Source organism: Hyperolius riggenbachi, chromosome 12, assembly GCF_040937935.1.
Source record: "Hyperolius riggenbachi isolate aHypRig1 chromosome 12, aHypRig1.pri, whole genome shotgun sequence".
Classification (NCBI taxonomy): domain Eukaryota; kingdom Metazoa; phylum Chordata; class Amphibia; order Anura; family Hyperoliidae; genus Hyperolius; species Hyperolius riggenbachi.
In genome coordinates this window covers 192579759-192723937 of record NC_090657.1, presented here as the reverse complement: position 1 = coordinate 192723937, position 144179 = coordinate 192579759, and the positions used below count along the sequence as shown (strand labels likewise).

General features: G+C 45.0%; 1 protein-coding gene and 1 long non-coding RNA gene across 2 annotated transcripts in view; both read left to right on the top strand.

The window, feature by feature from the left end:
- Positions 1–10765, top strand: part of LOC137542319 (uncharacterized) — a 71106-nt gene extending 60341 nt beyond the window's left edge. Inside the window, exons 3-4 of the long non-coding RNA XR_011025397.1 lie at positions 5782–5843; positions 10579–10765. This is a non-coding gene — a long non-coding RNA (uncharacterized lncRNA). The remainder of the gene's footprint in view (positions 1–5781; positions 5844–10578) is intronic.
- Positions 10766–51321: 40556 nt separating this feature from the next.
- PARD6B (par-6 family cell polarity regulator beta) lies at positions 51322–122759 on the top strand. Its single transcript, XM_068264145.1, has 3 exons — positions 51322–51495; positions 72713–72935; positions 112139–122759. The coding sequence occupies exons 1-3, from the start codon at positions 51427–51429 to the stop codon at positions 112978–112980; spliced, it is 1134 nt and encodes a 377-aa protein (XP_068120246.1). The 5' UTR covers positions 51322–51426; the 3' UTR covers positions 112981–122759.
- The last annotated feature ends 21420 nt before the right edge of the window (positions 122760–144179 follow it).

Below are 144179 nucleotides of genomic sequence, written 5' to 3'. Positions count from 1 at the left end.
GAATGGTATTTCTCCACAGACTGTTGCTAGGAGGAGGTCTTGGACTGTCACATGATCTCCCAGCATGGTATGTAAGACACACCTGAACATTCACCTGTTGCTAGCTCATTGTTATTGTTCTAGTCATCCTGTTCTGAGTTCCCTTTTCCTGGAGAAGTTCCTAGTTATCCTGTATCCCTATGCTCTGTAGTCCTCCCGTGTATGACCTTGTGCTTGTATTATTGACGATTCTTTGCCTAAGTGATTACTGGTATTGTTTTATCTCCTGGTTATAACTTATGCTTGTTGACCTTCTGCTTGCTTGCACTTTGTGTCCTGCATCTCGTGTTGCATATACCTCTTGTGTATATATTTATCAGATTACAGGGTCAGTGTGCACACATTATATACACTGGGTTTACTTATCATAAATCACCTTATGCAGGGAGGCCCTTGTATATGCCCTGAATTATGTGTATGCTATTGAATACATTTGCCTGCAAGCCATTGTCTGTTCATACCTGATCATTGTGGTTGTGCATGTATGCCTATTGAATACATTTGCCTGCTAGATATTTTTCATTGTTGCTTTGCATGAGTTTAATGCACAGCATATTACTTTGTTTCATTACTAATATAATCTCCATTATTCTTTCTTCCTGTTTTTTTTTTTTTTTCAGTTCTTTCCTATCAGTGACTTTTCTGCCTTGTTGCGGGTTTGTGCGTTGCTTCATGTGCAGTGCACAATCTCCATGCAATTCATTACACAAATACATACTTAAAGAGAGTCTGAAGCGAGAATAAATCTCGCTTCAGACCTCATAGATAGCAGGGGCATGTGTGCCCCTGCTAAAACGCCGCTATCCCGCGGCTTAACGGGGGTCCCTTCACCCCCAAATCCCCTCCGTAAAGCGGGGGAGCGCTTCCGCATTAGGGCAGGGCTAACCGCCTCAGCCCTGCCCCACGCGCGTCTGTCAGACGCGTATCTCCGCCTCTCCCCTGCCCCCCTGTCTTCCTTCACTGAGAGGGGCGGGGGAGAGGCGGCGATGCGCGTCTGATAGACGCGACTGGAGGCAGGGCTGCAGCAGTTAGCCCTGCCTCCAGGAAGGGAAGATTTACGACCAACTATACGACCAAGGTTTGCGGGTGAAGGGACCCCCGTTTAGCCGCGCGATACCGGCGTTTTAGCAGGGGCACACATGCCCCTGCTAAGTATGAGCTCTGAAGCAAGATTTATTCTCGCTTCAGAGTCTCTTTAAAGCAAACCTGAACTTAAAAATAAACATACACGTCATACTTACCTCCCATGTAGTCTACACATCAATCTCTCACATGTCCTCTTTGTCCACTGTAATTAGTGAAATATGCACGCACCCACCCCCTCCTCCAGAAACTCATCACCAATGAGAGATCACCATGGCCAATCAGAGGGGAAGCTTTGGCACGCGACTGATCGGGCAAGGGGTGCTGGCACCAGACCGACCAATCACAGCCATCTGCTGCTCCTTTTGTTAACTGGTGCCGATGGTTTTGCAGGCGGGACCACGGCACCATCATTGGGCCAGTCACTGCACTCGATCAGTAGCAGTGACCTACCAGATGCAGTGCAGTGAACGAGTACAGTGATTGGCCCAATAATGGTGCCATGGTCCTGCCCGCAAGATCATCGGCACAAGTTAGCAAAAGGAGCAGCAGGCGGCTGTGATTGGCAGGTCAGGTGTCAGCACCACTGCCTTACTGGTCGCGTGCCAAAGCTTCCTCATTAGGTGGCCATAGTAATCTCTGGCCGGTGATAGGAATTTTCCGTAGCGTGCCTTGATAAGAAACATATAACGACACCTCACCTGCTTATGATGTCATGGGAAAGGATGGCAGATGCCACCAGTTAAATGAGGAAGGGGATGCATATGAGAAGGGTAGTGTGTGTGCTGGGAAGGCGGGCAGGAGAACAGAGAGGAGGCAGGTGCCAGGTTGCCCAAACTGCTTGTCTAAACTAACCCCCTAGATTTTGCAGCCTGAATCAGGTGGTTTCATGGTAGTTCTGCGCAAGAATAGGTTCAAGGACCAAAGCAATAAAAATAGAAGTTAGTTGTAGGCAGTGTAGCTATCCCCCACTAGAGGGCAGTGTTGTAAGGCAGGAGAGCTAGCAGAAGACTTGTGCTTCCAGATTGCACACGTTACATCACAACACAACCAACTGCTATTAATTGTCACCTTCTCCCATCCTCTGTGTTATCCCCACCCCCCACTCTCCCAGTACCAAACAGTCTGTTGAGCAAATAATTCCTAAAACAGTCGCCAGGAACGATCACCAACAATCATTCCCGGCAACAATTGATTACTGTCTATACACAGGTTCACTGTGGAGAAAGTGTGTTTCACATCCAATTTCGATTGGCTAATTACTGGACAATTTTGCCAACTCCGATGTAGTAAGAGGACCAACAGATTTTGAATGCTATTTACAGATTGTACAGGTAAGCTTTTATACTAAATGGAAGTGATAACACTGTCCTGCAACTTCCACCTTCGTAACATCTGTAAGATTCGCCCTTTCCTGACCTCTGCCACCACCAAACTCCTCATCCATGCCCTCATAATTTCCCGCCTTGACTACTGCAATGCACTGTTGTCTGGTCTCCCTATGACCCGAACAGCCCCACTGCAGTCCACCATGAATGTGGCAGCCAGAATTATCCACTGCTCCCATCGCTCCACCATGGCGGATACCCTCTTTGAATCCCTCCACTGGCTTCCTATCCAGTCCAGAATCAGATTCAAGATACTGTGTCTGACCTACAAATCTGTGGACAAAACCTGTCCAACCTACATTTCCGATCTTACGCAGAGGTACACACCTAGCCGCTCACTCCGCTCTTCCAATGAACTTCGCCTAACCGCCCCCCACATCACCCAGTCTCATGCACGCCTCCAGGACTTCTCAAGAGCTGCTCCAACACTATGGAACTCCTTACCTCCACCCATTAGGGCAGCCCCCTCCTTCAACATCTTCAAGAAAGCCCTCAAAACTCACCTTTTCGCTCTGGCCTACTGCCCCTCACAAGTGCTCTAAACCCACAGCTGAACTCTGGTCTCCTACCTCTCGTGTCCCTACCTCTCCCTTTAGAGTGTAAGCCTTTGGGCAGGGTCCTCCTCCTTTTGTGTCCAACCTGATCATGCACCTCCATTACTGTGAACCCATGCTAGGCATCTGAGTGAACCTAACTTGCCTAATCTCCATGCTCCCCTCCAGTGACTGACTAAGCATTACCTTGTACTCATACTGTGCTGCATGATCTGATCTTTCTTGTATTGAGGTATTGTCATTTTGCTGTATGTCACCCCTAAATATTGTATGTATCCCTATTTATTGTCCAGCGCTGCGTAATATGTTGGCGCTTTATAAATACAATAAATAAATAATTGTCCAATCAGAATTGTATGTGTGTACCAGCTCAAAGGAATACCAATGTTCTTCCAGCCCCTGCAGTCTTATCAAGTTCCTTGCTGTAGTCCTGACCCCCTCCAAGCTACTACCAGCCTCTCCGAAAGAGGAGTGTTGCCAAGTGTCATATTGCCTATGCAAGGCCCCGTCCATGTACCTCCTCGATCGTGCTCCCATGGGAGGGAGCTTTTTGCGCTTGTGCAGTTCTTAAATTGCACATACGTAGAACACTCCCAGTTAAGGGCAAGTGATGAAGGATCTGTCCTGTGCATGCCAATTAGCTAGATCTTTTGGAGAGTACAGCAGCACCCTGAAGGGAATCAGAACTACAGAGAGGGACCTGATAGACTGCTGAAGGGCTGGAATAAGCCCCAGGCAAGTAAATCTGAACTTCCCCCGCCTCAGTAATACTTAGAGACTCTGAAGCTAGAAAAGTTTGATATTTTTACCTGCTAGTATGCATAAGCTTTATGATGAGAGCTGAAGCGCCACATTCCAGCGGCAAAATGAGGGATTTCTACCCCCCAAATCCCGGGGAAAACATCCATGACTGTCAAAGCCAGGGAGGCAGAGCTTAACGCTGCAGCTCTGCCTCTAATGAAGTCAATCTCCGTACGGATCGCCGCCTCTCCCCGCCCCTCTCAGTGAAGGAAGCTACTGTAGCGTGGATCGGGGGGTCGGCCCTAGAGCTGCGCAGCCGCGGCCAGCTCCGGCGGCCATATTGGCAGAGGCTGGAGAGCCCGGGGGCGGGGGGGGGCTATTGAGCGACGGGGACACGGAGGGCGCGGATGGCGTCCTCCATGACTTTTAAAAAGATGCAGGTACGTAACTTTTTTTTTTTTTTTAATATTTTGACCTCGTAAGTCCTTTTAAAGACTAAAAACCTGTCAGGAGTCAAATCCTTTGTGGCAGTTGTCCTCCTCATTCATTCAGTCGACTCCAACTCTGCATGACCATATGTAATTCTGCACACCAGATGTCTGTCAATCACGGCTTCTTTCAGCTGTTGAATAGGCATGTTCATAGCTTGTTTATGTTTATACTGTCTTTCCATCTTAGCCTTTGTCATCCTTCTTCTTTTCAATTTTTCCAAGCATCTAGGATTTCTTCAAAGAATCTGGTCTTCTCATTATATGACCAAAGTATTTGAGTTTTCAAGTGGAGCTGAACTCAGAACTTCCTCTCTGCTCTAAAAGATAAGCAACAGCAAAATAACCTTAAAAAAAATCTTTGTTACAGCTGAAACAAATCCCGAAAGAAATCTGCAGTGTTTCTACTTCTTGCTTTCATGGAAGCAGACATTAACATCCTGTGTTTTCCAATTACCTCTCAGACTGTGTCAGCTGACACAACTTAGGGATCAAATTATAACTTGTGATTTGTCACAGGTGAGGGGGAATTAGACAAGCTAAACGCTCTAAATACAAACGGTGCATTTCTCTACATACTCCTTCTGTTATGTGCAAGAGTTCAGGTTCACTTTAATAGTAGTATAAGCCCTCCTGCAGCTGCCTTGTGTCCACCCCGTCACTGCGCAGTGCGTGGACCGGACCATGGGGTCTCCTCATTCGCACTTCTGTCGCTGGGTGCGTTCTGTACATGCACAGTACAGATTTTCCCATACTGTGCATGCACGGAGCGCTTCTGTCCACTGGGGTGCGATCAGGAGGCGCATGGACTGGGGCTGGGCATCCAAATGAAAGAGGGGCGCCGCTTCAGGGGGCTGGTAGAACCTGTACGTTTTTTTTTGTTTGTTTGTTTTGGGTTTTTTTGCTTTAGGTTACCTTTAAGTATTGACTGGTTGGATCTTGTAGCAGTCGGAGGAACTCTCGCTAGCGTTCTCCATATCCATGGTTTAACAGCATCAATTTTCTACACATAACCTTATTTATAGTCCTACCTTCACAGCCATGTTACCAGAGCTGGGACAAGGTCCTCCAGCACCCAAGGCTGAAACACCAAAGTGCGCCCCTCCATCCCTGCCTCCCCAGCTGTCACACACTGATTGCTATTAGACTAAGAGGGCCACAGGGCCCACAACCTCCCCAACACCTTAATATCTAGTTATCTGGCTTGCTGTCACTGCTATGTATCCCCTTTTCTTATTTATTTCTGCTTCAAACACAATTAGGAATGACAGCTGAATGAATTGTGCGCCCCCTCCTACACTGCGCCCTGAGGCTGGAGCATGCCTCGGCCCGGCCCTGCATGTTACTACTGTACTGGGAAGATCATGGCTCTGGCAGTACGAACAAGTAAAAGCAAAACAATTATGTTTTTGTCCACTAGATGGCAGGCTTGTATCTGTAGAAGAATAACTGACTCTTCCAACTAAATAACACAATGGAATCTTGCAGGACAAGTCTGGAGAATGCGACCTTTGTCAGCTGTGGAATTTACCCCAATCACAAAGATGCAGGTAAAGTATGCAGCACATAAATAAGGCTCTTAATGAGTTGTGTAAGTTGGCTAATGTGTATGCACCATCTGAGTGATTGAAGGGTGTTGTTTTAAATGAGCAGGTATGTGTTTGCATTGTCATGCAGGCTCTGAACTTTGTTCAGAACATCCAAACTGTCCTGGGTTCATTGGAAAAAAAGAAAAATCTTTTGTAGAGGATCCTGCATGCAAGCGTAATCACACAACCACTAATACTCAACTTCATTTAGGGGGAGGCATGGCTGCTACAGGCCCACAGAGCCCCTCTCCTGCATTCTATGTCCTTTAGGATCTAATGGACAGTGTTCCTCTGCTTTTTCACCAGGCACCCTTACTTAGGAGCTCACACAGAACTGTCAGCATTAAATCAGTCCAGCAGTAGGAAGAGCCACAGTTCAACTGTCAACTTTGTCTCTGCCAGTCCATTCCACATCCTGGAAACTTTGTCCCTGGCAGTCCAGTCTGCTTCCTATCAACTTTGTCCCAACCAGTCCAGGCCACAGCCTGCCAACCTTGTCCCTTCCAGTCCAAGCCACAGCCTGCCAATCTTGTCCCTGCCAGTCCAAGCCACAGCCTGCCAATCTTGTCCCTGCCAGTCCAGGCTACAGCCTGCCAACCTTGTCCCTGCCAGTCCAAGCCACAGCCTGCCAATCTTGTCCCTGCCAGTCTAAGCTACAGCCTGCCAACCTTGTCCCTGCCAGTCCAAGCCACAGCCTGCCAATCTTGTCCCTGCCAGTCCAAGCCACAGCCTGCCAATCTTGTCCCTGCCAGTCCAGGCCACAGCCTGCCAACCTTGTCCCTGCCAGTCCAGGTCACAGCCTGCCAACCTTGTCCCTGCCAGTCCAGGCTACAGCCTGCCAACCTTGTCCCTGCCAGTCCAAGCCACAGCCTGCCAATATTGTCCAGGCCACAGCCTGTCAACCTTGTCCCTGCCAGTCCAGGCCGCAGCCTGCCAGCCTTGTCCCTGTCAGTCCAGGCCACAGCCTGCCAATCTTGTCCCTGCCAGTCCAGGCCACAGCCTGCCAATCTTGTCCCTGCCAGGCCACAGTCTGCCAACCTGCCAGTCCAGGCCACAGCCTGCCAACCTTGTCCCTGCCAGTCCAGGCCACAGCCTGCCAATCTTGTCCCTGCCAGTCCAGGTTGCAGCCTGTCAACCTTGTCCTGTCCAGTCCACAGTTTGTCATCATGGTCCCCAGTGTCAGTTGTAGTAATAATGGGGCCCCCAGGCAAGATTAATATGCCCCCCCTCCCCCCACCTGACAGATACCCCCACTGACCAAAAGACATCATTAGAAGCCCCTTGTTGCAGCCAAATTTCCCCCAGGGCCCCTGATCTGACTAACCCTCCCCTTAGATCACACCTCACTTGTGCTCTCGTGGGGGCACCTGCAATGTATTTGGCAGTGTAGCATCTTACCTTTTCCAGCAGGGGTGCTCCTCTGTCAGTCCTTCATTGCTGTATTGCAGGGTCCCCTGGGGAACACAGGTAAGTTTGGAAGGCAGACATCTTGGGGGCCCTTACAGGCTCTGGGACCTTGGGGCAATTGCCCCCTTTGCCTCTATGGAAGTTCCGGCCCTGATGGTCTAGTCTGCAATCCGTCTTCCTGGTCCTTGCCTGTCTTGTTCATAGTCTATCCTGCTGGTTTTTGCCTGTCCCGTCCACAGACTGTCATCTTGTTGCCTGCCTGTCCAGTTCACTGTCTTTCAATTCTGGTCCCTGATTTCAGCTGGTAGTTATTCTTACTGATCCCACCTGCTCTCTCCAGACTGCGTGGTTCACCGTCAATGGTTGAGGCAATCTTGCGGATATCAAGCTGGTCTCCATCTACCCTGTCCAAGACCAGCGGTCACTTATACTCCACTCCCTAAGACAGCTCCTTGTGATTAAGAGGTTAGTTAAAAAAAAAATCATCTCCCTGGAATTCATAGTAGGCATTTTTTTCTTAATCAAGTTTTGCTAGGTCTCTTATGTCTCCACTGAAGACCTCTGGAAAAGCTTCTTTTTATTTTTTCTGTTACTACCCATGTGGTGAACATGGCTGCTTCCATGAAAATTACTAATCACACAGCCCTCAGTGCTGGATCAGAGGAGGGCGAGAGGCTTCCTTCTACTTGGTTACATCGTTATTTGGGTTGAAAAAATACATAAGTCCATCAAGTTCAACTGAGGTAAGTATCTAAATGAGCTGTGCAAATCTATCTACTTTCTGGCGGAAGGTCAATGAGTCTAATTGGTGACAGACTTTCCAGACCTGCTGTCTCCTAGAATTGTGTTCTTTTGTCTGATTGACCTGGAGCATCTCAGAAGGCACCAAAAAGAACCTTCCTCAGGCCCCCTCCAGTAAAAACTGAATACAGGTGGTTAACAGAGCCCCCCTCCCCCTCTATAATATTGCCCTGCTAAATTCAATAAAATTTGGTATGAATAGATAAAGATCCATGCCCCCTGAACCCTCGAATTAGATAGTTGTCGGCTCACCCATCTAGACAGTGAGAACCAAGCGGGTTGTTACCCCCCCCCCCCCCCCCCTCCTTTTTTCCTTCTCTTCAATTCTCACCTGTTTCTTATACTCTTTGGGGCTGATTCATGAAGCTACGCTGCTGTAGCAGCACAAGCTCCATGACGGCACCTCAAGCTAAGTTCAAGGCTGCAAACCTGGTCTTGCAGTGTAGCGTGCCTTCCTTAGTTACGCACGCTGCTTACATAGCAACGCAAGTTCCTTTAAGTGACGGCCGTTGTTATGAAGTATCGTGATCAAGATACATCACTAGAGCGGTCGATGCTACTTTAACCTCTTGAGGACCAGAGGTTTACACCCCCTAGTGACCAGGCCAATTTTTACAATTTGGCACTTTAACAGTTTATTGCTCTGGCATACACCTTAGCACCAGAAGGAATTTTACCTCCTTTTCTTTTCACAAATAGAGCTTTCTTTTGGTGGTATGTCATTGCTACTGCTATTTTATTTATTTATTTATTTTTTTAAAAAAGCCTGAAATGTTTTTAAAAAACATACAGATTTATTTATTTATTGAATTTATAAAGCGCCAACATATTACGCAGCGCAATTAACAGATAAGTTAATTGATTTCCCCCTTAATTGGCCCTAGACTAAGATACATACACTACACTATACATACATATGACTATGGTATGGATTCCATTGTGAGCCCCTCAGAGGGACAGTTAGTGATAAGACCATATACTCTGTACAGCGTGCGTAAGATGTCAGCGCTATATAAATACTTTTTGATAAATAAAATAAACACCCTGCCAGCACCAATTGCTGGCTGGCAGGCTGATCACTGGGATCCACTGCGCAGGCTGACGGGAGCAAGTGCTGGTGCGAGTGCGAGCTCCGGTCAAATCTTGTTCCTTGCGAGATGTCGCATATATGCGTCGCGGAGGAACAAGAGAGCCGCCATCCCGCCGTTATTCTGCGTTAGGCGGTTGGGAAGAGGTTAATTAACATATTTCACAGCAGCCGGCATCGAACCATTTCAGCCTTTAGTCATTTTTCACTTTATGCATACGAGCAATTTTCACCTCCCATTCTTTTGCCAATAACTTTATCACTAATTATCTTATTTTTTCCACCACTAATTAGGCTTTCTTTGAGTGGTACATTTTGCTAAGAATAATTTTTTTTAAATGCATTTTAACAGGAAAATTAAGGAGAAAAAATGGGTTATTACACCATTTTATGTCCCTATCATAATGTATAGCGCCATTATTTTATTTAGAAATAAAGGTGTATTTTTTTCAGCTTTGCGTCCATCACTATTTACAAGCTTATAATTTAAAAAATATTAATAATATAATCTCTTGACATGCAAATCAAAAAAGTTTAGACCCTTAGGTAACTATTTGGTTTTTTTGGTTGGTTGTTTGTTTTGTTTTGTTTTTTAAAATTGTAATTTTTAAAAAAAAAAAATTTTTTTTACGTTTAAAAATTGTATTTGGGTATTTTTTGGGTGTGAGGGTCAACAGTAAATTTTAAATGTATTTTATTGTGTTTTTATGTGAAAAAAAAAATGTACATGTAGTATTATTATTTGGCCACAGTCATTTTTTTTTATTCCATCCTGTAAGCGAGCACTCTCGCTTACAGGAAGTACAAGGAGGATATGATTTTTATTTTATTTTTTTGTTTAATGCTCAGAAAGACTGCGGCTTCTGATAAGAAGCTGTTGGTCTTTGTACCGAGGACTTAGATCAATGAATGGGAACTATGTTCCCATACATTGATCTCTGGGCTAACGGGGGGGGGGGGGCACTACGGGAGCGCGCAGCAACGCAACAAAATGGTTAAAGGAACACGCATTGGTATGTAAGCAGCGCGTGTAACTAAGTAAAGCACGCTATGCTGCAAGACCGAGCATAGCGTCGAGCCTTTAATTTAGCTTGCGATGCTGTCATGGAGCTCGTGCTACTATTGCAGAGCAGCTTCATGAATCAGCCCCTTTCATCTCTTCCTCCCTAGCTCTTTTCACCTCTACTTTTATCCTCTTCTAGTTAAGTGTGTTCTCATTTAACATACATTGGTTGGAGCAATGGGACGACGATAGTGGCTACTTCTAGGCCATAACTTTTACTCTCATGTTCTGTTCTCAGCATATCTTAGAGGGTAACTGACATCATTGTTATGCATAGCAAATGTTGTCTATATTTCCACCTTTTACACCCTATATGGTGCTTGTTATTGTATCTACAGTCTTTTGGGTATGCATCAGTATAAACTGTGAATCAATAACATTGATGTGATTGATGCTTATCCTACCCTGCAAAGAGACTTCTGACCGTAGAATTAGAGACAAAGCCCTCCTTGCCTGGAGCCAATCAGCTGTTCAGGTTATTCCAGAATTTCACCAAAAAATAACAAGATGGCAGAGTCTGTGCTATTTAAGGTATGTAGAACATGACAGTGATTAGATCAAGCAGATAAAAGGCTTGCTTGAGGTTTGTGTTAAACATTTTAAAGGGAAAAATGTAGGCGGCACACCACAGGCGATACTTAAAGCAGTGTATTAAGGTGCGAGTCACACGACATGTTTTAGGCTACGCCCCCTCTCCCCCTCCCATGAGAGATGTCGTCTAGTAAATTCCTTTGAGATTATCACAGATGTTTTAGAACTCATCAAAATGTATATATTTAAAAGAGAAGTGCATTGGCAACTATGTGGTCAGAGCAGATAAATGAGAAAAACATGGATGGCACTCTGCCCTTGCAGTGCTGGGTCCCCAATTCAAATATATCTGGTCGAAAAAACCTGCGCAGGCAAAGGATGGTCCCGTCGGCAGGAGTGCAAAAGAGGACGCATGCGGCTGGGCCGCACATGTGCAGAAGAGAAGAGCTGGCTGAATTAGCAGAGGTGATGCGAGAAGGGAGCAGCCAGGAATGATAGACTACATGGGGCTGGAAGACGCCCCAGGTAAGTATAAATCATGCAGTACCTGACATCTCACTTTAAATGGATTAAACTGAAAGAGGATCTTTACTGAATCAAACTTAATGAATAAACTTGCCGTGTAGACATATACAGTATGTATCCTATGGCCTGGCTTCACGCTCGTGGGTCGTAACCATGCGCAGGGGGGGGGGGGGGGGGTTGCAGCATGCGCCTATTGGCCAAACACCCGTTATTTAACGGACAGGCCTTTATATTTATTATTTATATAATGTATTTATACAGCACCGACATATTACACAGCGCTGTACATTAGTTAAGGTTACAGACAATCTTTAGGGGTGACAAACAGCAATATAACAATACAGGAATACATGCAAACCAGATCACGCAGCACAGTATGAGTACCAGGTAATGCTTAGTCAGTCACTGGATGGGAGCATGGAGATTAGACAAGTCGAGTTCACTCGGATCCATAGGATGGGTGTGTGGTAATGGAGGTGCACAAACAGGTAGGAGACATAAGGAGTTTTCAGGGCCTTCTTGAAGATGTTGAAGGAGGGGGAAACCCTAATGGTGGAAGGTAGGGAGCTCCATAGTGCTGAAGTAGCTCTTGAGAAGTCCTGGAGGCGTGCATGGGATTAGGTGATGCGGGGGGCGGTCATTGGAAGAGCGGAGTGAGCGGCTAGGTGTGTACCTCTGGGTAAGATCAGAAATGTAGGTTGGACAGGTTTTGTTGACAGATTTGTAGGTCAGACACAATGGCCTCAATTCACTAAGCTTAACTCCTGTCTTTAAAAACTCTTCTGAGCTGTTTTACAGTTATCACCATGGTGATATAATTGTGATAACTGTAAAACAGCTCAGAAGAGTTATTAAAGACAGGAGGTAAGCTTAGTGAATTGAGGCCAATATCTTGAATCTGATTCTGGACAAAAAATAGGAAGCCAGTGGAGGGATTCACAGATTCCGAATTCCGTGGTGGAGCATTAGGGGGAGTGGATAATTCTGGCTGCCGCATTCATGATGGACTGCAGCAGGGCAATGCCGGTCATAGGGAGACCAGACAGAAGGGCGTTATACCAATATACCTATACCTATATACCTATACCTAAGGGCGTTATACCTATATCCTATATCAATATACTGCATTATATAGGTATAGGAAGTGTTTCTGGTGCTGAAACCAGGATAATTAATATAATTTGGGTATTCTGAATAATATATTATAATCTATTATATGTCACTATGGTCCCCTTTGAAGATTCCTCAAAAACCTTATACATTCAGAAGTTTTCAAAACAAAAGCTTCATTCAAACCTTATCAAAACCTGCTAAACAACTAATCTTTGTGTCCTTTGTCCAAAACATTCTGGTTCATTAAAAGATGAATATATTTGTTTTTATTTATAATATTTTTTATATCTAGATGGTTTCTGCATAAATTATTCTGCTGTTAGACTTTAAGCCACTTATCTATGCGCATTCATTCATGATTAACATCTCTATTTGTCATCATACTTGCTGTGGCTTCAGTGTTGTTATATAACTTGCTGATGAAATGTCACGGCATTATCTAACGTGGTGGTAAAATTACTTCTTTTGTCTTTTCCAAAAAATCAGAATGTTTTGAAGTAGAATTGTAAAATGCTTTTCCTAAACACTCCAGTAGTTTCAACCATCCTACAGGAAAGTCCCGCATATCCAGAACTCAGGTGTCCCGGCAGTCTCAACCAACCAGTATGCCTGGGGGGGGGGGGGGGGGGCGGGGGGCAGATGGGGGGCGTTCCTTTCTAATGTTGCAGAGCGGTGCGGAAAGGAAACAACTTAAAAGACCTCCAGGCATTGGTCCTCTTCACTTCCTGCAGGTGCACTGCTGCATCCTCATACGGCTGCCGATGTGTCACCTGACCCGCATCGGGCTACAAGCATGCTTCCGGAGCCATACTCCGAGAATGCAGCAGAGCAGCTGGGAGCTGCAGGAAGTATAGAAGGCGGTGCCCAAAGTTTTTGTAACTAGTTTCCACTGTGCACCGCTCTGCATTTCATCTACAGACAGGCCTGGATTTACCTCACAGGAGCCTATAGGCACAGATGTCCTGGCACCTTAGACTTTGCCCTCCATGGACCTATAAACGCCCACCAATCTGCACTGCAAGTGTGCTGCCTCCCCATCTGTCACTTCTCCCTTACTTCCTCGGCCCGTCATAGGTAGCTACAGGTGCCCTTTAGTATTAGATAGCCAGAGGTACCCTCAGTTTTAAGTAGCTAGAGGTCCCCCTGACTGAAGGGAGATCTCATCAGTGGAATGCTGAGAGCAGGGTGAGTAACCTCTCATTTACACTCTCATCAGGACTCTGCATAGGGAAGGAGAGAGGAAGGCACTCGGGAAGGAGAGTTAGCCGTCTTTCCATCTTCAGGCTCCTGTACAGTGCCTTATGGTAAATCCGTCCCTGTCTACAGGGAGAGGTTAGTGTTAGTTTTAAGCCTGGTTGCTTCAAATCTCAAGCAACCGGCACACATACATATCCAGAATCAGGCAATGCCGCCTGTGTTGGATAATAGGGGCTTTACTGTATTGCAAGAATAAAAACAATTAGTCAGCCTCATTTGAAGTAACTTCTACATTTGCTGCCAGTAAACCTTGTGGGACAGGAAATAGAACAGAAATCGAGCCGCCCGAGTGACAGAGACCTCACATGCTGGTGACAAGCTTGCAGCAAGTGGGGTGAGACAACCTACACAATATTAGAGGCAGAAAGAGGAGTACAACAGCCAGTGAAGTAGTATTTTTTAAAATGAAGTCAGCAATGGTACCTACATATATTGTTTCACTCCAGGGGCTTGATTCACTAAACTGTGAGAACTCAAAAATCACACCTTATCAAAGATATCACACCTTAGCAAAGATATCACGCCTTATCAAAAATATCACACCTTATCAAAGTTAACACGTCTTATCAGAGTATCACAGCAAGTGCTACGAACCCACAGGGGCTCAGGACAGAACGAGTGCCATTGCCATTTAGCAGGCATAAGTTTGTAGCACTCGCTATGCTACTCTGATAAGGCGTGTTAACTTTGATAAGGTGTAATATCTTTGGGAAGGTGTGATATTTGAGTTACCACGGTTTAGTGAATCAAGCCCCAGATGTGAAAGCCATTGCTCTAATGCAAAGGAGAGGGGGACAGGACATGGGTCAGCAGCTTGGAGCACTGGGTCCCGGATGGAATCCCAGCCAGGGCACTATCTGCATAGAGATTGGCCTCAATTCACTAAGCTTATCTCCTGTCTTTAAGAATCTAGAATGGTCACCATGGTGATGAGGCATGTCCTATTCAGGAAAACTTTTTTACCTTAGGCAAACCTAAAGTTAACTCTTCTGTCTTTAAGTTATCTCTTCAATCCTTAAAATAACTCCACAGTTAAAGACAGGCTGTTTATTAACTGCATGTGAAAATAACTACAGAGGAGGTAAATTAACTACAGAGGAGGTAACTTAAAGGAGTACTATCGATTGAAACGACTTTTTTTTTTAATACTCTATATTAGTGTACACATTACCACTAGTGCTAGGGGCACTTTATTTATTCACCCAGGTCTCTCTCTCAGTATCCCTGCTTAAAAATTCATTTCTCACACAGCTCATAGTAGTTTGGGTCACCCTGAGCTGCTTGGTTACTCTGTCACACAGCTCACAAATATATTTCACTGTGTCACTCACAGCATGCAGGAGACATGAGGAGAAATAGGCTGATCTGAGGTGGTAACGGGTAACTAAATGAGCTGTAATATTGCTGGAATATAACTAGCTATACCACGAGTCTGTGTTTACACTCAGACTGGCTGCCTGAGGAGATTCACTCCAGGCTGCATCCACTTTACAAGCTGCTGAGAGGGGCAGACCACTGTCTACAATTAGCATTATTAGTATCTTTATCAGTAAAGAGAAGCAAAGATAATAAACACACATTGCTAGAATCTTTAACCCCTTACCACCATATCAACAAGATTCTTTCAGCAAGGTGATAATTAAACTATAAACTGAGGAGTTGATAGCATCTCCCCTTTGCAGAGACATGGTCTAGCCCTCTGGTAGCTCAGTATTAGATACATTTGTATCCAACACTGATGCCAAAACTGACAGAGGATTTTACAGCTGAGAGGAACAGCTGTGTGAGGAATCAAATTGCTCCTAGTACTTGCCCTAATGTGTGCTACAACATACAGCATTTAAAAATAAATGCATACATCGATAGTATTCCTTTAAGGAATGAAGAGATAAGATAACTCTCTTAAGGTGCCCATACACTCGTCAGATTGGCAGCAGATAGATAAGAAATGCATCTGATGATCTATCTGATGCGTTTTTAGAACATTTTTTACCAGGATAGAATTCCAATAGATTTCAGTTTGAAATCTATTGAAATTCGATCTGATGGCATTTTTTTGCCATCAGATTTCCATTAAGGCCAATGCAAACTGATAAGCAATCTCATCAGATCGACCTAAATTTTCCACCCTGCAAGTTCGATGGAAATCCATCGAAATCGATCGAAATCGGCCGTCGATCGGTCGATTGGCCAACCGATTTGCGATCGATCGATCGGGATCGATCGGTCGGCCAGAAAATCGGCTGAGTGTATGGGCTGCTTTACTGTGTGGAGGTCAGTTTTCTCTTGCCTTATTATCTCCAACATGATCTTAGTGAATTGAGGCCTTTGTAGGTTCTCCCCGGGTCTGCGTGGGTTTTCGTCCCACAACCCAAAAACATACAGAAAAGTTAACTGGCTTCTCCCCTAGGTTGGCCCCAGACTATGATGGGCATACTGTACGGCCATGGTAGGGATTAGATTGTGAGGGAGGTGTAATTCGGATTGCGGCAAGTGCCAGATCCCTGAATTACCCATGTGCGCCGGCTGTGCAGTACGACATTACTGCTATGGGGTGCCTAGCTTCACAATCGCTGTGTAACACTAACCAGCTGCTCCTTAAAGAGACACTGAAGCGAAAAAAAATATATGATATAATGAATTGGTTGTGTACTATGAATAATTACTAGAAGATTAGCAGCAAAGAAAATATTCTCATATTTTTATTTTCAGGTATATAGTGTTTTTTCTAACATTGCATCATTCTATAATATGTGCAGATTACACAACACTCAGCATTCAAAATGAGTCTTTCAGAGCAGTCTGTGAAGTAATGAACTCTCCTCTAGCAGAGGAAAAGTAAACAGTTCAATTACAGTTGAGATAATAAAAGTCAGATAACAGCCCTCTCCAGGACTAAGTTAGTCGGAGAGCTTAATAGCTTTTTTGCATAGAGATAACAACTGGAGTTTCTCAACTCTTCCTGTACTGGAAACAATTACACTGATGTATCTGATCTTAATGTTTTTTTTCTTAGCTGTACTACACATACAAATCATAATATCATCGGGATTTTTTTTCGCTTCAGTGTCTCTTTAAACCCACCTGTGAGATGAAAGGAAAAAAGGGCGTGCTCCGTAGCGTAATATCACAATATAGCATGTAGGGTCAGCGAGGGGGGGGGGGGTGACGAAGTGGAGGAGAGCAGTGGCCGGTGGAGGGAGGGGGGAACCTATGCCTAGCTATCTATATGGGGTGCACCCATGCCTAGCTTTCTATATGGGGTGCACCTATGCCTAGCTTTCTATATGGGGTGCACCGATGCCTAGCTTTCTATATGGGGTGCACCTATGCCTAGCTTTCTATATGGGGTGCACCTATGCCTAGCTTTCTATATGGGGTGCACCTATGCCTAGCTTTCTATATGGGGTGCACCTATGCCTAGCTTTCTGTATGGGGTGCACCTATGCCTAGCTTTCTATATGGGGTGCACCTATGCCTAGCTATCTATATGGGGTGCACCTATGCCTAGCTATCTATATGGGGTGCACCTATGCCTAGCTATCTATATGGGGCATCTATGCCTAGCTATCTGTGTGTGCTGCACTAATGCCTAGCTTTTTATATGGGGCGCACATATGTAGCTACATTGGGGGCACCTATGTCTAGCTATCTATTTGGGGACATCTATGCCTAGCTATCTATATGGGGTGCACCTATGCCTAGCTATCTATATGGGGCATCTATGCCTAGCTATCTGTGTGGTGCACTAATGCCTAGCTTTCTATTGGGGGGGGGGGGCACATATGTAGCTACATGGGGGGCACCTATGTCTAGCTATCTATTTGGGGACATCTATGCCTAGCTATCTATATTGGGGGCACCTACGCCTAGATATTTTAAATGATGGTAGATCTCTCGAGCTTGGGGATTGTCAGTAGTAGCTCGCAAGTCAAAGTGTGAGCACCCCTGCATTATAGTATGCACTTATTAAGGATCAGTAGTAGATCGCATATCAAGGCAAAGTGCCCACCAATAGGCCCGAGGGAGGCAACCTTCCTAACTGGGGGGCCAGCAGCGTTAGTGGCCTGGGTTATAGGTGAGACCTAAGCTCCTCCAACAGACGTTCATGTGCCAATGACGTCACTTCAGAGTTTCTTTTATAACCAGCACATTAGGGGAAAGAGGCGCCCTGGTGTGTATAAAACTTTTAACAATAGTTAAAATAGAAAAAAAATGAGGTGGCTTACCTCAACAACGAGAACTTTGTAAACACAAAGGATATTTCTTAAGCACAGGCAATGCGATTTGTGGTTCTGAGACCGCTTCCTCAGGCCAGTAAGAGTGCCTAAGACAACAATTGGCTGACCTCAATATATACATTCAATTTCGAGAAGCAACGTGCATAGTGAAACATTTTACATTCATGCTAAAGTTTAGACAAAATGATCATAAAAATGAGTGATTAAGCAAATGCAATAGCTTGATAATACACACAAAATAGCTAAAAACTTACCGGTGCTATATTATCTAAATGACCATGTCTAGCCGAGACAGAGTGTGGACATGTGCCTAAAATGAACCCAAAATTTCTGAAGAGGGGATTAGAGTCACAAAACACAATAATACTACTGCATGCTGCATGTATATAGAGAGACACCTCTACATCAGACCTCTAGTTGTCTTGATCCCGTCGTCTGTCACTGTTTTCAAGGAGAGCGACCGCATCCAGGTCCAGCTGGGCCACCCTGAGTGGAGTCGAGTTCATGGTCTCCACCTGCTTCTTGTGGTTGGTTGCTCCCACTGCAACCCGCCTTTGTGAGTAGAAAATCTATTTACATTTCATTTTAAACCCTGCATCTTTACAAATTGCACTACTGGGCTCCTGTTTTTGTTTCCTATATTTTTCTTTAGGGTGTTGAGACACCCCTACTATTCTATTTATTATAACAAAATTATACTGTATAAACGCAGTGCTGGGGGACTTGTGCCGAGGCCCATGGTTTTGTATTTGTAGCTATGCACTGACGCAGAGCTATAGGTTCTGCCGCTGCAGCCTGCCTGCGTATCGGGCAGTGTAGTCAGCATACTTACTGAATGTCTGCTGCAGCATCTGAACATTGACAGATTGGAGTTATAATGAAGTGGTCATAATTAACGCCATCAGCTAGATCAGAAAGTACTATAAGACGATAGAAAACACGTTATGTAACTGATCTGTATGGTAATGCAGCACATACCGTCCTTGCTGGTATTCCAGTGACTCAGCGAGGAGCATCCTGCATGTATACATCATGATATTAATATCACCTCCTGGAGAATGTAAACAAATTATGACACCACACATAATTTTGGCTGATAACACCGGCAGGATGTACAGTCACTGCTGTTATCAGGATATTAATAGATTTACGCCTGCCCAGGCCTGACACTGCTGCATGTGCTTTGTCAGGAGATGTCTAACTGTATTTACAGTCAGTGTTTACATTCTCCCGAAATACGGAAAACAGGTAGCTGAACATTGCCACAAATCTGATCTGGATGAACAGCCCCATAGCTTGCTTGATGAATAACCCCAGGGCCAGTTGTTGTCCCACTTGAATCTGGAAGAAGGAGAAGTCTAGGGAGGTTCCACCAGGCCACTTTTCATGTGGTTCCCCTTCCATGTGTAGTACTGCTCCTCCCACTCCATGTACAGCCCCCTTTTTCATGTTTAAAGGACAACTGGATATGGAGAGGGATATGGAGGCTGCCATAGTGATTTCCTTTTAAACAATGCCAGTTGCCTGGCAGCCCTGCTGACCTGTTAGGCTGCAGTAGTGTCTGAATCACACCAGAAACAAGCACGCAGGTAATCTTGTCAGATCTGACAATAATGTCAAACACCTGATCTGCTCCATGCTTGTTCAAGATCTATGGCTAAAAGTATTAGAGGCAGATGATCAGCAGGACTGCCAGGCATCTGGTATTGCTTAAAAGGAAATGAATATAGCAGCCTCTATATGTACAGTTGTCCTTTAGCATTTATGTACAGCAGTTCCTCTTTTTCATATACACCTCCTCAACCACAGGACAGCTGCTCCCCACTTAAATGGTTACTTCAGTCTAAAAATAAAAGTAATTTAACTTACCTGGGGCTTCTTGCACCCCCTTGCAGTCATCCTGTGCCTGCGCCATCCTTCCGCTAACCATCCACTACTACTGGACATGCGCAGCCCCAAGCCGCGCACACCCATTGCTTGGAGCATTCTGCGTATGTGCAGTAGCAATTTTCCTTACTGCGCATGGGCAGATTGTTGGTGTGCATGAGGTCAGCCAGCTTTAAGGGCGTCCCCACTGCTGCCTGTAGGGTCACAAAATGATTGCGTGGGCACAGGGTGACTGCAGGGGGCTGCAAAAAGCCCCAGGTAAGTTAAACTGCTTTTTTTCCCCTTTTAAAGCAGGATTAAACTCTGACATAACATTCAACATAAAAGTATTTTCTTACTTTTTTATTACCCATACAGTTATCATATTTGCTTTTGTCTACAAGCATTATTTTCCATTTACAAATTACAAGTTCCCAAAGTACAGTTTATCTACTCTGAAAGCTACCATTGCAATTTATTGCATAGCTGCTGTATTTATTATAATGTAACCGGTGAGAATGTGTCTTTTCCTGTGTACACTTTCCACTTGTATTCAGCTGAAACACTGCAAGCAATGTTTAGCAATGTTTACTAATAGTGTTTGATAAGGAAACAAACAAGATTATGTAATTACTTCCTCAACTTCACCATCGATTTAGGGCTCATTTCCACTATAGCGAATCCGCATGCGTTGTCCGCATGCGGATTCGCACAGCCAATACAAGTGGATGGGCCTGTTTCCACTTGTGCGTTGTGCGGAGCGTTTTTGTGTGTGGGGAAAATCTGCACTGCAGAGCCGTCAGAATTCGCTCCCCGCACACCGCTAAGCGAATCGCATACAATGTATCTAATAGGGAAAGCGCATGCGGTTTTGGCATGCGTTTTTTCCCCGCGATTTCGCATGCGATTTCGCATAGAAGGTAATGTTACTTTACAAAGGCAGTGACATGGTTAAAATCGCCCACCTACTACCCTATGCGAAATCGCATGCAAAATCGCACCCGCATGCGATTTTGTCTGCGGTGATTTCCCGGCGATTCCGCACCGCACAAGTGGAAATGCAGCTTAAATCTTCCCACTCAAAAAGTGCTGTGTTTAAAAGGAACCTGAGATGGCCCCAATGAGTTTATTTATACTTACCTGGAGCTCCCTCCAGCTCCATGAGGTTCGTGGCTGTCCTCTCCAGGCCCTCCTAAATATCCTCGTTGGTAATCCATCCGGTTGCACTCTTCTGTGCACACACCCCTCATCATGCTCCCGTGACTGTGAGCATTCTGTGCCTGTGCAGGAGTACTGGTTAGGAGCAGAATAAGCCGGGGCGTGTACGCGGCCGAACTGTTCATGCGCAGAGGCCCACGACTGATGGTGACTTAACGGAATACCAGCAAGGATAGCTAGTGAACGGAGAGGATGGCGAGGGAGGCCACGGGCCTCATGGGGCCATCTCGGGTACACTTTAACAATTTGAATGCTGTCAGTTTTTCTCTGGTAGTAAGTTCTGTGCTGTAAAGAATATGCTGAGTTTTATACAACTTCAGATGTGTTGCTCCTCATTTACCTATTGCTCCCTCTCTATTCCATTTACATTCTCCTCTTCCATGTGCAGCAACCCTTATCCCATGTCCAGCCACCTCCTTGGCCTGAAGTCGCCCAAGACCCGGGCCTTAGCGGCCTTTCCAGAAATCCATTCTTGGCCACTGGCAATGTTTTCATCTGATTGAGTCTCGGGTCCAGGCTGGGAAGAAACATACATTGTTTTGAAATAAGAGGTCCTTAGCTGTAATCATTACCAGGTCCAGGCCTGGGAGCCATAAGCATTGTCCTGAACACAAAGCCAGGAGGAACATGGTACGCTGCTGTCAGTGCTGCCTTCAGAAATCTTTGGGCCTAATTTTTGGCAAACTTACTGGGCTCCCCTAAGCTGCCCCCCCCCCTCAAAAAAATAAAAATAAAAGCGGTTTCCCCATAAAGCAAAACTTGTCAGTGCTGTATAAATACGTACAGTATATTCTGGCGTATAAGACTACTTTTTAACCCTTCAAAATCATCTGAAGAGTCGGGGGTCGTCTTATACGCCGGGTGCCATTGATGCCGGGTGGTACGCCCTATCCTGTTACCGACTCTCAGATCTCACTGCTGAGGACTGTAGTGAAGCGGCGCAGGCGCACATGTGTGAGATCTGAGAGGCAGAGAAGGAGGTAAATAGGATACAAGGGCGGGCCAGAAGGGTGAAAGAGGCGTGTTTTATGGGCACAGCGCAATCTATTCTTCCATACCGCTCTGATAAACAGGTAGACAAAGAGAGCTGACCAATCCACTTATGGAGAGTAAGGCCACATACAGACATCAGACCATAGTCTTTGGAAAATGAAAGATCACAGACCAATCTTACCACCCTTCCTATAGTATAAGAGCCATACTCTACACAGTCTTTTCTATGGAGCTGAACTCCCCATCAGACAGAAATCTTTGCAAGATGCTGCACACACAGATGCTGTACAGACACAAAAGATCAGGATCTGCAAAAGATCTGTTCCTGCCAAAAATCCATTCCTGCAAATTGCAATGATAGTCTATGAGATCTGCAGATCATCATACACACATGATTTAACTGACATTCATCTGCAGATCTGAAAATCCATCCTGGTGGATCTGATCTGCAGATGAATGTCAGTTAAATCATGTGTGTATGATGATCTGCAGATCTCATAGACTATCATTGCAATTTGCAGGAATGGATTTTTGGCAGGAACAGATCTTTTGCAGATACTGATCTTTTGTGTCTGTACAGCATCTGTGTGTGCAGCATCTTGCAAAGATTTCTGTCTGATGGGGAGTTCAGCTCCATAGAGAAGACTGTGTAGAGTATGGCTCTTATACTATAGGAAGGGTGGTAAGATTGGTCTGTGATCTTTCATTTTCCAAAGACTATGGTCTGATGTCTGTATGTGGCCTAAGAGTTGACCAATCCAACCAGTCAATCGCATATATACTGTTATATATACATGCATACATACATACATATATACTGTTATATACTGGGTACTACATACAGTACAGCACCAGTATCTGTTCATAGCATAGCACCAGTATATGATGTTTTTTAATTTTAATTTGGTGTGCGTTGGAAGAGGGGTATTCTTATATGGCGAGTATATCCCAAACTCTATATTTTAACTGTAAACGTTGGCTAGTCGTCTTATACGCCCACTCGTCTTATACGCCGGAATATGCGGTAAAAATATGGTAGGACGTTAGACTATTAATATCCTATATAATAAAACCCCTGTCCCTGCATCTGTTGTACGTGGAGTGCAAGCACAGCACTTGGACGGACTTCGGACAGCGATGGGGTCCAGATGAGCGTGTTTTTTTGCAAGCACGTGGGCGTACACGTTAGTTACGACCTTGTGCAAGGGGGGGGGGGGGGGGTGTTCAGCCATGGCCTAGCACCTGTTTTTTTTTTTTTTTTAACGGCCAGACATTTTTATTAGTGCTGTATAAATACTTATAATAATTAGGGTGACACACCAATGGAATTTTTTTTAGAGGGAGATATCAAGAGGAAAGATAATGCGAGAGAAGAGTACATAGTTTAGAGACTGAGACCCACATGCAATTAACTTTTTCTCCTGAGTTATCTTCTACGAGATAATTTTCATCTTCTCTTTTCAGAGAACCTGAGGCAGCATCGGAAAAAAAATTACTACCTGCTCCACACCACCTCCTGGCTGAATCTGCGCCGATCCACGCCACTCTCTGTGGCCCCGTTCATCCTTCGCAGCCTGTTCATCCTCCGATCATCGGGAGAAGAATCCAAGATGGCCGCGACCTGGTAATACTTCCTGGGTCACGGCTTAGCTGCTGATTGGAGGAAGCTGGCTGGGGAGTGAGGTGACAGTAATGGGGGAGCGAGCTGACTGAGGCGGGGGGAGCAGGAGGGAATAGGAGGCTAGCGACAATCAGATTGTCGCTAGCTTTGAGGAAGGACAGCAGAGCCCGGGGTGGGGGACTGACAGTGATACCAGAAGGACACCGAGGCATGTCATTGGGCAGAGAACATGCCTCTGTGTCCTATAATCTATACACAGTCCACCTCGGATTCTCTTTAAAATAAATTTTGAACATTTTACAATTGAAAAAGTACCCAGAAGTTGTGAACAAGTACCACTAAAATTATTTGAAGTATTTTTTTTGCTAGTGGTTTAAAAGCCTTTTTATGACAAGGTGTGAAGATATCAACTAGGAGAAAAAATGAATTGTATATGGGCCTGGGAGGGGAGGAGGAGAGGAGGGGGGAAGTAGAAGGTAAAGTGGAAACCCAGCAAAAGTGGGGAATGGAGAGTGACGGGATAGAAGAGAACATTTTAGCCTTGCAGCAATTGAATCCTATGTTCTCATCTTGGCCAAAACACAATTGAGATACTGGGGGTATATGGCAATGCATGAGAAACATGGGGAAGGGGGTCATGGTTGGCTTTACTAGGGATAGGGAGATATATACTGTACTGGGAGAATGTGGGGACATGGCAATGCTGGGGTGACACATTATGGAAATGGCTATACTAAGGATTCTGCAATACTTAGGGATAGCACCACTTATTATGAGGGATCATTACTGATATGGTGGTTGGGGATAATTTGTAACTACAGATCGTTAAAGGTAACCTGAAGCAAGAAGTATATGGAGGCTGCCGTATGTATTTCCTTTGAAACATTACCAGTTGCCTGGCAGTCCTGTTGATCTCTTTGGCTGTGTGTACTATCTCACAGCCGTCTCACGTCCGCCTGCTGCGCGCCTCCTCTTCCGGTTCTCTGGTGTCTGATGGATTTAAGGGTCCCATTCTCACTCTACTTCCAGCCTCTTCTGAAGCGGGCCAAGCCCATGCAATGCTTTAAGGCTGCTAGGCGGTCTCCTTTCTGGCCATCCTTGTCCTCCGCATTGACACATGTAAGCTGCTATCATGGTTGTGCTGCTATTCTCTTTACCAAACAGTATTTCCTGCACTATTTGTCAGACTTTTTCTCCTGTACCGGTCATTGTGCTCTAATTTAACTATTTTTACTCTGCCTACCCCAATTTATAATATGGCTGTGTTCACACTGCCACTCTTTTGCTACTAATTTTTGCACTTTGTTGAACTTGCTGCACTCCAGGGTTGTTTTGTACATAGATATTTATTGATATTTTGCATCCATGGTTAGTGGTTTGCAAAGGTATTCGGCCCCGTTGAAGTTTTCCACATTTTGTCATATTACTGCCACAAACCTGAATCAATTGTATTGGAATTCCACATGAAAGACCAACACAAAGTGGTGTACATCTGAGAAGTGGATCGAAAATCATACATGATTCCAAACATTTTTTACAAATAAATAACTGCAAAGTGGTGTGTGCATAATTATTCAGCCCCCTTTGGTCTGAGTGCAGTCAGTTGCCCATAGACATCTAATGTTAGTACAAATACAGCTGCTCTGTGACGGCCTCAGAGGTTGTTTAAGAGAATATTGAGAGCAACAACACCATGAAGTCCAAAGAACACACCAGACAAGTCAGGGATAAAGTTATTGAGAATTGTAACACAGGCTTAGGCTACAAAAAGATTTCCAGAGACTTGAACATCCCACGGAGCACTGTTCAAGTGATCATTCAGAAATGGAAGGAGTATGGCACAACTGTAAACCTACCAAGACAAGGCCGTCCACCTAAAATCACAGGCCGAACAAGGAGAGCGCTGATCAGAAATGCAGTCAAGAGGCCCATGGTGACTCTGGACGAGCTGCAGAGATCTACAGCTCAGGTGGGGGAATCTGGCCATAGGACAACTATTACTCGTGCACTGCACAAAGTTGGCCTTTATGGAAGAGTGGCAAGAAGAAAGCCATTGTTAACAGAAAAGCATAAGAAGTCCCGTTTGCAGTTTGCCACAAGCCATGTGGGGGACACAGCAAACACGTGGAAGAAGGTTTGAAAGACAAAATATGCAAACCGAGAGCCCAAACTAACGTAGTATTTTTGGTAAAGATGAAAATGATAGTATGAATGAAATATACTCACAAATGTGGGTCACCTCAAAGGCAACCACTGATTAGGCAGGTGGGGAGAATTATAACCTGACCCCACTCAGGTCTAAAAAGTCGCTCTGTGTAGAAAGATGGGGATACACCCCTCCACCAAGGGTGGACTAAATATGTACAGAACAAGAGGATAACAGAGGTGCCAATCAAGGATAAAAACTACTAAAAACCGTCTAAAAGGAAGGAAGTGGGTGGACTCGCCTCCCTCAAGTATATAAATGACCAGGCCAAATGAGCTGTTCTAAATATAACAATAACATTTATTAAAGCAAATCTCCAAAGGGCACCTATATGGCAGTAATATGACAAAATGTGGAAAACTTCGAGGGGGCCGAATACTTTTGCAAACCACTGTACATGTAGTGGTTCACCAATTTTTAAAGTTATTTAAGTTAATATATATTGCTGGAGGTTGCTTGGTTTTTCTTGACCCATTATATTATCTACATTGATCTATATTCAATTATCTTAATATCTGGAAACCGTCTTTCACCTCTTGATGATGTTTTAATTGTATGTTGAAAGCTTTGTTCAAAAAAGATTGAGTATTCTTGAAATTATTTTGGCCAGATTGGTGCGGTTATAGAGGTACTTTCTTTTTGCTTTATGTGATCCCTTTGGCTGCACTAGAGTCTGAATCACACACTTGAAACAAACATGCAGCTAATCTTGTCAGATTTGACAAAACTGTTAGAAACACCTGATCTGCTGCATACTTGTTCAGGGTCCGTGGCTAAAATTTTAAGAGACAGAGGATCAGCAGGATAGCCAGGCAACTGGTAAGGACATAAATATGGCTGCCTCCATATACCTCTCGCGACAGGTTCACTTTAAATCAGGAGCCCTAACTATTAAAGAAGAGTGGGAGAAGAAAGGGAGAGGGGGGCAAACTAGAAGGATTCTGGATTCTCTAGTATTTGCTGCTGTCAGAGAGCATCTTGGCACACGTGTAGAAGCTCTGTACTGCTCTGTAAACTAATTTGTTGCTCAGCTATTTGAAAAACAATTGGTTTATAACCAACACAAAATCCTCCTTTTGTTTACCTATGCTAAACATGGTATTTCCTGGTATGGATAGCCAGTGAATTAATGAGCTGATAACAGAGGAATTCAGCTCTGTGACTGAAAAAAGTGCAAACCATTTGAGTACCTCAGCATGGAATTCCTTAACTCTGTAGCTGTTTTTCCTGTTTAGTGCACACTGCTGGAGTCAGGAAACAGTTAAATGTATGTTACTCAGTAGGGAGGGGGGCTCTTACAGTGGTACTGGATGTCCAGCCCCGATGGCCAGCTCTGGCTGATGTGTCAACTTGTGATCCATCCTAAGCGGCACTCTGCAATAGATGATTACCAGTCAGTCGTGTATAGTCCTAGTAAGGACTATACTGGGCAAAATAAGCTAAGTCAGAATTTCCCTTGGGAACAGATTGAGCCCTTGTTGACTGGTGCCGTACTATACCACATAATAGAAAATACACATGTGGCAGTCTGGTGAGGCAGACTGTATAGTATGAGGACACTCCTAAGGAATCTATGTAATAGCATTCCATTGATTCAGCCTTCTTACATGATGCCAAACCCCAATAATTTACAATGGTAATGAGGGACCTTATTGAACAAAGATAAGTACAGGCCCAGTAGTAACTTTCCTGGGGAAAGTCTGTATTTGTACAGATATCTGAGTGTTCTGATAATAAACTGACATCCCAAGGAACCCAGAAAGTAAACAGACATCCCAGGGTGCTCTGACAGTAAACAGACATCCCAGGGTGCTCTGACAGTAAACAGACATCCCAGGGTGCTCTGACAGTAAACTGACATCCCAGGGTGCTCTGACAGTAAACTGACATCCCAGGGTGCTCTGACAGTAAACGGACATCCCAGGGTGCTCTGACAGTAAACGGACATCCCAGGGTGCTCTGACAGTAAACTGACACCCCAGGGTGCTCTGGCAGTAAACGGACATCCCAGGGTGCTCTGACAGTAAACTGACATCCCAGGGTGCTCTGGCAGTAAACGGACATCCCAGGGTGCTCTGGCAGTAAACGGACATCCCAGGGTGCTCTGGCAGTAAACGGACATCCCAGGGTGCTCTGGCAGTAAACGGACATCCCAGGGTGCTCTGCCAGTAAACTGACATCCCAGGGTGCTCTGCCAGTAAACTGACATCCCAGGGTGCTCTGCCAGTAAACTGACATCCCAGGGTGCTCTGCCAGTAAACTGGCATCCCAGGGTGCTCTGACAGTAAACTGACACCCCAGGGTGCTCTGGCAGTAAACGGACACCCCAGGGTGCTCTGACAGTAAACGGACACCCCAGGGTGCTCTGACAGTAAACGGACACCCCAGGGTGCTCTGACAGTAAATGGACATCCCAGGGTGCTCTGACAGTAAACGGACATCCCAGGGTGCTCTGACAGTAAATGGACATCCCAGGGTGCTCTGACAGTAAATGGACATCCCAGAGTGCTCTGACAGTAAATGGACATCCCAGGGTGCTCTGACAGTAAATGGACATCCCAGGGTGCTCTGACAGTAAATGGACATCCCAGGGTGCTCTGACAGTAAATGGACATCCCAGGATGCTCTGACAGTAAATGGACATCCCAGGGTGCTCTGACAGTAAATGGACATCCCAGGGTGCTCTGACAGTAAATGGACATCCCAGGGTGCTCTGACAGTAAATGGACATCCCAGGGTGCTCTGACAGTAAGGGCCCGTTTCCACTAGGAGCGGTGCGATGTGGCTACATAGCCGCATCGCACCGCGGGTGTGCTGAAACACATGCACGCCAGTGGAAGAGTTTCCACTGCGTGCATGTTGTGCAGTGCGGCGTGGTCAGAAAATCTGCAGCATGCTGCAGATTTTCGCACGCCCGCATCCGCGCCCCATCTCCTCAATTCACTTCCACATCGGGAGATGCAGAAGTGATGCGGCGCGGCGGCGGAAGTGATGCGATGCGGCTACGTAGCCTCATTCGCATCACTTTGTAATGGAAACCTGCCCTAAACTGACATCCCAGGATACTCTGACAGTACACTGACATCAGAAAAGGCAAGGAAAGGCCACTACTGCACGTGCACTCACCAAACAAATGGGAGCTGGGAAGCCAAGCACCAGAGTCCAATAGCAACCAGAAATGGATCCCGCTGCACCAGATGATTTGGTAAAGTAGAAAATGTCTTTATTGTTTAATCTAGCATCACAGATAAAAGCTCACGCGTATCGGAGCAGACGGCTCCTTAATCATAGCTATGACATCCCAGGGTGCTCTGGCAGTAAACGGACATCCCATGGTGCTCTGGCAGTAAACAGACATCCCAGGGTGCTCTGGCAGTAAACTAACATCCCAGGGTGCTATGGCAGTAAACGGACATCCCAGGGTGCTCTTGCAGTAAACTGACATCCCATGGTTCTCTGGCAGTAAACGGACATCCCAGGGTGCTCTGGCAGACGGACATCCCAGGGTGCTCTGGCAGTAAGCTGGCATCCCAGGGTGCTCTGACAGTAAACGGACATCCCAGGGTGCTCTGACAGTAAACGGACATCCCAGGGTGCTCTGGCAGTAAACGGACATCCCAGGGTGCACTGACAGTAAACGGACATCCCAGGGTGCTCTGGCAGTAAGCTGGCATCCCAGGGTGCTCTGGCAGTAAACGGACATCCCGGGGTGCACTGACAGTAAACGGACATCCCGGGGTGCACTGACAGTAAACGGACATCCCGGGGTGCACTGACAGTAAACGGACATCCCAGGGTGCTCTGGCAGTAAACGGACATCCCAGGGTGCTCTGGCAGTAAACGGACATCCCAGGGTGCTCTGGCAGTAAACGGACATCCCAGGGTGCTCTGGCAGTAAACGGACATCCCAGGGTGCTCTGGCAGTAAACGGACATCCCAGGGTGCTCTGGCAGTAAACGGACATCCCAGGGTGCTCTGGCAGTAAACGGACATCCCAGGGTGCTCTGGCAGTAAACGGACATCCCAGGGTGCTCTGGCAGTAAACGGACATCCCAGGGTGCTCTGGCAGTAAACGGACATCCCAGGGTGCTCTGGCAGTAAACGGACATCCCAGGGTGCTCTGGCAGTAAACGGACATCCCAGGGTGCTCTGGCAGTAAGCTGGCATCCCAGGGTGCTCTGGCAGTAAACGGACATCCCAGGGTAAACTGACAGTAGTAGTAGTATTAGTAGTAATAGTAGTATTGATTTATAAAGTGCCAACATATTCTGTGGCGCTGTACAAAGTAAGAAACCAACACTGGGTACAAAATAATACAGACAATGCTGTACATCCAATATACAAAATACAGAATTTGTACAAAATATAGAAAGGGTACAAAATACACAACTAGTAATTACAGTAACAAAATTAATATGAATGTGTAACACATTTGAAGACACAAAAGGGTGAGAGCCCTGCCCATGTGAGCTTACATTCTAAAATTAATCGGGTGGGGGGGGGGGGGTCCAAGAGGTGGGCTGACATCCCATAGTGCGCTGTCTGTAAGCTGCCATCCCAGGGTGCTCTGAGTAAACTCTCCTTTAAAGTGGACCTAAACTCTTGCACAGGACAGAAGGAAAACAGAAATGCACCCTGTATGTATTTAGAGAGTTTAGCCTGTCTTATTCCCCCTCCTCTGACTAATTACAAATGTAATTTGATCTCAGTTGTCAGCTGGTTACCTCGGCAGAGCAGCTAATTTGTGAACACTGAATAATAACACTATGGGCTTGATTCAGTAAACGGTGCTAACCCAGTTAGCACGCCTAAAGACTTTGGGCGTGATAACTGGGGTGCTAACTGGGTCAGCACCGTTTACTAAATTTACATCGCGCGCAAAGTCCCACACTGAAAACTTTGCGTGCCCACAGCGCGGTGTGCGCGAAATGTCGCATCGCGGTGCGATGAAAATGGTGCGTTGATGCGCCTATAAGGTCGCATTGCGTGCGACTTTAACGTCACATGGTGCGACATTAAGGTCGCACCTAATGCGACCTTATAGGCGCATCGGGTGCACTGTTATTGCGGTGTGCACGCAAAGTTTTGCGTGCGGGACTGTGCGCGCGATGTGAATTTAGTAAAGGGTGCTAACCCAGTTAGCACCCTAGTTATCACGCCTAAAGTCTTTAGATGTGAATTTATCATGCCTAAAATAACTTTAGGCATGATATAGGGCTTTTCACAGGCGTGCTAACACTTAGCACGGTTTACTGAATCGAGCCCTATGTCTGCTTGCATTAAAGAGAGACTGAAGTCTCTCAAAATTCAGGTTTTTATTTTAAAAATCTCTTTAATATCAATACCCTAACTAAAACGCCCCATCCTCACGGCTGCACACTAACTAAATCCCCCCAAACTCCCCCGGGGCACATTGCGGGGAGCGCTTCCGTGAAGAGGCAGAGCTTTCAGCTGCAGCTCTGCCTCTATACGCGTCTATCAGTGCGTATCTCCGCCTCCGCCCGCCCCTCTCAGTCTTCTTTCACTGAGAGGTAGAGATCAGTGGTATGATGCGCATGAAGGCAGAGCTACAGCTCAAAGCTCTGCCTCCCTGGGCAGCCAAATCCACGACCAAGAAAGTCGTATATTTTTGCTGGGGAGTTTGGGGTGATTTAGTTAGTGTTCAGCCGCGGGGATGCAGCGTTTTAGTTAGGGCATTGATGTTAAAGAGATTTTTAAAATAAAAACCTGAATTTTATGGGACTTCAGAGTCTCTTTAAAGCTAATGTAACCCTAGTTTATAGCCATCCCTCTCCTCTCCCAGTGCCCCCGGTGCTGCGCTGGCTCCTCCGTTCTCATCCCCCACCGAGGGGACTTCGGGAGCAGAGTCCTCCCGAAGACAGGCGGCGCACTGGCGAATGCGTCATAGAGGGCACACGCGCGTGCGCAGTGTAGAGCGGCCTGTCTTCGGGAGCACTCGGCTCCCGAAGCATTTCCGAAGTCCCCTCGGCGTGGGATGAGAACAGAGGAGCCAGCGCAGCATCGGGGGTACTGGGAGAGGAGAGGGATAGCTCATTAGGACCGAGCCTTCCCTCTCCTTAGGTGAGTATCTGATTTTATTTTTTTTAATTTAAACCAGGAAGACAGCAGTATTCGACCGAAACGATCGAATACTGCTACGGGGGAGCCAGGACAGCAGCGGGCACCGGGAGAGGAGAGGGAATGCTCTATGGGACTCAGAGCCTCCATCTCCTTACCTATCTGCCTTTTTTTTTTAAACCGGTACTCATTAGCTTTAAAGCACGAAGTAGACACACTGCAGATTTATTGCAGGATTTTGTATAGGCTGTAACAAATAAATGTTTTTCTTTAAAGGTTATTATGCTGTTGCATATCTTTAATGCTGGGAATACATCATGGGATTTTTTAGCAGATAGATCGTTCGATAGATAATTTCCAACATGTCCAATCTGATTTTCGATCGTTTTTTTCTGATTGATTTTCTTATAGAAGTGAATGGAAATTGATCAGAAAAACGATCAGAAAATCGATTGGACAGTAAATCTGCTGAAAATTCTCATCATGTATTCCCAGCATAAAAGCATTGTGGAGGTTCTGAGTTGAAGCCCGCTTTAAGTAGCTGCATAACATGCACACATATACTGTATTTTGTACACTTAGTGCCTACAGGGTTACTCTGCAAAGATGTGCCTATCCTCACATTCTCTCCTGTGTATCTCTGCAGGCAGCTTGTCCTTGCTGGAAATAACTGAAGAAGCCTGTGTACTCTATCTGCTTGTGTGTCAGATGAGGCATAACAAAGCACATTCCACATTTACATACATATAGCATTCCCAATGCAGAAAAACAGGTACAGTGGCCCCTCTGCAGTATGTAAAGGTGAATTCCTGACTGTAAGGACAAAGGTTGCTGGCTCAGTTTCTGTCTTGTTAGGCCTGTGATAGCTGAGCCATACCTGCTGCCAGCTTTGTCATTCACTGCAGGAGGGGTGTATGCATTACAGTCATTTCCAGGGACTAACCAGGACATTCACAGCCAGAGCGCCAATATTTATACATGAATACAGATGCAAACTGCACCTAGCACCTTTTATTTACAATTCTGGAAAAACACACTTGAATTCAATGGAGTTCTAAGGTGTTTAAAGATGAAAGTATAGCTTTATAGAAACTGCCCATTTCAGTCTTGTCTTACTGTGAGTAGATGTGGTTCAGCTTTGCAAAGTACTCTTGAGGGAATGTAGCAATAAATAAATAGGAATTTGGTTGATTACAGTTATCAAAGAACCCACAGAGAATGCTAATTCTATTCTCCTTTAAAGAGGAACTGTAGTGAAAATATAATGATTAAAATTGCTTATTTTTTACAATATTTATACATTGTCAGTGTTTGCTTATTGTAAAATTTTTCCTTTCCAATTTACATTCTGCAATGTATCACTGGTGGTGACCTCTTGTTATGGTAGTGCTCCACTGACCGTTCCACTGAGGTGAGAGTAACCCTAAAGGTGGCCACTAACGATCCAATTTCTAGCCAAGAATCATTCGAGCGATCAGAAATTCTGATCGGAAGTGAAATCGATCACTACACCATCAATGAACAAATCTTTGCTTCCTATCTATCACAACCAACAAGAAAATCCAAACTTTGGTTTGATGAAAATCCAATCGGACTATCATTCGAAAATCTAATAATTTGTAATCAATTGTGCCCATCAACGGAGATTGTTTACAACCAATCCGATCACAATTTCTGATTGCTCCAACGATTTTTTGCTAGAAATTGGACCGTTAGTGGCCACCTTTAGAGTGCAGAGTCTAAGTGACCACGGGACTTCAGCAGAGCGCCCTGCAAGGGATGATTGGAGTACGACCTGGTGGGTACTAGGCAAACCCGAGTCCTCAAACAGTGGGCAGGAGAACAGGTGACACCCCAGTGTAAAGGCAGATAACGTAGTCAAAACAATCCGAGATCAGGGCAGGTGGCGGAGGTTCAGACACGATAAGACAAGGTGGGGTCAGTACAGGCAGCAGAGGTCCAAATATGATGAGACAAGCCGGGGTTGGTGCAGGTGGAGATTAGACAATACCAGAGACAGGCCGAATTGGGGCAGGCAGCGAGTAAGATGGTCCAGAACCAAACCAAGGGTCAAACTAGGAAGCGGAAATCCAGATGGGGGGGGTCAAGAACAGGCCGAGTCTGTAACAGGAATCGGTGATAAGTCGCAAGGTTCAGCCGTGCTCACACACTAGCTGATGGGGAAATCAGTGCAGTGTGCTGTGAGCAGTTGTCTTAAATACTGGAGAGCAGAGGCGTCACTAGGGTTGGTGTCACCCCCCTCCTACCCCATGAACCTCCAAACGTCACCAGGTAGTAACGTTGCTTGTTATAGGAGGGTGTTAAAATTATCACCATGTGGCCCTGGTGGCCTCTGAACTCTGTTATAAGCTCAACAGGGTGCAGCCAGAAGGGAGTAGAGCAGGAGAGAGAAGTCTATCAGACAGCAGCCTGGTAAGTATTTACATAGCCTTCTCCACTCTCCCTTAGCCTGGAGCTTGGTGTCACCCCCTCTGCAGGTGACACCTGGTGCGGTCCGCACCTACCTCACCCCCCTAGTGACGCTACTGCTGGAGAGGGGCTGGCTCATGGCGTTCACTATACGCCACGCACGCATACACAGTGGCCAGTGCCACGTCCATCTATTTCTGCACACGACCCCGATGGCAGATGCCATTCCACCACCAGAGACGCGTATTCGCATGCGAACCCCAACTTACCTTTGACCAACGATCCCGATGGAGCAGCAGACAATTCAGGTTCCCAGGATGTGGTAAGACCGCCAGATGGCCCTGACACCTCATTAGTTTCTGCCAGGTGATCTGTACAGATCTGATACAACAAGGTTCACAGACAGGAAACTGTCAGGACCCTTATCATGACATCACACTGTGGGAGGGGTTACACCACAATATCAGCCACGCAAACCCCCTGATGATCCATCCGAGAAGAGGTTAAGATTTTTCATGGGAAAGGGTGTATGGGCTACTGATTGGAATTCAGTTCAATCCCTGATTAAAGTTCCTCTTTGAAGAGTCAGTATACCAAATCTGGACCGATAGGCCACTCTGCTCCCCAGTACTTCTCTTTTTTTCTTCAGAGTGATCTTCTGCAATGACACAGCTGTTTCAGGACCGAAGATCTTGCATATATTCTCTCCATGATTACACATCTTCTGCAGCACTTTACAGAGTACATAGCCATGTCACTGAATGTCCTCAGAGGAGCTCACAATCTAATCCCTACCATAGTCATAGTCTAATGTCCTACCATATTATTATTGTGTATTTATATAGCACTGACATTTTTTGCAGCACTTTACAGAGTACATAGTCATGTCACTGTCCTCAGAGGAGCTCACACTCTATTCCTACCAGTCGTAGTCTAATGTGCTACCATATTATTATTATGTATTTATATAGCACTGACATCTTCTGCAGCACTGTATATAGTACATAGCCATGTCACTGACTGTCCTCACAGGAGCTCACAGTCTAATCTCTACAATATTATTATTATATAATATACCACTGACAGTACTTTACAGAGTACATAGTCATGTCACTGGTAGTCCAATACATGAAGGCCTCTTTTTGCAACGTAAGCAAAGCCACATAAATGATCTGATAAAAATATCTTGGTGCCAAAAGTGTTCAGAAACAATAGACCACAATGTATATCAGAAAATGGCTTCACACATTTGTACAATAGCACATTATATTTTATGCTAGGTACACACCATACAATTTTCTGGCAGATTTACCTGCCAGATGGATTATTTCCAACATGTCCGATCTGAATTTTGATCGATTTTCCCATCCTTTTTCAAAATTCAGATCGGACATGTTGAAAATAATCGATCTGGCAAGTAAATTGTATGGTGTGTACTCAGCATTAGGCCTCATATGACCTTTCCAGGAGACAAGTCGCCTAATAATTTGCCCACTAAAAATCAGCTTGTTTATTTAAAGAAAACCTGAACTGAAAATTAAAAGTCAAAATAAGCATACACAAGTCATACTTACCTTCCATGTAGTCTACTCCTCAGTGTCTTTCTCCTGTCCCGCGTCCTGTTTGTTCACTGTGATCAAGGGAATTCTCAGTCCTCCATTTTGAAAATGGCTATTACCCATAACAGCTTTCTGGTCAGCACACAGTTAAACTGTAAATCGCCCACTTGAGCCATAGGGAAACATGGACATTACCTGGTACATCAGTTTTCCTCTCAGCTATAACTGACAGCAACTGATATTTTGCTGACAGCAACTGATATATTTCAGATCTTACAAAATATTGTCAGAACTGGAAGGGATTATTGTCAGAAGAAAATGGTGAGCTTCTGAGAGGAACTGATGGCAAGGTAACTATCTAATGTTCATTTAAAGTTACCTCATGTGCTTATTTTAAATATTTTTTTCTCAGTACAGGTTCTCTTTAAGGTGGGGGGGGGGGGGGAGATTTGGCCAACCACCTCAGTGTAAAACTTTATGGAGAGCTTTGGGTGACAATTTTAGAATAGCTTGAAGGGCAGTTCTACATTCCCTGAAAATGGATGGATGGCTTGCAAACGTAATTAACTAGAAATATCCCGACAGTCCGCATTATCATGCTAATTGTGTGCACAAACTCAGTGACTTGTGTGAGTAATCTGATAGAACAATAAAAAGTTTCCTTGCACTATTAGGAGCACACGAAGGGATTTATGGCAGATTGTGTGACACAGCGTGTGATCATTGTGACACAATAGCTAACAAGTGTCCTGACGCAGGGCAGGGCTTTCACCCGACACTCTCTCAATGATCCTCCATTGTTTTGTTTAGGGATAAACTTTTATTTTTAGGCAATAATGGAAGTGTGCTTCACTAGGACTGGTTATCTACTCTCTGGAAGTACAATAGGTAATGAAAGTGTGTTTGTTCAGGCTTTTGATGACAAACTTGGAAAGGCTAGTTTTTATTGACGCACACACACACTGTACACATATATACGTAAGAGGAATGTCACCCGATCAGGAAACCTTAACTGAGCGGGATATGGATGTTTCCTTTTTATGCTGGCAATACACGGTTCGTTTTGTAGGTGATTAGCTGGTTCGATAGATAATTTCCAACATGTCCGATCTCCCTTTCGATTGTGTTGCCGCTCGATTTCTGATAGAAATGAATGGAAAAAGATAAGAAAAACGAGAGGAAGATAAGAATCGAGAGCTGAATCGAGCGGCAAAAATGATCGAGAGCAAAAAATGCACGGCAGAAACGAACCATGTATTCCCAGCATAAGCAATACCAGTTGCCTGACTATTCTGCTAATCTCTGCAGTTGCAGTAGTGGCTGAAACAAGCATGCAGCTACTTCAGTCAGAGCACATGATCTGCATGCTTGTTGAGGGGCTGTAGCTAAAAGTATTAGAGACACAGAATCAGCAGGAGAGTCAGGCAGCTGGTATTATTTTAAAAGGAAAAATCCATATCTTTCTCAGTTTAGGTTCCCTTTAAGGCAAGGGGAGCAATTGCCCCGAGCACTGCCAGACGCCCGCCCACCCCCTTAACTGTTACATGCTTTCTGGGGCCCCTGCACAATATCCGCATTAGTATCTCGCCTGTCCCAGCGCTGTTCCATTCCTTCGTGCTCCTGGTCCTCTTCCTGCTGCCTGCCTCTTATGACTGGCGCATGTTATTACACTTACGCATAACGTGCCCAATCACAAGAGGCGAGGAGCAGCGCCAGCCGCCAGTACAGTTAAGTTATGATGCTAGTATTATGCAGGGGCCCCAGGGAGCACATAGGAGCACACGTTAAGTTTTGGCAGCCAGTTTGGGTGGGCCTGGGAGCTACGTTTGCACAGGGGGCAAACTTAGCTCACAGGGCCCCCCCCTCCCCCCTCGGGGCCCCGTCGGGCCTTGAACCGGTCCTGCACCTGATCCCTCTGGTGACATTGCAGGGTGACACAGACACATCGCTAGCCTGCAATGCGGGGGGAGGGGGAGGCAGAGAGCCGACAGAGCCAATTGCAAATGACGTCACGTGAGAGGCGCTCATGAGTGGCGAGAGCAATGTTATCGGCAGCCGCTCAGTCGAAGTGATCTGCTAGGCAGGTTTTCGGCAGATAGGGTCGTTACTGCCCGCCTAGGGCGAGTTTCATCTAGCATGTGTATGATGTAGGGATGGTTGTAGTCGTCCAACTTCACTACGCTGGAACTACTCGTTCTAAGCAATTAAGCTTCGCAAACTACGGTTTCGAAATCAGAAACTTCGCTACGTTTGCATTTTGTAGACTACGCGTTAAAATACGGAAGCTTTGTGTAGTGCGAAGCGTAGTGTATGCGGTCGCTTATGCCCTTATGCGGAAAAAATTCCGCAATAATCCTCTAAATATGCACATGGGCAAACTAATATATGCGTACATTCCACCTTCCAATGCGGAATTGTATACGTATAGAAGGGCAATAATATTTCTGCGCAAGCATAATGATCCCTATAGACGCAGTTACCGCACGCGTAGTTGACTTCGCAATACATACGTCAACTACGCGTAGCGGGCGAAGCTTCGATTGACGGTACTACGACTACGTGGAAATACGTACGCAATGGTTTTTTTAAACTTCGTCTATGAACTATGATGCGTAGTTGCGGGCTACGACGCGTAGATTCGCACTGGCGTAGTTTACGAGCAACCCTGGTATGATGCTTTAGATATACAGATTCAATAATTAACAATATAGAAGTACACAGTGCACAGTTGAATGACTGTAAAGCCCGAGACGCACAATAGATTGAGTGGTTTCATTTTCCATCCTTACCCTGCCTGTTGGAACCAATTTTATTGTGTATTGCACCCTGACCTGTCTTCTGATGGATTGTCTGGTTCACTGATGCAGTAGGTCTACTGCTGGACCATTTTATGAATAGGACAGTAGCTGACCAACAAACTTGTAGAATGGATCCATGATTTCTTACGGCCGCATTACAAAGTTTACTTTTCCTGGAGACAGGTTTGCCTGCTACAATTACTCAATGGAGATTTTGGCAACTATGCGGTAGGGGAGTGAAACTGTTAATAACTAATGGGGGATTTATTATTTATTACATATATATTTTAAAGTGTGAGTGTATTTTTAGTTTTTTTCCACTAGATGTCCCCACACTTTATTCCTGTGTACTGTGAACAGTACACAGGAAGTGTTGTGTATGTGCTTTTAACTTTCACTTTGTGAATGAACCCTGGAATCTCGACGATGTCAGTGTTCATTCATTAGAGGCACTTTGATCGGCGCAACACCGACAACAAGAAAAGAGAGGCATATCTACACCATTGAGTCGGAGAGGAGGTTCACAGGGGACGTAGAAAAGTGTGGCAGAGGTAGGGAAGCCGTTTTAAAGTATACCTGACCTAAGGTTAAGCTACCTAAAGTAAGCACAGAGGGATGCTCATGCTGGATCCAAATTGTCCTGTGCGTAGTTTCTACCTCTTCTTCAGGGGAGACCACCCACCCCCCGGTCTCCGTAATCATTCCTTAACCTCCGTAATCATTCCTTAAAGCGGACCCATACCAAACATTTTTTTTAATTCAAAATATTTAGTTGCACCACTCTGACACATACAAAGATAAATAAACACTTTTTTAAGCCGATGAGCATTTCAGTGCATGCTTTTCACCCTTCTCTTTTCATAACTAGGGTTATACAGGTGGCGCCCCTCACAGGGGCGTCGTCTATGTGAAATCTCACACAAGCTGAGATCACCTCCCCTCTGACCTCATCAGTAGCAGCCTGTGTTTTGTTTTTGTTTTTTATCTCCTCCACCAGTTTGCCGGAAAAATCCCGGCAATATGAAAGGAAGGGAGGGGTTCCTCCAATAAATGTAAAATATTTTATAGTTGTCATCATGCAGCTGAAAAAAGGCTGCCATTTATCATTATAATTTAGAAAATAGATTTTATTTCTGAAATCTTGTATTTTTAATTTGGGTCCACTTTAAGCGATGCAAAGCTGCTTAATGCCCTGGTGGACTCGATAAAAGAAACCCAAAGTAAGAATGCTATGGGGGTTTGTTCCCTTCTGTTAGGAAGAAGCCAGAACACCTGATCTGCCTACAAATTTCGAGTCAGTGATTTAGGGAAAAATGTAAATTATACTCACACTCGTTAGATTACTGGTGTGAGGCAACCATTAGTAGAGCTTATTGATACTGGCTTTCAACTTTGTACTTTTTTTTGTTTTCTCACAGAATCAAATTTTACATTTTGAGAATGTTCGTATCGGCGAGTTGTTTGTAAGTCAGGGGTTCATAAATCAGGTATTACCTGTGCAGAGATTTCTCCAGATTCTCTGGCCCATATGCAATTCACTTTTTCTCCTGGGTTTTTTTGCTAGGTGATGATGTCACACCTTGTCATAAAATGCATTTTAAACGACCAGCAAGCAAGCACATTTTGATAGCACCGTTTTGCCAACTTTTGGGTACTTTTTCAATTGTAAAATGTTTAAAAGTTATTTTAAAAATATTATGAAAATTATCTCCTAGGATATAACTCCGGAGAAAAAGAATTGCATATTGCCCATAAAATCTTAGAATAATATGTCTTTTCTACTTTTCAAATTCCCACATTATGTTTTTCTTTGTTTTAAACAGTGTCCCAGCTGTTTTGGAATTGAGGTTGCACATGGAGTTTCCAGTTTGCTTGTCGTATTTCTGGCTCTGAACGGTTTCACTGCCTGCTATCCCGCCTCTTGTCGACAGCGCCTGACCCTGATTAATCTTGAATGCCAAGCATATGCACTGATCATTAGTGTGTAAAGGTATGTATTTACACTGTTCTGCCTCTGCAGCCAAACATATGAGAAGCATGAAGGTTGTCTGCCAGCGATTGGTGTTTCCTGTGTGATGGAACATGGGAAACATGACTACGCCCTGTTGTGGAACGGCAGAAATGTGGAATATTTCACTGAAGAACTCTGCAGCTTATCTTGTATCAATATAGTCCGATAATGCTCCAATCTCTAACAGAAACTATTTTTACAGCACTGTGTGTGAGCGATCAGTGATGACAACGTGCTGCACTTATCAGGCCCATAAATTCCATCTTTACATTACATTCTTAGAGAAGAGAGTGTGGTCGCTGTTAGTGAGGCACAGCTGCTGTCATCTGAAGAAGGTGGCTGAGAAAGGGGCATTTCTGAGCTCATGAAAATGGCAAGCTGACAGATTAGGTACAGCTGGGCAGAGATGATCTTCCGAGTAGCTACGGGTCCGTAGCTACTCGGAATCAAAATGGTAATTACAGCAGCTGTGACCGCGGGAGACGGGGCTTAATTTACCCATAACTCCATGGCATCCTATGCATCTTATTCGCCTCGCACATGAAGTGTATGCCGTGTCCAATGACCCGTTCCGGCCGGTAGGATCAATCACAGTAGTGAGTTGTAGAACACGGCCAACACTTTGCGAGTAAGGGTAAATGAGAAGCATAGGATCCCATGGAGTTATGGGTAAGTTAACCCCCCGTCTCCCACGGCCACAGCTGCTGTAATTATCATTTTGATTCGAAGTAGCTATGAACTCATAGCTACTCGGAAGATCATCCCTGTAGCTGGATATATGGCACACTGGGTGTCTGTTGCTAATAGCAGTTATGGTCAGTAAAGACTGATGTAGGGCGGACCAAGGAAACTGAGAACTGGAAAAACACTAAAGGCCCGTTCAGACTGCACGCGTTTCCAGCCGCGTTTTGGAAACGCGTGCAGGAGGCAGACACGCACAACATCAGACAGTGCATAGAGTGCACTGTCTGATGTTCACACTGCATGCGTTCCGGACCTGTGCGGTCCGGGAACGTATGCTGCACGCAGATTTTGCAAAAACGCGCGGCTGTCCCATTCACTTTTCAGTGATGGGATCAGCCACGCAACGCATACAAACGCGGATGGTGTGCGTTCCTACGCATTGCGTTCCGCATGCGTGGCCATCCGCGTTTTGTGAACAGGCCTAAAGGAAAAAAAACAGGAGCCAATAGTGCAATATGTCTATACACCAAGATAATACATATGTGTAAAATAATACATTTCGGATTGTGGGAAATGAAACCACCAATACGTAGGAAAACCCGCTCCTGCTCAGTTCGCCGAAGTTCCACAGAGGTTGCACTCCTGGTAGATTGGGTAGTTCAAAGGGAATAAGGGCTGCTCAATACATACAACCTCCAAATAGAGGTACTTTATGATAAATATAGACTGAAAATGGTGGAGACGCCCAACAGGTATAAAATTTTAAAAGTATGGTAAGCTTACCTCACCTGTGGTGACGGAGCACATGAAGCAGTCAAAAACTCAGTTGAGATTTTCAAGAGTTTATTGCACAAAAGGTTCAGACAACGCGTTTCTCGTGCATCTCCCGCTTCATCCTGTCAATAAAAAACATCAAGTTACTATTGACCAGCTGAAGCCGGAGATGACCAAGAAAAGCATTGTCTGAACCTTTTGTGCCAAAAACATTTGAAAATCTCAATTGAGTTTTTGATTGCTCCATGTGCTACTTCACCACTGGAGAGGTAAGGTTGCCATACCTCTCTTTTGTATATTGCTTTAGCTGTTTTATAATTTTTGGGCGCCTCCACCGTTTTACGTCTATGGTAAACGAGAGCCTAATAATCAGGGCTGTGGAGTCGGTCCAAAAATCCACCGACTCCGACTCCTCAGTTTAGGATTCCTCCGACGACTCCGACTCCTCTAATTTGCATATTACAATTTTGTTGATTAAAAGTATGTAACATGAAATTCATCTCTTAACTGCCAACGCTTAGGAATTTTACAAGACAACTGAAGTGAGAAGGATATGTAGACTACTATATTCCCTTTAGACTAAAACTAGTCCTTGGTAAGAGTACTTGTAAAAGGTACAGGCCGGAACAAAGAACATCTATCAGGCCCTAGGCAATGTAAGTGTGGGTACATGTAAGAATGATGTGCAGGTACTCTGCAGGGGAATGAGGAGATTGTAAACAGACAACACCTGTGTTCCATGTGCACAGCATTCTCAGTGGATTCTCTGCAGCTCTGTGGGGAGTGCATATGTAGAGTATAGTACTACTGTGTAACAAAGTAAACCTGAGACAGATGAAATTAAAGTTTTATACATACCTGGGGCTTCCTCCAGCCACCTTCAGGATAATCAGTCCCTCGTTGTCCTCCTCCACCACCTGCATCTTCTGCTATGAGTCCAGGTACTTGAGCCAGTCGGGCGTAGTGCACATGCACACACTCCGCCGCCAGGAGCATACTACACCTGTGCAGCACTATTGCGCAGGTGCAGAATGTTCCTGGCTGTGGGAGCGGCATGCGGCCGGACAGCTCTGACTGGCTGAATTACCAGGACTCATAGCAGAAGATCCGGGTGGTGGAGGACAGCGAGGGACTGATTAGCCTGAAGGGGGCTGGAGGAAGCCCCAGGTATGTATAAAACTTTACTTTTCATCCGTCTCAGGTACCCTTTAATTTGTAGTCACCAAACCAAATTTTAACAACATATCAAATTATTTGATTTCATCAGCAAAGGGAGTGCATACATTTGCATAAATCAGCATCAATGCAGAATTATTTGCATCTCATTGACCATCTCTATTAGAGACATAGCTACACATCAGGCTTTATTCTTACAGCATAGATGTTATTTAGTATATATAACAGATTCCTGTGTACACATCATATATACAGTCACAATCTGACCTTAAAAATACGGGGACTGCTTTATTGAAGCAGCACAAGTAACTAATTTTGATTGGTTTATTTCATTTTTGTGGACTAAGCACAGCTATTACTGTATATATACTGTATATATACATTATTTTTAATGACTATTATCTGAGAAATAGAACATTTTATCATATTTTCTATTTTAATTACAGTTACAAATTCATTAGGAGTCGGAGTCGGTGCATTTTTTCCCGACTCCGACTCCGACTCCGACTCCAGGCACCCAAAATTGCCCGACTCCACGACTCCGACTCCACGACTCCGACTCCACAGCCCTGCTAATAATTCTGACATGTATGCAAATTCTATGCAGCTTGGAAATGGGCCAATCAAAATGGACAGGAAGTGCATTTGAATGGCGGATTTCCAAACTGCTCAAATTGCATTATATTTGCATGCAAGTCAGAATTGTAGGCATCTCAATGACCATCGCTAATAGTCATCAACAGATATGATCAATTCGTTTAACAGCATAATTCATGTCAAAGCAAGTGATTGATTTTATCAGGTGATGATTGCTTCATACGTCTCTGTTGACAAATGCCTTCTGTTTTAAGAAGGCAAACGTTTGTTTTGCATAACATTTTAGCCCCTTATCCCAATGAGCAGGGGAACCTCTAGGCATAGGCAGTACAGGCCATTGCCTGGAGTGCCATTGATCCAGGGGGGTGCCATGTTGCTAGATTAAGTCACGCCCCCTGGCTAAGCCCCACTCCCACGGGTGTTCTATTACTTACTTCTAATGCATCTGCTTAGCGCAAGTTGCAGTCAGCTGCCACTGTGTCCCTCTTGGCCTTGTACATCCCCCCCCTTGTGCCTCCTTCTGTCCCTTTTGTGCCTCCTTCAGCCCCCTGTGCCACCTCTGCCTCCTTCTGTCCCCCTTTGCCTCCTTATGTCCCCTTATGCCTTTCTTTGTCCCCTTGTGCTACCTCTTCCCCCTATTTCTCCTTCAGTCCCACTCTGCCTCCTTCTGTCCTCATGTGCCTCTTCAGTCCCCATGTGCCCCCTCTGTCCCCTGCGCCTTCCTCTGTACCTCCTTCTGTGCCCCTTTGTGTCTTCTTCTGTCTCCCTGTGGCTCTGTCTGTCCACCTCTGCCTCCCTCTGTCTCCCTGTGCCTCCTTACATCCCCCTTTGCCTTCTTCTGTCACCCGCATTGTGTATTTTCTGGTGAAACGCTGCTGTATTATGTATTTTCTGTTGAAATGCTGTCCGCATTGTGTATTTTCTGGTGAAACGCTGCCAGCATTGTGTATTTTCTGGTGAAACGCTGCCACAATAAGTGTAATTTCTGGTGAACCGCTGCCGCAATACAGTTATTTTCTGGTGAAACGCTGCCGCATTACGGTTATTTTCTTAAGAAACGCTTCCGCAATACGTGTATTTTCTGGTGAAACGCTGCCGCATCATGATTATTTTTGGTGAAACACTGCCACATTACGACTATTTTTCATGAGGGGGGGGGGGGGGGGCACAGGTTTTCTCGCCTGGAGTGACAAAATGGCTAGAGGCACCCTGCCAATGAGTTTTGGTTCACCATTAGCTTGCTGGGTAGTCTGTAACTCCATAGAGCCACATGAATCCATTCCATGCACTGATGAGGATCAACAAACCTGTATGCATATTGGATTATTGCAGCTTTGTACGATTAACAAGCTGACACATCATTGCATTCCAGCGGTTCTGTAGGTGTGGTTAGCTTACAGGGGCAACAAAAGTTTTGATTTGCATATTCAGCAGTGATGCATCATGGGAGACATCATGTGCTCACTCCAACCTTAATTATCGCAAATACCATCTGTATTAAGAAGGTAAACTTTTGTTTGGCTGGTAACAAACGTGATTGTGGAGTTGATTCACAAATCTCATGTCTTCTTTATCTTAAAAGTAACCTTTCAGCACTTTCCAAGCGTACAGTAGATAAGTAAATGAAATCACAACATAAGTTGTTTTTGATTAATCTGATGATAATTTTTTCGCATTTGCTTTAGTACTTTTTGCTTGTTTGGTGCTTAAAGCGGATCTGAGATGAAAAATTAACTATAACAAGTAACTTGTCTATATATCTTATCTAAAGTTTAGATAGTTTACACAGCAAATCTAGCTGCAAACAGCTTCAACATTTTATGATTATTTATTCCTATGATACAGTGAGGGCAGCCATGTTCGGTTTGTCACATTTTCACAGGCTGAGGGCTGGAGATGCCCTATAAAATATATGACAGGAACACAATTATGCAATGAGTAAAAGTTTATCTCGGATCCACTTTAACTGGTTTTTTGTTTTTTTTCATAGATATGTTGAAAAACACATAAGACCAGATTATTCATGGAAAGGTTTTGTGTAGCAACCCCTATGTGTCATACGTGTTCTGCCAGCCATGGGTGCTGTCTGTGTGCGTGCAGTGGGTCATGTCCTTTTGGCTTTGGCCCAGGGTACGTAGTTAGCATGTACCATAGGAAGTGCAGTGTCAGTGTATAAAAAAACACAGTACAATGTTAATGCATGCAACAGGAAGTTTAGCATCAGTGCATGCAACAGGCAGTGCAGTGTTGGTGTATACAGTTGGCAGCAAGTTGGTAATATGGCTGGGAAAAAAATAAAAATGGTATCCCAAAGAGGCTGTGCCTCTGAGAAGTAAAGGTGGAGTAGATTTCACCATGCTGCAAAGCACTGTGCAGGCAAGCAGTGCAGCAATTTAAGAAAAGCATTCCTTAGCATAAAATTGAGGAGTTAGGGACTCCATTAAAAAAGGGAATCCAGATAAATCTGTGTACACAAGGAACAAGGGCATAGGACAATATTGAATGGTTGTGATGTGTAGGCCCTCAGCCAACACTGCAATAAGCAGACCTAATTCTGTATTGGATATCACTGTATGGGCACTTGCCAAAATGATTAGTAACACAGTTCATCACCAAATCCATATTTGTAAGTGCCCAACACCTTTACTAGCTAGCCTAGTGCTAGCTAAATGGTTTACAGTCATTTGGGACAATTATTTTATTAATCGGGCAAAAAGTAACAAAACCTCCTGAGCGGCGTAATGCTCAGGAGGTTAAAGAGCCTTGTCATGAATGTCAAACAAGAAAGTACCAAAGCTGGTCTACTGCCTAACATCAAGAAAACTAAATTCATGTCATCCACTCCAATGAACCATCTTCAAATAGATGGTGAAAAAGTGGATGTTGTAACCTCTTCCTGGGATCGAAGATGTTGACTGCAGCCATGAGATTAGGAGACACTTGTTGCTTGGAAGAAAAGCTATGGCAAGTTTGGACAAGATACTAAAGGATAGAGATGCCACTCTACTAACAAAGGTCAGGATAGTTAGAGCCATGGCTTTCCCAGTAGTAAAGTATGGCTGTGAAAGTTGGACTATACAGTAAATAAGGTCATGCGTAGAAAAATTGATGTTTTTGAATTGTGAGTTTGGAGAAAGCTACTGGGAGATCTTTGGACTGCCAGAAGATCTAACCAGTAAATCAGACCAGATGGTTCACTAGAAGGGTTGATACTACAGTAAAACCTTGAATTGCAGGTATCTTAGTTTAGGAGCGCTATGCAAGACGGGCAAAAATTAGTATGAAATTGTGACTCGATAAGCAAGCAAGGTCTTGATATACAAGCACAGAACATATATGCATGTCACATTATCACAATTGAGCTGATGGTTCTTCTCCCTTTGACGCTGAAGGATTATTCTTAATTGCACTTAAATCTATGTGTAGGGACTGTACAATGTCACATTTCCATGAAATCCTCAACAAGTAGGCAAAAGCAACTGTCATTGGATACGCTCCTTGTTCAAGCCCCCGCGATTTGCAACATTTATTTGTTGCCATCTCAGAGGTAAACACAGGAAGAGGGATTCCCTGTTCAAAATTGCTGCCAGGGGTCCCCCCCCCCCCCCCCCCCCCCCCAGTCACACCTACTATAAAGTTTTTTGATTTTATTTTTTTTTCAATTAATAATATCCCCTAATATTTTTTAATAAATATTTCCCCATATACGATGGGGAGGAGGGTGTCTGTGGGTGGGTGGGGAGGAGGGTGAGGATGGGCGCGAGAGTGGGGAGGAGGGTGCCAATGCAAGAAAAAAATGATCGAAGCGCCAGCCGCGCCGAAGTGGGATGCGGGATGCCTGTTCTTACATTTTATCTCCCTCCCTTGGAATCTGCCCCCCTCTGTCTCCCCCCTGGTTGCAGAGTGTGCAGCTAAGCGGAGCGGGCTGTCAGCTTACCGGTATCCATGGACGCGTACCAGCATCTGGCTTCCTGCTTCCTGTGACGTCACAGCCGGACATCGGTACGCGTCCATGGATACCGGTAAGCTGACAGCCCGCTCCGCTTAGCTGCGCACTCTGCAACCAGGGGGGAGACAGAGGGGGGCAGATTCCAAGGGAGGGAGGGAGATAAAATGTAAGGACAGGCATCCCGCATCCCACTTCGGCGCGGCTGGCGCCTCGATCATTTTTTTCTCTTCTGCTGCCCGGGACTTGAGGTGGTCATATCGGGTTAGCGGGAGAGCCCCCCCCAAATCGGGACAATCCCGCAGGATTCGGGACGGTTGGGGGCTATGTCTTAGTATTAGGTAGCCAGAAGTACTCTCAATATTAAGTAGCTAGCAGGGGCGTAACTAGACATCACTGGGCCCCCCTGCGAAACTTTGGATGCTCCCCTCGCTTTCTGCACAGGTAAACTGAGAACCAATGTTATTCAATAGGCTAGTGCACACTTGAATGTGTTTTCCCCATGCAGATAAAAACAGACAGCAGTGAAGCACTGCATGCATTTTCTCTATCTATTACATTAGCTTCTGTGATAAAACGTGCATGTTTTCACACATACAGGCACACATAGGGCTTGATTCACTAAACTGTGCTAATTCACAGCACGGCTGAGGTAGTGTTTTTGCTCGTAATTGCGAATTGTCGCGCGCAATCGTGGGTACAAATTCACGAATGCGCGCAAAAATTAGCGATTGCACGTGAGAACGCGAGCAAACCGCTACCATGGCTGTGGTACGGTTTAGTGAATCAAGCCCATAGTGTGCAGAAAGCACATACAGAAAACTGTCAGACGAGTGTGCTCCAAGCCTCAGCTTATACTCACTCTGTCCATCTCTGATGGAGCAGAACTGGCTCCGCAGACTTCTTCTGCATCACTACAGTACACAGCACTTGGGGAGGGGTAGAGAGGTTGGAGGCTGTACACAAAAGCCTGCTCAACACTGAATAGGGACTGTCTAGAAATCTTTGTCTTCAAAACTTTGTATGATTCCTTATCAGTGGCTAAGCAGATGCAGTCATTAGAACATGTAGAGAGCAGAAAGCTTTTTCTCTCAGTGCCCTAAGTTGTCAGTCTCTCAGGACAGGGAAATTAAACTTCTCCCCCCACGGGGCCACCTGTGGCTTCTGGGCCCCCATGCGGCTGCATCCCTTGCAGGGTCTATTGTTACGACCCTGGTAGCTAGAGGTGCCCTGAGTATTAAGTAGCTAGAGAAACTTCAGTACTAAGTATCTAAATATGCCTGCTCCTGAATGAAAGATCTCATCAGTGGAATGCTGAGAGAAGGGTGAGAAACCTCTCATTTACACTCTCATCAGGACTCTGCATAGGCAAAGGCATTCATAGGGGGAAGGGGGCTCGTTTAGCTGCCTTTCAATCATCAAGCGCCTGTAGCCAAGTGCCTACAGTGCCTTATGGTAAATCCGCGCAAGATAGTGAGTCATGACAAATTGCATTAAAGGGTCCTTTGAGCAGCTGGATTTTGCATCCAGTATTTATGAATTGTTCAGTCTGACTACTTTGATCTTCTGTTTCCCGACTATACTTATTTACTGCATGCCTTAACTTTGTGCTTGGAATACTACCAATGGTGCATGTTAGCCAATTACCCTGACCTTGAATATTGATTTTTGTCTGCCACTAACCCTGACCTGCTGTCTGACTACCGACCACATTTAAAGCCCTGTAAACATGCTAGATTAAACTCTGCCAAGGCTTAGAATCTAGCAGGTTTACAGCAACCCCTGACCCCTTCGGCTACTGGACATCCGAGAGCATTGGTCTCCGCACTAATGGTGCCCATACATGGTACAATTTTTTCCTTTTTATTAGATGAGAGAATTTTGTTTGATTATTCCATTAGATTGAATATAAATATTTTTCTAACATGTCCGATCGGATTTTTATCGGAAAAGCGGGATAATCGTTTGTTTTTCTTGATCGAAAAAAATATTATTTTTAACTTTCATTTGATTCAATCGTTTTGGTTGAATAAATGGGAAAAACACGTTTTTATTGTATCGTGTATGGGCATTATTAACCTGATGTGTGATGTCACTACTGCGTTTCTCTTTTGGCTCCAGTTTAGAATCAGCGTGTGTACAGCAACCCCCTGACCACTTCTAGGCGGAATAATTTGTAAGGCTGCATTTCCACTTGTGCGGTGCGGCATCGCCGGGAAATCACCGCGGAGGAACTCGCATGCGGGTGCGATTTTGCATGCGTTTTTTCCCGCGATTTTGCATAGGGTAGTAGGTATGTGATTTTAACTGTCACTGCCTGTGTAAATTGACATTACTTCCTATGCGAAATCGCGGGAAAATCGCATGCCAAAACCGCATGCAATTTCCCTATTAAATACATTGAATGCGATTCGCATAGCGGTGTGCGGGGAGCGAATTCTGACGGCTCTGCCGTGCAGATTTTCCCCGCACACAAAAACTCTCCGCACAACGCACAAGTGGAAACAGGCCCAATCCTCGCTGCTCCGTTGGCCTTACCCCCACACCCCCACCACCACATTGCCACAGGATGTGTTATCAGCCTGCAGGCTGACTACGCGTCTGTACAGCCTCGGTCCTACAATGTCCCCCAATGGATCAGAGTCCTGATCTGCGTTGGGTGACATCAATCGAGCCTGTGTACGGGCCTTTAGGCCTTTTTGTATCTGTCTTTATATTACAATATATGCTCATATCCATGGGGGCTTAAAATGAACCTGAGATGGTACACTGGCCCTTATTTATACTTACCTGGGGCTTCCTCCAGCCCTATGGGCACTGGGGCTTCCCTCAGCGTCTTCTTCGGCCCCTTTGTTCTGGCACTGTGACTCCCGGTAATCTGGTTAGTCACCGCCAGTTGGTAATCTGGTTAGTCACCGCCAGTTGTGGGCTTCCACATTCCCTGGAACATTATGTGCCTGCACAGTACTTCTGAAGAACGAAGAGGATGGCGAGGGAAGTCAGGGTGCTCATGGGGCTGGAGGAAGCCCCAGTTAAGTATAAATAAGGGCCAGTGTACCATCTCAGGTTCACTTTAATTTCTCAAATGTAAGAAACATTTTGCTGTAGTGCTTCATCATTTCTTATTTTATCTTTTTATATAGCTTTACTCAGGTTTAAGCCATTTATTTTTTAGGAACTGTAAATCTACTTCGAGTGTTTTTTATTATCTGAGGGCTTTCCTGGTGATAAGTATGCCTGTGGGCTCAGCAATATGTGTATAGGATAGGAAGTATAAAGCATGGTCATGGAGTATTTAGGATCAGCCATAGTTGTTGAGGCTCCTCCTGGTGACACACATTTGTTACTGCTGCCATAGCAACCGCCTGGCGACGTCATGACGCACACGGCGCTCCTCTCTCCAGGTGGAGGGGGCGGGTTTACCTGCGCGCTCCGGAGGGCAGGTGCACGCGCGAGACTGGGGGAGGAGTTGTGGGCGGGGCAGTGACGTAGACGGCCCTGGGTTCTCTACGTTTCAGTGGGGGGGACAGCGCAGAGGAGAGAGAAGATCCCAGCGGGCAACATGAACCGGACTCACCGGGCGCCGGGCACAAGCAGCAGGTCCCTCAGCACGGTGGAAGTGAAGAGCAAGGTACGACTACGGGGAGGCTGCGAGTGATTCCATAGAGGAGACTAGGGGCACCTGCTGGTGTAACGGAGGGATGGGGTGGGACTTACAGAGGAGATCTAAAGGGGCACCTGATGGGAAGTGTACATGTAAGAGATGGACTGCACAGAACTGTACGGAGAGAGAAGGGGACAAACAAGAGCACCTGCTGGAGAGTGTGTTCTACAAAAGTCATATACCAGAAGGGAGTAAAGGCACCTGCTGGAGGGCATGAGTACACAGGGCACCTGCGGGTACAGGAGGACACCTGCTTGTGGATACAGGAGTTCAGGGGGCACCTGCTAGAGGAGTACAGGAAGCACCTACTGGATGTCTATAGGAGTTCAGATGGCACCTGCTAGAGGTCCACAGGAGTTCAGGGGCACCTGCTAGAGATCTTCATGGGTGTTTAGGAGCACCTGCTGGGTGTCTACAGGAGTTTAGATGGCCCTTGTTGTATATCTACAGGAGTTCAGAGGGCACCTGCTAGAGGTCTACAAGAGTTCAGGAGTACCTGCTAGAGATCTTCGGGGGGGGGGGGGGGGCACATGCTGGATGTCTACAAGTGTTTAGGGGCCACCTGCTAGATGTCTAAAGGAGTTTAGGTGGCCCTTGCTGTATATCTACAGGAGTTCAGGGGGCACCTGCTAGAGGTCTACAGGAGTTCAGGGGGCACCTGCTAGAGGTCTACAGGAGTTCGGGGGACACCTGCTGGAGGTCTACAGGAGTACATTAAGCACCTTGTGGATGTCTACGGGAGTACAGGGGGTACCTGCTGCATGTCTAGAGGAGTTCAGAGGTCACCTGCTGGATGTCTATTGGAGCACCTGCTGCATGTCAACAGGTGGTCAGGGGGCACCTGCTAGAAGTTACCAGGAGTTCATGTGGCACCTTCTAGATGTGTATAGGGGTGAATTTTCTAGTAGGGAATGAGTGGGTTCTTTCTAGAGGGTACAGGGGTCATCTGCAACTGGATTGAAGTGTATAGGGGGCACCTGATTGAGACTATAAATACCAGAGCCACTTGCCAGAGAGAGAGTGTGGAAGGGGGTTGGCAAAACTGAAAAGGTAAACTAAAAAACAGTCTTTAGAGGTTACAATGGGGGCACTTGGTGGAGCGGGAAAGTGTAAAGGCTGATAAGGAGTAAAAGCTACAGGGCGTAACTGCTGACATTTAAGGCATAGAAAGCTTCTGTTACATTAACCTAGAACAGGAGAATGATGGTATAGGAGGTCCGGGGGAGAACTTTTGTAAGTGGGCATATAATGTGTGAGAGATTCAAAGAGCCTTATAACTTTGAGGTTACATAAGAAATCTACAAGAGGGGTATCTGGGTGTGTGTTTGTTTGTTTGTTTTGAAGGGGTCTCAAGTGGTACCTATTTGAAATCGAGAAGGTTGCTGGTGTTTTGAGGAGGTCCACATAGATGGGCTATTGGGTAGAAAATAGACTTGGCACCTTCTGTAGAAACACGCGCGCTTGAAGATGATAGGGGTTGCTGGTTTTGTTGAGGATAAATAAGATGACAATTACTCTGAGGCAAAGGTGGGTGTCTGTGGGGTGGGCGATGTATTTGCATAGTAGAATTTCTGGCTACAGGGAGTCCCATTCTGCAGGTGGGTGGAACTGTGGCTTGTGTTGAGGGAGTGAAAAGGGCACCTAAGGAGGTAGCAGATACATTACCATTCACTGGAATGTAAGGCACTGGTTCAGGATAAAGTCCAATGTGGCTGTCAAACTATAGTTATAATCCTTGTTTATCAGCTGTGGTTCACAATATGCTTTATTGTTCTACATAGCTAATGTTTGTAGTCCTTTGCTGTATTGCAGAACTACTTATTTGAAGTAAGGGGATTGCCCAACACAGACCAGAGAAAGAGTGAATGTGGGTACTTTGATAGACACACATGCCTGCCTGTGCATACAGAACTAACCCTAGGTGTATTTGTACGGAGCTCTCCTGAAATAGCCTGGTATTATTGCATAGAAGCACGGCGTGTTTGCGCTGGTTACATAATTTAGGTGTGTGTTTGTGTATTTGAATCTTAATTGTGAAAGCTATATATAGCATTCTGAACAAGCTGAAAATAGTAACTCGGAAAGGTGTCTTACTTAAATGTACGACTTTAATCCGCCTGTATTTTATATTATAATAATTCACTGGTATCCCTGGTACAGCTCTGCGTTATATGTTGGCACTAAATACATAATAATAGTACTACTACCGAAGACTATTGAGCCTGATATCACAAGCTGTCCACTGAAAGGGTTAATCAATGTGCGTAATACTTCTCTCTGTGTATTGTGTGTGTGTGTGTGTCATGACTCGCTGTGCAGCCGAAACTTTTTTTTTAACCCCATAATAGTGCAGAACTTTTCAGAAGTACAAAGTGCACACAGGCTGAACTTTTTCTTTTTTTAGTGGAATCTCTTCCCACAATGCAATGTGCAGGAAATAAAACGATGGCGGTAAAAAACGCTTAGATTGCCACCCAATGCGGCAAACACATCAGACCCTCTCTGATCTGAATCTCACCATGAAATCTATTGAACACTTATTGAACTGCAGCATTGCACTGTTTAATAGAGTGCAACGCTATGGGCTTTCAATCTACCGCCACTCCAGCACCACATTCGAATGACCAACATTTCCACATTTTAGATCTGTTCTTGTCGCAAATTGATCAAATCATAATTGCTGCTGCTTGTTTTTGAGGCAGATTTGATCAGAATGCTTGAATTTGTTAGGGGAAATCGATTTGTATGGCCTGCTTAATCCATGTTTTGCGGAGTTGGACTCATTGTTGTTGACCCATGTATGGCTAGGTAAAGATTCTCTTTTTTTTTTGTCGGTTTGTATGTTATTTGCTGTCTGAATTTACCATTGGGGAGATTTCACCTCGACTCCTGTGTTTTGTGTATCATAATTACTCATACAGCAAAGTGGGCATTATGGGCAGCCTGTACTCCAAACAGGGGACTGTTGACATGGTTACAAAGAAGAGTTAGGCAAAGTTCAGTGTCCATTGCGTTGTGTTTCTTGTAACAGCTGGAACGCAACAGATCGAGAAAGCAGTCCCGCACGTTATCTGTGTTTTGCATTGCATTGCAGTGATGCATAAATCAATAAAAAGCAATATACACTGTTGCTGATAATGCACGCATTTTGCAGTAATACTCTGCATGCAGTGCGTGACAATGCTGCACTATGTTATACCGCTATGCACTGTCCGTCCTCATTGTACTTCCGTATTTGCACTGTGATGTCACACACATGCTATATGCTGGTAGTTACGTGGGGCCCTAATGCGGAAATAGGGCACAGACGGGTTATCACTGTGCACCCAATCGAGCGTGTTGGTCGAAAATTTTCCTGCATGTCCATTCGATACATGTAACCAATTTCCACCCTTAATTGGTCAAAATGTCGATCAAGCATGCTCTTGACAGAAGCAATTTGCCTCAGATTTGATAATCATTATCAAATCTGATGGTCAATCGTTAGTCAAGTCTAGATGTATGGCCACCTTTTAGATACTTACATCAGTAGAGGGGAGCTTCTGGATAGTCCAGAGACTTCTGTCCATCCCTCTCAACCTCGCCGTTTCCAGCCGTTGGACCCTCTAAATATATACGACCAGCCTTGTTGAATATGCTGTGGCCTGGTCCGTGTATGAGGGCAGCCGCACTGCAGTTGCACGGCTTTTTCCCTGTGTACAAGGGGCTCTGTCCTACAGAGTAGGTGCAGTGCGGCTGCACACAGACCAGGGAGCGGATGTAGAGAAGACGTTTCTGGCCAGTGGAGGAGGATCGGAGAAGCCCGTGGAGCATCCAGAGGTTTCCTTCTACGAAAGAAAATCTATAACTTTTTGTTTGTTTTTTTTCTAAAACGGTCAACAAACTGAAATTGCACTTCTGTTGCCATGACAACAGTCTGTTTGGAGCACCGATTGTCCGTATACACCCACCTTGCTGCTGGAGTAATGTGCTTCATAGAGCAAGAATCCTTTACTCATTTTCAACACATGCACTCTTCCATTGTTATCCGGCATGGAATTTTGACACTAACGTCTCCCAGTTTCTGTTAGAAATCCCACAGAATGGCTGTGTCTTATATTAATTGAGATAAAACAAAGTAAGCAAGCTGAAATGATAATTTGCGTTCAGCTCTCCATATTGCAAAGAGTTCACACAAACTATCAAAGAATGTAGTCTGGTACACACATGCAGTTTTGATTGGTCAGTTTTACCGCTTCCATGTAGTATAAGAGCTGACCTACACAATCTGTATTCAAAATCTATTGGCCCTAAACCACATGAATGTTATAAAACTGGCCCATCGTTAACCAATCACAATTGGATTGCGTAGAATGTCAGACCAACTGCATTTTTTAGATCTGTTCAGATACCCCCCAACCCTCATCCGTTATTCCTCTTTGATCAAATATGATCAAAGAGTGATCACTCAGTACAGGAGCTACAAGACTGGACGTTGTCCTAGTGCCGCCACTCCACAAGTAATATGTTGAACCACAACGCCCCAATCTCCCGCCACCACCCCTCTGGACTCAGGAGAAGGAAAGAAGCTACGTGTGAGAAGAGAGGTCAGAAACTTGAGCGCAGTTATTACTGTGCACCCAAAGAAGTCTTTCAACTGAGATTTTTCCAGCATGCCAGACTGATCGTTTCAGTCAATTTGGCCAAAAATGTAATTGATGATCGATCAGGTGGTAGGCTGCGGCATTGATCTCTGCCAGATTTGATCATTATGATTGAATCAGCTGCATATGGTTGCCGAAAATTGAGCAATGTGTGGGCAACCTTGATCTCAGAATAAGAATCTATTTGGCCAATGTACGTAAATTTATCTTTATAAGTTGGTGGCAAACTGTATCGTCAGGACAGACCGGGAAAGGAGGACCTGTTGTGTATACATGCCGGCTTTTTAGGGTCACCTCGGTGATAGTCTAGTGTGTGTATGAGGCGTTCATTATTTTGGTGAAATCCATCTTTGTGGATACTATGCAGTATGCTCTGTTTCAACATATTTATTGCATGTATCAATAAGTCCCTTTTGCTGGTTAAAATAGAGCTTGTCCTTATGTCAGGGATTTACCCTTTGAGCAGTCTGGTGCAGGAAGGCAGCCAATGCAGACCTCTGCCCCTCAGTTGGGTTATAATCAGTGTCTAGCCGTCTTGATAGGTGCCCTGTCAGATCTTCCTGCTGATGTCACCACTTGAACCGGTTCTAATCCAGGAGCAGCAGCGGTCGTCAGCTAAACAGCTTTGACACAAGCTTTGTTGGCCTGGCATGCAGCGTGTGCTGTTTCTGCAGGTGAGCCTTGGCACACTCTGCACCTGCTATAAAATCTGGGACTTCACAGTCGCTGCCTTTTATTATCTCTATTTATAGGCTGATCTCGCGGATCTAGAAGTACAGTTGTGTTTTGCAATGTGTTCTGTACCTCCGAGAGGAATGTTGTCCTCATCTAACAGAACTGTTAGGTAGGCACATTCCGAGTGAATACGTAACAGGGAAGGGAAATGTTGTGTGGGTAGCTCCTTTGTGTAGTACAACCAGTTTCTATAGCTCAGATGATACTGGTGTAGTGTAACCACGGGGGAATGTGATACCTGCTGCGCTGAGGAGCTCACACTCAATGGGATTCATGTATAGCCATGCCTTAGGCCTCAATCACAGCGATGCAGTGTAAAGGGCGCTTTATAACACGGCTTGCCGCACTGCAATACACCACCTAAGAGACGTTCACAGTGCTGCGGGATCGTTGCAGTATAATGGGTTAAGGGAAGGAGTGTAAATAGAGCAGAGCAGCACCTGCGATCACAGGGAGGCTCAGAGTTGTAACTAACCTTCCCCACCTCCTATACTGGGGACTGTCTGGTGTGTTTTGTGGCTACTTGTTAAGGATGTGAAGATCATGATAGCCGCACTTACTTTATGACCATTCTGAGATGGGCCCCCAGGCCATGAAGGTCGCCAAGGGGAGGGAAGGGGTGTGAACATTTATTGTATTTATAAAGGGCCTACATATTACACCGCTGACATTGGGGGGACCCATGAACTGTAGTTACGCCGCTGGATTGCGGTATGGTAAGACACTGCATGCTAGATGCCGGCATTAACAGTGGCAGCGAAGCATACTTTTCATGGACTTTATGCTTCACAGTACCCCACGCAATGCGAGTGTAAGGCGCTGCTGTCCCAATGCGTTGCTTGTGTTCCTGCTCTCATAGGGAATGCAATGACACATTATTTGATGAACCTGCCTGTGATCAGTTGACCCCAGAAAGCTGCATGCTAAAACGTATAAAGATTTTGGGAAGTTCGATGAAATGGGCTTCGTTGCTAATTAAAACATTAGGAGTTTTTGCGCTTTCATGGTTTTCTATACAGAATAGGAGATATAGTGGTGTGATTAATCCTTGATCAAATTTCCACTTACCGGTAAATCTGATCAGGTGCAAGGCAGTAAATTGATTGCTGTACACAATTCATTTACCATCGGGAGTAGCAAATGTGTCTTATTGATTCATTATGGGACAGCAAATCTTAAAGGACACCAGAAGTGAGAGGGATATGGAGGCTGCCATATTTGTTTCCTTTTTGCCTGGCAGTCCTGCTGATCTCTCTGGCTACAGTGGCGTCTGACTCTCACACCTGAAACAAGCATTTGGCAAATCCGGTCAAATATTAGTCTGAGACACCTGATCTGTATGCTTAGCAAATTAGTTTCTGGAGATCTGGTCTTTACAATTTTGCATAAACCCCTGTTGGGGGAGAACTTTGAACTAACTATTATACAATGCAACAACAATAATTCAAGTTCTCAATAATGCATATCAACTTGTTTATTAGTATCAAAAATACACACCTTCCCAATAAAAGTTCCCCCTCCCCCCCTAAAAATAGCCCATGTGGATACTGGAGCGCTCCTCGCATCCTCTCACCACACACATGCAGAACACCACCTCTGGCCAGATAAAGACAAAAGAAATACCGAGAGCCCAATATAGTGTAGTATGCAAAACAAGGAGTTGGAAATGAAAAGTATATAATGTATATACTCACAAACGTGGGTTACCGCCTAGGTAACCACTGTATAGGCAGGTGAGGAGATTAGACCTGTCCTCACTCAGGATTAAAAGTCGCTCTCTGTAGATAAAGAAAAAATGGGGATCAACCCCTCCACCAGGGGTGGATATTGGTAATGTAAGAATAAACAGAGGCACCAGCAGGATAAAAGGTTCTTAAGCCCCATCTATACGATTCTTTGTGCGATTCGATTACAATTCTATTTACGATCCGATTAAAATCGACATGTCCGATCGGGATTTGATTCAATTCGATTTGCCATTGTTTTGCAATGGCAAATCGAATTGAATAGTATCGAATTCCTATCTGACATGTGAGCAGCGTAACTGAATGCTTGCTAGCAGTCTTCTATCAGTGATGAAGTCTATGGGCATTATGATTAGAGATGAGTGATCACTATATGCTAATTCCAACTGCTGTGTAGTACAAATCCGCTGAGGGAGAGTTGCCTCAGGAAGATTATTGGAGGATCCCTGCAGCTGGTTTTTGTGATTAAAACCTGTTGGAGACAATCTAAAAAGTTGGACAGAACTTTGGTGCAGTTAAGGGAAGTTTCCCACAATTAAATCACTTTTATCAATTTTGCTTATAAAGAAGACGATAGATTAACTGAATACACAAGGAATCTAGTAATCTAATGAACAGTAATATCTGGCCAGAGGTGGTGTTCTGCATGTGTGTGGTGAGAGGATGCGAGGAGCGCTCCAGTATCCACATGGGCTGTTTTTAGGGGGGGAACTTTTAGTGGGAAGGTGTATTTTTGATACTAATAAACAAGTTGATATGCATTATTGAGAACTTGAATTGTTGTTGCATCGATCTGTATGCTTGTTCATGGTCTATGGCTAAATGTCTGAGAGGTGGAGGAATCAGGAGGGCCGAAGCAGGAAAATATGCACTGGAGCCCTTGCAGAAAAAAGGGCGCCACCATAGGCTCTCAGTATGAGAGACGCAATTTGCGCCAAAGAAGGTAAATTTGGGCACATGGGGGCACCTGATATAATCCCAGGCGACGAGGCATGCAAATTGCGGTATTACATTGCAGCCTCTATGCAATGCTGCAATTTGCATAGCGACATATATCGGCAATTGTAGCTTTGTGGCGGGCATAAGTTTAAGGTAAGAAGGGGGGGTGATTAGGTGCCGGGGGGGGGGGGGGTTAAGTGTTAGGCATCACCTGGGGGTTTAAGGGTTAGGTGTTGGTAGAAGGTCTTAGGGTTAGGCATCAGTAGAGGGAGGGTTCTGTATGAGAGTGGGGTTAGGTTAAGACTGGTAAAAATTACCAATATTTTACTATTGGAATTTAGTAGAATATCTGTAATTTTACTGATCCCGAGTCCTTTTTTCCAGGCGCCTTTTTCCATGAATTCTAGCAGGACAGCCAGGCAACTGTTCTTGTTTAAACAGAAATAATTATGGCAGCCTCTGTATACCTCTCTCTAGTTGATTCAAAGTAAAAATGCCCGAGGATTAGGTCTTAGCACACTTGCTCACTCTCAACCTAATTGATCATTTGTAAAGAGCCTCTTAACTAACTTAATCAGCAGTCCTAAGAAGTCATGTGACTGAGTGACCTTTGCTCCCTGGCCCTTGACCTTGAAATGCAGGGCCAGCGTGAGGGTCTGTGGAATTCCTCCCTACAAGGATAGTGAAGAGCAGCCCACCCTCTGAAGCTGGATTTGTGCTGGGAAAGAAGAAGCTACGATGGTTTTGGGCCTTTTGTATGGGATTTCTAATCAATGTCTAAAGCACTTTTAATTTAGGTCAAACACCAAGATACATATAGGCAATATGGGATACCCCATTTGATCATTTGTGTTTTTTTTTTTTTTTTTTTTAGAACATTTTTTTTGTTAGAGGCATATATACATGAACCATAGCGTTCTTTTTACCTTTTTGTTAGATTTTGTAATGTTCTCATTCAGTTTAGCTGTTACACAATTTAGACTGCTTTAGTTTATTTGCTTTCTTCATGTGTAAGGAAAAAAAGCAAGTGAGGGTTTTTCCATGTTTTTGTTCATAAATGTAAAGGACAACCTGTCAGGTCCAGTGACTTTGTAGGACGCGATCCTCACACTTTCATTGGCCCAATAGGCTGTCTGTCACTTGACAGGCAGCCAATTGGACCAAAATGGGGGGATCTTTTCCTACAAATTAAATCAACCCCCAAGTCAGCTAGCTAATAGTACAAGCTGTTAGTCTGTATTTTTTCTGTCTGGCTCTCTGGGAAATTGCTGATGTTGCTGAAACCCAAGAGAAGCTGAAGTATCTGACACTTCCGCTGCCTGGAGGATCAACTGTATACACATCACCATGGCAACAGGGACTTGAGCCTGTGCACTGTGCCAGTTTGAAACATATTGTATGGCTTTCACAGAATTACATTTTAAAATATGTGGCGTTTATGGCTCTCTCCGCCAAAAAGGTTCCTGACCCCTGGTTTAGAGCCTGTGCTTTCAAATGGTCTTATCTGGTTCTCTGCCATAGGCAGTCATCTGACACCGGAGAGATCAAATTACTACTTGTGATTAGACACAAATGAGAAGGAATTAGGGCCCTTTTCCACCTGCAATCGCTAGCGTTCATGCTGAACGCTAGCGATTGCTGAATCACAAAACCGGCGATTCCCCCGACGTTTGCGGCCGCGATTTTGCTATGCTATGCACTGCATAGCAAAATCGCGGCAATTATCGCTCCGCCGCGCGTTCGCGTTCCCGACAAAAGCGAATCGCGGTAGTGGAAATGACCTACCGCGATTCCTATGTTAAAAAGCAAACCGTAGCGATTGTAAAATCGCTAGCGGTTTGCGGTTTTGTGATTCAGCCAGCGCAAACGCGCTGGTGGAAAAGGGCCCTTAAGCAGGCTAAACTATCTAAATACATACAGGGTGCATTTCTCTGTTTTTCCTCTGTCCTGTGCAAGAGTTCATGTCTCTTACTAAACCCTTCTGAGCCCCAAATGCTTTCTAAAAGGCCTGGATGTCTGCGCTTGGAAGTTTCCACTTACGCACTCTTTTGCTTGCCACTCCCCCATCATACTATGCACCAAGGCAGAGGCATAACAGTGCTCACATGCAGGGGGGAGGACCAGGGCTGTGCAGTCGGTACAAAAATCATCCGACTCCTCAGTTTATGAAACCACCGACTCTAACTCCAGGTACCCAAAATTGCTCTGACTCCTCAACTCCAACTCCACAGCCCTGGGGAGGACACCAGATGGTTGAATCCACTGCTTATGTTATCAAACTCAATTGGTGTTGGCATCCAGGACTGCTGTGGTGACAAGACTGCCTAGTAAGCAGCCCTACCTCCTGCCAGTGTTACTGCAATTTATTAAGCCTTCAACAACATATTTCATGGCTTTACAGCAGTCGCCTCATCAGGTTAATTATGTGAGCTGGAAGCATTCGCTGTCTGATACGTGTCTCCTTTAACCGTTCGTTGGGAGCTGCTCTTTAATCCGCCTCTGTCTTTGGAGCCCGCGGTGGAGGGTTTGCACTTTTCAGATCCCTCGTCTGCAATCCACATTTCCTCTTCATGATGATTGAGGTTATCATCGGGCCACTTGTCATAGTTCTGCAGCTTGTTACAGAGAACAGCTTTGCCATTGAAGCTGCCAGCCGCTCTGCCCAGCCTCTTTACTGATGCACAAGAATATTTTATAACACCGGCGAATGTGCTAATGATGGCAGGGAAGGCAAATTGCTTTTCAGGCACGGCTAAGCCTGTGAAAGGCAGCCTCTGACTGTTTCAGGCTACTTCTGACTTGATTATCAGGGTAGTTTATACACTGGCACCCTCCTTGCAGGTTAATGAAGAGAACGCTGTGGGTTTGTGTGGTTGTTATGGACAACATAATTATTGTCAGGTTTTATAGACAAGCCCTGATGGGTTTACCAGTGTGCACATCTACCGACTACAATGTATCATCTTATTATTATTATTATGCATTTATGTAAAGCTGACAGTTTGTTTTTTCCTGCAGCGCTTTACAAAGAACATCGACTCAGCGGGTCCTGTAATCTGTTCTCGCTAGTCTAGGGCTATTTTTTCTGTGAAGCTCTTATTGTCGTTATTATGCATTTATAGTGCTGACATACTTTCTGCATTGCTTCACAGAGTACATTATAAACAATTCGCATCATACATTGTCCCTCAGTGGGGCTCGCAATCTAATATCCCTGTTGCAGAGTACGGTAAGCTCAAGACAAAATAACCTTCCTGTAGAGCAGGGGTCTCAAACTCGCGGGCCATTTGCGGCCCTCGATACAATATTTTGTGGCCCTCGCTGGCAAAAGCTTCCTTATAGTTCGCTTCAGTGCTCCCAAGTAATCTGCCGCATCCCCGCTGCTAAACGAAGGCTGCAGAGCCCCCAAAGCGCCCAGGGGGCAATCCGCCGGCATTTCCTGGAAGGGGCAGAGCTTTCAACTTCAGCTCTGCCCCTCCTGACGTCAAATCGCCGCACGGATCGCTGCCTCTCCCCGCCCCTCTTTGTGAAGAAGAGTGAGAGGGGCGGGCAGAGGCGGCGATGCGCCGCGATTGTGAAATTCCTTATGCGGCCCAGCCTCATCCTGACTTTGCCTCCTGCGGCCACCAGGTAAATTTGAGTTTGAGACCCCTGCTGTAGAGTCTTGGACGGAAAACTGGAGCGTCGAAGAGAGGAAATGCATGACAAACAGGGAAAATACTAATTCCATGTTGAAAGTGGGTTTTTTGTCAGTATTTGAACTTGTAATTGTGCAAAGTGAGAGTGGCAATACAGATATCAAACACTTCATTGGAGAAACATCTGTTTGTGGTTATTCTGTCTGTTGGTTTGAGGCATCCCTTATCGTCTGCAGCTAACGTCATGTGGCTGGTCCAGATATTCTGCCTTGTTTCTCTCTCCTGTCTCTTTCCCCTTCTCATCTCTATAGGGCAGTTCATGCTGTTCAGCCGAGCCAAACAGGCTTGACCTGTCACTGGCAGTCAGCATACCATCAGTAAATACCTGAAGTATCACCCAGTGTCTTCATTCCCTTCTATGTCTTCTTGCAGTCCTGGGAGGGAGGAGATGGCAATGCCCTGGCTTAACTTATGGCCATTCAGTGGCCTGTCTCCCTTTGCTCACCAAGAACTTTTACAGCTGCTAACAAATGTGTATGTTACAGCCAAAACCTGAATTGTGGCCACCTTCAAGTGAACCTAGCACAATTTTCAGCACCCAGGGCATCTCAATAGCACATTAAAAATGCATGTCAATTTATTCTGAGTCCCATCCTGTTTATTCTTTACATTTTCTTTTGGAATTTCTTTTGGAATTTAGCCAGTCATCTTGAAACTAAATTGGGCAGTACTCGAAATGGCCGGCCGCTTTCCACTTTGGCCAATATCCAGGGTACGTTTCCACTTGTGCGGTGCGTTTTTGACGCGAAAAATCACGGCAACGAATCCGCATGCGGTTTCGTTAGTGGTAGTATGCAGATTTTCACGCGGAATGGCTCACGGTTTTCCTATTTAGTTACATTGCTGATGATTCGCGTGGAGGTGTGCGGCGTGCGAATTCTGATGGTTCTGCCGTACAGATTTTTCCTGCACGACAAACTGCACAGAATCAGTTCCATTATCTTTAATGGGTTATGCAAATCTGCATGCAGAAAACGCATGCAGATTCGCTGTAGTGGGAACGGACCCTAAGGGTTTTTTGGTTTGTTTGTTTTTTGGTTCTTTTTTTTTTGTTTGTTTTGTTGCTGTAACATAACTTCTAGTTATTGGTGTTCTATATCTAACTCCACATTTAGTAATAGTACAGTTACATTTTATTATACTGGTAATTCTACCTTGCAATCATGTTTACCTATATATTTTCACACTACATGCAATACTATTTACCTTTTTTTTAGTATACATTGACACTCTTTCATAATGTCATCCTTTTTTTAGTTGTTTATAAGAACAATAAAGTGTAGTCTGTAATAGTTACCTACAATTTATATAGGTTGGATACAACTTGACAATCTATCATACAATTCTTAATAAAGTTAGTCGGAATTTTTCAGTCTCAAAAATGAAAAAAAAAAAATTGAAATTCAAAATGTATTTATTTTAACGCAATTGTACTGTTTTCCTACATTGAGGTGTAATCCCCTCCAAAATGCTGCAGGACCCGGGTTTGCATTTGGGAAAAAATCACATTGTTCTTGTGTGAACTAGTTCATAGAAATTAGCCAAGCACTTTTATTGTAAGAATAGTTTATGTGGAACAGTTTTGGCCAGCCGTGCCACATTTCATGAAACCATAATAAAACATGATTGTTATGGCTACACTTAATACTATTTTACCTTTTTAATGTCAAGCTAAATCCAAAATTGAAGATAAGCTGTAAAAGCATGCATATTGTTTACAGCAGGGGTCTCAAACTCAATTTACCTGGGGGCCGCAGGCGGCAAAGTCAGGATGAGGCTGGGCCGCATAAGGAATTTCACAATCGCGGCGCATCGCCGCCTCTGCCCGCCCCTCTCACTCTTCCTTCATAGAGAGGGGCGGGGAGAGGCGGCGATTGACGTCAGGAGTGGCAGAGCTGAAGCTAAAAACTCTGCCCCTTCCAGGAAATGCCGGCGGATTGCCCCCCGGGGGATTTGGGTGCTCTGCAGCCCTCGTTTAGCGGCGGGGATGCGGCGGATTACTTGGGAGCACTGAAGCGAACTATAAGGAAGCTTTTGCTGGCGAGGGCCACAAAATATTGTATCGAGGGCCGCAAATGGCCCGCGGGCCGCGAGTTTAAGACCCCTGGTTTACAGTAAATCATAAGTCTAATTTCTGGCATTGCATTTTCACCCAAGCTTGCCTGCAGCTGTACATCTATCCATTCAGATGAATGAGCCCTGCTATTGGCTGACTCAGATATTGACTTCCCTGAATGGGTGTGTAGTGTGTTGTTGTTTTTTTGTTGTTGTTTTTTTTTTTATTCTAAAATTGTTCCTAACCTGCAATAAATGTTGTCTTCAATGATCAGCAAGGAATACATATCTAAAATATAAGAATAATGCATAATTCTAGTTAAATTATGTGTACCCTAAGCCCAAATTGTAATCCTATAGCAAAGTGCTTTCATGAGCTAAGTGAGTGTGGAATCAGTCCTGGAGCTGACAGTAGTTACACGTGTTTAAACTCCAATTATCCTGTTTAAAAACATTACAGCTCAAATAAAACCAAAACACTTTATAATGTACTGTGCTATAATCCAGGCTAAAATTATGTAGGAATGTGAGGTTGCATAATAGCTCAGCTGTACTGAAATGATGCTCTGGGTGTTATTCTTAGAACAGATAAGTACGGTAGTTTATTATAACTATTATCCTATATAATCTATGTATATATAGATGTGTGTGTGTTTAAATTACAGTTTAATTTTATTAGTTAGAGTTGGAACATTTTCGCTGACTAACTTCATAGCTCTGTTAGGCAGAAGTGTCTGTTTTGTTTTACATATTTCTGTACAGGCAACAGTGTAGTTTTGGGACAGTCTTTGGAATCTATTGTGCCCATACATCCAGCGATATATTTGCAGATCGACCAAGAGACAGATCTGTCTCTGATCAAATTGGTCAGAGAGAGATCTTTTTGTTGCCCATACACCACAGGCCCATTTCCAGTAAATTTCAGCATGAAATATTTTAGGAATTGGCCTCTTGACGCCGCTTGGCCAGTGTCCAACCCACCCGAATGTTAATTTGCCACTTCGGTGGCTGTGCAATAAAATCTCACCTGCTTCATCTGCCATGACTGTCAAGCTGCTCCTTGTGTCGTCTGCTGTTTTCCCTTTAGCGCCACTGTCACTACCATGTGGTTGCAGCTTATTGCATGTGAAGCATGTGTGATGTCACACACGCGACTGGCAGCGGAGAAGCCGCTAACTATCCTCATTGTTCAGATCAAATGCACCTTCAGGCAATCATACCTCATTGGAGAATTTTTTCTTTTGCACCTTCAGACAAGCTCAGCCATTGGATAGCTATTCAGGCCTAAAATTTCCCCTACCCCCCCCCCCCCCCATTCTCTGGACACTCTGGAGGCTGTATGCAAAGATTTGTCCGCGATGATGATACAAAAATAAATGGCACAAGAGGATACAATTTACATTATGTATAGCATATGCCAGATTTCCTCCAGTCCAGCTTCTCTGGTGGTTTTGAAGTTCAGTGTGGAGCTATGTACACGAACCAGACAAATGACATATATCACATTAACGGTCAACAATCATGATAAAAAATGTAGCCAAACTATGTTAAACTATGACGAGTGACCAGTATCGGGTATTGTGTCCGATCCAATTGGCGGATCAATTCAGACCAGTATCGTGCAGTCGGCTGGGCATGTACAACATGCGTAAAGGACGTTGGTTTAGCGCGTGCGTGTTATGTGGAATGTCACTTCCGCTTGCCTGCGTAGTATTCGAACAACATAATTGTTTGGAATACTGGTGTGTCCAGTGCCGGATTAAAGCCAAGGCCAACTAAGCCATGGCCTAGGACACCACAGGAGGAAGGGCACCAAAGCAGAAGGCTAAACTGGTGCAGCATTTGCAAGCTTGCAAATGCTTCAATGCAGGGGCATCAGGCGAGCGCCTGACTGTAGTACTCTGCTGCTAGCGGCCTGTGTAGCAGCCTCCTTGCTCTCTGTGCATGTCTGCATTGTGGCGGTCGGGTATAGACTTGGGCAGCATTGAAGACGGAAAGGAAGAGGAAGCTTCTGCACTGGAGAAGAGCAGAGAAATGAGTGACACTAATGGCTGCTGCGTTGTGAAGGCGAGCTGGCTATGGGATTAAGTGAGTTATCTGGCTACCTATACTGGAGGGAAAGGGGGAAGAAGTCATCTGGCTACATATACTAGAGGGAAGAGGGAGGGGTCATCTGGCTACATATACTAGAGGGGGGGGGGGGGGTCATCAGGCTACCTATATTGGAGGGAAAGGGGGGTGGAGTCATCTTGCTACCTATACTAGAGGGAAGGGGGAAGAGGTCATCTCACTACCTGTACTGAAGGGGGGCAGCTGGTGAGAGTGGCCTAGCACGGTAAAGAGTACAAATCCGGCCCTGGGCGTGTCTGAACAACCGTGATTAAAAGACCACTGTCGTAAAAATCTTACAATTTAGAATACATATAAACACATACAAATAAGAAGCATGTTTCTTCCAGAGTAAAATGAGCCGTACAGTACAGTAGGTAGTAGAAATCTGACATTACTGACTGGATTTGGGCTAGTCCATCTCTACATAGGGGATTCTCAGCATGGCCTTTATTCTTTAACGAGAACCTAAGGTAGGGATATGGGGGGCAGATGGGACACAGAGCCGTGTTCTCTGCATAATGACATGGCTCTGTGTTCCCCACCCGCCTAACTCTGCTCACCCACCGCCGTACTATAGCCCCCTGAGTTTGGCGACAAGATTTGTTTCAGAGGGGGAGCAGAATTCCTTGCTTAAAACGCCCACCAGGGGTGTTCCTACAGGCTTTCCAGAGCTGCCTACTTTTTTCTTGAGCCCACCTCGGGCTCTCTTTAAAAAGACACTCCTTGAAAAAGATTTATAAAAAGATGCTGGCCTGCCTCCATGCTCGCTGCACACTCTTTGGGCAGTTGGACGGTGCTTTAAAAAAATAAAGAAAACCAGAGAATCCTCCATGAGGAGATGGGCTAGTCTGAAACCTGTCGGTTCTGTCAGATTTCTACTACTTTATGTAAGTGACGGCAACCTAGGAGAAAAGTAATTTATGGCTCATTTTACTCTGGAAGAAACCTATGTCTTATCTTTATGTTTACATATATTTTTAATTTTTGCGATAGCTGTCCTTTAACCACTTCATGCTATGGGTTGAAGGATTAAAATGTGCGCACGTTCCCACGGTGCGGGTGCACTTCGGCAGTATAGACAATTTTATAAAGCTTAACAAATAAGATATAAACATCCATTTTACATAAAGTGGTTAAACTGTTTTTTTGCTGGGTAGTGTCATTGAGTGATGTCACCCCCTTTTTTTGTGCACCCACTTCAATCTAGCGTGTCTTCAGTACAGGGCTGTGGAATCTGAGTCGAGGTGTTTGAGTCAGAACAATTTTTCAGTATCTGGAGTTGGAGGTTTCATAATCTTAAGGCAGAGATCACACTTGTCAGCTTTCCTGTGCGTTTTCTGCACAGAAAAAATGATTTCAACTGGAGAACTCATGTTAATCAATGGGCAGGGTCACACTACAGATTTCGCGCGCAGAAAAAAACTGACATCCTGCAGCATAATTCTGCAGCATAATTCTGCACATTTTGTCAGTTTTCTGCTCATTAGCTGCTGTGAAAAAAAAACTTTTTTTTTTTTTTCTGCATACAAACACAGAAAAAAAAAGGCAGGGGTCACACTTGTCTTTCAGTTTTTTACACTTTTCAGAAAACTGAAAGGCAATTGTGACACCTGCCTTAGTCAGTCATCAGAGCCTCTAACTGCTTGCTTAAGGTTCACACATACCAAAAAACGTTTTTTTTTTACGCACAAGCACCCTCTCCATCCTGACAGCTGGGGCTAGTCTTTGGTTGCAGCTCTCCAGGAGCTAAGATGACTTTGTCTTGATAATGGAATGTTGAGGAGCGTTGTGTAAAGAGAACCTGTCGCTAGACTGTTCGATAGACGTTGAGGAGTTTCACCTCTAATAGGGGTGTTTATACAGGAAAAGTGAAGCATTGTTCAGCGTTCCTTACTTAGAACTCGCTTACATACCTCGGGCACAGAACATGCAATAACCCTCTGGATGAGGTGCGAGTTAGTTCTGCCGAGGTATGTGACTTAAGCCTTTTAGTGTGTGTGTTTAATGTTTATCTGGCTGAGTCAGGCAGCAGGTATTGTCCTTCCTATTCTGTGCTGTACGTTTCTGGCTCCTGTGTGTTGACCTCTTAGTCATCGCTAGGTGTGTCCGATATGCATGGAACAAGCGCTCGTAGGAGGTGGCAGCACCGCATAGCTAAAGGTGCTTACGTAGATTTTCCTTGTGACGCCTCACTAAAGCCAGAAACTGATAAGAACTGAGCCCATCGACTTGAACTTTACTAATTAAAGGGCCCAAATGAAAGCTTTTCTTGTAGAACAGGGCAGTTCAAGAGGACTTTTTTTCAGCGAGTTCACATTTTAGCTGTTCCTGAAACATAGCTGTAAATCTTTATGGTGGATTTAACTGTTCTATGTTCCTATTGTCCCTGCAAGAAGACAGGAAACCAACCTTACATATATAGTGAGCAAACATGGGGTTTTCCATCTCCCGTCATGTCAACAAGCCATATGAAAAAACAGAACCCCTTCCTGGGTCAAATTATTATTAAACGGAACCTGAAGCGAGAGGGATATGGAGGCTGACATATTTATTCTCTATTAAACAATGGACGTTGCCTGGCTGTCCTACTGATCTTCTGCCTCGAACACACACTGGCAGGTGTAGAGAGACCCCCAACAAGAGGCAGCCACTCTTCATGCGATCCGCCCAGTGGATCAAGTTGGCCAGGAGGAGGCCAGCTTCTTTGAGGATACCTCTCCATCGCCTGCCATGTGACGTCACCCCATGCCACTCCATTGTGTCCTTGCCCCAGCACATGACAACAGAACGCATTGTCAACTACACAGCCTGCACAAGCCAGCTCAGCGATGTCACCAAAGGGGACCAGGTACCAATTCCCGACAGGTGAATGTATGCACCTGTGATACACATGTGACATGGACTCTAAGTATGGATTATATTGTAAGATTACTGTACACATCCCATCTGATCTATAAAGTTACACTCGGCCCTGGAGTTACCCTTGAGCCTCTGGAATTACACTGGAGGTAACTTCAAGTCAGTGTAACATGTTTGTTCCATTAGGGGAGAATCGCACATAATGTCATGCGCAAACCCGATCCTCCCCATAGAGAGGGCGGAGCTGTGCAGGGAGGCTGCCCGATCGCTGGATCCAGGCTGGGTAATGTATTAGCGGGGGGATCGCAGGCGATCAGGGGGGTGCCGGCAACCTGTATTAGCTAGCCTAGTGCTAGCTAAAGCTTTTACAGGTATGGGATCTGGTAAATGTATACTGGGGACTCCTGGGGCCAGGAAGTGGTGACAGTGTCGGGCATACCGCTAAGGAAGTGAAAGATGCCGCATCTATAATGCTTGGTAAAATTTGCCTTCTTAAAACAGAAGGAAATTTGCAATAATTCAGCTATAAGGTAACATTTGTGGTTACCCACAATGCACCACCACTGAATATGAAAATGATTCCTTTTCGCCCCTATAAGCAAGGCAAGCATCCAGATCTGCTGGTGTATAACAACCCCACATGTAGACAGCCTGTTTCGGGCTCTTGGCCCTCATTGTACATGGCAGGGATTGATATGGCTGTATGGGAGAGGGCTTGGACCAGTACAACAGAGTAACCCAGCTGTTTGGGGTGACCCAATCCACTAGGAATGTAACATTCCTAGTGGTTTGGGTCACCACGAGCTGCTTGGTTACGCTACCGCATCTATAAGTAATACATTTTGTGTGTGGGGGGGCCGGTAAAAAAAAAAGCGTCTCGGGGCAGCACTCGGCCCGCGGGCCTTAGTTTGAGGACCACTGATCTAGCATGTGTACACAAAGCTTTACTGTGTCTTTTCAGGCCCTGGATGCTTGCTTACAGGAGGGAAGAGCAGGATGAATTAATTTTGTAGTGCGGCTTCTTTATTGCAATCCACATACGGTCAAGGGGAAGCAACCAACCTTTATGAATAATAAAGTGAGCTTCCCCATCTGGCTATGCAGCAGGACAGTGCTGTGTGTATCCCTGCAGGGGCTAAATAAAACCCCAGATACATTGGCTCGTAAAACAGCTCAAATATATAGATGTCAGTTTAAGCTGTCTGGCTGCAGTTCAGATTGAATACGCCGTACTGGCTCCAGTGTTTGTCAGCCTGGCTCCTAACGTCTGTTAAACAACCTCCACCTGTGACAGGCAGCTTGCACTTCCTTCCTGATGGTGCTCTGAGATTAGGATTCAGTGTGGACTGTGGAATAATATACATCCTCTCTGCATGCGTTCCCTTCATCACTATATACATATATGTACTGTTTTATTTAGGAATACTGCAGGGTCGGAACTCATTATTTAACTCTCGTAGCTTGGTCTGCTGGTGGGAGGAGATGTACTTTGAGAACGGATGCTTATTAGACATGCATTTGAGTAAATACAAAAAAAAGGGTTGGGCAATGCAAACTGATAAAGAAGCAAGGCCAAATAAAAAACAAAACAAAAAAGCATTACAATGGAGCCCTGGATATCCAGAACTCCTCTAACCAGCAATCTCAGCTAACCAGCACAAATTCCTCACAGTGCACACAGTAGTGAAGGCCAACCTCTTAGGCTGTTTGTGGGTTCTGCTGTGCTTTAAGGACCGGGTTTCACGGCTCCCCCAAGGTTAATATACTTTCACTTACTGTGTTTTAGAGTGTTCCTGAGACGGGGCCACAACAACCATAAAAATACATACCTGGGGCTTCCTCCGGCCTGATTGCTCCCATGAAGTCCTCTTCTGACTCTCCGTATGCTCGCAACTGGCCTTGGAAAATCCTCCAGGTGGCGCATGCCAGACGCACTCCCCCATCTCTCTCCTGTTGCCGGGAGCGTTCTGTGCCTACGCACATTGCGTAAGGAGCCTGCACGTGGCCAGGCCGTGCATGTGCAGTTGGCTTCATACCGGAGGACTTTCCGGGGCAATTGCGGGTGAAAGGGGAGTCTGAGAAGGACATTGTGGGAGCACTCAAGCCAGATGGGGCTGGCGGAAGCTCCAGGTACGTGTATTTTTGGTTTTTTTATCTTGTGGCCCCTTCTCAGGTTTCCTTTAATACAGAGATCATGGTGTGTGTATAAAGTGTGGTCTAGCACTGTATTACCTAAGCCTGTTTTTAACATTGAGCCTCATGCAACGAGAAAGCACACTTATCCAGCATCAGCTGATCCCCCGTCGGTGCCAGATAACAGAGACGCTACTGTATTTGTGTAATATTTGTTTTATTACTGCCTCCCTTGTAATAACACTGGTTTGCTTTTCCCCCTCAGTTTGGCGCAGAGTTCCGGCGGTTCGCCTTGGAACGAACGAAGCCGGGGAAGTTTGAGGAGTTCTATGGGCTGCTCCAGCACGTGCATAAAATCCCCAATGTGGATGTACTGGTGGGGTACGCGGACATTCATGGAGACTTGCTGCCTATTAACAATGATGATAATTACCACAAAGCGATAACCACCGCCAACCCCTTACTGCGGATATTCCTGCAAAGAAAAGGTAACTGCCAATTTGCTTTGTTTTTAAGAGGTTAATTTCCGCTGAGTTCACTGAAAAGCAAATATCTTCAATAACTTTTTGCTACAAAGAGACGTGTGTTGGGTGTAGACAGCAATAAAAACACTCTTTGCACACAGTCATCTTTTAGCACACCCGTGAAGGTTTTGTTGCGCTCTTGGGGCCTGATTCACAAAGCGGTGCTAACAGTTAGCACCGTGGTGAAAAGCCCTTTATCACGCCTAAACTCTGTTTAGGCATGATAAGTTTAGGTGTGATAAGTTTTTAGGCGTGATAAGTTTAAGCACCAACTGGGTTAGCACCGCAGTGCACAGCTGATCAAAAGTTTTGCGCTAGCAAAGTCTGGTGCACTTTGCATAGAGTTTAATGGCGCTGCTTTGCGTGCGGGACTTTGCGCGCGTAATAAACTTATCTAAACTTAGCATGCCTAAACTTATCATGCCTAACCTGAGTTTAGGCATGATAAAAATGGTTATCACGCCTAAAGTCTTTAACTGGGTTATCACCGCTTTGTGAATCAAGCCCTTGGTCTTCATGGAGGCAAATTGCCTCACCTGTATTGGTGACAGGCTCTCTGAAAACAGGAAGTGAATGGAAATGTCTCCAGTGAGGGCATAGGTAGAAGTAAAAAAGTCAGCAGTGTTTTTCCCTCCCCGGAAGTAAATTTCTTCATACTTTAGCAGGTAAAAATTAGCTTCTGACCCTTTTATAGTGTAATGAAACTCCCATATTAACTGAAAAAATAAAAATCTTATAATGCGAAACAACTTTTTTAGCTGACTAATCCTGTTGTTTTTAGTGTTGACGGTCACCCCACCCCCACTGCTCTCACAGTAAAGAACCCCGCTCACAGCTGAAGGTTAGAGCTTTCTCCAAGGGCTTTCCCTTCTATCTTCTGCGGCCCTAAGTAGATGCTGGCAAGTTTTCTATACTGGCTTGCTTGCCCGGTCTTATCAATACACTTGAATAATTTATTACAGCCTAGTGTTGCCCAATATCAACACTTCCAGTGCATGTTTTCTGGCTGCCTCCTAAGATGCATTGGCTTAATAATTCATACAGCTCTGCTTCCAATGGCATTAGAGGATAGGTTTTAGAAACGTCTGTATAGGATTTGAATGAGTGCGATAGCAACTAGTAATACAGTGGGCTGAGTCAGCAAATGCTGGGTAGGGCTTTTCTATAGCTTTAAAACAACCTTCAGATGTCGGCAAATACTCCTTGTGAGGTTGAGATCCTGAACCGAACATAATTGCGTTACGCAATCTCAAGATTTGTCAGCTGCAGATTCATGCACTGTATCTCGTGTACCCAATACTGAATCAATCATGCCATCTTCACCAAATTCCCACCGTACTGTCCATGTGCCTCACCAGAAACTGAGATGCATCAGACAGACCATTGATCCCTTCCTGATCAGGAATTGGCTAGGTAGTCCTGATCAATCAATCACATTGTCCTGTTTACCAATCAGACTTGAGCAGAAATCTGGTTTAAGTTTCAGTTGAATCGCTGCCATTGCCAGCATTGTACTGCTCCGTGCCATGCCCATTTACCCTTTCCAGCAATAGATTTGCATGTAGTTTTACCAAAACTGGACACTGGGAAAGCTACAAGAGGCCAAGCCATTGTGTCAGTTGCAGCCTGAAAGTGGAGCTTGGTATGGTCTTGTGGCCTAACTCAAGGTTTTTGACCCTCATTCTGAGATGCCATACTGCTCACTACAGATGTAGAGTGGTAATGTGGCTTTTCTGCCAGCTTTTTGGCCATTCCCACCAGGTACGTCTCAACAACCACCCCCTGGGAGCCCACGCAAAATTATCATCGGCTTGCTGTTCCATTCAGTGCCATACCCCCCCACCCAATTACGGCTAGTCACATAAACGACCCCCCGCCATATGTAGAGTGGACACAGAGAGCATTGTAAATTTGCCTGCTCCAGCGCTGTGTTGTGTCCACTTCCTCCCAGCAGCCACTTGGCCTGTGCTGCATACCCAGCTCCCGATCATGTGACATGCGTCAGGAGTTGGCGGTATACACTCACACACCACTCTGTGATGGCGGGCCTATATTTGCACCATTACCTCCGCGGCTGGATCTGTTGCACGGTTTGGCCAAGGATATGCCAGGTTGCTGAAAGGGTGGCTACCTACCTAAAATGTCACTTCTACACGGGTCGCCTAGAATGTTCGTTGTTTGGGATGAAATGCTTAGCATGTCTACACAGCTAATGCTAGACTTGGTTTATACACACAAACATCATGCCAGTGGTAAAATGCCACAAGGTGTTCACTTATGTGAAATCCGCATTTATTTGAACCTGCTGCATTTGTCAGCATTTTATCACAGTTAAATGATCCTGGCATGGCAGTGAATGCCGACAAGTGTGCGATCATATAAAACGGCTGACATTACTTATTGGTAGTATTATGCATTTACATGCTTTATTGGTCATGCTTGCCCTGTGTTTTCTGTGGATCGTAAACATTTGCATAAGCACTTGGAAAACCGCAAACAAGTGCGCTGTGCGCTTTTCCCAGCATTTGTTTAACACCTTTAGTTAAAGTCTTAAGCACAGGATTTACTGTGATTATTCTTGTCAAAGCTTGAATAGATTCCTTTTTTTTGTAAGAAGGAAACAGTTATTGTGTGAGCAGATCACAGTGGCCCTCTGCGCAGTTTCCCATTAACTGGTGGGTAGGGTAGTGATGATCAGGTCTATTACTCATGGAGAAGCATGTGATCAGTTTGGTCAGGTGATAGATCTACAAGTCTATGATCTGCTAGTCATGATCATGTGCTAAAGTAGGGTGTGATCGCAGCAAATCAAAGCTTTGCAAATCTATCAGCTGATCAAACAAATCACTTGCTTCTCCATGAGTTCTTCTAGACATGACTATCTCCAACGGTGGGCTTCAGTGTATGCAATGGTGCTATAGATTAATTTCCCGCACCTTAAGGACAACTGTGACAAGGGATATGGGGGCTGCCATATTTATTTCCTTTTAAACAATACCAGTTGCCTGGCTATTCTGCGTTTTCTCTGCCTCTAATAGTTTTAGCCACAGACGCTGAACAAGCATATACAGATCAGATATTTTTGACATTGTCAGATCTGACCTGATTAGCTGTATCCTTGTTTCTGGTGTGATTCAGACACTACTGCAGCCAAATAGATCAGCAGGGCTGCCAGGCAACTGGTATTGTTTAAAAGGAAATCAATATGTCAGCCTCCATATCCCTCCTCTCTTTACAGTTGTCCTTTAATTGGAAGCATGTGTCAGGTTCCACAAAGGAATAACTGACCAGATGTGTTTTCACAGAAAACTGCACAAACCGCAGGCTGTGTGAGATCTTTGGCTTCCCTTGCTCTGTTGTTTTTGGGAAAGTGAGACGCATTCACGTAATGTCATTTTTTTCCATTAATGTTTGTATTTGCAGTCCATCTTTGTCACCCAGAGTGATGTGTATATATTTTTGTGGCGAGTTTAAACAAGGCGGCTGTAGGTAATCGTAGATGTGGAAGTCAAAGATCAAAACTGTCATTCCTGATGTAGCTGCGCTAATCTTCCCACAATCCTCCGTATCTATTCTCCTTGATGGATTGATAAACTGTAACATTGATTTATGACACATGGTTCAGGAATGTTACCTTGTACATTTGCGCCAAAATTAACTTCTGGCTTGATACTTTCCACTTCACATGATCTCTCCTCCATCATGTTGTAATCCTGCAGAGAAAATATTTGAAGGTTTGTTTTGTAAAGGGTTTTTTTTAATTTCTTTTTCTCTGCTAGCTAAACATCTCCCACTCGTTGGCTTTGCATGCCTGAGGAGATTGATTTGTAGCGGCTGCTGCTTGATGTGTTTATAACAGTCACTTTGTCTTGTGTTTAGCTGATGTCAGATGTTTGACTTTGCAGCCTTTTATAAAGGGAGTGTTGCCCTTTCTTCAGTTTGTTTTTTAATATCCCTCTGATGCATTAATATACCCACAGGTCTTAATTCCCCCTACAAACTGAGTACAACATTCAGTAAAGGGCCCCTGTGGCAAACTTTTTTTTATGAAGTGCTTTTCTCCTATGGTGTCAAATTTTTTTTCTAGGTTCCATTTTATCTGCAGTTTAAAATTGTGCAGCATGTCAGTTTTTTATTTTTTTATGGCAATGCAGAAATATATTTTTTGCGTGAAAGATCTCGTGTCTCATCTTTTAGGAGCGTAAGGCCCGGTTCACATTAGCGGTCGCCGTCCGGAATCGCCGTGCCGGACCGCATGCAGAACGGACGGAACGGACGCACGGCATAGCCATGAAAGCCTATGCGTCCGTTTCGTCCGGACTCCGGCATAAGACCCAACATGCGCTATTTTTTGGTCCGGCTCCTCCGGCAGCCGTATCCGGAGCGGAGCCGGACTGCACCATCCGGCCAATACAAACCAATGAGAACCGGAGAGCGCACAACACACTGGCTAAAAATCCGGATGTTCTACCCCACTTCCTATGCGTATTGTAGAGGCGATTTTGGATGGGGACACATGGGCAAGCATTTTGGAGTGGAGCAGCAGTGACTTTAAACGTGCTGGAGATGTTGGCAGTATGTCGGAGGTGGAGGTGAGTGCTAAACAGCGGAGGGCCTGATTCCACAGGTCCACCTTCTGCTGACCTCCCAGACCCCAACATTTTTATTCGGTTTCTACTATCTTTTGCCAAACGCATCCGGATCGCATCCTGATGAACACCTGATGCAACCTGACCGGATCGGATCCGGATCAGAACCGTACGGTTCCGATCCGGGTCAGGTCATCCGGTCCGTTTGGCAGGGAACCGCAAGTGTGAACCGGCCCTTATTCTCCCTTCTGTGCTGAAGTATTGGAGTAATGCTATGTACACCCTATAGACTCTCCATGGCAACAACCATTGTTTTAGATTGTTTCGGGCCTTTATCCAGTACTTGTGTACTTTGTGGCACACAGTGCTTAATACAAAGTCCACACAGAAACTGAAGGGGAATTCTTCCCAATGAGGAAACTAATATCATTGGAACTTCACTCTTTACACTTTTGTCAATGGTTATATTGCTGTCGCAGTCATCATGGAGTATTTCAGACTTCCTGTTGCTCTTACAGGTGTCACAAAGGAACAGGAAGTGATGGAAAATCTCCTCACCACATGCAATAGTTTTGCAAAGGATTAAATTGTAATTTTAGCAGAATTAACAGGAAAGTACTTGCTGCCAGTATTCATAGGTCCTCAGCAACCATCACATGCCTGCTCCTATCCACTTGATCTACAGTCTTGCCCCATAATAGGCTGTCAGTCTGCAGGGAGGTGTGGCTTTAGCTGTTAGAAAAATCACTGTCCCTTCATGCCCATATGGCTAAAGGGGGGATTGTGTCAGACTGAATGGGAGCTGTCAGTATTCTGTCACCGAGGGTCTATGAATTGGTGCCACAGATGCAGCTGCATATCCAAACTGGGCTTTAAAGAGAAACTCTGACCAAGAATTGAACTTTATCTCAATCAGTAGCTGATACCCCCTTTTACATGAGAAATCTATTCCTTTTCACAAGCAGACCATCAGGGGGCGATGTATGGCTGATATTGTGGTGAAACCCCTCCCACAAAGAAATTCTGAGTACGTACTCCTGGCAGTTTCCTGTCTGTGAACCTTGATGCATTGTGGGAAATAGCTGTTTACGGCTGTTTCCAACTGCCAAAAAAACATGCAGCAGCTACATCATCTGCCAACAGTAAATTTTGTCACCATGTAATAAATGTCAGAATGTAAATCTGGGATTTCAAAGATTTTACAATGGGCAAACACTGACTAAATAATTTATACATAATTATTGTAAAAATGAAGCACTTTTTTTATTACATTATTTTCACTGGAGTTCCTCTTTAAATCTCACCAGAAGTAAGGGATATGGTGGCTGCCATATTTATTTCCCTACCTTTCTGAGTTCTGAGCTCCTCTGATGATAACTCAGACTCTGGTTCTCTTTAACATCATCCTTTGGGGTTGATTCATAAAAGAACAACCGAGGTGACATGATGACATAGATATGTGTATGTACAGTGCCAAGCACATAAATAACTAGGCTATGTTCCTTTTTTTTTCTTTCTCTGCCTGAAATAGTTAAACATCAGGTATGCAAGTGACAGTTCTATCTGCGTTGAACTGGGTCGGACTAGCATAACCCTCACTGATAAGTAATTACAGCCATAAAACACTTTCCTGTCAGTAAATGGCTTCTGAGAGCGGGAAAGAGATAAAAAGGTCAATAATTCATGATTTGAGCTCTGGCATGCTTCAGTGAAGGGGTCATTAAGCAGAGACAATGAAACAGTAAAAACTTAAACTCCAAAATAAAACTGTGGGTTATTTTTTTTAAAAAAAGTCATTTTTTAGGAGGAGGATAGATACAATTGTTTTCCTCATCAGTTTATTTTCAACTCTGGAGTCCTTTGCTGTTCTGCCAAAGCAGAGTTATGCGCACGCTACACGCGGTAGTCCAGCATAGCATGCACTGCTAACTTACCAGGGCTGCTCCACCGAACCCGCCTTGAGCCCCGGTGGGTCCAGCGGCTTTAATGGACATGATCCCCGCACTTTGGCCTAATAGACTGCCTGTGAAATGAATCATTCCCTTCATCTTTTAGGCACGTTACTGACCTGAGACAGTGGGATTGTAGCCCACAAAACGTGCTGTCTTTCTGAAAGATCAGCAGGCTGTCAGGCAACTGGTATTGTTTAAAAGGGATTCAGTATGGCAGCCTCCATATCACTCTCACTTCGAGCTTGTTCACACTGAGGGATTTGGTTTTTCTTTGTTTTTCAAGCGCTGGCAATTTAAAAAATCTCCTTATAAGCGCTAGTGCAATGGGCGCTTATGGGAGTGTTCTCACATAAGCGATCCGCTTTCTAATGAATCAAAAACGCGGCTCCTGCACCATTTTCTGAGCATTTGTGTTCAATAAAAAGTATAGGGAAATCGCAAAGCGCTTAAAAAAACTATTTGAAAAGCAATTTCCCGAGCGCTTTAATGAATAAATACATTGTATTTATTCATTTCCGGGTCAAAGAGTTCACTTCCTGGCTGACGTCCGGTAGTGAAAAAATTAATCGCTGAGCAAAAGCGCTTACCAAATCGCCACTTGCGATTATTTGTAATGTGACAAGGCCTTCAGGTGTCCTTTCATTTCTACAACTCCGCAGCCTCTTTAAAGAGGAACTCCAGTGAAAATAATGTAGTAAAAAAAGTGCTTCATTTTTTACAATAATTATGTATAAATGATTTAGTCAGTGTTTGCTCATTGTAAAATCTTTCCTCTCCCCGATTTACATTCTGACCTTTATTACATGGTGACATTGTTACTGTGGGCAGGTTATGTAGCTGCTCCTAGCTGGTTTGGCTGTTAGAGACAGCTGTAAACAGCTAATTCCTGTCTGTGAACATTGTTACATTGTTGTGGCAGTTTGCCCAGAGTACCGCGGTACTCAGAGCTTCTTGTGGGAGGGGTTTCAGCACAAAATCAGCCATACATCGCCCCCTGATGGTCTGTTTGTGAAAATCATTATATTTCTCATGTAAAAGGGGGTATCAGCTACTGATTGGGATAAAGTTCAATTCTAGGTTAGAGTTTTTCTTTAAAGGTTCCATGCCCTTCTCTTGATGCACCGCTCACAATCTCTCTCACTGAATGTCATGAGTATGACCTTGACATTTCATTTCACAGGACCAATACCAGCATCACTTCTTGTGTAGGCTGGGCTGCAAGCCACCCGTCAGGCCAGAGCTATCTATAGAAAGCATGAAGCTTAAAGAGAATCTGTATTGTTAAAATCACACAAAAGTAAACATACCAGTGCATTAGGGGACATCTCCTATTACCCTCTGTCACAATTTCGCCGCTCCTCGCCGCATTAAAAGTGGTTAAAAACAGTTTTTAAAAGTTTGTTTGTAAACAAACAAAATGGCCACCAAAACAGGAAGTAGGTTGATGTACAGTATGTCCACACATAGAAAATACATCCATACACAAGCAGGCTGTATACAGCCTTCCTTTTGAATCTCAAGAGATCATTTGTGTGTTTCTTTCCCCCATGCACTGAAGTTTCAGGCTGCTCTTTTCTTCCTGCAAACAGCTTTGCCCTTGTTTGTAATTCCTCAGTATGTGAAAGCCCAGCCAGCTCAGAGGACGATTTATCCAGCTTGTAAAAGATAAGAGAGAAGAGAGAAGCTGCTCTAATCCTAAATAACACACAGGCAGTCTGCATAAAGGGGAGTTCATAGCAGAACCACAACACTGAAGAACTTGGCAGCCTTCCAGACACAGGCCGACAAGTCTGACAGGGGAAAGATACATTGATTTATTACAGAGACTGTGTTAGTAGAAAGTGCTGCAGTTAGCCAGAACACATTAGAATAGCTTTTGGAACGTGTAGGATGATAAAAAACAGGATGCAATTTTTGTTACGGAGTCTCTTTAAACAAAATCTAATATCTTTTGCATCAAATGCATTAAAAAAAATAACCCAAGCATTGCTCAGTGATGTATTTTAAAAGGGCAGTTTCTTCCCGCATGGCAGTAGGTCATCTCTCCTTCCTCGCCTAGAGCGGGCCTGTGAGAATGTAACTGCTATATAATGATCCAATTATTGAGGTGTTGTAATCTGCAGTATTGATTGCGCACTTGAATTTCTTAATCGCAAGGAATCGAGCAGCGGGGCCAATTTTTCTACCGCCTGGAGGTGTTCCCTATGAAGAGTTGTCATCGGAACAAGGAGCCTTTATGCTGCTGTGATGATGGCTGCTAATGTGCATAATTCAGGGGAGCAGTCAGATTTGGGCATTGTCTGTGGTAGGAGGGCTGGCTTGTATATAGCGAGTGTTTGCAGTAGTAGAAGCCCTCTGTGTGCGCATTGTCTCTTATGCACTGTATAATTCAGGGGAGCAGTCAGATTTGGGCATTGTCTGTAGTTGGAGGGCTGGCTTGTATATAGCGAGTGTTTGCAGTAGTAGAAGCCCTCTGTGTGCGCATTGTCTCTTATGCACCGTATAATTCAGGGGAACAGTCAGATTTGGGCATTGTCTGTAGTTGGAGGCCTGGCTTGTGTATATATAGCGAGTGTTTGCAGTAGTAGAAGCCCTCTGTGTACGCATTGTCTCTTATGCACCGTATAATTCAGGGGAACAGTCAGATTTGAGCATTGTCTGTAGTAGGAGGGCGGGCTTGTATATATAGCGAGTGTTTGCAGTAGTAGAAGCCCTCTGTGTACGCATTGTCTCTTATGCACCGTATAATTCAGGGGAACAGTCAGATTTGGGCATTGTCTGTAGTAGGAGGGCTGGCTTGTATATAGCGAGTGTTTGCAGTAGTAGAAGCCCTCTGTGTACGCATTGTCTCTTATGCACCGTATAATTCAGGGGAACAGTCAGATTTGAGCATTGTCTGTAGTAGGAGGGCGGGCTTGTATATATAGCGAGTGTTTGCAGTAGTAGAAGCCCTCTGTGTACGCATTGTCTCTTATGCACCGTATAATTCAGGGGAACAGTCAGATTTGAGCATTGTCTGTAGTTGGAGGGCTGGCTTGTATATATAGCGAGTGTTTGCAGTAGTAGAAGCCCTCTGTGTACGCATTGTCTCTTATGCACCGTATAATTCAGGGGAACAGTCAGATTTGGGCATTGTCTGTAGTTGGAGGGCTGGCTTGTATATAGCGAGTGTTTGCAGTAGTAGAAGCCCTCTGTGTACGCATTGTCTCCTAATGCGTTCAGATCGCCTACAGACAGCATACTATGCAAATCGCAGGCCTGTGGGTCTGTCTTCATGCCAAATTAAATGTATTGTGACGTGAACTCCATTCCTAGGAAATTTGCTTTTTACGAGGAAGGTTAACTGTGCTTGTTTTTTGCTTTTTTTTATTTGGCAGCTGTTTCCACGCCGGGAACTTGGCACGTCGCCCACAATTTTAAAGGGACTCTGTTTTATGCCTGAAATTTAGCACATGGCTTGAAGGGTAAAGAAGTAATCAACTCTTATGTATATTCTGATGAATAACTGCAGGCTAGAATTAGTGATTTAGAGGCCTTAAATTGCCTCTTTGCTGCACTGTCTTCAGTTCCCACTAGGATTCTGTCTGCATGTAGTGAGAAGAATATGGAGGCTGCCATATTTATTTCCTGTTAAACAATACCAGTAGCCTAGCAGCCCTGCTGATCTATTTGGCTCCAGTAGTGTCTGAATCGCACACCTGAAATAAGTATGCGCCTCATCCAGTCAGACGTCAGTCTGATCTGCTGCATGCTTGTTCAGGGGCTGTGGCTCAAAGTATTAGAGACAGTATTAGAGACAGACCTCGCTGGCAAAGCTGTAGAATGTATAGTGTCTTTACCATGGCAGCTGCCATCTTGCTTTCTGCAAATTCTGAACAGTTCCTGCATAGATCACACCTGCAGCAAATGTCAAAACATCAGTTACAGACACTAAAGGGTTATCTCTCACTAGAGAGATTTGATATGTGATCACCTTCCCCCTCTGTCCTTGGTTTCCACTTGACAAGGCTTCTCCCATCCACTACCGATAAGTTAGCAGAGAAGCATAGGATGCTATTTTGGCAGGTTGAAGAGATGCAGTGGAATGAGGGATCCCTGTACTTGCTGCAAGGGCTGTGATCATTCATCCGGATCCCTCTAGCATCGGCTGTAGGGATTCGCGTGCGTGATGCAGTATTTTGCTGCCCAATTTGGAGGCAGCCTATTGATTTCAACATGCTGCTTTCCTCATCCGAAATCACGTGCGAGGTAACGGTGCGGATCGCCCCAATGAGCCCTAAGGGGCGAGTAATGCAGCGCATTGGAAGTGACTCCACGTGGGGATTCTTCATAAAAAAAACACTTGTTGGACATTTTGAGCACGGAACAGTCACGCTTGCCTCCACCCTTACCATCATAGAGCAGTTTTGTTGCATGGTTTACATTTTCCATGATGATTGTTGATAATTTACTTGAGCGAACACAACTTTTTTGCCAGAAAGGGCAATTCCCTGTAAAATATATAGATAGGTTCTGAGGTTGGGGTATTATCAAGTTTTATGTTGTCTGAGTATTACAAATTCCTGATCCCGGCAGAGTTATGGGAGTGGACTGCTTCCCTCCTCATTCCCTCCAAGCATTGGAGCTCTGCTGTCTTTACATACCTTACAATACAATAACATTTGTAAAGCGCTTTTTTCCCATAGGACTCAATGTGCATAGATATGACCCCCTCCCCCCCCCCCCCCCCCCTTTAGATTGTAAGCCTCTGGCAGGGTCCTACCTTGCCTAGTGTAGTCTAGATGATTGTGTGCTCCTTTCCTAGGACAACCTGTACTTGTATTACTGGACCTACCTAATCAGCCCATATCACACGATCATGTGTCTTGTACCGTTTGCCTTGTATAACTTTGTTCTATGTTGTATAGCCTTGTTACGTCTGTCATTCTTGTATCATTGTATATCTTTCTTGTCCAGCGCTGCATAATATTTTGGCCTTTTATAAATACAATAAATAATAATAATCAGTACAGGTTTGCAGGCTGGACTGTGTTACAGAGGAAATAGGTGTTCATAAAGGCCAGACTAAACAGGTGACTTTTCAGTTTGGACTTTAAAGCTTCCACGGGTGGAGATGTCCTGATTGGGTGTGGCAGGAAGTTCCAAAGTGTAGGGGTAGCATGACCAAAGGCTCAGTTACCTAAGGTGAACTCTGAGGGTAACCAAGTTATTAGATACTTTTGATCTAAGATAAGGGGGCGGGGTTATGTAGTTGCAGCAAGTCCTACAGGTTAATAGTGCAGTTTACCTGCATTACCAGAGTACAGTTCCTGTTTATGACAGGGAAAGAGCATTAATGATAACACTGAAATCTTATTGTCCAGAATTCCATTAGGCAGGTAATTAGGGCTGATGCAGACTAGGGGCCGTTGCTTGGTGATGCTGATGTCTTTACCCTGGAGTGCGGAGAGCTGCTCATTAGTAGTGACAGGGATGCCACAACACGGCCTTGGTGATCACCTTGTCATTGCCGACAACAGTGAGATGTGTGATGGTAGCAAGAGGTGTCTGTTGGCAGCATGGTTGCTGATCAGCTCTTATTAATGCACTACTGAGGTGCTCTGGTACTTTTTATACTATGTATTCTGTCCCTTACAGAGATACAAGACTGGACTTCAGATGGGATGCAGAGAAAACTAGCATTGCAGAAACCGCTAGCGATAACGCACGTAATGCAAGTCACTGGGACGCATTAAAAACCGCATATGTTCGCATTCTGCAATGTGCATTTTTGGAAAAGCAGAACTTACTGCATGTTTCTCAAAAATGCACCTATTTTATGTCAATGGTGACACAGAGGTATAACGTTGTATTGCGTTTTTTTTTTTTTTAAACTAGTGTTTTGTATTTCTGCTTCCTAGTGATTTGCATAAAACGCATATAAAAAACGTACTTGCGATTTATATGTGCGAACTGCAAACTCAAAATGTAGGCGCAAAACACACTCAAAATGCACTTAAAAGGCACAAACGCATATGCAGCAAAATGCAACCGCTTACGCAACACCTAGTGTGTTCCCAGCCTAAGTAATGTTTGTATGGGAAAAATCACGCCTGAAATGTTCAGAGAATAGGGATGTTCATTCACCATTTCCAGCTTGATCTCTGGCAGGAAATCTGCTGTATATTATGGATGGATTTTGCTATAGCTGGATGTGTGCTTGGCTAAGAAGCAATGCATGATGGGAGTTCTTCATGTTTAATCCCACAATGAGCAAAAAAAAAAATTCACCTTTTTTTCAAAATAATATACGATAATGGAAAATGTCTCATCTTGGCACCTACACTGAATTACAAGGCGGGGAGGCTCGCATCTGGGAAAACTAGGCAAAAATAGGACGTTTCTGGCTAACGAACAAGGCTCGTTCTTAACCTGAATCTGTCCAGAAGTCGAAACACTGTGCCTCCCATACCCCCCTCTGTGTCACCACTGTTCCCCTGTGCCCTCAGTGTACCTCAGCAAAATGTCATTTTATAAGTTTAAAAACATGTTTTTCCTTTGAATTTTTTAAAAATCCATTTTCTCACAAACTACAAGGTCTTTTTGATTTTTTTTTTTACTTCTACATAATTCCATCGAGGGTCGTTTGTAAGGTGAGGACTACCTGTAATCCATAAAGTCAGTATGTAGTGGCTCTTCTCCCTCTGAACAGTCACTGGTATAGTTTTGTCATCCAGCCATCGGTTGTGAAGGGTTGTGAAAAGCTGTGACTTTTCTCACAGACTTCTTTTAGCGTGATATGCGGACAGTGGAACTCCCCTCAGGTATTTCTGACATGATACCCGCACAGTTCAGAGGTCAGGAAACAACAGCTGATGGAGAAATTCTTCTCATCTGCTCTCTTCACCTGAAAACTCGACACTTTCCTTTCACCTAGCCGCCCATGCAGACAGTCATGGGAAACATTCAGAGAACGTGACGGACGGGACCAAACCCACCTCACTGTTTCCTCATTGGCTGCTGTTTATGTTTACCCTGCAGCAGATGACGCTCTCAGTGTACGGGCCGTTTCCTAGATTTTACTACCTCTGCTCCTGTCCTCCACAGCAACATATTGCAAATGGATTATATGTGTGACTAGTGACCTTAGCCAGCTTAAAAACGGGCTAGGTCTGTCAGTAATCCGCCGTGCCCGCACCAGCCGCGGGCACACACGACCGCCCCTTCTGGTCCCGTCATCCGATGCGTCTTGCACATGCGCAGTGCTAAAAAGCACTGGCACACGGACAGACGCAGGGACACTTTCCTATTATTAGGTAGGGGGGGGGGGGGGGGGAGAGAGTCAACAGATCTGGTTTATTTACGTGCCCGGAAGTCACAAATTGTAAGCTATTGCCATAGTTATGTAAACTTCTGTAAGGGAGTGTACTCTTTCCTCTTGCCACCTCCCAGCTGCCTGCAGCTTTTTTCTGATTCATGTAATTATGACCTGTGAATCTGTGATGGCAGCCCAATCTGGCAAGAAATCGATATAGGAGCAAGGATAATAGTACAGCCCCTCCTCATCTGGCAATTTTGCGGCTGTTTAACCATCCGATTCATTAATTAACAAATTGAATGAAAATCTGGGCCCCACCAAGCATGCCTAATTGACAAATCTGACTAGTATTGTGCCGCAATCGGTTGTATGTATCGGTCGCACATACTGGGAAATCTCGGGCCGACGTGGTCGTGAGTGAGGACAGAACCCTTGGCCACTTTGTAAGGCAAGGGATGGGAGAAGCAGTGTGAGTTACAGGCCTGTGTCTCCAGTGATGAATAAAGCATGAGGGACCAGCCCTGCAGGTGCTTCTATTCTTTCTCCATCACAGAAACCTTATCCTGTGTCCTCTGATCACTTTTACCCACAGTGCACCAGCACGCTCTCCACTCGCTGTAGCTCCACCATTGCTGTAAGGACGTCTCGTGGTAAAGCAACACAAATGTCCGTGTCTGTTGTAGACCAGTGCTCATCTACAGGAGAATGAAATGATCTTGCCTTCTGGGGGCTAGTCCACACCCAAAATAGCTAAGTATATTCACAAACGCTTAGCGATTTGCAGTAGCAATTCCCAGCATGTGCTTAGCGATTTTCTATTTGCCAATTCTGGACCGTTTGTGTTTAGCAATTTTTGTAGTTCTTGAGGCAAAACATGAAGTACACTTTGACCTGGAAGTGAACAGCTGAACCCAACCCCCTCCCTCCGCCGATCAGCTGTAGTTATTTCATATGAAGTAGCCTGTCGGCTACTATTGCCGATAATATCACACAGATGTCTATTATCGTACACGCTTGACAGATGTCACCAAATCGGGATCAGTACCCAATCCCTCGTGCAACACCGGTGGGCCAAAGTTGTACGGATGCATATCAGCCTCTAGGCTGTTTCAATGCCGGGGAGGCAGAGGGCCGACAGAGTGTTGTATAGGTAATGTCACGCGGTGGGCATGGTCGTCTCTCACCTAAATTGATCCGCCTGGGCGGTCGGGGGCTGCTGTACACACACCAGATTATCGGGTGAGACAGTCATTCTTGTACGGAGCTTTAGACATCTGCTGATCCCCGCGCCCAAATGACCTGATTCGCATTTGGATCCCACAAAGGGCTGGTTCACACTGGGGCGATTCTTCAAGTGCTGCTACAATGTATCCCTATGGATACATTCACACTGCAACGATTTCGATTAATCACAAACGCACTGCATGCAGCGTTTCGGGGGCGATTGCTCTGTGTTTCTCGTTCTTTTAAACGGGAATCACAAACGCGCTGAATTGCAGCAAATTGCGAGATTTGAGCTGCCGAATCGTGGACGCAAACGTTATCGTGGTAAACCGCCCAATGTGAACCAGCCCTTACATCTGCACTAGATGAGGCTATCCTGACACCCCCATTTCTGGTGAGCAGTCTGTAGCCCCTCCCACAACTCCCCATCACACTATGCTAGCATCAGGGGGAGAGAGATTCTGCCTTTTGGATGCAGGACTGCATTACCATCTATAGCAATGGTTGGCTGGTTTCAGTTTGTAATTGTGCTCACCATCCTGTGACACCAGAAAACTACAGCCACTTCTCTTTTCATCCTAACACAGGATGCACAATTTTTTTTATTTATTTTTTTACCTTGCTACCCATGCATGAAAATACCTGGGGTAACACGTGAGCAAAGGTAGCACAATATTCCCTTAACTTTTTACTGTTCTATAAATACAATGCTCTTCCTGTATGTAGTCTTTGCATATGTGGATGACCAATGTTTAAAATCTATCCTATAGAGGAGATGCATGTAATTGATTAAATATATTTACTTGAAAACTGTGCATCTTCTCTTTGGGAAGGGATGCTAATGAAAGCGTAATCAGAAAAGGTGAACAGCATGCTGGGATATCACTGCACCAGCACTGCAGACTTCCTTGCTATGATTGCTGATTGGTTATTTATTGTGATCCCTCGGTACAGGTTGTTGAAAGAAAAGTAGTTTTCTCTCGGACGTACTAACCTGGTTACTGGAGGGGAGAAGTGAGCTGCAATCAGAATGATTAGTCTATCAGAATGACTGCTTTTGGATGTTGTAGCCATCATCCATGTGTGGCAGATATTCCTCCAACTCATTTTTTCATCCATGTCTGGAATTTCAATCTTACTTTTTTTTTTCTTTTCTTATTGTTTTTGACTGACTGTTAATAATCTGGGCAGTAGTGTTTTTTTTTTTTAAAGAGGTGTAAAGGGGTCGTTGTAAGGTAAAGTTGCTCAAAGTGCGAGTGCGATTTCATTTTTATTTACCTCTTTACCCCTTTTGTGAGTTAATGCCCAACTTAAAGAACACGCGAAGCGAAAATAAACTAATGAAATAAACGATTGTATCCAGCTTCCTTCTCCTAAAAATGACTTTTTAACAGTTTCACGTTTAAATCTACTTTTTAAAGGATACCCGAAGTGACATGATGAGATAGACATTGGTATGTACAGTGTTTAGCACACAAATAACTATGCTGTGTTTTTTCTTTCTCTGCCTGAAAGCGTTAAATATCAGGTATGTAAGTGGCTGACTCAGTCCTGACTCAGACAGGAAGTGACTACAGTGTGACCCTCACTGATGAGAAATTCCCCTTTATCTCTTTCTTGCGCTCAGGAGCTATTTTCTGCTAGGAAAGTGTTTTATAGTTGGGATTTCTTATCAGTGAGGGTCACACTGTAGTCACTTCCTGTCTGAGTCAGGGCTGAGTCAGCCACTTATATACCCGATATTTAACTCTTTCATGCAGACAAAGAAAAAAGGAACACAGCCTAGTTATTTGTGTGCTAGGCACTGTACATACACATGTCTATCTCATCATGTCACTTCAGGGAATCCTTTAAGACATCATGACTTCGTGTACGATCCTCCCCATAGAAAAGACCGGAGCTGTGCAGTGAGGCTGTGCCAATTGCTGGAACCAGGCTGGGTAATGTATAAGTGGCTGGATCAGGGGGATCGGTGGGTGCTGGCCACCTATACTAGCTAACCTAGTGGAGCCATTAAATCTAATAGATTTATCCTGGGGGACTCTGGGGCTAGCAAAACCTACTGAGCGGCGCAACACTCAGGAGATTAAAAAAAAGGTTCAAGTCTAACAAGGCGTGATATATTTACCTCTCCGGGATCCTGTGCAGGCGCACTAGCAGCTCTTTGGGCTAGGCGGAAATAGCTGAACCGATGGTATCCGCTCTACTGTGCATGTGCAAAAGGATTTGTGTCTGCGCAGTAGAGCGGATCCATTGGGTTCAGTTATTTCCTCCTTAACCCGAAGGAAGAACGACTAGTGCGTCTGCGCAGGATCGCGGAAGGTAAATATATACATCGCCGCACTTAGGGGGGCTGCAGGAGATTGCAGGGACACCGGAGGACAGGGATCCAGAGGCTTCCCCCTCCCAAGGGGAGTACCCCAGGGGACGTTTTTCTTAATACAGGTTTTCTTTAAAGCCTACAGGTCTTAAAGGACTTACGAGGCCAAGTCCATCAAAAAAAATAAAAAAAAGTTAGCTACCTTGCTCAGCTTGTAAGGCACGGAGGACGCCGTCCGCGCCCTCCGTGCCGTTCCGCCTGGTCCCCGCCGCTGCACAGCCCCCTGAACGGTCCCCGACCGCGCGGCCCGGGTCGGGCTCCCCAGCCCTTACCAAGATGGCCGGCGGAGCTGGCCGCGGCTGCGCAGTCCGCATAGCCGCCAGTGCGGCTGCGCAGCTCTAAGGCCAACCCCCCGATCCACGCAACAGTAGCGTGGATGGGGGGGTTGGCCTTAGAGCTGCGCAGCCGCACTCGCGGCTATGCGGACTGCGCAGCCGCGGCCAGCTCCGCCGGCCATCTTGGTACAGGCTGGGGAGCCAGACCCGGGCCGCGCGGTCGGGGACCGTTCGGGGGGCTGTGCAGCGGCGGGGACCAGGCGGAACGGCACGGAGGGCGCGGACGGCGTCCTCCGTGCCTTACAAGCTGAGCAAGGTAGCTAACTTTTTTTTATTTTTTTTGATGGACTTGGCCTCGTAAGTCCTTTAAAGTGGACCCAAATTAAAAATACAAGATTTCAGAAATAAAATATATTTTCTAAATTATAAAGATAAATAGCAGCCTTTTTTCAGCTGCATGATGACAAATATAAAATATTTTACATTTATTGGAGGAACCCCTCCCTTCCTTTCATATTGCCGGGATTTTTCCGGCAAACTGGTGAAGGATATAAAAAAACTAAAACAAAACACAGGCTGCTACTGATGATGTCACAGGGGAGGGGATCTCAGCTTGTGTGAGATTTCACATAGACGACGCCCCTGTGAGGGAGGGTAGCTGATGACAAACACACCCATGATCTAAAACCTCCTACTAAGCTCAGAAGTAATGGTTGCCACCTGTATAACCCTAGTTGTGAAAAGAGAAGGGTGAAAAGCATGCACTGAAATGCTCATAGGCTTAAAGGAGTGTTTTTATCTTTGTATGTGTCAGAGTGGTGCAACTAAATATTTTGAATTAAAAAAATGTTTGGTTTGGGTCCACTTTAAAGGGAACCCGAGGTGAGAGGTATATGGAGGCTGCCACATTTATTTGTTTTTAAACTATCAATTGCCTGGCTGTTCTGCTGGCTGCAGTAGTGTCTGAATTGCACACATGAAACAAGCATGCAGCTAATCCAATCAGAGCACCTGATCTGCATGCTTGGTCAGGGTCTATGGCTAATACGTAATACACACAATGAGATTTTCTGGCAGATTTCTTGCCAGATCGATTATTTCCAGCATGTCCGATATGATTTCATAGAAGTGAATAGAAAATTAATCAGAAATCAGATTGGAAATGCTGGAAATAACAGATCTGGCAAGAAATCTGGCAGAAAATCTCATTGTGTGTATTAGGCATTAAAGTATTAGAGGCAGAGGATCAGCAGGAAAGCTAGGCAGTGTGTATTATTGAAAAGGAAATGCATATGTCCACCTCTATATATATATATATATATATATATATATATATATATATATATATATATATATATATATATATATATATATATATATATATATATATATATATATATATATATATATATATATATATATATATATATATATATATATATATATATTATATTATATTATATATATATATATATATATATATATATATATATATATATATATATATATATATATATATATATTCCCCTCATTTCAGGTGTGCTTTAATCCGATTAGGTCAGCCCAAGTAGTGCAGTTGCTACTTATCAATTTTCCATTAGCTAGTCCCAGCAGGTTATCATGAGGTTTTGTCCTTGGAATGTAAGAATTGTGTGAGATTTGAAGCTGTGTAGGAGAAATGTGACGGTAGAGGTTACTCCCAGGCCTGCTAGCCTTCGGCATCCCTAGAAACTGTATGTGAAAAGCTGTCAATATTTTCTCTCCTCTCGGCTAAATAGTGGGGAATTCCACGGCAGACTCCCCAAGTCTCAGCGATCAATCATGTCATGCTGTCCCTGCTGGTCATGCCTCCCCTTGGCTTCAGCAGGAGATCTGCCATGTCACTGCAATAGTTCAACTTCCTGCTGAGACTTCCAGTAGGGGGTGTGGTGATCAGTGACTCCTCCCTTCACTGCTGATTGGCAGAGGATGCGGCCTCCACAGCCCCCCCCCCCCCCCCCCCTCTAATTCCATAAAGTGGTGTGGCTAACTGAGCGACATGTTGTGTAAGTAAAATGGGGGTGATTGGCATTGCGGCATCTGGGTGGTCTTAGAGGGCAGGTCCAGTCTGTTACTCAGACTCCCCTCCATTATTTCAGCATGGATTAAAACTGTCCAATTAGAGAGTGGAATCTGTCCTTTTACCCATAGCCCCTGAACAAGCATGCAGCACAATATTAGCTGCATGCTTGTTTCAGGTGTGGGATTCAGACTGTACTGCAGCCAAATAAATCAGCAGGGCTGCAGGGGAACTGGTATTGTTTAACAGGAAATAAATATGGCAGCCTCCATATCCCTCTCATTTCAGTTGCCCTTTAAGTAAGGGGGAGAACAGTTGGGTTTAGAAAGATCCTGGAAATGAGCTTTCATTTCACACCAGCTCCGGAATATATAACCTATTAACCAGCGGAGCAACGCTGGGAGGTGCTGACAGTTTATTTCTGATTATTTTCTGTCATTCATAAGCTTTGCATGGGATCTGGGCCAGAGGCCCTTGTGTTCTGCTCTTGTAACCATTAGTCTGGGAATGGAGACACAAGTGGCTTTTGTTCCTGCTTCACATTATCCCACAGAATTCCCAACTGTACACTTTACTCCAGCAGTAGTACCAGCTCTGCATTTTATTATTGCTGGGAGCCATCTGCAGCCTGGGTAAAGGGGGGGGGGGGGTTGTCACTCCACGCATTGCTGCAGATTCTGCCCCTCTCCTACTAAAGGGCAGCGCCAGGCAAAGGGCTAACAAAAACCCAGTTTAAGGCACTCAAGTTGTCACTGCCTTGAAAAACCTTTTGTAGGCATTGAGTGCTTCTGCCAGTGCTTCCCTACTTTATGCTTATGAGACCACATATGAGTTTTAATGCAGACCTCTTAAAGTATCAGTCTATTAGAGGCAGATGATCAGCCGGACAGCCAGGCAACTGGTATTACTGAAAATGAAATACATTTGGCAGCCTCCATAGCCCTCTCGCTACAGTTGTCCTTTAATGCTCTCTGCTCCAGTCTCCTGCTAGTTTCCCTTCCAGTTGTCCTTTAAGACTTTTGTTTGTGTGAACTACAAAATCCTATACTTTGCCAGTACTGGGCAATTTTGTTTAGCAGTTATCACAGTTCCGCATACAAGAATCACAATGCATATACGCAGGATTCATTTCAAATATTCGCTTAGGGCCAGCACCCCGCCCCCCCCCCCCCCCCCCCACCCAGTCAACATTCAATTGCTCTCAGTCCAGTTACAGAGCATATATTTAATAAGGCTTGGCGATGTATAACTGAAGGCATTGTTAGCACAGCATATAATGGGGCCTTTGGAAGTCTGAGTTTGCGATCTACACTTCCATTGTGCACTTGGCAGGTGCCCAGCAGGTACTGATGCTTCCTTTCATGGTAAAAGGCGTGTTAGGACAGAAACAAAGTGCAGCTTTTATTACGCTCCCTCTGCTCTGTGGTCTTGTTTATAAAGAGTTTGTGTGCTGCATAAAATACAAGTTGTAGTAGAAATCTATTGTCAGATCCTCTATCGTCTCTGATGTGACTCCTTACCATTTGCATTTGTTGACTGATGTTGGGGTCAGCAGGCTGATGTAGTGGATGGCTGATGTTGGGTCAGCAGGCTGATGTAGTGGATGGCTGATGTTGGGTCAGCAGGCTGATGTAGTGGATGGCTGATGTTGGGTCAGCAGGCTGATGTAGTGGATGGCTGATGTTGGGTCAGCAGGCTGATGTAGTGGATGGCTGATGTTTGGTCAGCAGGCTGATGTAGTGGATGGCTGATGTAGTGGATGGCTGATGTTGGGTCAGCAGGCTGATGTAGTGGATGGCTGATGTAGTGGATGGCTGATGTTGGGTCAGCAGGCTGATGTAGTGGATGGCTGATGTTGGGTCAGCAGGGTGATGTAGTGGATGGCTGATGTTGGGGTCAGCAGGCTGATGTAGTGGATGGCTGATGTTGGGTCAGCAGGGTGATGTAGTGGATGGCTGATGTTGGGGTCAGCGGGCTGATGTAGTGGATGGCTGATGTTTGGGTCAGCAGGGTGATTTAGTGGATGGCTGATGTTGGGTCAGCAGGCTGATGTAGTGGATGGCTGATGTTGGGGTCAGCAGGCTGATGTAGTGGATGGCTGATGTTGGGGTCAGCAGGCGGATGTAGTGGATGGCTGATGTTGGGGTCAGCAGGCTGATGTAGTGGATGGCTGATGTTGGGGTCATCGGTGGGATATAGTGGATGGCTGATGTTTGGGTCAGCAGGCTGATGTAGTGGATGGCTGATGTTGGGGTCAGCAGGGTGATGTAGTGGATGGCTGATGTTGGGTCAGCAGGCTGATGTAGTGGATGGCTGATGTTGGGGTCAGCAGGCTGATGTAGTGGATGGCTGATGTTTGGGTCAGCAGGCTGATGTAGTGGATAGCTGATGTTTGGGTCAGCAGGGTGATTTAGTGGATGGCTGATGTTGGGTCAGCAGGGTGATGTAGTGGATGGCTGATGTTGGGTCAGCAGGCTGATGTAGTGGATGGCTGATGTTGGGTCAGCAGGCTGATGTAGTGGATGGCTGATGTTGGGTTAGCAGGCTGATGTAGTGGATGGCTGATGTTTGGGTCAGCAGACTGATGTAGTGGATGGCTGGTGTTGGGTCAGCAGGCTGATGTAGTGGATGGCTGTTGCTGGGGTCAGCAGGCTGATGTAGTGGATGGCTGATGTTGGGGTCAGCAGGCTGATGTAGTGAATGGCTGATGTTTGGGTCAGCAGACTGATGTAGTGGATGGCTGGTGTTGGGTCAGCAGGCTGATGTAGTGGATGGCTGTTGCTGAGGTCAGCAGGCTGATGTTGGGGTCAGCAGGCTGATGTAGTGGATGGCTGATGTTGGGGTCAGCAGTCTAATGTAGTGGATGGCTGATGTTGGGTCAGCAGGGTGATTTAGTGGATGGCTGATGTTGGGTCAGCAGGGTGATGTAGTGGATGGCTGATGTTGGGGTCAGCAGGCTGATGTAGTGGATGGCTGATGTTGGGTCAGCAGGCTGATGTAGTGGATAGCTGATGTTGGGTCAGCAGGGTGATGTAGTGGATGGCTGATGTTGGGGTCAGCAGGCTGATGTAGTGGATGGCTGATGTTGGGTCAGCAGGCTGATGTAGTGGATGGCTAATGTTGGGTTAGCAGGCTGATGTAGTGGATGGCTGATGTTGGGTCAGCAGGGTGATTTAGTGGATGGCTGATGTTGGGGTCAGCAGGCTGATGTAGTGGATGGCCGATGTTGGGTTAGCAGGCTGATGTAGTGGATGGCTGATGTTGGGTCAGCAGGGTGATGTAGTGGATGGCTGATGTTGGGTCAGCAGGGTGATGTAGTGCAGGGGTCTCCAACCTTTTCCGGCTCGGGGACCGCTTTCTGACCAATTTTTTCTCTGGGGACCGGGTGGGGGTTGGGGGGAGGGGTCGTCGGCGATGCGCGACCTAGTGGACAGTGTCATATGCAGTGGGTTGGGGGGGGGGGGTTGTTGCCCCAGTATAGGGAGATGGGGAGTTTAGTTGCCCCAGTATGGCTAGTATAGTTGCCCCAGTATAGCCAGTATAGTGCCCCAGTATAGCCAGTATAGTGCCCCAGTATAGCCAGTATAGTGCCCCAGTATAGCCAGTATAGTGCCCCAGTATAGCCAGTATAGTGCCCCAGTATAGCCAGTATAGTGCCCCAGTATAGCCAGTATAGTGCCCCGTGTAGCCAGTATAGTGCCCCAGTATAGCTAGTATAGTGCCCCAGTATAGCTAGTATAGTGCCCCAGTATAGCTAGTATAGTGCCCCAGTATAGCTAGTATAGTGCCCCAGTATAGCCAGTATAGTGCTCCAGTATAGCCAGTATAGTGCCCCAGTATAGCCAGTATAGTGCCCCAGTATAGCTAGTATAGTGCCCAGTATAGTTAGTATAGTGCCCAGTTCAGCCAGTATGGTGCCCCAGTATAGCTAGTATAGTGCCCAGTACAGCCAGTATAGCTAGTATAGTGCCCAGTACAGCCAGTATAGCTAGTATAGTGCCCAGTACAGCCAGTATAGTGCCCCAGTATAGCTAGTATAGTGCCCAGTACAGCCAGTATAGCTAGTATAGTGCCCAGTACAGCCAGTATAGTGCCCCAGTATAGCTAGTATAGTGCCCAGTACAGCGAGTATGGTGCCCAGTATAGTGCCCCAGTACAGCCAGTATAGTGCCCCAGTATAGCTAGTACAGTGCCAGTACAGCCAGTATAGTGCCCCAGTATAGCTAGTACAGTGCCCAGTACAGCCAGTATAGTGCCCCAGTATAGCTAGTATAGTGCCCAGTACAGCGAGTATGGTGCCCAGTATAGTGCCCAGTACAGCCAGTATAGTGCCCCAGTATAGCTAGTACAGTGCCCAGTACAGCCAGTATAGTGCCCCAGTATAGCTAGTACAGTGCCCAGTACAGCCAGTATATAGTGCCCAGTATAGCTAGTACAGTGCCCAGTACAGCCAGTATAGTGCTCCAGTATAGCTAGTATAGTGCCCAGTGCAGCCAGTATAGTGCCCCAGTATAGCTAGTATTTTGCCCCAGTATAGCGCCCCAGTATGGCTAGTATAGTTCCCCAGTATGGCGCCCCAGTATAGCTAGGTGAGTGCCCAGTGTAGCGCCCTAGTATGGGTGGGTGTGTAGGTAGTGCCCCTCTCCCCAAACGGCCGCGCTCCTGTTACCTTATGAGCGGCGGCCGCTTCCTTCCTTATAGTCCCCCAGGCACCGCTCTCCTCATATCGGCAGCATCTTACAGCAGCGCGTATTGCGACTGCTGTAAGGAGGGAAGGAAGCGCGTCAGCGGCTCCCATGGTAACGGCGATGCATATCGCCGCTACAGGAAGCCGCTGATGCGCTTCCTTCCCTTCCTTACAGCAGTCGCAATACGCGCTGCTGTAAGATGCTGCCGATATGAGGAGAGCGGCGCCTGGGGGACTACAAGGAAGGAAGCGGTCGCCGCTCATAAGGTAACAGGAGCGGTGGCCGCGGGGGGAGGGGCGAGAGGCCAGACACGCCGCGGCCCGGTAGGAGACTGCCAACGGACCGGCAGTGGGTCGCGGCCCGGTGGTTGGGGACCCCTGATGTAGTGGTTAGCTGATGTTGGGTCAGCAGGCTGATGTAGTGGATGGCTGATGTTGGGGTCAGCAGGGGGATGTAGTGGATGGCTGATGTTGGGGTCAGCAGGCTGATGTAGTGGATGGCTGATGTTGGGGTCAGCGGTGGGATATAGTGGATGGCTGATGTTGGGGTCAGCAGGGTGATGTAGTGGATGGCTGATGTTGGGTCAGCAGGGTGATGTAGTGGATGGCTGATGTTGGGTCAGCAGGCTGATGTAGTGGATGGCTGATGTTGGGGTCAGCAGGCTGATGTAGTGGATAGCTGATGTTGGGGTCAGCAGGTTGATGTAGTGGATGGCTGATGTTGGGTCAGCAGGCTGATGTAGTGGATGGCTGATGTTGGGTCAGCAGGGTGATGTAGTGGATGGCTGATGTTGGGTCAGCAGGCTGATGTAGTGGATGGCTGATGTTGGGTCAGCAGGGTGATGTAGTGGATGGCTGATGTTGGGGTCAGCAGGGTGATGTAGTGGATGGCTGATGTTGGGTCAGCAGGCTGATGTAGTGGATGGCTGATGTTGGGTCAGCAGGTTGATGTAGTGGATGGCTGATGTTGGGTCAGCAGGCTGATGTAGTGGATGGCTGATGTTGGGATCAGAAGGCTGATGTAGTGGATGGGTGATGTTGGGGTGATGTAGTGGATGGCTGATGTTGGGGTCAGCGATGGGATATAGTGCATGGCTGATGTTGGGTCAGCAGGCTGATGTAGTGGATGGCTGATGTTGGGTCAGCAGGCTGATGTAGTGGATGGCTGATGTTGGGTCAGCAGGCTGATGTAGTGGATGGCTGATGTTGGGTCTGCAGGCTGATGTAGTGGATGGCTGATGTTGGGGTCAGCAGGCCGATGTAGTGGATGGCTGATGTTGGGATGAGCAGGCTGATGTTGTGGATGGCTGCAAACTATGTACATTGTTAAAATGTGTTGTATAGACTGGGCGGTGGTTTTGAAACAATCGCCGTGCAGATGCTTGTATGGACTTCTTTTGTTTAAAAATTTTCTCTTTTCTCTCCTACTCCCCTTTCCATAAAACAGAATAGGATGTTCAGCACGGACCCAAACAATACATCTCTACAGTGATCAGGAATATAAAAATGTTGGCATAAAGCTGGTTTCATTTGATATTATCGCAGCTGTGTTTGACAGTTTAATGAACGGGTTCTCAGCTGCAGTAGTTTTTCTGTCTTGCTGTGAGAAGCTATACATGGGAGTTGTGGACGTGGGGCTCTGCATATGGTTCAGGGTACAGGAAGTGCACATCTTGTGGGGTATGTGTGTATGCAGAGCCTGCAGTCACAAGTGACATTCCTACAACTTGGTCAGGTATTGTGTGCGGCCTCTTATATTTACAGTTTGTCCGACAGGGGAACGTTCTGTCTTAAATGTAAGTGGCACAGTGCAAGCCATGAGCCTGGTCTGCTGCCCCTGACTGTGCAGTAAGGTCTTTCTGTTGTGATATTACCATTCATTGTGGGATGGGAGGTGTCTATTACCGAATTACCACTGATTCCGGAATGGGAGGTGTTGATTGGTTAATTAATACCTCCAAAAAACTGGTCTTCGATTATGATAGCGGCATAAGGGATTAGATTGTGAGCTCCTCTGAGGACAGTCAGTGACATGTCTATGTACTCCGTAATGTGCTGCAGAAGATGTCAGTGCTATGTAAATACATAATAATAATAATAATAATATGGGAAAACAGACAGTGACTATAATAGGATTAAATTGTGAGGTCCTCTGAAGACAGTAAGTGACATGACTATGTACTCCGTAATGTGCTGCAGAAGATGTCAGTGCTATGTAAATACATAATAATATGAGAAAACAGACTGTGACTATAATAGGATCAGGTTGTGAGCTCCTCTGAGGACAGTCAGTGACATGACTATGTACTCTGTACAGTGCTGCAGAAGATAGTGCTATGTAAATACATAATAGAATGAGAGAGGCTTTCTACCAATGTTATCTGTGGATGTGCAGCTAGAATTCTCCATGGCTGTATCACCATTGATAAGGAGTCACCTGCCACTGTCACAGCACTTTTTGGAAACATGGCACTGACATTACCTCCCATTGTAAATTTAGCCACATTTATCAATTATTCCTAGCACCCTGGTAGCGGTTTAAATGAAAGAGAAACCTTATTGAATATAGCTTATTTTTTTATTATATCCCCTTATAAATGTAGTTAAAGGGAAGATCCGAGGAGGAAAAAAAATCAAAGATCTACTTATCCAGGGTTTCCTCCAGCTCCTGGTGGCCGATCTGTCCCTCGCCGCAGCTCTGGTGTCATGGGGTCCCCTCCGTTGCAGATGCCGACCTCGCCAGGTCAGCATCTTCTCTACCTGCGTGGTCAGGTTCGTGCTCATGTGGCCTGGAGCTTTCTGCACAGGCACATAAATACTGTGCGCACTTGCACAGGTGCAGAAGATTCTGACCTGGCGAGGTCAGCATCTACAACGGAGGGGACCCCTTGACACCAGAGCTGCGGCAAGGGACAGATCGGCTACCAGGAGCTGGAAGAAGCCCTGGGTAAGTAGATCCTGATTTTTTTATTTTCCTCAGGTGTTTTCCTTAAGGTTTATACATTATAAAATCTATTCTTACCCTGATAAATTATTAAATTTATCACAGGTGCCTACATCTTTACTGCCGGCAGGTGCATCACTGCAGAATGTTTTTTGTTGTATCTTCCGCAGTGAGCAGAAGCACCCAGACTCTTAAGGCTGGGCAACATCACACACTGACTTTTTAGAGATGGTTATGTGGAACCAGTACCTTAAACTGTGTGTGAAATTCATGAACTGAACAGTAATCTTTACAGCATTCCATGCATTCATAAATTAAAAATACCCATTTTATTGTCGCATCGTAAAAGCTAAGTAATATAGGTTAATGAACTCTTTGAGACGAGATGGTCCTTAATTATAACTCGCACATCCTCTTGAAATGTGTTAACCTAATTATGAGGTATCATAGAGATGCAGAAGACATTATCGGTAGTCGGTGGGTCAAATCCTTCAGTGCTGTAGATTAATGAAATGCCTGGGTTACATTTTGGCAGTGCTTTCTGTATGGTTTCACACAACATTATGTAGGTACCTGAATAGTGTGTAAACGACAATGCAATCTTCTGAATGACAAATAAACAGAAAGCTTCTCCTCAACTTGTAGTTGCCATGTGGTTCTGTATGACTATCCTAAATGTCACCTGAAACAATCACAAACACTCCTATTTCACAGCATTACTGTAACATCTGTACACAGCTTTAAAGCAAATCTGAACTGAAAAATAAAAGTGAAAATAAACATACAGTACACACATCATACTTGCCTCCTGTGTAGTCTGCTTTTTAAAGAGCAGCTGTCAGCCATACTATCTCAGAAAAAATAACATATATAAGTAGATAAATACTTGCTCTACTTACATAACATGTATTGCACTGTCCACGTTTTGATTTTAGTGATTTTTCTACAGTAAAAAAAGAGAAAATCCTTCTTAGCATTTCCTATTTTAAGTGTGGCTATTTTGAAGCCAACCCTGATGTCATTTCCTTCCTTACTCTCCTCTGCCTGATTTGCCTGCCCTTCACTATAGAAAGTGCATTGTCTCAACTTGAGAAATATTGGCCAATCAGAGAGGAATAGAGGTGTGTAAGGGGATAACAGGAGGGAAAGAGGCTTTCGCCAATCAGACTACATTAGTTAAGTCTGAGCGGAAATAGAGACGCAAAAAAGGACAAACCAGCATGCCCTGCAACTTCCTTTTTGTGTACCAAATTGTGTATGTATCAAACAAGAGTCAGGTAGACTGGGGAATGATCATTTATCAACAGTAAAAGGAATAGTGATTTTAACATTTGGATTGCCTGGTTAGCATCCGTATTACTTGTTAACCAGATAAAAGTAAAGAATTGATTTTTTATTTTATGCCTGACAGTTACACTTTAATCTCTTTCACCTCTCCTGCATTCTGTTCCTACACTGTGATCAATGGAATTTTCCAGCCTCCATTTTAAAAATGGTGTGGACCCTGTAACAGCTTCCAGGTCAGCACTCAGCAGTTAACCAGTAATATTGCTTGAACCACAGGGAAGCACGGATATTACCTTGCACATCAGTTGTCCTTACAGTTATAACTGATAGCAACTGATATAGTAGTTGCTGTCAGTTGAGTGCCCTTTTACACTTAATGCGTTGATATCCATTAGTACGCGTTAGTGTGCGTTACTATGGTTTATTTTTCCATAGCTGTGCATTGTGAAAAATATTTCAGTTAAACCACGTATAGTGGGAACTGATCCATAGGAAAACATGGACATTACTTTCAAAATCAGTTTTCTTCGAGTTTTAACTGAGATCAACTGATTAAGTGTAAAAGGGGCCTTCCAGCTTCCTGAGAGACAAGCTCTTGTCAGAATTGGAAGGAGTCCTTTAGAAGAAAATGGTGAGCTTCTGAGAGGAACTGACGTTGAGGTATGTGTTTAATATTTATTTGCAGGTACATCATGTGTTTATTTTAAATAATTTTACTCAGTACAGGTTCCCTTTAATAGGAACCTGAACAGAGTAAAATAATTTAAAGTAAACACACGAGGTAACTTCAAATGAACATGACATGGTTACCTTGCCACCAGTTCCTCTCAGAAGCTCACCATTTTTTTCTGACAATGATCCTTTCCAGTTCTGACAACATTTTGTCAGAACTGAAATATATCAGTTGTTGTCAGTTATAGCTGAGAGGACAACTGATGTTCCAGGTAATGTCTGTTTCCCTATGGCTCAAGTGGGCGATGTAACAGTTTAACAGTGTGCTGACCAGAAAGCTGTTATGGGGTAATGGCCATTTTCAAAATGGAGGACGGAGAATTCCCTTGATCACAGTGGACAAGCAGGACACGGGAAAAGAGAAAGATTGAGGAGTAGACTACACGGGAGGCAAGTATGACTTGTGTATGTTTATTTTGACTTTTAATTTTCAGTTCAGGTTTTCTTTAAAGGATACCCAAACTGACATGTGACATGATGAGATAGACATGTGTATGTACAGTGCCTAGCACACAAATAACTATGCTGTGTTCCTTTTTTTCTTTCTCTGCCTAAAAGAGTTAAAAATCAGGTATGCAAGTGGCTGACTCAGTCCTGACTCAGACAGGAAGTGACTACAGTGTGACTCTCACTGATAAGAAATTCCCCCCTTTTTTTTTTTTACCTCTTTCTTGCTCTCAGAAGCCATTTTCTGCTAGGAAAGTGTTTTATAGTTGGAATTTCTTATCAGTGAGGGTCACACTGTAGTCACTTCCTGTCTGAGTCAGCCACTTGCATACCTGATATTTAACTTTTTCAGGCAGAGAAAGGAAAAAAAGGAACACAGCATAGTTATGTGTGTGCTAGGCACTGTACATACCCATGTCTATCTCATCATGTCACATGTCAGTTCGGGTATCCTTTAAGGCCTCGCAGCTCAGGCTGTAGTCAGGCAGTTGATTTAGGGCATGATGTTGCTATTCTGATAAAGCTGATGGCAGATGAGGTCATTGAGCAAGGCCGTTACCCTGACACACTGGCCTTTGACCAGCCATGGGGACTTGTTTCTTTGCTGCACAATTTTCTAACTTATCATTGCTCTCTGTTTACTTCTGCAGTCTCGGTAACAAAAAGGAAACTTCTTTTGGTGACTTGAATTACTGTTTTTTTATAATGCAGTAATTGCAGATTACAGTTTGTCCCTGTAAAGATAACTGTAATTATATTCAGTTTCTGCAGAGCACTTATGCTGTCACAGACTAGTGCTAGTGTGCCTGGATATGCTGCAGTGTGCACAGGCTAAAGGTGCGTACACACATGCGACTATAGTCGTTTGTAACGATCGTTCCCCGATCTTTACCAACGACGATCGTTACAAAAAACGAACCACCGACTATTAAGTCTAACGACGAACGAGCCAAATCGCTACAAAAGAAAGTTCTGTCTCGGCGGATTTTAACCAACGACGATCGTTTGCAAAAGTAGTACATCGTTGGAAACGATCGTTTGTACCAGGCTGGACATGCGCATTTCACTTTTTCTCCAGGGAACTTTACAATTTTATGCGCAGGCGCATTAAGTGCTTTTACGTGGTGTAACGTTCGTTCTAACGATGTGATCGTTACACACTTTTTAGAACTAACTTTACTCCGGTCGTTCTTTCGTCAATTAAAAGATCGTTCGTCGTTAACAACGAACGATCGTAGTCGCATGTGTGTACGTAGCATAAGCCAGAAAGCCTCTGCAGACATGCCTTTCCTCTGCAGACTTGCCTCTAGGCACTGCAGGGCCATGTCTTCTAGAACAGAATCTTTTGGCTCCGTTTCAGCTGACAGACTTCAGCCTGTAGCCTGCCAGTGCAGCCGGTTCATGTGAGTTTCTATATTGGAAGGGTTGCCGTGGTTACCAGACACTTTCCCCCCGGCGATCTGCTTAAAAGAAGAAATCTTTACTGGTGAAATGAGTTTTCAGCCATGAAAAATCTTACATTCTGGTTAAAAAAAATCCTTTGCAATCAGTGGTTGGCTGATTTCAGAATTGTTTTCAAAAAAAGCTAGGAATCTGTTATGCATACCCTAAGGATTAGGTTCACAATGTTGTGTCACGTACAGTGAAGCATACAGTCAATGAGAAGTATGCTTCAATGTTACTTTTTATGTGCGCATTTTGCGGTAACGGTGGTACCGCAAAATGCAGTTCGTTGGGTTGCCGCACACCATTAAACCACACCTGCTGCACTTGGAACTTTGCTATAGGTCAGTGATGGCTAACCTTGGCACTCCAGCTGTGGTGGAACTACAAGTCCCATGAGGTATTGCAATACTCTGACAACTCTAAGCATAACTCGGGTAGGCAGAGGCATGATGGGATTTGTAGTTTGGTCACAGCTGGATTGCCAAGGTTAGCCATCACTGCTATAGGTGGTACATTGCAGGGTGGAATTCCGCGTTGCAGTGTGGCTGTGCAAGGCACCACTGTGAGTGTAGCCTACAGCAAACCTGTCTGAAAACGTGCTTAAGTTAACCTAAACCTGAAGTCACATTAAAGAAAAAAAAGTTACACCCTTACCTTAGTAGGGAGAAGCCTCTGTATAGTCCAGAGGCTTCCCTAGGTTTCCTCAGCCTCCAAAGCAGCGCTGGGCAAATCATGGCCTGCATTCGGCCCGTATGCGCTGCGGATCCGGCAGCCAGACTTTGCAGCATTGCGGCGATTAGGATACGTTCAGCACACAATGTCCCGATGGAGTGAACTGTGCAAGTCTCTATAGACTTGCATGGCCCTTGCAAGGGTGAAGCGATGAAGTGTGCAAGGGACCTCAGGGTACCCATACATCTGTCTGCCTAGGGACAAACCCCCCCCCCCCCCCCCCCCCCCCCCCCAAAGCGGCATCTATTGCCTACCCTCACACTGCAGATTACTCTAGCTGGAGTGTTAGCTGGACTTTGCAGCATGGCTGGCTAAGGGCCTTTTTCCACTAGCCTGCGATTTGCGATTTGCTTCTGATCGCAAATCGCAAGGTACATTAAACTAATGGGAACTGCAGCAGCAATTTCCATTAGTGCGATCCGATTGCGATGCGATTTTGGTCAAAGCGCAATCGTTGTCCTGCCGCGTTTTGTATGCGATTGAGCTGGACTATAATGAGTATAGTAGCTCAATCGCAATCGCATGGTGGAAATTGAAACGCAATCGCGATTGCATTTCATAGTGGAAAAGAGCCCTAACCCTGCTTTTGCTGGAGTGTATTATTTGGGCTGTGACTGGTGTTTAGCATGGGGCTTCTATATGCATATTCCTCCAGCTGAGCTGCAGGGCTCGTGTTGAGGTTGGGTAGTCTGACCTTCACCATGTTTCACTGCGCTGCTGCGGAGCATCAGTGAGTGAGTGAGTGAGTGAGTGTGTGTGTGTGTGTGTGGGGGGGGGGGGGGTAAATGTACGCAACGTACTTCTGCAATTCTTTGTCAGAGAAAAATGACTATTTTCCCTTGTAACTACAATCTCTGGATTCCTGGACTGCAGAGTTAACCTCTTGTCAGACACTGGTGAAAACTGTGTCCATGGCCGGCCCGATTACCCTTTTTCGACTAAACTGTGCAGTTCACCATCCATGTGTGCTGGCCCTGCGATCACTGTGGACAATCCCTGCTATATGAGTGCAGAATAATCCTATCACAGGAAAGTACCATGGCTTTTGGAATGAGCAGTATTTAACCCCTGATGGCCTCTAAGGTTATATATCTGGTTATAACCCCTCTACAGCGGTCTGTCCCTTGCCACCAGCATGCCAGGGTGCGCGCTCTGTCCATAGGTGAAGGCCTGCATGCTGGGGGCAGAGCATTGCATGGTGTCAGAGCTGCCCAGCTGTGCACATCTGTAGGTATGCCGGTTAATGTCAGGTGGGAGGCGGAGGAAGGGGGATGTTGTCAGCTTGCCAGGCAGCTCTGGGAATGTAAGACTTTGAGGAATGTCTGGCTCCTGGCACGGTGCAGCACGACCCCAGCTGAGTGGATAATGTCAGGCTGGGGCCTGTGAGAAGAAACAGGAGCCATTACCTGTTCTCTCTTCTCCTGTTCCACTCCAGAGCTCTAGCAGTCACTTCCTGCTGGTGTACGGCTGGTTGTGACTAAGCCATACACATAACGGGCTTCCAGTACTTCTGTAGAGAAAATAGCGGAATGAATAAAATTGCTGATTTTTTTTATTTTTACTAGTACTTTTTATTTTTTTTTATTTTTTTAGTACTAAATTATAAATGATTTAGTCAGTGCTTGCCCATTGTAAAATCTTTCCTTACCACAATTTATCGCAGGCGGTGAAATCTTTAGTACTGGCAGGTGATAACTGCGGAATTTTTGCTTTTGAATTACGTATCCAGCACAAAATATACCTGGTCTCCCAGAATGCTTTGGGGGGGAGGAATTCCGCATATCTTCTCAGTCTAGGCTAAACACTGGGAGGGTGGGGCTACATATACAGCAATATATACAGCAGATATAGGAAGTGTTGTTGGTATCCTGAATAATTTACTTCATTCTACTATACATTACTGCTTTGCCTCTTTAAAGGACACCCGAGGTGAAAATAAACTAATAAAATAAACAATTGTATCTATCCTCCTAAAAATGAGTTTTTAAATATATTCCACAAATTTTATATTTAAATCTACTTTTTAAGCGTTTACTGTTTTTATTGTTTTTGCTCAATGACTCATTCATTGGAGTATGTCAGAGCTAAAATCTATGAACTATTGGCCCTTTCTATCCCTTTCCTGCTCTCAGAAGGCATTGTCTGCTAGGAAAGTGTTTTATACTAGCAATTTCTTATCAGTGAGGGTCACACTGTAGTCTGGCCCAGTCCTGACTCAGGCAGGAGCTGCCACTTACATACATGATTAAGTTTTTCAGGCAGAGAAAGAAAAAAAAGGAACACAGCATAGTTATTTGTGTGTTAGACACTGTATATACACATTTCTGTCTCATCATGTCACATGTCACTTCGGGTATCCTTTTAAGTACCAGTAATAAAAGATAAGATGTTACTGTGACTGCAGTAGTGCAAATTCTGAAACCATGTACACACTTCAGATTGTTGTCCAAAATCATTTGTGATGGACTCAGCTGAACAAGTGCTTCGTACCGGTGCCCCCCAGAATAGACTAGCAGCATGTCTATACACTTATGGTTCCTGAACTACCACCTGAAACAAACATTAATGAACCTTTTGCACAACAGAAATTTAAGTTGTGTACATAGTTGAACCATTCAGCATCATCACTGTATTCTGATATGACCCAGCTGAGAGCAGTAAGCTTTTGTCACCCAACCACAGACACCAGCAAAAAATCCAGCCCAGGTTTCCCAGATCAAATCTGTTCTCCAGCGTTACTGTGTGTGAGGTGGGATACCTTGTGCCCATATATGGAGCGCTGGCATAGCAGTGCCACTCCTGTGAGTTGGGAAATGGACATGCTAGTTTCATACCGTGAGGCCCATGTCGGTACAGACACAGAATGTCATGTCTTTCCCTACGCTGTGATGTCATAGCCAGTAAAGGTGACGGATGATTAACCTGATAGTCATGTAGTAATTATATAACCTGTGTGTATGTAAAGCTGACCTACATCTCTTATTAATAGAGTCATCAGCAGTGCAGGGCGTGTCCCCCCGCATTCCACAGCAGAGCCTACCAAGCAACTCATCTCATTGCTTTCTGTTTACCCTCATCATCATATGAACCTTTTCTATTATTTTCCTAGCTGGGAAAGATTCAGCTTGTATATTGCCTAGCAACCAATGAAAATATGGCCATCATTTCCCTTTGCATACTCATGAGTTTCTCTCATGCTGTCTCTCACACACACCACCTTGTTTCTTGGTATGCCCCTTTCCCTCATGCTGTCTCTCTTACACACACCACTGTGTTTCTCGGTATGCCCCTTTCCCTCATGCTGCTCTCACACACACCACTGTGTTTCTCGGTATGACCCTTTCCCTCATGCTGTCTCTCACACACACACACCACCCTGTTTCTCGGTATGACCCTTTCCCTCATGCTGTCTCTCACACACCACCTTGTTTCTCGGTATGCCTCTTTCCCTCATGCTGTCTCTCACACACACCACTGTGTTTCTCGGTATGACCCTTTCCCTCATGCTGTCTCTCACACACACACACCACCCTGTTCCTCGGTATGCCCCTTTCCCTCATGCCGTCTCTCTTACACACCACTGTGTTTCTCTGTATGCCCCTTTCCCTCATGCTGTCTCTCATACACACTCCGCCCTTTTTTCTGTATGCGCCTTTCCCTCATGCTGTCTCTCACTCACACACTCCGCCTTTTTTCTCAATATGACCCTTTCCCTCATGCTGTCTCTCACACACACACACCACTGTTTCTCGGTATGCCCCTTTCCCTCATGCTGTCTCTCTTACACACACCACTGTGTTTCTCAGTATGCCCCTTTCCCTCATGCTGTCTCTCACACACACCACTGTGTTTCTCGGTATGACCCTTTCCCTCATGCTGTCTCTCACACACCACCTTGTTTTTCGGTATGCCCCTTTCCCTCATGCTGTCTCTCTTACACACACCACTGTGTTTCTCGGTATGCCCCTTTACCTCATGCTGTCTCTTACACACGCCACTGTTTTTCTCGGTATGCCCCTTTCCCTCATGCTGTCTCTCACACACCACCTTGTTTCTCGGTATGCCTCTTTCCCTCATGCTTTCTCTCACACACACCACTATGTTTCTCGGTATGACCCTTTCCCTCATGCTGTCTCTCACACACCACCTTGTTTCTCGGTATGCACCTTTCCCTCATGCTGTCTCTCTCTCACACACACACCACTGTGTTTCTCGGTATGCCCCTTTCCCTCATGCTGTCTCTCACACACCACTGTGTTTCTCGGTATGCCCCTTTCCCTCATGCTGTCTCTCACACACACACCACTGTGTTTCTCGGTATGCCCCTTTCCCTCATGCTGTCTCTCACACACACCACTGTGTTTCTCGGTATGACCCTTTCCCTCATGCTGTCTCTCACACACTACTGTGTTTCTCGGTATGCCCCTTTCCCTCATGCTGTCTCTCACACACCACTGTGTTTCTCGGTATGCCCCTTTCCCTCATGCTGTCTCTCACACACGCCACTGTGTTTCTCGGTATGCCCATTTCCCGCATGCTGTCTCTCTCACACACCACCTTGTTTCTCGGTATGCCCCTTTCCCTCATGCTGTCTCTCACACACACACACACACACACACCACCTTGTTTCTTGGTATGCCCCTTTCCCTCATGCTCTCTCTCTCACACACCGCCATTTTTCTCAGTATGCCCCTTTCCCTCATGCTTTCTCTCTCACACACACACACCACCCTGTTTCTCGGTATGCCCCTTTCCCTCATGCAGACACACACCCACACCACCCTGTTTCTCGGTATGCCCCTTTCCCTCATGCTGTCTCTCTCACGCTACCGTTTTTCTCAGGGTGCCACTGTTTCTCATGCTGTCTCTCACACACACCACCGGTTTTCTCAGGATCCCAGTCTCTCGCTGTCTCTCACACACACCACTGTTTCTGTGTATGCCCTCTTCTCTCATGCTGTCTCTCACACACACACAGTTTCTCGGTATGCCCCTTTCTCTCATGCTGTCTCTCACACACACCACTGTTTCTTGGTATGCCCCTTTCTCTCATGCTGTCTCTCACACACACCACTGTGTTTATCTGGATGCCCTTTCTCTCATGCTGTCTCTCACACACATCTTTGTGTTTCTCTGGATGCCCCTTTCTCTCACACTCGCCTCTTGGTTACTCAGTATACATACCCTTTATCTCAATATGCAGCAATATGCCAACCCTGCCAATCACAGTCCGAGGTAGATGCAAGGGGCTGCTTGCCAGCTGCATACACAATCCCTCTTACCTAATGGCACCATCTGAATCAAAGGCCAGGGGAAAAGCGATCATGTGACCAGATCAATAATTCGTTAGTATAAACCTGTGACTGCTTTATTACTACAAGAATGTGTTGCAATAGATTAGGGAACTATCAAGGTATGGTAAGATGTTGTATTTCTACTTGCTTGGACTTTGGTTTCAACACCCCAGCATCAACCAAGACATTTTTACAAATGTTATCAAGTTATTTTCAGTCTCTGAAAATTTATTTTGAGATTTGTTGCCATTTTAAGTGGAATTTGGGGGTGTGAGACCTATGGAGGCTGCCATATTTATTTCTTTTTAAACTATACCAGTTGCCTGGCAGTCCTGCTGATCTTTCTTGTCTGTATGGTCTAAATCACACACCTGAAATGAGCATGCAGCTAATCTTGTCAGATTTGTCCGACATCTGATCTGCATGCTTGTTCAGGGTCTGTGGCTTAAAGTATTAGAAGCAGAGGGTCAGCAGGACATCCAGGCAGTGTTTATTTTAAAAGGAATTGCCATGTCGGCCTCCTTATCCCTCTCACCTCGGGTTCCACCCCACCCATGATCTGTGCTTTTAGTGACTTAGCAGGAGCAGAAGTAGTCGCACTGGAGGACTGTATGGCAACATAAAACTGCAAAGGTCTGAGGGGGGGGGGAATGGGTTACAGAAGCTGTGATTATGCCATGCTCATTTCTCTTCTTGAGTCCCCAAGAGGAACAGCGAGCCAACAGGTGATGCAGCCCATCAGGCTCCGCCCTTACCCGAAACTACATTGTTGCCCGAGTCGACCCTTCAGACCGGTCTTTGCACATCCTGTAATAAACTGTCCGTAGTGGCTTCTAGAATTGTGAAACTTGCTGCAGACTCTGCCTTCACCTTCATGTGCAGATCTGTAACCAGCGCCAGGTTCATATTTAATTTATATTTATGGATCGTGTGGTTTTTAAGTAAAACCTGCAATGGTTTTTGCTGATTGAAGTGATCGTTTCAGGAACGATGCCCTGCCTTGCTCTCAAACAGAAAGCTGTATTCTGTCTTCAGAGGGGGATGCTGATTGGCACGTTTGTTGTTGTAAGCCCCCTCCAGACCCCTCAGAATACCCTTACCTAGTTATAACTGCAGGATTTTTAGGATACTTAATCATAGTCATACACAGGGACAGGAGATCAGGGAAAAGTTAATCTAATGGTAACACAGACAGCAGCACAACCCCAAAATAACACCGCCATAAAATCCAAATTCACAATCTGAAAACTACAATAACCTGTTTCCTTGGAAGATGTGTTTTTAGCTTGCCTCGCCTGTGTATGTAAGTTCCAGAAGCATTATGAGTGCTAGTATTAGAGGTTGTAGGACGCTCTAATGGAGTCAATAGTTTTACCCCTTCTTAAGTGTCATGAGGAGCAGAGATGATAAAAATATCCTACATATATTCTCAATGAGAAGTCTTAATAAAACGTCAATTTTGATCAAGATCTGCCATCTGTGATCTTTTCCTCTTTGAAAGTCTGTCTTTCAGATTGGCTTTTTATGATCACATGATCATGTCATCTCTGCTTCCTGTTTTGACCTAAACGGGAAACAGAAGCAAAACGAGGTCATGTGATTGTGACCAGACTGTCGTCTAATTTAATCAGTTATGTGTTTCTCCGTGATTTCTCCGAGACAGTTTTTGAAAACTAAAATGAATATCTCTAAGTAGGAGCAGTAAGTAAGATAAGAGGGTCCTGTGCATGTTAGTCATAGTTTATTTAGTGTTGTTGTTTAAGAAATGGTTTCTTTCCTGTGTGTGGAAGAATCCTAATTTTTTGCTCTTTTCCTTTTGCAGAAGAAGCGGACTACAGCGCCTTCGGCACAGACACTTTGACCAAAAAGAAGAATGTCCTTCAGACAGTCCTTCGTCCAGAGATCAACAAAAAGAAGCCACACCTGGTTATTGGCATGCCCAGCGACTTCCGGCCTGTGTCGTCCATCATTGATGTAGACATCCTCCCCGAGACCCACCGGAGAGTACGCCTATACAAGCACGGCATGGATAAACCCCTCGGGTTCTACATCCGGGACGGTTCCAGCGTTCGGGTGACGCCGCACGGCCTTGAGAAGGTGCCGGGTATCTTCATCTCTAGACTTGTTCCCGGGGGCTTGGCTCAGAGCACCGGGTTGCTAGCGGTAAATGATGAAGTCTTGGAGGTCAACGGTATAGAAGTATCAGGAAAGAGCCTGGACCAGGTCACTGATATGATGATCGCAAACAGTCACAACCTCATCATAACCGTCAGACCAGCCAACCAACGGAATAACATTGTACGGAACAGCAGGAACTCTGGTAGCTCTGGGCAGTCGACCGATAGCAGCACGAGCATGTACGGTAACGCACCTGCGCCGCAATTCATTCAGAACTACCATCCCGAGGAGGAGGAGAGTGAGGAGGAGGACATTATCATCGAGGAATCGGGCGAGCCTCAGCAGATCCCCAAGGCTGCCCCATCCTCGGAGAGCCTCGAATCCCTCACACAGCACGAATCTTACCACGAATTGCCGCAAAATGGTTTTATGGTGTCGGATAACTACACCGTGCACTTATCTGCCAGCAGAGGCAGCTTGGACCTTATTTCTAACAATCACGAACCGCGGATCTTAGAGGAAGATGGAACTGTAATCACACTGTGAACGGCGGCCTACAAACCGCTACTTGCACATTTTTATTTTTTTCCATTTTTATTCTCCGATCTGTGTGACATTCTATGTACAATTTTTTTTTTTTTAATATAATGTATAGTTTATTCCCTCCTCTGTAATCTTATTCCTCTTAAAGCTTACTATTCTATTTTTGTGAAATGAAGGAAAACAAACAAATTAAGTGTTTTAAGTTTTACATTCCATAGACGAACAAAAATTGTACTTTTCTTTTGTACCGGAATCTTAGCATGGCAAATAATCAAGATTTTAAACTGGAACTGTTGAAGTGTCGTTGATGTGCTCATGTTCTGTCTGGAGAATATAACCTTCTGTCTTTTCATTTGTTTCCTGTTTTAAAGTGGACCTGAACTGGCACAGAAGGAAAAGATAGAGAAATGCACCCTGTGTGTATTTAGAGAGTTTAGCTAGAGTTGTCTAATTCCCCCTCATCAGTGTCTAATCACAAGTGTCATTTGATATCACATCTGCTAGCTGGCTGCCTCTGCAGAGCAGCTGATTTGTGTAAGCAAAGGATGTTAACCCTATGTCTGCTTCTATGAAAGCAGGAAGTAGACACGCTGCAGATTTATTGCAGGAATTTTTTTATCAGCTGAAACCAAGAAATGTTTTTCTTTAAAGGTTTTTATGTTGTTTCTTATCTTTAAGAGCAGAGAGGAAGTTCTGAGTTCAGGTCCACTTTAAGTTAAATATAACCACTCTGATGTCTTTATCTGACTGTTCAGCACAGGGGCTGATTGCTGCCCCGTAGGATGGAGGATGGTGGCGGTAAACTCCCCGCTCCCGTACACAGGCCTGACACTTGCTTAAAGTGAACCCGAGATGATAACTCAACTGATGAGATCAACAATTATTATTGTTTATATAGCGCCGACATCTTCTGCAGCGCTGTACAGAGTATATGGTCTTATCTCTAACTGTCCCTCAGAGGGGCTCACAATTTAATCCCTACCATAGTCATATGTCTAGTGTAGTGTATGTATTGTGCTCTAGGGCCAATTTTGGAGGAAGCCAATTAACCTATCTGTATGTTTTTGGGGATGTGGGAGGAAACCGGAGTACCCAGAGGAAACCCACGCAGACACTGGGAGGACATACAAACTCCTTTCAGATGTTGACCTGGCTGGGATTCGAACCAGGGACCCAGCGCTTGCAAGGCTAGAGCGCTAACCACTATGCCACCGTGCTGTCCACTACACCACAATTATATTCATCCTCTTCCTCAAAAGGACTTTTTTTTAAAGTATCCCAGGTGTTTATTTTTTTAATATTTAAATATTTACGAAGTAGGTTTAATGTTTTACTGTCTCCAATCAGTGGCAGCCTATTAACCACCTTAGCGGTATGGACGAGCTCAGCTCGTCCATTACCGCCAGAGGGTGCCGCTCAGGCCCTGCTGGGCCGATTTTGATGAAATAAAGAGCAGCACACGCAGCCGGCATTTTGCCAGCCGCGTGTGCTGCCCGATCGCCGCCGCTCTGCGGCGATCCGCCGCGAGCAGCGGCGAAAGAGGGTCCCCCCAGCCGCCTGAGCCCTGCGCAGCCGGAACAAATAGTTCCGGCCAGCGCTAAGGGCTGGATCGGAGGCGGCTGACGTCAGGACGTCGGTTGACGTCCATGACGTCACTCCGCTCGTCGCCATGGCGACAGGAGAAGCCAAACACAGAAGGCTGCTCATTGCGGCCTTCCGTGTTACTTTTGGCCGCCGGAGGCGATCAGAAGAACGCCTCCGGAGCGCCATCTAGTGGGCTTTCATGCAGCCAACTTTCAGTTGGCTGCATGAAATAGTTTTTTTTTTTATTTAAAAAAACCCCTCATGCAGCCGCCCTGGCGATCTTAATAGAACGCCAGGGTGGTTAAGGGTCCCAGAGTTAGAAAATGGTCAATAGTTCATGTATTTTATCTCTTACTGCCCTCAGAAGTTGTATTCTGCCAGTAAAACGTTTATGGCTGTAGCTTGCTTATCAGTGATGTTTACTATATTCCTGACAAGCTACCAACAAGACAGAAGCTGTCACTTCCATGCCTAGAAATTAACTCTTTCAGGCAGCAAAATAAAATGAGTACAAATAGCCTGGTTATTAGTGTGTTTTGCACAGTACATACACATGTTTATCTCATCATGTCACATGTCGCCTTGGGTACACTTTAAGCTTGACACCAGAGTTGGAGGGGCACCTACCACACTGTAGTACTTGGAGGTGACGTTGTTTTTTTGCCGTCAGAAAACCCCACCCACTCACTAGGGCCACGAATGTGGCAGCCTATCTGAAATAGGCTTGAATGTCAGGAGGAGGTGTGGTAATGTCAGGGGCAGAGAGAGGATTTTTTTTCAGCTACCGTGTAAATTTAAAGCAATTTATGCAGCTTGGAAATGGGCCAATCAAATGAAATTCATTCTGCTTTAGATTGACAGCTGGGGCAAGTCCCCTCACATTTGAAACAACCTATCAGTAGCAGCGCCATTTAAACCTTTTATATTCATTACTGGAAAGTTCTGGGGAGAGGGAACATAAAGTCCAGCCTGAAGCTTTAGCATTGGATGATGTGACGGAGACCAGACACTGCTCGGAGCACCGCCACACTGTGCTGTGTAATGGCAGTATGCTGGAGCAGGGCTGGGGAACTGTCTATTATTACTGATAACACTTGTGCTTCAAGTCCTGGCCAGGATAATTCATACCATAGATGTAACTGATACGTATGATGCAATAGGCATTGCATTGATGTGTGTTCTTTATATACTGCTATGTGTATACTAGTATATTTGTTCCATTCACCCTCCAGCCATCAGTAACTACTTACAGAAAGGCGATACTTGCCTTCTCTTGCTCCCTGGGCAGCAATTCTCTAACAAGCTCAATTTTCTGTCCCGATACTATTTCAAGCATGTTTATGATTTTTGTAGATCTTAAGCTGCTTAGAAAGGCTATATATGACCTGGCATAGCATGTGGGGGACAGTGTTACTCTATTGGCTGGCCCCATTGAGAAGTAGATAGAAGGAAACTCGTCTGGCGTCTCTCCAAACATAACTTGTAGAGATTCCCTGTGTCTCCCGTAGCACTAGGTAACGTTCGGCATACACAGGAAGTCTGGTTTACTATGACAGCTGCAAGAAAGCGGTTCCTCAGAGAGACCAATCAAGTCTCCTCTCTTAAATGAAACGAGCTTTCCAATTGGTCTGTGTCACTGTGTCCCTTTTTTTTCCCCCATTTCCTTTCCATCTGGTTGTGTTTGGTTTTTACTTCAGATGTTCTGTTTGGTGTTCGTTATTAACCCTTAGACTCCCACTAATATTTAAAAAAAAACAAAAAAAAACCTGAATGCCTGTGCCAGCTATTATTATTATTATTATTTATTGTATTTATAAAGCACCAACGTATTACGCAGCGCTGAACATTAATTTAGGTATTTCAGGCATACTGGTCTTTATGCGTTTCAGAACGTTTGCCTCCATACGTCATGGACGTCTAAAAGCGCATCTTCAGCTAAAACTTCTTCCGAAGATACGCCTGTAGATGACCGTATTCAGAAATGCCTAAAATCATTTTTTTCTGAGATGCAAATTAAGTTTTGCCTGAAAACCGTCTTTACAAGTCTGAGGCATACTGTATGGAGGTGTAAATTCAGAAACGTCTAAAGACGTTGGCGGCAGTCTAAGGGTTGAAGTGTATTTGTATTTAGGCTTGCTTAAAATGGGGACCTGATCGATCATGGGTTATACATATTTGTCACTAAACTCCTCCCTCGCCCAAGTGTTGCTCTATACTCATAGTAACCTAGCTGCAGCGTGTGCTGATTGTTACCGTACTCTTTGAAGACAAAATTGTCTGTTTATCGCTGTGCCCATCTTACCAACACACGGACTAACAGAACTTTATTGGCTTAAACAATGTGGGTGGTTTTTTTTGGCAGCAATTCAAAACTGACCTAACGTTGGTAATGCAGTTATTGATCAGAGCCTCATTTTAAAACCTTTTAATCACATATAAGTATAGGTACGCCGGCCCTTCAACATTAAGAAGCCTTTTTATAAGTTAAGCTTTACTGATCACTTTGGCTGCATAATAACTGGATTGTCTTGTGCTGTTAAGACCGTGACTAAGGCCTGAGCCCACTGACGCAGTTGTGTCCGCTTTTCAGTTACACACCAATGTTACAGATGCTGAAAAGCAGACACAACTGCATCAGTGGGCTCAGGCCCTTAATGCAGAATACGTTTTTACATGCTACCTCTTTTAAATGAAGGTTTTTTTACACAGCTTTGTGACCTTTTTAGAAAGAGCCGGTTTATAACTGGCTGAGGCAAGACTTTGAACGTTCATCGCTCAGCAGTTATAACTGGGCAGATTTAGGTTTGCTGCTTGTTTTTACTTGCGTTTTATGAAGATGACCCGTATGCCAAACCAGAAATACCAGGCAAACGATTGTTTAGCTCTTGATTGGAATTTACTGATAGTTTTACCACCTTCCATTACTTGATTTTAGCAGAAATCCAACCAAACCACTGCTAGCTTTGGGACCGATCTGTGGCCATTGTGACCTTGTACCCACACATAATCCATAAGTGGTTGCCTTTCTTAGTCACCATTCGATTAACTGAGAATCTATTTCTTTTTTTGATGTCTATGAATTATTACTATTAGTATTTAATATTTATATAGCGCTATCATCTTCTACAGCGCTTACAGAGTATTCATGTCACTAGCTGTCCCTCAGAGGAGCTCACAATCTAATCCCTACCATAGTCTAGGGCCAATTGAGGGGGAAGTCAATTCACTTCTCTGTATGGTTTTGGGTTGTGGGAGGAAACCAGGGTTCCCAGAGGAAACCCACACAGATACAGGGAGAACATACACACTCCGTGCAGGTAGTGACCTGGCTGGGATTCGAACCGGGGACCCATGCTGCCCATTGAAACGTCTATTCATGTTATATATATATATATATATATATTACATTGGCTGTGACAGATCTAACAGGAGCAGGAGATCGGACATGTCGGAAATTTTCTATCGAGTCATCTAAATCGCTCAGAATCGAGCCGTGTATTCCCAGCATAAGGCAGATTTTTTTTTCTTTTTGTATCAGTGTAGAAACTCTATTATCTATTGTACTAGAAAATCAAAATGTAAGGTGCTGCATTTGCATGTCATGGTATAAATCCATCAAAAGTGCATGCATAGCCTAGATTTTCCACATGTAGCACGATAAGCCTATTGCATTCAGAAAAGCCTGATGCAGTGAGAGCAAACGCTGCTTATCTGCTGTAACGCAGGCCTTAAAAATCGGGAGTCCCTTCAGCAGCCATTTCCTGTAGCAGAGATTCCAGAGCTTCAGGCTCTTGTGTCCCCCCCACCATTATGATTGCAAGCCAATCAGCACCAGCTCTCACTACGGAGGCCTGGAGGCTTTAGCTTGCATGAAAAAGTTTTTTTAAAAAAGGTCAACCATCATCTCTCACTTATCCCACTCCTGTAAAGACTATACCATTTATTTTAATCCATTAGACGGTAGACATCATAATTACCAGATTATTGGCTGTAAAATCAAAAGTTGCTGTTTTATGATGGATGAACATACAGATTGTACAACAGAACACTTATCAAATAAGCGCATGGCAAATTGATTGATTCTACTCAATACTCAACTAGTTTTTAGATATATACGATGAATGTGTACATTAAAATCTTATATCAATCTGAAGTGAAATCATTGTGGGCGGGAAGGGTGTTACCTCATAAGAACTGGAATCTGATTGGTCAGTACAGGATGCTTTTTTTTTTTCTCTGAAAAGTGTTACCTCATGAGAACTGGAATCTGATTGGTCAGTACAAAATGTTTTTTCTCTGAATTGGCTGGAATTGTCTGGCGTCTAACATTATCCAGATTGTGTGGGTGACGCTCATGCGGGTTGTCTTGTCAGCTTCTGCGAGTTTTCCCTTATGGAGTTGTGAATTGTGGGTTTTGCAATTGTTTGTGAAATGGCGGTTGAGCAACAGATAAGGTTAAATAATTGCCTGATTATTCACTACTTAGTACATCTTATCTGATTAAACAATACTTCAGTTTTCATTTTCTTCGGCGACTCCCCTTTTGCTGAGCTGAAACAAGAACAGCCATAGCCGGCTAATTAAAGAGTTGAAGATTTTTCTGAATTGTTAGTCCACTTTCACACTGACACTTTGTGTTGCCTGGCAACTGACAATATAATTGCGTAAAAGCCCAAGTAGAAATGGACTCTTAGCACCTGTTTCCACTAGGGCCAAATCTTTTCGAAATCTGCAGCGTATTCCTGCAGGTGAGTTGGACAGGGAAACGCTGCCTATTCAGGCAATGGCTTGCTGGTAGAATCATACTGCGCTGCAGTACTGGCAGGCATGCTGCAGTTTCCGGCAGCAGACACACAGATCTCTCTAGCTGTGCACGGCTAAGCGATTCAGCTATGGCTTTGCATCAACACAGGTGCCGCGCCAAATCGGAAATGTACGAGGCACGCCAATGAAAATAGGCCCTTAGGGAAACTTGTGTTGCTGAAAAGGCCTGAAAATTGTACTGGCAGAGTTTTGAGAGTAGAAGGGAACATGCTGAAAATTTGGTTCCCATGCTTGGTACTGTTGCCATGGCAGTATGGAAGAGGAGTCTGAATTTTGTGAAATATCGGTGACAGTCTTACAAGCTCTAAGAGTTCCAAGTATCCACACAATCTTCTGGTGCAGTTTTCTCTTGCTTCACCCAGGCTGTTGTACGTGTAGATACTTCTGTCACTAAACTTGTATGTAGATGTTTCTGGGTAATCTTTCACCTCATTGGAACAGGAGAAGCTACTTGATAGAACTACGAGAGGTGTCTTGTCAAAACTACTACTGCAGAACTTTAGAAGTGAAGGTGGCTTATGTAACTGTTATATATTTTTTATTACTTTTTGTTCCAATGTTTGTTTTTTTAACAAAAACTGAACTCTCTCTAAAACTGGTACAAGAATAGGGAGCTAGATTACCAGCACAATTGTGTGTGTGTGTGTGTGTGTGTGTAATGTATGTTCTACACAAGACAAAACAATATGCTCTATACAGCGCTGCGGAAGATGCCGGTGCCATATAAATAATAATACTACACACCCTGATCTGTTTAATGTAGAGATGACAGCATAATGTACAGCCGACTGTTAAGCAAGCTGCACTGTAATATGTTGAAGCACAATTGTCCGGAATGTGAGGTGAGGGTGCAAGCACAGCATGGTTGGTGGTGTTGTATCTATTTATGACCCATGTTAGCAGGAACCAGACTTAATTTTTCTGGCTGGAAATTCATTACCAGTAAATTCAAAAAACAGGAATTCCTAATCCCTTGCATAGCTATAGATGTGAGTCTGCCTATCAGCACAGATTCTTTATCTTCATCGCTGAGGTAGATTTGGCAGTTGTCAGCCACATCCTGTCATGGGATCGGTAGACAGGAAGTCTGTTGCGTTTTGGGAAACAAAAACATTTTGTAAGGCCCAGGTATTTTGCCAGTTAATCTGCAAATTTCTGGGAGGGACAGAAGGCCAATTAAAAGAGCAGGGCACAAATGTTTTATCTGCACAGCAACAGCTGATATATAATTTAACTGAAAGCAGAGTTTTTCCTGTATATGCATGTGGCCATATTATTGTGTATACAGACCACAGGGCAGGGCGGTCCTCAACTTGCATTATGCTCCTTTAAGCTGTTAAAACACAAAACCTGCTTGCTTATTATGCTGCGGATAGTGCCAGGCTGCTTAAACACAAGTGACTGGGGCTGTAAACCGCCGTGACCTCAGCACTAGCTGGCCCATAAAGCCATTAATAACTGCACAACTATTCCTTCTAGCCAGTCAACCCAGCAATAAACTGTCAGCCACTTCCTGTCAGCTGATCTCCTTAATCACCTGATTGATCTCACCAGGTAATAACAAAACAAACAAAATTGACAGATACTCCAACCTCTCATTCTCTCTATAGGAATTTTCAAGGCTTGTAGATAAAGTAGTTTGATTGCTACAGTGTTTTGGAAGAGTGCCAATCACCTCCAGGTTGTGTAAAGCAGTGTTCCCCAATCCTGCCCTCAAGGCCCACCAACAGTGCATGTTTTGTATAAATCCACAGAGGTAGTTAATCAGCTCTACTGAGACACTAATTGCCTCACCTGTGAATGTTTGTGGCTTTCTGCAAAACATATACTGTTGGTGGGCCTTGAGGACAGGGTTGGGGAACTCTGGTGTACTAGATGGGTCCAAAAGTGGTCCATTAATTAGTGTCCTGAGTAATTGGGGGGCATAAAGTGCACCCCTTGCGCAGTGATTGCTGATCGATTCAGCACAGAGCACCTTTCAAGTGAACCTGTGGTGAGAAAAAACTGATGAGATAAACCATTGCATTTATCATCCTACTCCTAAAAATGACTTTAGATATCCCATGGTTTTATTTTATATTTAAACATTTACAAAGCACATAGAATGTTTTGTTTTGTTGTCTTTGCTCAGTGTTAGCCTATTAAGTGTCCCTAAACTGTCCCTTTATGGCGGTAATTTGCTGTGATGTAAACTATATACTCAACAAGACAGAAGCTGCCACTTCCATGCCTAAAAATTAACTCTTTTAGGCAGCAAAATAAGTAAAACAGCCTGGTCTTTATCTCATCGTGTCACAGGTCGCCTCGGGTACACTTTAACTTATTGATGTATTTATCTAATGGGGTATATCATCATATCACTTGTTAATAAGATGGGAATCTGAGTGTGTCATTTCAGACATGTAATTAAGTGTATTACACTATCGGCTGTCTCATTTCTGATTTGATGTGTTGGATCAGTGTATGAAATGTGATTTAACCACCGAGAATGCAGGAAATCCTGTTTGGCTTCTTCCAGAGCGCAGAGCAAACATCCAAAACGTCAGCAACCAATCGGAAGTTTGCTCTGCTGGCTTTTGAAGCAAGCAGTGCCAGTGAAATGGATTAACTTTATCAGTCTTTTTATATTGCCTTTGTTTGTTCTTGCTTGTTGTGGAGATCGATCACCTACCGGTTTCGTGTTTCTGGGACCCTGGCAGCCTGATCTCTTTCTATCCAGAGTTCCTGTTGGTGATGCGTTGACCCTGGCAGGTAGGCGGAGCTGGAAACACATGGAAAGAGATCTTGTTGTCGGAGCCCGCAGGACCTAGTGAAGAAGTTGGTGTAGGACTTGACTTGTCCACATGCTTTTACTGAATGGAGTTACTGTTTAATTCACCTGCATAATGATTGATTGCGAAACAGGACTCCTGTTATACCCTTATTTGTCCATAACGTCCGATATAATATGAATGATCTTGTTAATATGAAATTCTGTTGAACATTCTTATTGGCCATTAAGCTGTCCAATGAAATAGCCTTCGCCTTTTAAACTGTGTCTGATGGTGAAGCAATGGCATCCCTATGTCAACCACCCCCCAGCCCAGTTGTGTGCTCCTCCTTTCCAAGATGTTGGAAGTTATTTTTTGTTTTACCTGTCCTTTCCTGTGACCTATGCTCTTCCTATGGCTGTAGAAAATGTGATTTTTACTCACAGGCAGAATGTTTTCCATGTCAGATATCAGTATTTTTACTACGACTATGTAAAATACGCATTTGTATCACACAAAAAAAGTTTAATTTTTAAAAGAAAAATAATCAAATCATAGCTTGTGCGGTATGGCCATGTCCTTATATTTTTACAAAAAGAGAAATAAACTGCTAGATTCTCATGAGCCTGGACTCTTTATTGTTAATCAGTGTGTGTGTGGGGGGGGGGGGGGGGTTGCAGTGTCTGGATCAGGAGGTGTTATCAGAGCTGTCAGTTAGCCTGACTCCTGTAAACCTGAAGTCACAATTCAGTTAGCAGAATGGTGCTGGGGTGATTATTGGCTTCGCTGGTTGTGTCAGAAATGACTGCCTTGAATGTGTTTTTTATTGTCCTGACCTTCTTTACATTGGCATGACTGTATTGCCAGAGCAGCTAAACCGGCCAGATCGGGGTTCCCCCACCTGAACAATACTAGCCTGAACGGTTCCTGAGGGGAGGGACTCTGCAATGGGGGCAGAATTGATCATTGATCTTGCCCATGCCAAGGACAAGAGGCTCATCTCCATCTTTGGTACCCTGTAGGAGGAGGGGCTAATTACCCAACATGTAGGCAAGTCCTTGAAACACTTATAGTTTAATCTGGGAGTCCTGCTTAAAGTAGACCGGAACTCATTCGCAGGACAGACTTTGAGTAGCTGCCATAGAAATCCATATTTTTACAAGATGAGAGTTCATTACTTTGAAACCCAACCAAGCCCTTTCAAGCAAGATCTCCTGTTGTTGGCTGAATAGTGTAATGGTTAAGGGCTCTGCCTCTGACACAGGAGACCTGGGTTCGAATCTCGGCTCTGCCTGTTCAGTAAGCCAGCACCTATTCAGTAGGAGACCTTGGGTAAGTCTCCCTAACACTGCTACTGCCTATAGAGCGCGTCCTAGTGGCTGCAGCTCTGGCGCTTTGAGTCCGCCAGGAGAAAAGCGCGATATAAATGTTCTGTGTTTGTTGCCACATTGATCTTGGGCAGATTCTATCATTATGATCAAATCTGCTGCATATCTATGCTGCAAATCAAGTAATGCCTCAATAACTATCCACTTCTATTAAAAGGAAAAAACATCACAGCTATTGCTATATATGTAGCAATGCAGGAGGATTGCTTCAGCGGAGCTACCCTGTCTCTGCCCCGCTCTGGTTACTTCATGCATGACATTCCTCTCAGGTGATCTGGCGCTTGGCTCAGACAATCGGTATGCCAGCGCAGGTTTATCTGGTTTGGTCAGGCCTCGCTGCATGGCAGAGACGTTCATCATAGAGCGTCATCTGCAAACCTACGGGGATACTACAAATCCCAGAATGTCCTTTCAGAGTCTGCTGCAGTGATGAGTGAAAATGCAAATATTCTTTTTTTCGCCGAAATAAGTACAATTTTCGCTTCACCAAGCAAAAATTCTCCCAAATATTTTAGAGTTTATTTTCGCCTAATGTCAGCGATTTTCGTGGTAAATTGCAAAGCCCCCTTACAAGCTAGAATCCCCAAATTAGCAGAGTATGTTAAAGAAAACAGTGGGTATAAGGGGGGAAAATAATTTTTCAAAAAGACCTTAGAGTTTTGGAGAAAATCAATTTTCAAGTTACGATGGGAAAAATGTATACATTTTTTATTTATTTTTTGTTAAATGCCGCAATATATATATATATTGATTTTAATTTAAAAAAAAAATGTATGAAGTGCACGTGTCAGTATTATTACAGAGGGGAGCAGCAGCTCGGTCAGAGTGACCATCACCCCCATAAGTCAGGAGAAGCAGGCAGTGTACGTATCCCATAAAATGACAGTGGCGGGGGAGCAGCAGCTCGGTCAGAGTGACCATCACCCCTATAAGTCAGGAGAAGCAGGCAGTGTACATATCCCATAAAATGACAGTGGCGGGTGGAGCAGCAGCTCGGTCAGAGTGACCATCACCCCCATAGGTCAGGAGAAGCAGGCAGTGTACATATCCCATAAAATGACAGTGGCGGGTGGAGCAGCGGCTCGGTCAGAGTGACCGTCACCCCCATAAGTCAGGAGCAGCAGGCAGTGTACATATCCCATATAATGGTGGGGGGGGGGGGGGGAAGCAGCAGCTCGATCAGTTTCCATCAACCCCATAAGTCAGGAGAAGCTGGCAGTGTACAAATAAAAAAAAAAACATTGGAGCATCGGCTTGGACACAGCGACCATAGAGAACAACTGTAGTGGGGGAAATGGAGGCTGCCAAATGTATTTCTTTTAAAATAAAACTAGTTGCTTGGCAGCCCTGCTAGTCTGTTTGGCTGCAGTAGTATTTGAATCAAACCAAAAACAAGCATGCAGCTAATCTTTTCATAAATCTGACACAAATATTAGAAACACCTGATTTGCTGCATGCTTGTTCAGGGTCTATGGCTAAAAGTATTAATGGTAGAGGATCAGCAAGATAGCCAGTGAACTGGTATTGCTTAAAAGGAAATAAATATGGCAGCCTCCATATACCTCGTTTGTATTTACAGAGAAAGACAAAAAAGCGAGTGGCACTCCCTATTCTATATTTGCAAGCAGTGCGTAAGAAAGCAAATAAATTCTCACCATACCATCAGCGGTGACCCTTGTCTATTGCTGGGACGTGTGCTCTGCGGCTGGGAGGTGAAGAAAGCGTAGATGCAATTTTCCAAATGAAGAAAAAGAAGAAAGGACTCCGGGCACCTTCCGTCCAGTGCTTTAATTGCAAGTGATGGCAGACAATGTTCTGGGTACGCAGCGTGACCAAGTGTCTGGATAGATGCGAAACGGCCGCCGCCAGTCCCACTTAGTGCCCTGGCTCCTTCACCTCCACCGCACCATCACCACTGAGGACCACCAGATGAAGGTATCTCTTTGATACGGTACCCAGAACATTGTCTGCCATCACTTGCAATAAAAGCAGTGGACGGAAGGTGGCCGGAGTCCTTTCTTCTTTTTCTTCATTTGGAAAATAGCCTTCATATACCTCTCAATACAGTTGTCCTTTAAAGACTTGTTTTAGAATACAACTACAATCCAGCCTGCTGTAGCATGTATTTGTGGAGATTTTCAAACCACAAATACACAGTAGACTGCAAATAAATGAGCAGTAGCTAGCCGTGGCGTAGCTAAGAAGCTGTGGGCCCCAGTGCAAGTTTTGCATTGGGACCCCCCAAGCTCTCTATACATAACAGTTTATACACTACACCAAAACCAATCACGGACAACCTCAGTGTCAGAGGAGCAAGAAAGGGATGGGAAACAGTGTGTTAATGATCACTGCTATTCTAATCATCTATAGAAGTGAATATTATCAACATAGGACCAATAAAGAGCTAATACTGTGGTTGAGGGTGGGCCCCTCTAGCCCAAGGGCCCCAATGCGGTGGCTACCTCTGCAGCCCCTATTGCTATGCCCCTGGTAGCTAGCTAAGCTTTCTCTACTCCTATCACATCCACTAACTCTTCCCAACAGAGGCTGGTGTGTCAGAGTGAGAGCTAGTCTGCTCAGGTGCCTGTCTGTTGACTGATTGGTTGTAGTTATATGGTTCCTCCTGGGTCAATTCTGCAGCTAAGAATTATGGGAGACCTAATATGGGGAGAGAAGACATTACTTCCTATCAATTTTCGAATTTTCATGCTAAGCACATGTCAAATATAGCAGTTATTTTCAAAATTTAGTATTTGGGTGAAAATATGGCACTTTTCCTTTATATTTCGCTATTAGGCGAAAACGTGAAATTTAAGCTAATTTTCAAAAAAATTCGGCAAAAGCGAAAATGGGATTTTCGATGTGAAAATGACTTTGGTGAAAATTCGCAAGCAACACTGCTCTGCTGCTGCTCTGGCACTTGTATTCCCACAGCAGCTAAAGGTGTGTTTGGCGCCTCTAGCCATTTTGTCACTCCAGGCGAGAAAACCTGTGGCGCCCCCACCCCCATGACGCCTCCCATGAAAATAATTGTAATGCGGCACCGATTCACCAAGAAATAACCATAATGCTACAATCTTTTGCCAGAAAACAATTGTAATGCTGCAGCTTTTCACCAGAAATTACACTTATTGTGGCAGTGTTTCACCAGAAAATACATGTGATAAAGAAGGCACACAGGAGGACATAGGGAGGCACAGGAGGACAGAAGAAGTCAAAGGAGGACAGAAGGAGGCACAAGGGGACAGCAAGAGGCACAATGTGGGCAGAATGAGACAAAAAGGAGGACAGGAGGAGGCACAAGGGGACAGCAAGAGGCACAATGTGGGCAGAATGAGACACAAAGGAGGACAGGAGGAGTCACAGGAGGACAGAAGGAGGTACACAGAGGGGCAGCGGGAGGTACAGGGGACAGAAGAAGGCATGAGGGCAAGAAGAAGGTGAAAAAGAGGAAAGAAGGGGGGACGGGGGACTAAAGGAGGCACACGGGGACAGAAGGAGGCACAAAATGGGGCAGAAAGAGGCACATAGTGGGGCAGGAGGTGGCACAATTGGGACAAATTGAGGCACAAAGGACAAAATGAGGCACAGAAGGAAAGAAGGAGGCACAGGGGATTGAAGGAACTACACAGGGGACAGAAGGAGGCACAATGGGAGACAGAAAAAAGCACAAGGGAGGGGGCGCAGAAGGAAGCACAGGGAGACAGTAGTAGGCACAAAGGGGGACAGGAGTATGCACAAAGGGGGAAAGGAGGCACAAAAGGGGGACAGAAGACTGCAGAGGGGGATGTAAAGAGGCACAGGGAGACAGGAGGAGGCAGGGGGGGACAGAAAGTGCCACAGGGAGACAGAAGGAGGCACAGGGGGACAGAGGCGGCACATGGGGACAGAAGGAGGACAGACTGAAGCAGAGTGGGACTGAAGATGGAACAGGGGGCAGAGGTAGCACAAGGGGGCAAATAAAGGCAAAGGGACATAAGGAGGCACAGGGGGACAGAAATGGGCTCAGAAGGAGGCAGAAGTGGCACAGGGGGACTGAAGGAGGCACATTGAGACAGAAGGAGGCACAAAGGGAGACAGAAGGACAAACAGTGATCAGACATGGCACAAAGGGGGAAAGAAGGATGCACGAGGCACAGAGGTGGCAGCTGCCTCTAACTTACGCTAAGTAGATGCAGCAGAAGCAAGTAATAGAACACCCATGGGGCGGGGCTTAGTCCAGAGGTGGGGCTTAATTTGGGGATGGGGCTTAAACCAGCAATATGGCGCCCCCCAGGACCAATGGCACTCCAGGCAATGGCCTGTACTGCCTATGCCTAGAGGCTCCCCTGTGTGACCATATAACATTAATCTAAATATGCCAGCAGCAGTCTGTAAATCACGTGCATTTCCAGAAGCATGTTGTGCTTAGGACTGTACATTTATGGGACATGCCAAAATCCGCAGTGGCATAACTAAGGAGCTCTGGGCCCCAGTGCGAGTTTTACACAAGCACTCTATACATAACAATTGATGCAGTGCACCAAAACATGCCAAGGACAACCACAGTGTCAGATGCAAGAAGGGGATGAGGAACAGCTCGTTAACCACTTAAGTACCAGCGGTCTCTGCCCTCTTAAGGACCAGAGATCACACTGGTACAAGAAACGGCGGAATAGCGTAGAATACCGACGAATCGCCACACGTACCCGCCGCAATCACCGTCACCACCGCACATTGGGAATCTGGGCCAACCACTCTGCCGTCTCTATGACGGCAGAGTTCCTGTCTGCCGGTCAGGTGCCGCTTTCTTTGGCTCCTTACCCTGTCTATTAATGTAAGCCAATGGGAGCCACTTACGTTGATAGACACGGCCAGTAGCCAATGAAATCGGCTCTTGACCCACTCACAGGGCTCTGCTGTCATAGAGACGACAGAGCGAGTGAGCTGCTGCGGTGAGAACGCGTGGCATTGGTGGATTTAAATCTACGCCCTGGCAGCCAAGTAGCCATCAAAACGGAGTAGATTTTAATCATGAAGGTCCTTAAGCAGTTAATAACTACTATTTAAAGCATCTATAGAAGTGATTATTACCAGCACAGGACCAATAAAGAGCTAATACTGTAGTTGAGGCATGGCCCCTCTGTCCTAAGGGCTCCGGTGCAGTCGAGGCCTCTGCAACCCCTATTGCTACCCCACTGGAAGTCCGCCTGTAATCAAAGCATTAACTGGCCACTAACTGGTGCAGTCTCTGTTGCCATGCAGCCTACTGCAGATGTGTGCAAGAGGCGGTGGAAATAAAGAGTAACTGTAATGACATATAGTAGAATTCAGTAAATTATTCAGGTTAACCACTCTGCGACCGCCTAACGCAGAATTGCGGCTGCAGAGTTTCTTCCCCCAGGACCACCTAAAGCAAAATTGCGATTGTGATGCGTGAGATTAGCAGGGAACGAGCGCTCACTCAATGAAATTAAATAGGGCTTCAGTTGCTCTCAGAGATGACAGAGGGTGGAAAGGGGGAGGGGGGGTATAGGGGAACCAGGAGGGACCCTTTAAAGTTTTGAGACGTTGAACAAATGAGCATTTACAATGTTATAGGCTTAATTGCGTTTCATATCTTAGTATTGTACTAAATTTGTTCAATTCGATACAATTTCACCCTGTATGGTTGTTGTTATAAATAAAAATAAAAACTGTTTAAAAAAAAATAATAAACTAAATAGGGCTTTATAAATAAAAATAAAATGTTTTTAATTAACAAAAAACGAAAGATCGCAGGAGCGATCAGAAACCACCAGAAGAAAGCCTTGTTAGTGGCAAGAAAAGTAGGTAAGATTAATTTGGCTGCTAAGTTGTATGAGTGAGCAGTAAACTGTTAAACCTGCAGTGTGCTGAACTGTAAAAAAAAAACCTGTGGTCCTTACTTGGTTAAATACCCTGGTTTCAGCGTCAGTAACAATTCCTATAGCTATCTATTGGTATAAAGCCCCGCCCTCCCACTGAGGCTTAAAGTAAAAAAAAAAAAAGGGCAAATACCAGATACTTACCTATGGAGAGGGAAGGCTCTGGGTCCTCTCCTTCCAGCACGGTCACCTCGGTTAGCAGTATTCGACCAATCAGTTGAATACTGCTCTGTGCCGCCGCGGGAAGCTTAGGAAGTCTCCAGGAGCTCGAGTGCCCCCGAAGACCAGTAGCTCCATGCTGCGCGAGCGTGCTCTCTGACGCTAGTGCAGTCCGGAGCTGCCAGTCTTTGGGAGCACTCGGGCTCCTGGAGACTTCTGAAGCCTTCTGTGGTGGCAGATTGGAACAAAGTGACAGCGCTGGAACGAGGGGACCAGGAGAGGAACGGGAAGGCACTGTAGGGCTCAGAGCCTTCCCTCTCCATAGGATAAGTATCTGTTTTTTTTTTTTTTATTTCAATTGACATTGGCTTTAAGCCTGGTACACATTTTCAATTGTGATTGGCCAATCACTGACCCGATTTTACCAACTCCATGTAGTATGAGGGTCAGCAGATGTTGAATACTATGAGCAGATTATGTTGGTAAACCCTAAGGGCCCTTTCACACTTGGCGCAGTGCGTTGCGGCAAATTACCGCACTGCTAATGTACCCTAATGAAACCCTATGGGGAAGTTCATACTCGCGTTGCGGTATGCTGCACCGTAAGTGCCTAATCTAATGCTAGTGCAGAACTACGTTACCTTTCGGGACCCGTTCCGATCTGCGTCGGCCTGGAAGTCATGTTAGTCTTTGGCAATGCGGGAGTTTTAAAAAGTTGGCGGCTCAGTGCACACGTGTGGAAGCGTATTTTTACAAGATGCTTCCGCATACCTGAAGCAGGAAGTGACCGCAAGCACAAGTGGCCAGACAGGGAACACTGTGTACTAATGCGGTGTTCCCTGAAGCATGGTTCTTATAAGTGTGATGCAGTGTAGAGGACGCACCGCACCACTACCGTCAGTTTTCAGTGTGAATCCGGCCTAACACTACATTGAGGTGGTATCAGACTTTAGCCTAGGTTGTTTAGTATGCAAAATACACCCCCATCCTCCCATCCCCCGTGCACATCCTGGGAGACCAGATATATTTTGTACTATACTGACTTTAGATCTCTCAGTAAATGAGTAAATGAACATTCTGCAGACATCTACTGCCAGTACTAAAGATTTTACTATGGACAATATTTATAAATGAATATTGTAAAAAATAAGCAATTTTATTGGTTATGATCATTATGTTATTTTCACTGCAGTAAGGGCCCGTTTCCACTATCGCGAATCCGCATGCGTTGCCCGCATGCGGATTCGCACAGTCAGTACAAGTGGATGGGACTGTTTCCACTTGTGCGTTTCCCCGCACGTTTTTCTGTGCAGAAAAAATCTGCATGGTAGGGCCCTCAGAATTCGCCTGCGTGTGGAATGCAGGCGAATCGCACGCAATGTATTTAATAGGGAAATCGCATGCGTTTTCCCCATGCGTTTTTTGCCGCGAATTCGCATGCGATTTCGCATAGGTATTAATGTTAATTTACACAGGCAGTGACATGGTTAAATTCGCATACAGCCTTACCTATGCGAAATCGCGGCAAAAAACGCATGCGGAATCGCACCCGCATGCGATTTGCCTGCGGTGATTCGCCGGCGATTCCGCAACGCTATAGTGGAAACGGGCCCTAAGAGTAGCCGATGCTTGCCTGGAACGAGCATATGTGGCCAGAGCTCTGAACCTCAGACCCGCATGCTTGTTCCAGAGCAGTGGAAAAGAAGCCATTTACAAACACTAGATCTTTTCCTCATGTGATCATCTGTGATGGTCCCTGGTGACTGTTTAACAGCCCCCATCCGGATGTGTCGCTGAGCCCCGTGTTGTCCAGTTCTGAGAAGGATGAGCAGGAAGCTTCTCACTGAACAGCAGCAGGTACTACGGTACAATAGCGGTCAACTTGGTAACTTTGCTGTAGAGGGAGCTACTGATGGAGCACATCTCGCAGAATTCTAGCAAGGCTGTCAGCGTCTATATCACCCATCTGTAATCTCATCCCTGACTAGGAATGTGCTTCTGAATGCGAAATGCTGTTCCAAATCAGTTGGAGAAGAAACAGGGCCTACCTGCATACATGCACTCCACATCGGACTCCATCACTCACATACTTCCTTCTTATGGCTGTGAGCGCTCGTTCACACGAAGGACGTTTTTGATATTTTTTAAGCTCTGGCGATTTTCAAAATCGCCCTGAAATCACTTGCACAATGATTGTCTATGACAAAGTTCACATCTGAGCGGCTTGTTTCCGATCTGCTCAGATAAGCGGAGCATGGGCCATTTTTGAGGCGATCCCGCCTCAATAGAAGGTATAGAAAAAACGCAAAACGGTTTTAACGAAACCGCATCGCCCACCCAAGCGCAGGGAGAGGAACAAAAAAAAAAGCCCAACGCGGATGGACACGTGAGCGGAATGCAATGGGAACGAGGCCTGAAGAAGGGAGTATCAGAGTGATGGAATGGGACATGGAGCAGCCAGAGATGGTGACAAAAGTGGGTTAACCAAAGCCACCCCCAGCTCCTCTGCCATGGCAGATACATTCGGAATGGTGTTTTGTATTTGTAAGCAATCGGCAATCTTCAGGTAAGGTCACTGTGAGGTGAAGCTTTGTCTGCTGCCTTCTTCCCCGGCTCACTGTTTATTGCATAGGTTATGATGGAATTGACATTCTGTTTTTTATCCTCTACGTGGTGCTGTCTGGACCATTGTGCAAAAGTGATTAGCGCTAATTTTTTTACCTGCTTCTGAGTGGACGTGGTTGGCAAGCCTGTGATTGGACAGTTGGGATTGACGATGGTTGTGGCTGACACAATGATTTTAGTGCCGATATATCATATTCTCTAGATGTTTATACATCTAGAGAATTCGGCTTTTGAGTGTTTGGCCACTCTGCATTTGTCAGCATTGGCGGGTGGTCTCCCACTGAGTCCATTACTACATTTTAAAAGTGCAGGCATTGATACCTTTATACTAATGGTACTATAGCAGTTTTCCATCATGTCCGCCTGTATGGTTTAAATGGAGCTGAATCGTGCCTTGTTTGTGCAGTGTGTCTTGCAGCTTGATAAAAAAAACAACTGGTTCAAACTGCCAAAGTGTGGCTATGGAAACCTGGCACACTACATTGCTATAATTTATCTGTGATGTCATTTTAAGAAGATGTGGATAAAGTATTGATTTTAGACAATGCAAATCCTTTTGGGGATATTGGCCCACATGCAATTAACTTTTTTCTCCTAAGTTATCTCTTAGGAGAACCTTTTCATATTCTCTTTAAAATAACTTTTAAGCATTTTACAATTGAAAAAAAATATCTAAAAGTTGGTGAAAACGTACTATCAAAAATATTTGAAAGGCTTTTTATGACAAAGTGTGAAAATATAACCTAGGAGAAAACTCAGAAAAAGTGAGCCAGACAGGAGAAATACCAACTCACAGCTTGTACAATTAGCTAGCTGACTTGGGGGTTGGTTCACTTTGTAGCACGAGATACCGCACTTTAGCCCAATAGGCTGCCTGTCACAGGCAGCCTATTGGGACAATCAAGGTGCAGGGATCTCGTCAAACAAAGTCACTGGACCTGGCAGGAACTAGAGTGGGACAATTGGAGCAGCCGTTCGTTTTGGGATAGCGTAAGTAAGTTGCTACAGCAGTAGCGTGCACTACTTTGTAAATGTTACTTGCGCTGCCATACTAAGCTGTGCTGCTTGAGCAGTGTAGCTTAGTGAATCAACCCCTTCTGATTTGGCTGTGAGCCAGCTGTAGCCATCAAAAGAGCCACATCTGGCTCCTGAATCATAGGTTCCCTATGGCACAATGGTCCCTGGGTGCTCAGACCGATGGCTACCAGACAAACAATACGTAATCAAAGTGAATGGTTGGCACTCCAGATATAGGATACAACTGCTGCAGACTCCCAATGATGCACATCCTTATTCCCCTGCTTGCACATCTGTTTGGCATGTATTGTCCTTGAGAAAGAGACGCTGTTGTCTCGAAACATTGGAATGTTTTACATGCAGCAATAAAGATTAAGTTGTATCATATCTGGAGTGCCGACCATTCATTCTGATGTGGAAAAAAAAATGAGGACACTTTATTCAATATTCAGTTCTTTATTTAGAAATGTTCACATATTAATCTCTAATCTTTCTTTTATTTAACTCTGAAAAAGAATGTGATTTATAGAGGAACTGTAACAAAGGATTGAACTTCATCCCAATCGGTAGCTAATACCCCCTTTCCCATGAGAAATATTTACCTTTTCTCAAACAGATCATCAGGGGGGTCTGTATGGATGAAATTGTGGTGAAACCCCTCCCACAGTGTGATGTCATGACCATGGCACTGACCGTTTACTGTCTGTGAATCTCATTGCTTTGTGGGAAATAACGGCTTTTTCCAACTGCCAAGCAACCAGTCCCTCCTTTTGTGCATTGAACTCCAAGGCCTCTTTCACAGTGCGACGTTAAAGTCCCACGTTACAACAACATGTAATGCACAATAACTTACAGCAATGAAAAATCAATGGGCTGTTCACAGTGCGGACGTTGCGTTGGTGTCTAACGCTGCACGTTAAATGAAAGTGCTGCATGCTATGCGTTATACACGTTTTTAGCTGCGTTAGACTGTTTGCACATGCTCACTAATGTTTTCTTTTTTTTTTACGCATGCGCCGTTTCGTTCTATCACTGTGCGACGAAAACGGCGCACTAAATGCAGGGCTAAAGAATGCGCTATAATGTCTAAGTTATATTGCACAATGCGTTGTGTTAGAGGCACGTTGTGCGACCTTAACATCGCATCAAACGCCACGTCTTACTGTGTAAGAGCCCTAAGTGACAAACATTCCGTACAGATCACCTGGCAGATCTAAAAATGTCACCACCATGGTTAAATTCCATAATGTGAATCAGGGTAAGTAAATAGTTTACAATGTACAAGCACTGACTAAATAATCTATAAATTAATATTGTAAAAAATAAGCAATTTTATTCATTGTTATTTTCACTACAGTTCCTCTTTAACTGCAGGTGACATCAGGGCAGCTCCAGGATTGTGAGCACTGGTACGCCAGGCAGGGTAAGGAGAGGACAGGTAATGGGTGGGCTGCCCAGAGAACGGGGACAGCCAGCACACTTGTAGTGCAGACCTGCATTCACGTGTGGATTATTGCATATAGGTCTTCCGAGATGTAAATTTTATCGATATAAACATATTTGGGCCAATTCATTTTCAGCATTTCATTGAGCATAATGGATATTAAAGGGATGAGATGTAAGGAGACAAGAAAATGATACATACCTGGGGCTTCCTCCAGCCCCCTTCATGCTCAGCGCTGTCTCGCCACCCTCCCAGGCTACCTGGATTACTGGGAGCCGTAGTGGAAAATCCAGGTAGCCTGGGAGGACGGCGAGGGAGCGTAGTGCGCATGCACGGCCTGGCCGCATGGATGCACCCTGAAGCGCGCGGACTGGCTGGATTACCGAGGGCTGTAGCGAAGGATCCAAAAGGCAGATGAGGACGGCGAGGGAGCGATCAGCCTGAAGGGGGCTGGAGAAAGCCGCAGGTATATGTAAATTTCTTGTATCCCTTCATCTCAGTTTCCCCTTAATTGGCAACAGACATATTATTAACTCTTGTGATGCTGATGCATTTCCCCGGTAATTTACTAAGAACATAGAGCAGGTCATATCAGTAAAGCTGTGTACACACAGTTGTAGAAGGCCAAACTAAAGCGAAGGTATTAAGTGCATGCCTTTGTCTCATAATATAGGTGTGGGATGCTGTCAGTCTTCCAACTTCAACAATAACTGCTGAAACGCAGGAAGGAGTGCAGGCAAATCAAGATAGATAAGGCTCCTGGCCCAGATGGCTTCCATCTTTAGGTATTAAAGGAGATGATCTCTTTTATTGATTAGCAACGTTCTCTTCATTTCTGTGGCTGTCGTTTATTTGGCTCAGTCTCATATGACTGGCGTGCAGCTGATGATTGTTTAAAGGGGAACTAAAGAGAGAGGTGTATAGAGGCTGCCATGTTTATTTCCTTTTAAGCAATACCAGTTGCCTGGCAGCCCTGCTGATTTTCTGCCTCTAATACTATTAGCCATAGCCCCTGAACATGCATGCAGCAGATCAGGTGTTTTAGACTTTGAAGTCAGATCTGACAAGACTAGCTGCATGCTTGTTTCTGGTGTTATTCAGATACTACTGCAGCCAAACAGACCAGCAGGGCTGCCAGGCAACTGGTATTGATTAAAAGGAAATAAATATGGCAGCCTCCGTATACCTCTTACTTCAGTTCCCCTTTAAAGGGAACCCGAGGTGAGAGGGATATGGAGGCTGGCGTGTATTTCCCTTTAAACCAGAACTGAAAATAAATAAAAAACAAAGTTTAACTTACCAGGGCCTTCTGCCAGCTCCTTGCTGCCATCTTGTCCCACGCCAGTCCTTTACATTCCTCCGTTCTCCCGCCTCCAGCTAGTTTCGCTTAGGTCGGCTTGTAAGTCGGTGGGCCATTGCGCAGCCCTGCCATGCGTAGCCTGGTTCGCGTTCCGTCCGCAATAGCGTCCTGCACAGGGCGCTATTTCGGACGGGAACACAAACAAAGCTACACGTGGCCAGAGCTGCGCAGGCGCAGTGGCCCGTCGGCAAAACTGAAACTAGCTGGCGGCGGGGGAATGGAGGATCGTGGAGAACCGGCGCGGTAAATGATGGCTGCAAGGAGCTGGCAGAAACCCGTGGTAAGTGAAACTCTTGTTTTTTTGGTTTTTTTTTTACTTCAGTTTCGCTTTAAATAATGCACATTGCCTGGCAGTCCTGCTGATCCTCAGCCTCTATTACTTTCAGCCATAGACTCTGCACAAGCATGAAAATCAGGTGTCTATGACAAACCTGACAAGATTGAGGCTTGTTTCACATCTGAAAGTGAAATCGCTGCCGCCAGAGATTTTAGATTTCTTGCGTGTTTTTTTTCCCACCCTCCCGGTGCTCCACAGCACGCTACGGTTTTGTACAAATCGTTTTTGTAAACGCTTTTGCAGAGTGATTCCGTTTTTTCACTTTTTCACCCGGAAATGAATACATACATATTTATTCATAAAAGCGCAAACACAATCATCGGATAATCACCGGATAAAGTGATTTGTGAGCGTTTTGCGCCTTTCCAATACCTTCCATTGTTGCAAAATTGCCCCAAAAATGGTACATGCCACGCTTTGCTGAGTGGAAAGCAGACAAAACGCGCTGATATGAACTGTCCCATAAGAAAACATTGCACAAGCGCTTTTAAGGCGTTATTAAAAATCGCCAACGCTCAAAAAAACGCACTAGGTGTGAACAAGCCCTGAGGCGTCTGTGATTTCGATTTTAGATGTGAACAAAGCCTTACTGCATGCTTGTTTCAGGTGTGTGATTTAGGGCTGGGCTGGTTCACACTATGAGCTTTTTTCTAATCATTTTTAAAAGCCCTGTGAAAGCACTTCTGTAATGAAATCCTATGTCAGAGTTCTCACATGAGCGATGAGTTGTTTTTTTTCCCAATCGCAAATGTGGGTTCTGCACTATTTTCTGGGTGATTGCGCCTCAGTGCAAGGTATAAGAAGAATCGCAAATCGCTCTCAACAGCGATTTTGTGACCGTTTTTTCAAGCTAGTTTGCTTTAAAAGACATTCAGTTCCAGGTCAGAGAGTGCACTTCCTGTTTGCCTGCACACAAAATCGCATAACCAAAAGGCATACAAAAATCGCTTGCAAAAAAAAAAAAAAAATACAAGACGCTCCAAAAACGACAGGAATCGCTTAATATTGTTTATAAAAGTGCTTAACACGTGCGCTTGTGATTTGTAGTGTGTGTAGTCCTAAGACCCTAAGAACAGCAGGACAGCGTGGCAACTGGTATTGTTTAAAAGGAATATATATTTGGCAACTTCCATAGGTCTCTCACCTCGGGTTCTTTTTAAGAATGGAGAAATGAGAACCGAGAAACCATAGATTAGCAATCTTGACCAGGGGCGTAGCAATAGCCCCCTGCAAGGGATGTAAGCGCAGGGGGGGTCCGAGCCTGGTGGGGGGGCCCGGCCAAGGCCGTTTTCAGCGGCAGGAGGGGGGCGCAGTGCAGGAGAGGGGGCAGTGGGCATACAGTCTTTAGGCCCCCCCTTCAGTGCTCCCGGCTCCCTCCTCCAGAAGTGATGACAGCGGGCAGGGAACTCATCTCTGTCTTCCGAGTATCAGGCGGCTGCGTGCCACGTTTTCTATGTCTCTAATGTTGCTGACTCTACTTCCCGTCAGTGGCGTTGGAGACATACAAGACACAGGCAAACAGAGGGGTGGGGCATCCAAAGTTTCACAGGGGGAAGCCAGTGATTTCTAGTTATGCCCCTGATCTTGACATCAACTGTGTGTAAACTGAATTAAAGTGAACTTGAGATAATAATACAGTGATATAAAAAATCTCTGTAGTATAGTCCTGAGGCTTCTTAGATCCTCTGAGCATATCCAATAAGTGCTTGTCAGATATGCTCTCATGGCACGCTCACAGGCACAGTAGTCTGTGACTGAGCCAAGTTGTAGACTTTACGGGGCTGACAGTGGTGCGACCAGGAGGATAGCGAGGAAGGTGGACTACAGGTGGCTGGAAGAAAAAGCCCCAGGTAAGTAAAAACCCTTTTATCCATTCATCTCACCCTAAAGCCATGTACACACACACTAGATGGGACTCGGACAAGGCTGTCTCAGCCAAGCATAGTATGTATACAGGTGTCCTCTGTCACTTAAAGAAAACCTAAACTGAAAATTAAAAGTCCAAATAAGCATACACAAGTCATGTTTGTCCACTGTGATCAAGGGAATTTTCCGTCCTCCATTTTGAAAATGGCCATTACCCATAACAGCTTTCTGGTCAGCACACAGTTAAACTGTAACATTGCCCACTTGAGCCATAGGGAAACATGGACATTACCTGGTACATCAGTTTTCCTCTCAGTTATAACTGACAGCAACTGATATTGTACTGACAGCAACTGATATATTTCAGATCTGACAAAATATTGTCAGAACTGGAAGGGATTATTGTCAGAAGAAAATGGTGAGCTTCTGAGGGGAACTGATGGCAAGGTAACTGTGTAACGTTCATTTGAAGTTACCTCGTGTTTATTTTAGATATTTTTACTCAGTACAGGTTCTCTTTAAAGATACATCACGATGTTATGTTACACCTCGAAGACAAATCGCCATATACGCCATATAGGAATGTGAACTAGTAAGTATGTTTACCTTGCCGGTGGTGATAAATCTGGCCTTGCTGGGTGCCTTTATCTAGCTCTATAGACTGGTCTCCCAGGATTTGTGCTGTTCTGACTTTACTGGCTGATGCTGGTTGTGAACAGGCTGCCTTGTATAATGATGCTGGTTGTGAACAGGCTGCCTTGTATAACAATGCTGGTTGTGAAGAGTCTGTCTTGGATAATGATGCTGGTTGTGAACAGGCTGCCTTGTATAATGATGCTGGTTGTGAACAGGCTGCCTTGTATAACAATGCTGGTTGTGAAGAGTCTGTCTTGGATAATGATGCTGGTTGTGAAGAGTCTGCCTTGGATAATGATGCTGGTTGTGAACAGGCTGCCTTGTATAACAATGCTGGTTGTGAAGAGTCTGCCTTGGATAATGATGCTGGTTGTGAAGAGTCTGCCTTGGATAATGATGCTGGTTGTGAAGAGTCTGCCTTGGATAATGATGCTGGTTGTGAACAGGCTGCCTTGTATAACAATGCTGGTTGTGAAGAGTCTGCCTTGGATAATGATGCTGGTTGTGAAGAGTCTGCCTTGGATAATGATGCTGGTTGTGAACAGGCTGCCTTGTATAACGGGCATGTGACTTCTTGATTCTTTTATCTGGAGGTGTGGAAATATTTAATTCTTTTATCTGGAGTCATGTGACTACTTTATTCCTTAACCTGGAAGCATGTGATTATTTAATTGTAAGGTACATGGCTACTTCATTCTAATGTCTAGGGGTCCATGGCTTCTCAGTTTATGTGGCCAGGGACATATAAACTCTGGTATTTGGATATTCAGCTGCTTAATTCTGGTAACAACAACACATTTGTCTAAACCCTCGTACACACGGACCAACTAAGTGCCTGATTATCACCTGACTTAACTCTGTTGGTCGATAATCAGGCGTGTGTAGGCGCACAAACGACTAGACGAGCGACTGATAACAGGCACTTTGCCCTATCCAACCGTTGGATCTACTCACACGACTGTTAGGCTGATATCGTTCATTTGGTCGCATGTGTACAAGTTGTTTGAATGACTTGTACTTGTTTTGAATGTGGTCGTATTGTGCAGTCCATTGCCCGCTTGCATGTGTATGTAAATGAGTTGGTCATTTAGTCGTCTAGTCGTGTGGACATACAGGTTGTGCAGGTTTGTCAGGTCATGCGGTTGGTCGTACACTTGTGCATTTGTTGGACGTTTGTAAACAGCTTTTTAACAGTAGTGCAGCCTACAGATGATTTAAATTGCCTCTCCAAACTTGCAGTTATGCTACAACATAGACTGTTTTATATGTTTAATTGTCTGTAATTTTTATAAGACAAATGCTGTTTGTTCACCTTCTTTGAAAATTGTAATAAAAATGATCGTAAACAAAACTGCCTCTCCAGCAGTATTGAATTATGTTGTCCCTTGTTTTTTGGACTGAGATATCCCAACTTGCCTAATGACCTTTCAACCAAAAAACGGGGGGTGGGGGAAAAGGAGTGGGCAAACATTAATTGGTCTACTTGTGGCCCTGTACTCAAACTAATTAGCTGTAATTGTGAGGACCAGAGTGAGAGGTTTGTGTTAGGTGTTAAAAGAGGGAAAGGTTAGCGTTAGAATAGAATAGAGAATAGGAAGAGCTACTGTATTTCCAAAAAAGATGAGGGGGCGGCGCAATTTCAGTGTTTGCCATAGGCACTATATTACCCAGATACGCCCCTGAGGTTGATTGACCAGTGAGGAGCCCCCTCCTTCCTGCGCAGTTATGGAATTAGGAACAGCAAGAATTGTACAATGAGGAACTTCTTCTGCCTCACACACACAACAAGCACATATATGGCCAAGCCCACTATGTGCGTTTAAAGCAGATCCGAGATGAAAAACTAATTATAACAAGTAACTTGTCTATATATCTTATCTAAAGTTTAGAGAGTTTGCACAGCATATCTAGCTGCAAACAGCTTCAAAAGTTTATGATTCTTTATTCCTGTGGTACAATGAGGGCAGACATGTTCTGTTTGTCACATTGTCACAGGCTGAGTGCTGGAGATGCTATCAGCTTGCCTGTGTGTAAATTCAGTCCCCTCTCCTCCTTCCTCCTCCTCTCTGCCTCTGAAATCAATGGCTAGTAACACCTTCTCCTCCTCCTGCCCAGACTGAGCTCCCATAAGCCCTTGCTACAGTGTCAAGGCACAAAAGGAGCTGTGGGCGAGGCTTGTTTAGTTTATAGGGAATTAGAGTATTAAAACAAACCAAAAAAATTATTTGGCTTGAGGGATGCCCTATAAACTATATGAAAAGAACACAATTATGCAATGAGTAAAAGGTTATCTCGGATCCACTTTAAAGAGACACTGAAGCGGAAAAAAAATTATGATATTATGATTTGTATGTGTAGCACAGCTAAGAAATAAAGCATTAAGATCAGATACATCAGTGTAATTGTTTCCTGTACAGGAAGAGTTAAGAAACTCCAGTTGTTATCTTTATGCAAAAAAGCCATTAATCTCTACGACTTTTAAAGTCGTGAAGAGGGCTGTCTTCTGACTTTTATTATCTCAACTGTAAGTGAACAGTTTTCTTTTTCTCTGCCAGATGAGAGGTCATTAGTTCACAGACTGCTCTGAAAGAATCATTTTGAATGCTGAGTGTTGTGTAATCTGCACATATTATAGAATGATGCAATGTTAGAAAACACACTATATACCTGAAAATAAAAATATGAGAATATTTGCTAATCTTCTAGTAATTATTCATAGTACACAACCAATTCATTATATCATATATTTTTTTTTCGCTTCAGTGTCTCTTTAAGGGTGATTTAAATAGTGTCTGGAATTCCCCTTTCCCTTGTAAAGCCCAGTCCCCTCTATTGATCACTATTGCATTATATGGAAGCGGATAAGCAGGGATTATACACCCAGTCATCATTGTGGCATGAACTGTCTTCTTCTAATGACTCTGCAATGTTTTATTTGGTTGTATCACCACCTTGTGGCCAGATATGATACCTCAACACTGATTTCCAAATATTGCTCTGTGGTGAACGACTATCACCAAATGTTTTGCTGTGTCCAAGTGCCACCTATATAGTATTAAACATTATGTTTTGCCTCAGCATTAGTTTACTACATGGAATCCTCCCAGATGGCATCCATAGGAAGAAACCCAATTGGATGGTTGTGCCTTATTTCCTTTTAACTGCTTGCCGACCACGTCACGCCGATGGGCCTAAAGCCGATCTGTAAATTCCTGGGGCAGCAGTTTGCAGGAGATCGCGCATCTCCTGCTCGGGGGGCAGAGCTCCACCCCGCCTTCAGTCTCCGAGCGACAATCGCTGCTAATTGCATAGTACAGCGCTGTGATCAGCAGCAGCGCTGTAGTGGGGACAGTCGTGCGACACGGCTGTCCCCCTGGGAGACCTGAAGGTGATCGGCTGTCATAGGCTGAAGCCTATGACAACTGATCGCAGTGATGGCTGGCGGGGGGAGGGAGGGTCCAAAATAAAAATAATTTAAAAAATAGTATAATTTATTAAAAAATAACTAAAAAAAATAGTCACATAAAAATAAACATGGGGCATGGGGGGGGGGGGGGGGGGGGTTGGGGGATCAGACCCCACTAACAGAGATCTCGTTAGTGGGAAGAAAGGGGGGGGGGGGTCACTTGTGTACTGTGTTGGCCTTAAAGCTGCAGTGGCCCATTTTGCATGAAATGGCCTGGTCACTAGGGGGTTTTAACACTGCAGTCCTCAAGAGGTTAAACAATACACATTGCCTGGCTATCTTGCTGATCCTCTGCCTCTAATACTTTTAGCCATAGACCTGGAACAAGCATGCAGATCAATTGTTTCTGACAAAAATCTGACAAGATTAGCTTTATGCTTGTTTTAGGTGTGTTATTCGAGTACTAGTGCATCCAAGGAGATCAGCAGAACTGCCAGGCAACTGGTATTATTTAAAGAGGAGCTGTCAGCCATACTATCTCAGAAAAAAACACACATACAGTATAAGTAGATAAATACTTGCTCTACTTACATAACATGTATTGCACTGTCCATGTTTTGATATTAGTGATTTTTCTACAGTAAAAAAAAAAAGAGAAAATCCTTCTTAGCTTTTCCTATTTTAAGTGTGGCTATTTTGAAGCCAGTCCTGATGTCATTTCCCCCTTAAGGCCTGTTTCCACTGGCATTTAGGATGCGAGACTATCGCTGCATCGACCTCTCATCCCTCCGTAAGTACTTCTGGTTGTCTTACATACAGCCGGATGCGGTGTCATGCGGCTTCCCATCGGCGGCTATGGGGACTTGGATGCGTGCTGCGGAAAACTGCAGCATGCTATCCATAATTCCTCCGCGTTGGATCGCACCGGACCGCGTAGGTAAATTCGCGTCCATGAAAACTACTCCATTTATGTGAATTGGTTGCAGTTTCCTTGCGTTGCGGAGCGGTTTGCGCATAGCTATGCGTCTAGTGGAAATGGGCCTTAAGGTGCCCATACACTTGCTTGATTTGCCGCAGATAGACAGCAGATTCGATCACTGATCAAATCTGCTGTGAAATCGATGCGCAAACGCTGACCAAATGACCGATTTCCATCCTAAATCGATCAAACCCGTCGATCTGTTCGCGCGGAAGATTTCGCTTGATCGCCGGCGGGTAGGGAGTGCGTCGATAGTGGCGTTCGAATGTCCGATGTCCGACAATACATTACCTGTTCTGCCAGAGAGTGTCCCCGCGGTCCCTTGTCCGCGCTGGGCTACAGCTGGCTTCACTTACTTCCTGTCGGGGGAAGTTTAAACAGTAGAGCGCCCTCTACTGTTTAAACTGCCCCCGACAGGAAGTAAAGTGAAGCCAGAGCCCAGAGTGTAGAAGGGACAGCTGAGATCGTGGGACTCACGCCAGCCAGAACATGTAATGTATGCAGGGGGCGGCAGCTCCACAGTTTGTGAATCGGTTTCATAGTGAAATCGATTCAAAATCTGTTTGCAGTGTAGGCAGCCAATAGATCCCTCTTTGATCAGATTCGATCACAGAGGGATCTATCTGCTGGTCGATCTGGTGGCATAATCGACCAGTGTATGGCTGCCTTTACTCTCCTCTGCCTGATTGTGTATGCAATGCCCACCCTCCACTATAGAAAGTGCATTGTCTCAGCATGAGAAATACTGGCCAATCAGAGAGGAACAGAGGTGTGGGAGGGGGAAACAGGAGGGAAAAAGGCTTCAGCCAATCAGGCTGCATTAGTTAAGTCCCGAGGGGGAAGTAGAGAAGCAAAAAAGGACAACCCAGCATGCCCTGCAACTTCCTTTTTGCGTACCAAATTTTGTGTGTACCAAATATGAGTCAGGTGGGGAATGATCAT

What these genes read in the sequence shown, in the direction of transcription:
- PARD6B (XM_068264145.1), top strand. Translation starts at nt 51,427, where the DNA reads ATGAACCGGACTCACCGGGCGCCGGGCACAAGCAGCAGGTCCCTCAGC. An exon ending in CGGTGGAAGTGAAGAGCAAG is followed by an intron (nt 51,496 to 72,712) that starts GTACGACTACGG and finishes TTTCCCCCTCAG; the next exon opens with TTTGGCGCAGAGTTCCGGCG. An exon ending in GATATTCCTGCAAAGAAAAG is followed by an intron (nt 72,936 to 112,138) that starts GTAACTGCCAAT and finishes TTCCTTTTGCAG; the next exon opens with AAGAAGCGGACTACAGCGCC.